We start from the raw sequence: 116,413 nt of genomic DNA, 5'->3' as shown, positions 1-116,413 counted from the left end.
TTGCTTTGCACGTATGAGGCACTGGGTTCGATCCTCAGCACCACATAAAAATAAATAAAGATAATGTGTCCACTTACAACTAAAAAATATTTAAAAAAATAAAATAAAGGGGAGAGGGCACTGCTGGGGGTGACTGGCTTAAGTTTACCACACTCACTCAACAGCTAGGCCCAGAAGATTCAGTCTCTGGATGTGACTTCATTGATGTCCCCAGCCTGTCCCCAGCCTGCACCAGGCCCATCCTGATGCCTCTTGTATCCCAGAGGTGCTTCGCATTACACCCCTAGCCTGGCCCTTCTGCAGAGCTCAAGGTCACAGGTGTCCCAAAGCAGCTGTCATCAACACAGACCAGACACATTTGTGTTTTTCCACAATGTCACTATTCATTGAATGACAGCACATTGACAGACGACACCATTTCCACAAGGGGTAGTTCACTGAATCCTTGTGGGTCACCTGGTTCATAAGCCCGGCAATCACAAGTTCTCTTATTCCCATCTTAATTTCTAATATCTATAACACTCAAGTCACCCACACCTAACACAATGATGTGGGTGGGATACAGAAAGGCTAAGAGAGGGTCAAGGGAGCCCCAGGATTCAGAAGGCAGAGAGCAGATACAAGGCAAAGAGTCCCTAGGTAGTCAGATAAGATTAGGAGCAGCCAAAAGCTGGTTCAGAGCAGTCGAGGCTTAGGAAGTTATTCTAGGCCAAGGTCTGGACAGACCAGGTGGCAGTTTCCAAGTCAGTTTGGAGTGGGCCATGCGTGGTCACAGGCAGAAGGAACCACACTCTGCTAAAGAGACCAAGGGCAGAGATTCAGAGGTTCATCACTGTGATTTTCCTGATGACCAGAAGATGGGGTGTCCAGTCTCGGGGTGCTTCTCCTTTTTTATGGGCCTCAGGTGAAGGGGTTCCTTCCTTTGGTGGTCTGGTGTGTTCAATAAGCTCGGGAGCCTGTTTTTTTCCAATATGAGTTTGACACGCCCATGCATCCCTGTGCTTCCGATAACTCACTAGGTCATTCTATTAGCACAATTAACTTATTTATTGCTTTATGCCTCTGGTTGTGCCAGGCAGATGGTGGTTGTCTACTTATACAAACAAGGTGTGGAGTCCTTCCCCCTTGGCACTTAAGCTCACGACAAACGACTGCTTTACAAAGTGGAGTCGCTGAGTGCTGAGGGCCATTACCAAGTAGGAATGACGCATCGATTTCCTTGCCAGCGTACCCCATGTTAAATTTGCTGTGACCTTGCATGTGTGTTTGAGAAAGATGACCCTACTCAAGGACGAGTGTGGATCCAGGATTAGGGTGTATCCTGCAGTTTGAGGAAGTATCCCGCTCCTTGGGTTAAGGGCGTTCCCAGTTTAAGACCTTGGGTTTTAGGGAAGTTCGATGTTGAGGATTATTGCTGCTGGAAATAGGGCGTTCCTGCTACCTGAGCTCCCGTGGAGTTCTCCTGAGATTCAGAGAGAATTTTGGGAAGAAAGCCTCGTGGAGTAGGTGAATTGGGGGGCAGCAGAACTGGGATTGCCCCAGAACGTGTGTGGAGGCCGGTGTGAGTTCGGGAATAAAGATTGCTGTTTGAATCTACAAAGCTGTGTGGTGGCTCGTGATTCTGTGCCCAGCCAAGACTGCGGCAGCTGAGGTTTAGGCACAGCCTGAAAACTGCTGTTCCATAAGTTGTGGAGTAACTCAGGGCAGGGCATAGCCTGCTGTCCCCAGCAGCCCTCTCCTCTCCTCTCACATCAGAATCCCTAACTCCTGCTGATTGTACTTTGAAGTTTTCTGGGGTCTACTCCCTCATTTCCAATCCTAATATCACAGCTCCAGTCCTGTCCTGAATCTGAACAAATAACTATTGAAATGGAATTCTGGGAGCTGGGGATGTGGCTCAAGCGGTAGCGCGCTTACCTGGCATGCGCGCGGCCCGGGTTCGATCCTCAGCACCACATACCAACAAAGATGTTGTGTCCGCCAAAAACCAAAATAAATAAATAAATATTAAAAAAAAAAGAAAAAAGAAATGGAATTCTGATCAAGTCACCCTGCTCTTCAGTAGCTTCCCTTTGCTCTAAGGAATCATGTCTACTCCTTTCCCCAACCTGCAGAACCTACATACATTCACTTGCTCTTGTCTTGGGTCCTTAATACTGGGCTTCCTCCCACCACAGGACATTTGCACATGTTCTTCTCACTACTTACGTACCTTCCACTCATCTTTCAGCTCTAAGTTCCATATAGCTTCCTCTATCTAAGTCAGATTCCTTTGGCTTATGTCAGAGGTTCAGAATTACCTAGAAGTTTTGTTAAAGTACAGATTGGCAAGTCCTACTCCTGAGTTTCTGATTCAGTAGATTTGTGGTGGGCCCCAAAATTTGCATTTCATGAAGTTCCCAGATGCTGCTGATGCTGCAGGTGTGAGCCATGAAAGCACGTGCTTTCATGACCACCCCACAGTCTGTAATTACACATTCTCCTCTGTGTGGCTCTTTGATTATATCTGTCTCTCCTTTAAACTGTAAGCTCCAGGGAGCAGAGACCTTGCTTCTTTTTGCTCTATCATCAAAACTAGCTGCCATGCAGGGTTATTCAATAAATTGCCATGGGGAGGTAGAGCATGTCTGTAATCCCAGCAACTCTGGAGGCTGAGGCAGGAGGATCCCAAGTTGGAGGCCAGCCTGGCAACTTAGAGAGGCCCAAAGCAAGCAACTGAGCAAGATCTGTCTCTAAATAAAAAAATAAAAAGGGCTAGGGATGTTGCTCAGTGGTTAAGCACCACTGAGTTCAATCCCCAGTACCAAAAATAAATAAATAAATAGATTGATACACAAATAAAATTGTTGAATGAATGAATGACAGAAGCTGGTTTTCCAGACTTCCTTTCTGGCAGGCTAGTGCTCTAGATTTTATGTAGAGCCCTCATACTATTACCAGCAGGCTTGAGCAAAGGTCCTGGAGGTCCCAATAGACCAGGCTCGGCCACCCATCTCACCATGCCAGTTGAAGAGCTGAACAGTGTTAAAGGGCAGGAAAGGTCTTTAGCCAGCATGGCCATGCCAGGAAGACCAGATATAGAGAGGTACAATGACCAGAGACCTCCCAGGGACTGATAAAAACTGAGTATTGGTGGCTCATGCCTTTAACTCCAGCTGTGTGGGAGGCTGAGGCAAGAGGATTGCAAGTTTTTTTTTGTTTTTTTTTTTTTTGGTGCTGGGGATTGAACCCAGGGCCTTGTGCATGCAAGGAAAGCACTCAACCAACTGAGCTATATCTCCAGCCCCCAGAGGATTGCAAGTTTAAGGACAACGTGAGAAACTCAGTGAGACCCTGTCTCAAAATAAATAAATAATATAAAAAAGGCTGGGATGTAGCTCAATGGTAAAGTGCCTCTGGGTTCAATCAATAAACAACTAATAAATCTTTTGCTAAATTAGCAAGAGGTAAGAGAACTTCTCATAGGTCCCTTGAAAACCAAAAATAGTGAGTGGAAGCCAAGGTGTAGGAGCTGGGGCTGCCCACGGGGAAAACACTGCCTCCATGACCTTGGACAGTAAAGAACTACAAGGAACAGAAGGCATCGAGCAGACATTGAATTCATTGTCCAGTGGGCATCGAGTCCAACACTCATAAATTAGGCCAAGATCCTGAAAGGGGCCGCAACTTCAGTGAATGGTAGACAAAAAAACCTACACTTGTCAGCAAAAGGAATCTCTCCCTTGTGGTGGGAAAAAATTTAATAAGATCTGGCGCCCCGGAGAGCTAAGAACTATATCCCTGGCTCCCTTCAGCTCCAGGCAGTCTGTCGCCGAGAAATTAATTTACCATGTTAGTAGCGCCCCCTCGTGTCTAGAAGGAGTAACTGCACATTTTCTGAGGACCCTTCCCTCCCTCCCTCCCTCCCTCCCTCCCTCCCTCCCTCCCTTCCTTCCTTCCTTCCTTCCTTCCTTCCTTTTTTTCTTTCAACATTTCAAATCAGCAGAGTCAGGTGTTCTGGGGATTAAATTCAACCCCTTTAAAAAAAAAAATCACCGCTTGACAGCAAAAGGAAAACAAACCCCAAAAATCCTGGTTAAAATATGAGCAAATGATTGGCTGGGGCTGTAGCTGAGTGGTAGAGTGCTTGTCTAGCATGTGTGAGGCACTGGCTTCAATCCTCAGCACCACATAAAAATGAATAAAAATAAAGGTCCATCAACAACTTTAAAACAAATTTTTTAATATGGGCAAAGGAGCTCGGTGCAGTGGCATGCGCCTGTAATCACAGCCACTCTGGAGGCTGAGACAGGAGAGTCAGCCTTACAATTTAGTGAGACCCTAAGCAACTTAATGAGACCTTGTTTCAAAAAAAAAAAAAAAAAAAAGGTAAAGAACCTGAACCTGACTAGACATTTTGCCAAAGAGGACAAAGGAGTAGCCAACAGGTATACAGAAAGGTGTTCTGCATCATTATCATCAGAAAAATTAAAATGGAAACCTGATGAGGCCTGGGGGTGCAGAGCATGCATAAGAACCTATGCTCAATCCCCAGCACCTCAAAAATAAAAATAAGGGGCTGGGGCTAAGTGGTAAAGCGCTTGACTAGCATGTGTGAGGCACTGGGCTGGATTCTCAACACCGCATATAAATAAGTAAATAAAATAAAGGTCCATCAACAACTAATAAAATATTTTTTAAAATAAAAATAAACAAACCATAATGAGCTATCACCTTGCTATTACCTTAGCATATCTATTATCAAAAAGACAAAAGAAGACTGGACTATGGCTCTGTGGTAGTGCACTTGCCTAGACTGAACAAGGCCCTTGCTTCAAATCCCCAGAACCGCAAAAAAAAAAAAAAAAAAAAAAGAAAAAGTTTTAAAGTTTGGCTAGAGTATGGAGATCAAAAGGGAAAGCTTATATCCTGTTGGTGGGGAAGGGACTTAGTTCAGCCATTATGAAAAATAGTATATAAAGTTCCTTCAAAAACTTTAAATAGAGTTACCACATGACCCAGCAATCCCACTTCTGGGTATATGTCCAAAGGAATGAAAGCAGTATCTTGGGGCTGGGGATGTGGCTCAAGCAGTAGCGCGCTCGCCTGGCATGCGTGTGGCCCAGGTTCAATCCTCAGCACCACATACAAACAAAGATGTTGGGTCCGCCGAAAACAAAAAAATAAATAAATATTTAAAAAAAAAAAGAAAGCAGTATCTTGAGGAGATAATTATAATTATGCATATTAGTGGAATTTGTTGATGTACCCCACATTTACTGCAGTATTATTCACAATAACCAAGATATGGAAATACCTTCAATGCCATCGACCCACGCAGGATCAAAAATTGCAATATTATTCAACTAGCAAAAGATAAATCTGGCCATTTGCAACAATATGGATGAACCCAGAGGACCTTATGCTAAGTGAATGAGGCCAGACACACAGTATGATCTCACTCACATGAGGTCTCTAAAGAGTAGAACTCGGGCTGGGATTGTGGCTCAGAGGTAGAGCACTTACCTAGCATGTGCAAGGCCCTGGGTTCAATCCTCAGCACCATATAAAAATAAATAAATAAAATAAAAACATTGTGTCCAACTACAACTAAAAAAATAAATATTAAAAAAATTAAATAAATAAAGAGTAGAACTCACAGAATTAGAGAGTAGAATGGTGGTTACCAAGGGCTGGGGGTGGGGAAAACGAGGGATGCTGGTCAAAGTGTATAAACTTACAGTTACAAGACGGATAAGTTCTGGGGATCGAATGCTTGGCATGGGTAGGGATGGACGTTAACTAATTTGATTGTGGAGGTGATACAATGTACTCATATATGTGATTATCATAGTGTACACCTTGAATATATTCAATTACTTTTTGTCAGTTAAGTATATTTTTAAATTTCCACAATAATAAACTGAGCTATATCCCCAGTGGGCAGGGGGGAAACAACATGAAAGTATCAGTAGAAACCAAAGAAAAAGATGTAGTTCCTCAAGGATTTTGGATGTTAGATATAACAGATATAGAATGTAAAAAGTAACTACTCATGAAATATTGACATATACAACAGAATTAAAAAAAAAAAAAGAAATAAGCCAGGTAAGCTTAATGTCTATAATCCCAGCAACTCAGGAGGCTGAGGCAGGAGGATGGCAAGTTTGAGGCCTGCCTCAGCAACTTAGTGAGACTGTCTCAAAATAAAAAAATGAAAAGGGCTGAGGATAAAACTCAGTGGGAAAGCACCCCAACTCCCAGTACAGAAAAAGAAAAAAAATGTTTATAACTAAAAAAAAAAAATGGAGGTTGGGAGGAGGATAGCTCAGTGGTAGCATTCAACCAACCAAAGAACACCCCACCCCCATCAATGGGAAGAAACTACTCAGAGTGCAATGAAGAGATTATATGAAGTTGGAAACTAATCTTTCTTATTTTGAGCTCTCTGCATCCAGATCATCATCTTGTCAAGACTAATGATGATGATAATAATTGTGTCTAATGGAATGAATATCTACTACATGTTTAATCATATAATTTACCAAGAATATCTAATACATAATATCTAATTTTATATATATATAATGCCTGGCAAGTAGTAAACCCTTTATAAATATCAATTTGTTGGATGGGCCTTGAGGCAGGGTGCTGGCCGTCTTGCTCTCTGACCTGCATTACAGGTGACTAGCAGTGTTGAGATCATCTTTGGAACAGGGACTGCCTCTTATTTGCCTTTGCTGTCCTGGAGCCTTCTGGTCACAGAGCACATTCATTCTGGGTTTGTAAATGAGCTGAAGTCAAGCACTTCATTTCTTTGTCCCCTCCCCCGACGTTGCACATAGCAACCCCTTCTAAAGTGGGCAGGGCTGCCTGAGCTTGTTAAATATTAGATCTGGGGGCTGGGGATATGGCTCAAGTAGCAGCGCACTCGCCTGGCATGTGTGAGACACTGGGTTCGATCCTCAGCACCACATAAAAATAAAGACTTGTGTCCACTTAAAGCTAAAAAATAAATAAATAAAAAATTAGATCTGAGGTATAGCTCAGTGGTAGGGCCTGTGCTTATCTGCAGTTGGCCCTGGGGTCTGTCCCCAGTACCAGGAGAGAAAAAAGAAAGGTCTAAGATCAGTTGGGAAGAGCGGATATCACCTTTACTTGGGCACTCCTTTAGTAGCTTTCTAACTTAATTGGTCTTCCTGTTTTGACCTCCCCAACTGCTCTTCATAAAGCAACTGGAATTTGATTTTTTTCTTTTTTGCAGGGCTAGGATTGAACCCAGGGCCTTAGGCATACTAGGTGAGTGCTCTACAATTGAGCCACACCCTCAGCCTGAGAATTAGATTTTTTTTTTTTTTTGGTACCAGGGATTGAACCCCAGAGCACTTAACCACTGAGCCACATCCTCAGCCCCTTTTATTTTTTTTGAGACATGGTCTCACTGCGTTGCTTAGGGCCTCCCTAAGTTGCTGAGGCTGGCTTTGAACTTGTGATCCTCCTGCATTGGCCTACTGAGTCACTGGGATTACAAGTGTGGACCACCGTGCCTGGCAAAAATTAGATTTTAAAAAAACATACAACATGTGTTGTCCCTTTGTCTAAACTACCCCCCACCAAAGAAAAAGACTTCCTATCTCACTTAAATTTGAATGCTGCCCAGCCCCAAGCCCCTGCCCACCTTTCCACGCTTTCCCTTCCTTAGCCTCTCTTGCTTTCAGGAACTGATTTCCATGTCTTCAGTCTGCCAAGCTACTCCTAATCTATGATTTTGAGGGGGTGGTACTGGAGATTGAACCCAGGGGGACTCTACTACTGAGCTATATCCTCATTTATTAATTTTTCTTTCTTTCTTTTTTTTTTTAAAGAGAGAGTGAGAGAGGAGAGAGAGTGAGAGAGAGAATTTTTAATATTTATTTTTTAGTTTTCGGCGGGCACAACATCCCTGTTTGTATGTGGTGCTGAGGATCGAACTCGGGCCGCACGCATGCCAGGCGAGCGCGCTACCGCTTGAGCCACATCCCAGTCCCATCATTTATTAATTTTTCAAGACAGGGTCTCAGTAAGTTGCCCAGGCTGCTCTTGATCATATGATTCCCCTGCCTTGGCCTCCAGAGTTGCTGAAATTACAGGTGTGCACTGCTGAACCCAGCCCAAACTCTGATGGATATTTGTTTGGTTGGTACTGGGGATTAAATCCAGGGTCTGGCACAGGCCAGGCAAGTACTTTACCAGAGTCCTTTTTAGTTTTTAAGACAGGATCTAGCTCAGTTGCCCAGACCAGCCTCTAACTTGTGATCCTCCTGCCTTAGCCTCCTGGGTAGCTGGGTTTCCAGGTGTGCTCTACCTTGCCTGGCTAACCTCTGATGTTTGAACTGCTCTTCCCTTTGCAGAGAATATTCTTGCTTTGAAAGGCTGGGTGATGGTACAGTATGATCTCACCTATGATGTGAGACCTAAAAAGGTAAACTCAGAGAAATAAAGAGCAGGAGCAGGGGAGGTCCCAACACATCGGGAACTGCACTCCCCCACTAGCCTCCCTGCCACTCTCTGATATCACTATTTGATTTTTGTCTCGTTACTTAACGCCATCCAAAATGACTGTGTTCATACCTATTCTTTATCTCCTTTTTCAAGAGGTGAGGGCCTGCAGAGGTGGGATCCTCTAGCACTAGCTTTGGAGTCCTAGAGCAGGGCCCAACCCACCAGCCAAGAGTCCTGTAAATTCCGCTTACACTAGCAAACAAAGTCACAGACAGGAAAGTTATGATATATTATAACAAGGCTCAGAGGGAGGACGAGAGGAACTGTGGATTTTTTATTTAAAGGGTTCAGGATGCAGCTCAGTGTCTGTCTAGCATGCATGGGGCCCTGGTTTCAATCTCTAGCACAGCAAAATAAACAGATTAAAACAAATAATAAAAATAAAAATAAGCAAAATCTCTGGGAAGAAGTTAGCGGTACAGCTGGAATATGACACCTGAGAAGAGAGGGCTAATCTGTCCCCTTTGTTGCTTTGGACAGATATTTAGAGGTCTGAGTTTCAACATTTTTTTTTTTTTTTAAAGAGAGAGTGAGAGAGGGAGAGAGAGAATTTTCATATTTATTTTTTAGTTATCGGCGGACACAACATCTTTGTTTTGTATGTGATGCTGAGGATCAAACCCGGGCCACACGCATGCCAGGCGAGCGCGCTACCGCTTGAGCCACATCCCCAGCCCCTGGATTTCAACATTTTAAGAATTATGTCAGAACTGGGATGATTTCAGAAAAGAACAATCTAAATGAACACAGGGTAGGGAAAACAGGATACAAGGAAAGGCTACATGATTTGGGATCTTAGGCCAGAAAATGGAAGGTTCACAGGCAGTTTCAAAATGGTTTAAAAGTGAATCCTTGCCTGTAATCCTAGCATCTCTAGAGGCTGAGGTAGGAGGATCACGAGTTCAAAACCAGCCTCAGCAACTTAGTGAGGCCCTAAACAACTCAGCAAGACCCTATCTCTAAATAAAAATATAAAAAAGGGCTGGGAATGTGGCTCAGGGGTTAAATGCCTTTGGGTTCAAAACTCAGTATCAACAACCAAAAAAGTGAGTCCTATCGTCAGAGCAGACAGGTGCCAGGCCTACTAGGACAAGAAGCTGAGCCGAAAGACAGAACTACAAAGCCTTTCCTTATTTGTTGAAGCCTGCAAGCAAGAGGCAGAAACAGCCTCTGGCTCTCTTGTTCTTTCGTGAAACAGCACTGGACGAGGGACAGATGAGGAGCAAAGGGACTATCTCACCATCAAGGAGCACCAGTTAGTGCTTCTGCCTCTTTAAGAACCTGTGGGCTGGGAGACAGGGAGAAGGGCTGGAGAGAAAGGTATGAGCCAGGTCACCTCAATGTCCTTCAGTAAGGAAGTCCTGGTAGAGGCTGGGAAAGTGCTCTGCTAGGTTCCCACAGGAGGCCTCGGGAGGAGGTCCCTAGGTGGGATGCAGGGCTGACATGGGCTAGGCCTGAGGCCTTGACTGTAACTCCCTTCAGAAAAATGCACCATATGGGCCTTCCTAGTACTTAGCCAGAGTTGGGGGGCAGCTTCCCCTACCAGGCCTGCCTGGCAAATTCTTGCTTAAGGTCCAGGCCAAAAGGTCACTGGGAGGATTGAGCTGGAGCCAGAATCCTCCCCAGCTAGCCTGCCTGCATCCAAAGCCCCTGTCCTTTCCAGGGCCAACCACATCCTCTCATCCTGCTGCTGGGGATCTGCCTTGCCTCCACCATCTCCTACCTGCTTCCATGAGAGTCTCTCTGCCTCTCGATCCCACACCTTTGACCCACACTGCACTGTCTCCATTTTCATCCTAGAGTCCCAAGAATGACTCATTTCTTCCCTAAGACTCTTCGATGGTGCTCCAACAGTAAACTTGGTGGGCTATAAAGGTCCTTCCTACTCTTGGGGTCTCCTCTATACTACTGCCATGTTACAGGAACAGCACAGCTCAGGTCACTGCCTGCCATTAGAAGTACAATTCCACACTGCAATCCCTGTGACCTGAGAAGCTGAGGCCTCAGATCTCTTGAGCCCAGGAGTTTGAGGCCAGCCTAGGCAACACAGGGAGACCATCTCTCTCTCTCTCTCTCTCTTTTTTTTTTTTTGTACCAGGAATTGAGCCCAGGGGCACTTGACCATTGAGCAACATCCCTAGCCCTTTTTATTTTTTATTTTGAAATAGGGTTTCACTGAGTTGCTTAGGGCCTCACTAAACTGTTGAGGCTGGCTATGAACTTGCCATCCTCCTACCTCAGCCTCCTGAGCCACTGAAATTACAGGTGTGCACTAACATGTTCAGAGAGACCCCAACTCTTAACAAAAATAAAAAGTAAAATGACCCACACCTAATTCACTATATATAATGCTAGTTTCTCCCCTCCCCCTGTGAGTCTATCTCTTAATTCCTGCCTCAAGTGATGTAGAGACAGAGAACTGCCCTCCCTACTCACTGTGTCCTCCCTGCCCAGCATCTGAAAATAATAAATTTTTGAACTTATTTACTCTTGTGGTGGTATACTGAATTTGTACCTTTCGTCTCATGAACCAGGGTGGCTCCAGGCAGATTTTTCCCCAGGACACTGTGGAGACCACAAGATCTAGCTTGCAGCACCAGAGCTATAATCAGGCAGGCATGAATGAACACTGGTCAGACAAGAAGCCATAGAGCTTCTGCCAGTATAAACAATTTCCCGTGTAAGTGACACCTGGTCATGGGTTGGAAACTAGGCATTAGGCAGTCTGCCAGGTGAAGTGTCCCATGAAGCCACACAGCAAACACCCACATCCAGCCCCTACATTTCCCTTTAGGACAGAGTTGCTAGCTGCTCTGCTACTAGAACCCCAGTTTACCTGGGGGCTCCCAGAACCCCCTGCCTTCCCATGCATTCCACATTCTGACGAGCTCCCTCACTCACAATCAGCCTCTGTGCCTGCTGTCCCTTGATCTGGCACATCCTTCCCACTCCTCTGTCTGCCCCTCCAGCTGCAGCTCAAAGCTCACCTCCACCCGGAAGGAGTCTCCACAGCACTTTGCACAAGCTTTTGTGACACAACTCCGCCCTCTTGTCACACAGGAGGCCTTGCTGAAGAATGTTGTATAATGAATAAATGGATAAAAAAAATCAATCAATATTTATTATTTTAAGTTCTGTCTCCTTTTTGCACCCCTGGCCTACCTCCCACCTCCACTCCAGACATATGCAATCAGATCAAAATGATCAGAGCTATAGAATGTCTGGGACAATCCTCCAGATCTGTCTGTCCTCAAGCCTCACTTCTTAGCAGGGTGGGCCATAAGGACTGTCCACACTTGGGAGTCCTGGCTGCTGGACCTCCGAAAGGAGGAATCCAACTAGCCCCCCACCCACAGCTTCACTGGGGCAACTGTCAGCAGTTGGTTTTTAAAATTTGAATTGAGGGCTGGTGTTGTGGCTCAGTAGTAGGGTGCTTGCCTAGTGTGCATGAGGCACTGGGTTCAGTCCCTGGCACCACATAAAAATTTAAAAAATAAATAAAATGAAGGTATTGTGTTCATCTACAATTAAAAATATTAAAAAAAATAAAATAAAATTTGAATTGAAAGATTTTACCTTCCTCTGATAAAAATCACACCCTGGCCTTTTTTCTAGTTAAAAACTTTATTCCAGAAGCAGAACTGTTTTTAACATAGTGTTCAAGGAATACAGCCACTGTCTCTAAAGCCCAAGTCCTACCTTGCCAAGCCCCAGCTCCTCCAAATTCCTTCCCCAGGCTCTAGAACCTTCTCACAGAGTTTGGAAACCATATAGCCCAGACTCCCAACCTCCAGGCCCCACCTTTAGAGCCTCTTCTCAGGGCCTGGGCACTTTGGCTCTGAACTTAGACCTGAAGTCGCAAGTCCTCTCTTCCACACACTGTATTTCCACAGGAAAGGGCCGATCTGCCTTCTGGAGAGGCGTTTCCATGGGAAACAGAGCAGGAGGGCTCTGGTGGCAACCGAGCACCCTCACAGGCAGCAGAGCCGTTCCACCTCTGCCTCGCAGTCATAGAATTTTTCAAAAAGCTCTGGGGAGGTGCCATTGCACTCAAACCACCTCCTTAAGGTACCCAGGGCCCGCAGGGCGTCAGCTTTGGTGGGCAAGGGCTCAAAGCTGTCCATCTTGCTCCCCTCCTCATTGTCAGTGCCCATCTCCTCTTTGCAAACTCCAGGCCCTGGCTCCTCACCTTCCAGGTCCACAAAGCGGGAAAACTCCTCCTGGCTCAGCCCACTGGGGACTGGTGGCATCTCAGAATCTTTGTCTGAGGATGGGGGTGTTTTACCTGGGGCCAGCCCTTCCTGAATGAAGCTGCTTAAAATGAGTTGAGGAGGCACCTTGGCCCAGGCAGCAGCCACCATGTGCAGAGCATCCAGCACTGTGATGCCAGCCCCAGCCTCAGCCAGTGAGGTGCCATCCCTTTCGCTCTGGACAGCAGTCAGCTTGCCCAGCAGTCGGTGTCGGTAGTGGGCCTTAAAGGCCCAGACTACAGAGCCAGGCAGGGAAGGTGTGGTGCTGGAGGCAGACAGAGGCAAGAGCCTCACGTGGTGGAACCCAGGCAGGCCCTCCAGCTCCTCCATCACTTGGGCACCCAGCAGCAAGGCTACCTGTCGGCCCTGTTGCCCCATGTCCTGGTCAAACTGTGCTAACCATTCTGACCAGGGGATGCCTGGGTCAGGGTAATAGGAGGCAGGCAGCGCTTCACTGCTGACCCCAAAGAAACATCTTGGAGCTGACCGGAGCCCGCCAACCAATACCCGTCGTTTCTCTGTGCCTCTGCTGTTGGCACATAGCAGTACCTGTACCTGATCACAAGCAACTGCTCTGCCGGGCACTGCCCGATACAGCAAGGGCACTTTGGCACAACCAAAAACATCCTCTGGGGAGAAGTCTTTAAGGGAAAGAGGCGGCTGGGCCTGAGATGTGAGCCCTGGGGGAGGTGGTTCAGGGGGGAATGGAGGGGCAAGGACATGGCGAGCCCCAAAGCCTACATTGTTTCGGCGTTTCCAGCGGACCAGCCAGCCAATGCTGGGCACGAAATCCTGCCCCATGATATCTGCCAGTTCCTTGGCTTTGTGGAGCAGCATGGGTCCTGTCACGTCCCAGGCCTTGGCCTGGGCAATGTGGTACCAGCAGAGCAGGGCCTCGTCAATCCCACTGTACTTGGACTCCCGTTTGCGCTTGCGCTCCCTGTTAGCTGTACCGCTGCACCAGTCTGCCAGCAGCTTCTCTTTATTCTTGCAGATGCGTGAGATCTGTGGCTGGGACACCTGGAAGCGCCGAGCTACCTCAGACTGGGACATCTTAGACTCATCCAGGAGTTCCAGCACCTGGATCTTCTCAGCCAGGGACAGGGCATGGAGTTTCTTCTTGCTACTCAATTCCATGGTTCCTCCAGGGCACCTGTGGAGACAGAAGATAAGGTATGGTGGCTGCGACCGGAAGAATGGGAGAAGAGTGCAGAAAGGAAGAGAGGATACATGAGGATAGGGGAATGGGCTGGAGTATGGGAGACCAGGGGAGACTGGACCAGCTGAAAGAGGAAAGGAAATGAACTGGCTGATTGAGGAGTGGGCTGGACACCACCCCAAGGAATGCGAGAACAGAGCTGGGAGGGGACATCTCTGGTCAGAGGGAGAGGAGAGTCTGGGCTGGAGTTTGGCATCATTGGGGGAGAAGGATGAATAGAGTCCAGGGACAGCTGCTGAGACAACAAAGGAGTGAGGATTGGAGAGGGCCTGAGGCTGGGGCAGGTGTAGGGGACAATCAGGGCTGTGTGTGTGTGTGTGTGTGTGTGTGTGTGTGTGTGTGTACCATGGGAGGGAGATGAGGACAATGGCCTGGGCTGGACTCAGATGATGTTAGGGGACAGGGTGGTGGGGTGAATGGGCAGAGCTGAGACAGACAGGTGTACAGACGACAAAGGGGGAAAAAGATGGATCTAGGGAACAAATTGGGGCAAGTCTAATTTGGGGCTGTGTGGGAGGGCAAGGAGAGGGGTAAGGCTGGGAGAGGGTCCAGCCTAGAAGGGAAGTGGGAGGGCAAGGGAGCGCGCAGGTGCACAGGCGACAAAGGGCGATAGGGGTGAGGAGGTTGAAGGCAGCGAGAGGGGCGGGGGTCCACCGCGGGGAGGGTGGTGGTCTGGGAGGGATACCAGGGAGCGAGAACCTGCTCCCGAGATTCAGGCAGGCCGGAAGCCGGCTCTGCGCCCTGGCCGGCCTCTCCCCACCTCGACCCACAGTCCGTCGGCCAGATCGACCCAGGCGCAGATCCAGGCGCGACCCTCCCGCCCGCCCACCGGGCCTCCCACTCCGCACCCACCTCAGGCGCTAGTCCCGTGGCTCGCGCCTCTGCCCCTACCCGGCTCCCCAGCCCCTGTCCGGGGAGCTAGTGCACAGCAGGTAAGGACTGGCACCACGACCCCGAGGGCGGAGCGGGCTGAGGGGCTGCGCGGGCGGCGGGCGCGCGCACACCAAGGTTCCGCGCGCGCCGCCCGCGCCGGGCTCTCTCCCGGCTGGGAAGACCGCGGTGCGGCTCCTCGGCTCCCACCCGCCGTAGCCCCGCCCCTGACCGATCAGATTGGCCCCCAGCGGGGCCCCTTCCCGCCCCTAACCACGTCTCATTGGAGGCCGCAGAAGTGGCGGTTCATCGGGCCCTCTGAAGGCGGGGCTCCCAGAGTGAAGGCGCGGGGGGGCGGAGCCAGCACCTGGCGGGATTTCCCTGGAGCCACCAGGGGCGGGACCAGCCCTGAAACCAGGTGAGCCCTCCGGCAGTCGCGCGTCCCTAGACCTTCCCGGCCGTGACCTGAAACAGCCTGGGCTCCTTCCTCTACTAGACGGAGCGAATGGCCCTCACGGAGTTGTTTTGAGAGAATGATGAAAGGAGAAAATGGATGCTGGCTTTAAGCCACACAAAAGCTAGTTACCATGGACAGCGCGGGACTCACGTCTAACAATCCGGCTACCGAACATTATTTGCCTGGAACCAGTTCTGATTCAAGGCGTAACTCGTTTTTACTCAAGATCTAATATTCCTTTCCTTGCTAACTTTCAGAACCGAACAAAATTGGGTATTTTAACTTGCAGCCCCAGCTTCCCCACTTCCCAGCCTGCCTAGCTTATAGGCTGCATTCTACCACTGCATTCTACCAGCTGCTATCCACCACTCCATGTCCTGCAAACCCTTCTCACATTCCCTCATGCCAGCTTCAGTGTTCTCATTATCACCTTTCTTTTCCAGCCCTGGCTTCTCAACCGCCAAGGACAGTGGCCCCACTCCCTCCCTCTACTCCTGGCCTCGTTTAGTCTAAGTACTCAAGGATGTACGTGCTCAGCTCCTCACATCCCAGTTCAGAACACCCTATTTACTGTAACAGAACAGTCCAGAGTTCAGTCTTCCAAAAGGCGACTTTCAGGATGACCCAGAAGCAAAACCAAACCAAAGAAGACTTCAGAGGACCTATAAATAAATGAATCTTTCTCTAAAGTAAGTATTTAAGGGTTAAGGTGTAGCTCGGTGGTTAGAGTGTTTGCCTACCTACCATTTGCATGGGTCTGCATTTGATCCCCAGCACCACAAAAACAAAATTTAAAACTTCAACACACACTCAAGTGAGACATAACAAGATCCTCTACACAGCATCAAAATGTTTACTTTGTTGCAAGGGATTAATTTTGTGCATATAAATGTATCCTGGGAAAGACTGCAGAGCTGCATTGTGGACAGTTCTTGCCCCAGGAATACTGTAGGGAAGCAACATTATGACAGGGCTGAGACCAAGACTAAGGCCCCTCTGAAGGAGGTTGCCCTCATTATTTATGCAAATGCTTTCATGTGCCCCATGGTGATGTTACTCGTGTCCTATGTTACTGTCACTTAAATTTATATAATAATCAAACTTCTGGATCCATTTCAAGTATCTTTGAGATTTCAAGGTAAACTATTATAAACTTGTCACCACTTCTATCCAAGTCTAGCAGAATATTCTCAACCAACCAAAGCACAGAAATAAACAGGATGCTAGTTATTTCAACCCAAATTTTGTATTGACGAAAACAGCTTCATTGTTTTTTATAAGAAGTTGTTATACACTTGAATTTACATAACAAAACAACAAATTTTTTATCGGCTTACATGTTCAAAAATTTGGATTTTGGGCAAAAAAAGCTATAAAACGATAAAAAATTAAAAAAAAAAAAACACTGTCTGAAGGAATAAAGTTTTAGATTACATGGCCTTCTTAACCAGGAGAGTTAGGAGATAAACCATCCAGCAGAGGGCTCTGTGTAAAAATGTTTATTTTTACTAATGTTTAGAATACAGGAACTAAAGAAAGGGGGAGGGGAGAAGAGACACAACTCCAAAGCGACAGTGAGTTAGGGCCTGCCCACAAGCAAAGGAAGGTCATTCCAGGGTGTCCTGGCATGGACCATCCCCCTTCTACTTAATGTCAGCGTCAGCGCCACTAAGCAGAAAACCAAGGAATCAGGGCATGAAGACCTTACCAGCTGCTAGCGAGCGTGCAAGGGAAGAAGGGGACATCTATGCATTCCTGTGACCTAGGAGTCAGGATACACAGGCAGGAGGCAGAAGCTCCCAATTCAGTAAAGGGCAGGAAGCTGAATGCCCAGGTCCAGGAAGAACAAAAAGGGGATTTTGGAGGTAGGCTTTTTTGTCGAGTTAAAAAACAGGCACATTATCCAACGTCTCCTTGTGGCCCCCAAACTGCTGGCCTGGCCCCCTGATGTGTCCCTTCTCCCCACAAAAGCAAAGGGAACAAGGAGGAAGGCAGAAGACAGGAGGTTCTGAGGGTGGGGAATGCTTGGGTCTCCAGAGACCACTGGTAAGTGAGCCAGGCAAGCACAGGAAGGACAGGTGAAGCTGCTACTCCCCTGGATGGGGTGGGGCAGGATAGGGCAAAGCCAGGAAGGTGACCAGGAGCATCCTGGCTCAGGCAAAAGACCCCCTGTAGCAGGGCCACCCTGGAGAGAGGAGGCAAAGCTAAGCAGCACAAAGGGCATGGAAGATTCCTGGTGCGTAGCTTCAGCTTGCTGACTCCCAGCTGCTCCCATCAAGCAGGCCCGGCCTGGCTCATCTCTGGGGAGGAAACTCTGGAGACCAGAGCAGAAGCTGGGCCAAGAGAAGTGAGCTGCTCTCCCACTCTTTCTCGGAGGATACGGTTTGAACCCTGTGATCACCAAGGCCTGGGCCCAAGGCAAGCAGAGTGAATGCACTTCATGGAGAGCAGAGAGAAGCTGGGCCCACGGGTACACCTTGGGGCAGCGTGCTGCTCCTTTCTCCCTGAGGGCCTGGGGCCAGAGGTGGTCAGAGCTGCCACCTCTGCTTGTTGTTGCCAAAGACAGGTTGGCATGACCACCCCAAGGTTCTGGACTTGTGAAAAAGAGGAGGAAAGGAAAGGTATGAAAAAACAAGGTGGAGGAGAGAAACAGCCTTAGATATGTGGGGGAGCTGGGGGTGGCACATCAGGAGGAATTCTGGTTCTGGTAGATGGAAGCTTTCTCCTTCAATAGGTCCAGACACAGATGGCAGCTCCAACTTCCTGCAGAGAAGCATAATGAAGTCAAGGTGGGCCCCATAAAACCCGTATCTACTGTCCTTCCACTTTTTTTTTTAATTCTGTTTTTTTAGTTGTAGATGGGACACAATATCTTTATTTATTTTTATGTGGTGCTGAGGATCAAACCCAGTGTCTTACACAAGCTATGCAAGCGCTCTACCACTGAGCCAAAATCCCAGCCCTGTCCTTCCACTCTTTACACCTCATCTCTAGGTGGGATAAGAGTAATTCTGCAGCAGCAGTTTCATGATGACCCTCTTGGTCTTCAATACCATGAAAAACATTCTTCAGGAAGATGAAAGTAACAATCAGCTATAGGATCAAATACAGATGCCCAGGTCCTCTTGGCCCCGATAAATCAGATGCCCTGGGAATAGCAGGAGAGCCTTGGCAAAGACAAGTTTTCAAAGTGCCCCAGCTTGCCAAGCAAGGTGGCGCAGTCCTGTAATCCAAGCAGCTAGGGAGATGGAGGCAGGAAGATCGCAACTTCAAAGCAAAAAAAAAAAAGCAAGGCACTAAGCAACTCAGTGAGACCCTGTCTCTAAATAAAATACAATGGGGCTGGGGATGTGGCTCAGTGGTCAAGTGCCCCTGAGTTCAATCCCTGGCACCAAAATAAATAAATAAATAGATAGATAGACAAACAGACGAGTGCCCCAGCTTTAGCTGTATTATTATCAGAATAATCAGACATGGTTTTTATGGCCCCAAAAGTAGAACAAAAGTCATGAAAAGAGGCTTCAGAGTTGGGCAGAACTGTACATGTCTGTAATCCCAGCAACTCAGGAGGCTGAGGCCCTCAGCAACTTAGCAAGACCCTGTCTCAAAAATAAATAAATAAATAAATAAATAAATAGGGCTAGGGATGTAGCTCAGTTGGTAGAATGCTTCCCTTGCATGCAAAAGGCCCTGGTTTCAATTCCCAGTACCAAAAAATAAGTAAGTAAATAAATAAATAAAAAGGCTTCAGAGAAACCAGTTCTATTTCCACATTAGGATAGCTTTCAGGGCTAGGGTTATAGCTCAGCGGTAGAGCGCTTGCCTCGCACCTGCGAGACCCTGGGTTCGGTCCTCAGCACTACTTAAAAATATATGAATAAAATAAAGGTATTGTGTCCAACTACAACTAAAAGATAAATATTAAAAAAAAAAAAAAAAGGATAGTTTTCTGCCAGGTGTGGTGACACACACCTGTAATCCCAGCTACTTGGGAGGCTGAAGCAGGAGAATCACAATTTCAAAGAGCCCGCACAACTTAGCAAGACCCTGTCTCAAAATAAAAAAGAGCTAGGATGTAGCTCAATGGTAGAGCATTTGCCTAGCGCATGCCAGGCCCTGGGTTCAGTCCCCAATACTACACACACACACACGTAAATAAACCCCAAACAAAAAAAAAAAGCCCCAGCTTTCTGTGAAAAGGGGGTAAACTCTGATGATTCAAACATTAAGACCCAAGACTAAGTTCATATAAAAACAGGAGATTATTGTCTCTTGCAAGAAAAAAAAAAAAAAGAAAAAAACTGTCTCAGATATTGTTATTAATGTTTGCTATGGGGCTGGGGCCGTAGCTCAGTGGTAGAGCACTTGCCTTGCACGTGTGAGGCATGAGTTCAATCCTCAGCACCACATAAAAATAAATGATAAAGATATTGTAAATATCTACAACTAAAAAAATTAAAAAATATATATTTGCTATGGCTGGATTATTCTTTTTTTAAAGAGGGGGACAAAAAATTAGCCCTTAATGTTTTAAAATTATAAGCGTAACTGTACATGTGTGAATTTGGACATTATTCTGGGGGAGAGGATTCACAGATTTTATTAACTCTTCAAAGATATGTGACTTAAAAGTTAAAGAGGGGAATGTGGCTTAAGCGGTAGTGCTCGCCTAGCCTGCGCGGGGTGCTGGGTTTGATCCTCAGCACCACATAAAGATGTTGTGTCCACCGAAAACTAAAAAAAATAAATATTAAAAAAAAATTTTCTCTTTAAAAAAAAAGTTAAAAGAGGAAGGTCCTTTCTAACCCCAAGGTCAATGAGCAGAGGTTGGCAAACTTCTCTATAAAGAGCAAAAATGTTAGTAATTTTAAGCTGTTTGAGCCACACAGTTTCACTCCCATCTTCCATTTCTTTTTGAAATTCCCTTTAAAAATGTAAAAACTAGGGGCTGGAGCTGTGTAGAAAAGTGTTTGCCTCACATGTGTGAGGCACTGGATTCGTCAGCACCACATAAAAATAAATAAAGATATTGTGTGTCCATCTACAACTAAAAAAATATTTTTTAAAAAGTGTAGAAACTGGGCTGGGGCTATAGATCAGTGGTGAAGCGCTCGCCTAGCATGTGTGAGGCACTGGTTCGATACTCAGCACCACATAAAAATAAATAAAGATACTGTGTCCAACTTAAAAAAAAAAAATGTAAAAACTAGGGGCTGGGGGTATGTGTCCTTCAGAGTTGTCACTCAGTGGCCTGGACACTCCAGAGGACACTCAGCTGCAGCTCTCCACTACCTGGTGTCAATGGGAAAGTCCTTTTGGGGTTAATGCAAATTTCATCTGAAATATGTTATTTGATGGGTTAAAAAAACAAAACAGGGGCTGGGATTGTGGCTCAGCAGTACAGCGCTTGCCTAGCACAGGTGGGACCTGGGTTTGATCCTCAGAACCATATAAAAATAAAGGCATTGTGTTGTGTCCATCTATTCCTAAAAACAAAAACAAAAACAAAACAAAACAAAAAACACTACTTCCTCCCAAGTCAATTTATAAACTAGGCATGGCTGTAGCTGAATGCTCCCCTGCACTACTAAAGGACTCTTAGTAGCCTCATTTTCTATAAAGTGACAGCAGTTTGACCTATAAGTTTGCTTTCAGCACACAGTGAACCACTTCTACTGCCTATATGCTGGCTCCCATCCTCTGTGCACAGTGCAGCTACTGGGCAGTGTTTTTCTCAGTAAGCTCCTGAATTTCTACATAGGTGGTGGTTTAGGCACAGAAATCCTGCTGGAGGGGGACTAGTGGAAAAGTAGCTGCTTTTTAGGGCCACTAGTTTCAGTGAGGAGCTTACATAAACTCTCAACATTATTTCTTTTTTTTTTTTTAAAGAGAGAGTGAGAGAGGGGGAGAGAGAGAGAGAATTTTTAATATTTATTTATTTATTTTTTTTAGTTCTCGGCGGACACAACATCTTTGTTGGTATGTGGTGCTGAGGATCGAACCCGGGCCGCACGCATGCCAGGCGAGCGCGCTACCGCTTGAGCCACATCCCCAGCCCCTCTCAACATTATTAAACATTAAACTTGGAGCATTATTAAAATAAACTACTGGGGGGGGGAGCAAACACTCAAATCTGTCAAGTTCAGAGAGATGAAAGAAAAGCTTCACATTAGACAAGCTACCAACTCAGTTTCTGGACTAGCTGGAAGACCAAGCTCCCCTTCTGGGTGACTATTTTCTGCTCAGCTGTTTTCTCATGGGTTGCTGTTTGTAAATGTAACTGATGATAATGTTCAAACATTAAACCATTCAGGCTGAAATGTTAGGAAAACATCCTGAACTCAGTTACGGCAAAGTACCTTACTTCTTAACTTGGAAGAATAAATAACTAATAACATAAAGAAACAGAACTCAGTATTTACTGTACAGGTGATTTTTTTAAGTTACTAATAAAATTATTTTTCTGAATAAAAGATCTTACTGCCTACCTTCAGGAGGCTCAGACATAGATGGGGTGAGACAGTACATGTGGTAGCCACGGTCACAGTCATCACAGAAGAGCAGCTGGTCCTACAGAAGACAAGAAGGAAGAGGAAGGGGATTCAATGATTTATGTGCCTTAGTAAGGTGGGGAGGGGTGAGTCGAGGGAGAACAGAGGCAGGGATAGGAAGAGGACTTCTGAGAACACTGCTGCTACTTCTGACAGGGAGAAGTGGCAGATAAGAAAGAAAGAATAGATGTGGGAATCTCTGGGTAGAAAACAACATTGTCTATCACCACCCAGGTCAACTCAGTCATCCCTCACCTGGATCCTATCAGAGTTTCTAACTGATCAAATGGCCTCCACCCTTCCCATAAAATCTATTCTCCACAAAGTACCTGATGTTATCTTTTTAAAACATAAAACAGAACACATCATTTCCAATTAAAAGCCTTTAACATCATTATACTGTATTTGGATTAGAACATGAGGACCAGGACCCTGGGTACTCAGTAGTGGAGCACATGCTCAGCATGTATGAGGGGCTCTGGGTTCAACCTCCAGGACATCCCCACCACCCTCAAAAGAGCCCAGGGTCTGGTAGTGCCTACTTCTCTGATCTATCTTCTCCCACGCTCTCCCTTGCACAGGAAGGTTCCAGTCAGCCACATCAGGATTCTGAATATACCCAATCTGTCAGACTGAAGGCCTCATATTGGCTGCTGCTTCCTTGAAAATGCTCTAACTCCTGCCGGGTACACTGATACACACGGGTAATCCTAGCAATTCAGGATGATCACAAGTTCGAGACCAGCCTCAGCAACTTAGTAAGACCTTGTCTCAAAGTCAAAAAGGGCTGGGGATGTAGCACAATGGTAAGGTGCCCCTGGGTTCAACCCTTAGTACCAAAAACACACACACACACACACACACAAAAAAAAAAAAAAAAAAAAAAAAAGAAAGAAAAAGAAAGAAAATGATCTACCTCCAAACCTTCTTGGACTGGCTCCTTGGTATCATCCAAATTTCAACACCAACCTCACCCCCTCAGAAAAGTCATCTCTGACTATAAATCTAAATCAGTATCCAGTTACTCGCCACCACATCACTGGTTTCGTTTTCTTCAAGGCACATCATAAAAAGCTCTCATTTCCTTGCTTATTGCTGTTCCCACAAGAACACAAATTCCATGAAAGCAGGGATCTTGTCTGTCTTGTTTAGTATCCTTGGAGCCTAGAACAGTGTCTGACCTAAAGCTGGAGCTCAAGAAACTTGAATTTGCTGACAAATCCAAGTTCCATGGGGTTGCTGGGGAGGGGCTGTGGGAGGGATCTTGCTCCTTTGAAACGAAAGCTCGCTTTGTAGGGAACTGTGGGGAGAGCAGCAGAGGCCTGGGAAGAGCCACCCTGGGGCAGGTGGGACACGCACGTCATTCTCGGAGGTGCCGCAGAGGTTGCAGCACTTGCACTCGATGCACTGCCAGCGGTAGGTCTTCACAGCAGCCATCATCACAGGAGTGAACTGGAGGCAAGATGGATGCCCTGTAGGGGGAGGTGAGTGAAACAGGTGGCCGGAAATGTGGGGAGAAGCAAGATGAGCTGCTTGACTAAGATAGTGCTGGAAGTCAGCAGGCCAAGAGCCCCACAGGGAATGGGTGCTGTGGCAGCCCTCTCCTTGGTGGTAGAGGTACCTGAGCGGCCACAGTCAGAACAGGACACCAGCTCCTCAGGTTGTCCTGTCTTCTTATTGATCTTTGAGTCCCCTAGGCAGAAGTCACAGTAGTTGTTGGGCAAGGCCAATCCATCGGGACCTTTCTTGGCTAGACAGAGAGAAAGAAAGAGATAGACAGAATTATTTTTTTTCTGGGTATTGGGGATTGAACTCAGGGGCACTCGACAACCGAGCCACATCCCCAGCCCTATTTTGTATTTTATTTAGAGGCAGGGTCTCACTGGGTCGCTTAGTGCCTTGCTTTTGCTGAGCCTGGCTTTGAACTCACAATCCTCCCACCTCAGCCTCCTGAGCTGCTGGGATTACAGGCGTGCACCACCACGTGGGGCTGAGAGAATTCTGATAATGCTTATGAGGGTTCCTGAGCTGCTCAGCATCCCCGCAAGGAAGAGCAATCATAAGCAGTCTTCCCCTTCCCGCTTGCCCACCTCCTCTGACACCTCAGCTTACATTTCTGCTCCTCAGATCGCTGGGAAACAGGGGTGGGTGGTTGGGAGTCTTCCTTGTCTTCACCCTCCTCCTCAGCCAGGTGAGAGTGGGCATAGTGGTAACTGAGGCCAGGTCGATTCTTGTAACGTTTTCCACAAACTAAGTGAGAAGATTGTAGGGAAAGGTATTAGGATACAAGAGTGCCACATCCCTACCCCTGAAACATACGGCAACCACCCCTGAGCCAGCAGCTCTGTTCTGGGACAAACCTTGACAGTAACCCCCACCCCCACCTTTAGTCAGGAACAGCAGTCCCTGAAGCTCTGCAACTTCTGGCACTCTTCTCCCTCACTAAAAACCAACCGCATGGTCACTATTACTCTTCCATGTTGGCTTTTTTTGCAGGGGCTCAGCCCTTGTTGCATCACTACTTGTCCTGGGAATAGTAACAGTCTGGGAAGCTTCAAGTTAGGAAAGGGAAGAAAAGTATCTATGGTCTTGCTTTATGACAAGAAGGGGGAAAGGCAAGGAAGAGACTTCAAACTCTCACTCCTCAGTAAATGTGGGAGGTTCACGCTACCCCACATGTACCATCGAGTCCACACCTGTTGAATGGACAAAGGACTGGGAGTGGGTATTTTGGGGACAACCTACCAACTAAACCAGCTGAGGTAGCTGGTCCCCAAACACACTGAAACAAACTCCCAATCAGTGCCCTGTCTGTCCATCCCTTCCAACAAGGAAAGCAGATCCCCACAAGGCAACTTATAATCTTGAGTAGTGACACCAGAAGGTTAAGGGGCCAGCCGGAAGGAATGAAGAGGATGGGAGTAGGAGGTGCAGAGATGGTGGGAACATTAGCTGACCACCGAGCACCTGTTGGGAAAGGGGGAACAGGCGGATCTCTCTGTAATGGGTTCTTTAAATGCTTTTGAAGCTACTCCATGCATTAGGCCCATGGGCCCCAGGAATAAGTTTGTGGGTCACAAGCAGTGGTAAAGGCAGTTTCCAGGATTCTGAGAAGTGGAGCACAACTGCAGTTCCACGGTTTCTGCCCCCATGCCACTCCACACATTTCAAAACTAGCATCACAGGAGATGAGAAAGGCAGGAGAAACAAGGGAGGAGGGAAAAAGGGATAGGAAAACCAAAAGTCTGAAAAGTTGAGAGAGCTACCTCTCTGGGGCGCTTTCGAGGTATGCTTTTGTTTGAAACTATCTGAAAGACAGAAAGAAAAGTCATGAGGAGGAGGCCTTGACACACTTGAGACGGGGCGGCAGCAGCAGCAGGAAAGCGGAGCAAGCGAGAGAGAACCCCAGCAGTGATGGTGCTCCAGGGTGGAGGCATGAAGTGGGGCGAGCCAAAGCAAAAGGAAAGAGAACAGACACTGAAGACCTCAGGGCCAGTCCCCTGCACCCTGGCCTGATGGGCCAGCAGATCTGGATGCCTCCCACTGAGAGTCCAATCCTGTCTGCTGGAGTCCTCCCCACTCCCCCATCCCAGGGGACAGCAGAAATCTCTCCCAGAGCATGCAGGTCCCACCCATCATCAGAGGCCCAGGCCTCCCTGGGGTTTTGGGGGGAACCAGTCAGCAGGCAGGATGAAAGCCCAGGCTTGTTTTACCACTCAAGGCAAGAACATAACCCTCCCCCTCTGACATCCAGAGCAGGAGCTGGGTCCAGGGACTACCCACCCACTCATGAGGCACTCACTGTCACAGGCATAGGGCTTGTCCCGGTCCTCCAGGATGGAAGCATCTAGCTTCTTCCGGGCACTGCCCACACCCTTACCCTGCCAAGAAAAGAAAAATGATGGCCTTACTAAATAAAACCTGGACCTCCTGGGGCCACACTGTCCCAAGCTGCAGGCCCTACACTGGCCTTTCACCTTGGACTTCCCCTTGCCCCGACGCTTGGGAGTATCTTCTTCATAGTCCTCATCATCAAGGTCATCCAGGAAGTCATCTGGTTCTAGGATCCGCTGAGAGCACAGGAAGATTAGAATGAGCAGAAACAGCACACATTTTAAAGCTCCCTCACCAAAGGACTGGCCACTCATGGCCTTGCCCAAGACCTCCCCTGTTACCTGGCCCCACTCATACCAGCCTTGTTCCTTTCCCTACAATTACACTCCTGGTCCCTTCAATGCTTTCCTTCCTCTGTGCCACTTCATGTTGTTCTCTTACCCAGAATGCCTTTCCCCACCATCTCTGGCCAAATTAAATGTCATGCTCCACAAAGCTTCCCTGCCATGCCTGTCTCTGATTGGCTACCATGGGAGAACACTGTTGGTAGTTCCTTTCTGGCACTCACAACCTAGTTTAAATGAGAACTTTGTTGCTTACTTGTGTGACTTTGTGGGAAAATTTAAAACACGTTTGCCTCAGCATCCCTATCCACGAAATGGGGATTACAAGACCTACCTCATAAAGCTGTACAGGGTTAAACGGAAAGGACGTGGAGAAGCACTCAGCATGGTACCTGGCATTGTCTTTAGGTCTTCTTATATCTAAACTTAGGGTTAACTTCCCAGTTGGCAGAGACCAGGTCTGCTTCACCTATCTAACCCCAGATGCCAAAAAACTTTGTGACAGAAACTTTTGTGCAAAAGAGGATGAATGAGTACAAATCCATACTTAAACGGAAAGGAATAGGAATGACAAGATGGCAACAGAGAATCTATTCGGTATAAGAATAGAACTGAAGGGGCTGCCTCAGCTTCTGCTTTGTTTTTATAGTGCTGGGGATTGAATCCAGGGCCTCATGTTTGCTGGACAAGCACTCTACCACTGATCTACTTTAGTTCTGCTAACTAGATGCCTCCTTCCTCCCATGAAGAGGAGGCTGGACTTCATAAAAGCTCTCCTAGAAATAGGGTTAATCTCATACCTTCCGTGCTCGACTGTTGGTCACAGGGAACTCGCCCAGGCTGTCATCATCAACTCGGGGATCTGGAGCGCCTCGCTTCTCCAGAGGGTCAGTGCGCAATAGTGCCTCTAAACTGCTGCCATCCTGAGAGATGAGTCCCTCCTTCTTCAAGGTCTGGTCTGTGTCTGAAACATGGTCAGGATGACATAAAGTTCAGAAGGGTACATAGTGCCAGGATCAACAAAAGGACACCTATGGTCTTCTATTCTCTGGCTGCCCAGGAATCAAGACACCCTAGTTCATTTGGCTTGCAACTTAGATGTTTACCTGTCTCTATTACTAAACTGAATTCTCTGAAGGAAGAAATCATACTCAAGTTCATTTTAACCTCTGCAAATCCTAGCACAGAGCCTGGTAGTGACAGCTGATTAGCAGGCCTCTTGCCATACAGCAAGCCATGCCCCTGTTCAGGCAAGGTGTCCCTTACCTGGTTTAATAGATGGGAAGGAAAGCCGGGGATCCTCAGGTGGGTGGGCTCGCCGCTTTTTCCGCCAGCGCCGGGCAGGGTAGGAGTACAGCTGTCCAGAGGCCAATCCTATAGAAGGAAGACAAAAATTATGCCCTAACCCAGTCCTAGAAAACACTAAATACTTTCCAGCTGAGTAGGCTCCCTTGACTTTTACAGCAAGGAAGAAATACTGATAGCAGGAGTGCAAGGTTGGCAGAATATTAAGGGGGAAAAATAGATGTAAGCCAGGTGTGGTGGTCCATGCCTGTAATCCTAGCAGCCTGAAGCAGAAAGATCATAAGTTAGAGGCCAGCCTCAGCTTAGCAAGGCCCTAAGCAATTCAGCAAGACACTCTCTCAAAAAAAAAAAAAAAAAAAAAGGGCTGGGGATGTGGCTCAGGGGTTAAGTACCCTTGGGTTCAATCCCCAGTATTAAAAAAAAAAAAAAATGAGTTTAGGGGCCTTGGCTAATATATCATTCTCCAAAACCCAAATAATGACCTTGGCAGGGCAGAAAACAAAGGTGCTGGTATAAACCCATCTGCTTCATCCTGCCTGGTTTCTAATGATGGGAAGACCATGTTCACACACAGGTAGGGAGCAGTGTGGGAACTCTCAACTACCCCATCACCTAAGAGAAGGGAAATTCTTCCTCCTTGCATTCCTGAGTTCCCTTCCCGAGTCTGTACTCTCACCTGGACCCCGGTGTCGCTTTTCCATCCAGATGTAACAGTTGCTCTGGGCTACTCCAGTCTGTGAGTCCAAGAATGGTAGGCGCACGCTGCGCTCAGCACAGAGGCGGGCATTGTAATTGTGGCACTGCTCCATGGCATCTTTGTAGTACTGCTCTCCAAGGCTGCAGGAAAGACAAAAAGCAAGGGCATGGAGTGCTGAGCCATCCTCTCCCCTGCAAATGCCTTTCTAAAAGGCTCAGGAGAATGGGAGACTACCTCTTCAGTTCTATTTGTCTCCATCTCTGCTTCTTGGGAACCAAGCCCCTTCACTAAGTCATCATGAGGAAAGGTACTTTACAAATTAATCAGATTTAAATCTTAACCAACAAGAAGTGGAAATGGGGTTAGTGGATGCTGCTCGGTGGTGGAATACTAGCCCAGCATGTGCAAAGCCTTGGGTTCAAGCCCCAGCACTGAAGAAAAAAGAAAGGAGGAGAAATAAAATGTTCTTATGTATCTCAATACATCCAGCCCTGTGCTAGCTAAGATGCTAGTTCTCTTAACCCTCATGACTTTAGCAATAGATGCTAGCCCATCTTACAAATGGGGAAGTGAATTTACCAAGGCCCAGTGGACTTATCAAAATGCTCCCCATGAAATACTATTTAGCCATAAAAAAGAAGCTCTTCATGTACTGATATTAAACAATTTTGAAGATAACTAGGAAGAAAAAGCAAGTTACAGTGTTGAGGTGTCACAAGATGCTACCTTTAGTATAACCAAGAAGTAGATAAGAACTTGCAGGCCTCCAGGCCCTCAACACCTGAAGTTCCTGGAAGCTTTTACTGAGCACACTACTGACAAGTACACTAAGACATAACATGAGAGCTGAAGCAAGGGGAAATCCATAAGTGCCTTAAAAAGCTGGAAAATTGTACACTGCCAGGAATTATGTGGTTCTAAGAAGTACGTACAATGAATCAATCTTGTTCTTGTCCTTCAGGGCTTAACAACTACTTTGGTATTGAGAGAGTAAACTAACTGCAACAATTCATTTTTATATTTAATCAGTCTTCTAGGGCCTCCCACACAGTAGGCACATGCTCTACCACTGAGCTACACCCCCCAGTCCAATATTCAATCAATCTTTGTTGAGGGCAGAGGTGATTTCTTTCCCATTGTGTCTTCATTACCCATGAAGATGTCTGGGACACATCAGGCTGAACTTGGGAGTAAAAAGACCTGGCTTGGCTACAAGTCATGAATGTGCACACTTCATCAACTTATGTGGATCTCTGTTGCTCTTCTGTGGATTGGGGAGATTGGACTAGATGAGCTCTAACATTATAAGGATTCTGAGGGAGAGAACCAGGCTTAAGAAGCTGGAAAGAGTAAGGCTCCGTGGCTTTTGTCTGTAACTTAAGCTTAACAAATCCTGCTCTGATATCTGAGGGGGTTGTCATCGTGTGGCTGCAATAGAGCATTGCACAGTTTAGCCCGTTCCCAGCAAGTGAAAAAAACACCCCACACAGTCAGTAACACCAAGCACAGCCTGGCTTGATTCGAAGTGCTGTAATGACTGTAATTTGAAGTAGACATGAATCTTGTGTTGGAGAGCAAAGTGGAGAAGGAAACAGGCTCACATTTGCTCGCCTTTAGGAGGCAGCCACGTCCTCATCACACAGGGAAATTGGATAAACAAGGCTGAGTGCAGCAGCTCCTTTGTTTCTGCTGATGGGAATTGATACTGACACTGGAAGTCAAATGGAAGGAAAGGCCAGGCGGGATGAAGACTGCAAAATCAGAGCAAGAAGGCTGGAAGCGGTTTGAGGGAATGGATGAGAGCTCTTCTGTCAGAGCTCTTATTAAGTAAGGGGGGATAAGCAATCATTTAGGTTAGAGGGCTGGGAATGAAATACTTAAATGTGTTGGGGGAGGGTCTGATAAGAGAATGAGAGAGCTCTTATGAACTCAGAGCTGCTATAAGAAGAAATTTCAGGCTAACACTATTTTCTAGATCTTCTTACCTAACTTGAAAAGTTCCCAAACTAGTCAGCCATCGGTTATTTTACATTAGTATCTTACTCTAGTAAGACTCCTTAAAGACTTTCAATTCTGACATCTCATTTGGGAAGGACAGAAAATTCACAAATACAAAAATTTGTCTCTCAGGACAAGATGAAAGTCAGAAAAGATGAGCTAGCAAGCCCTGACCTCAACACATAACCCTCAACTTTCAGAAAACTAGTCACATTATAATCAAGAGAAGTTTCAGAAAAGCATCTCTCTCCATGGCAAGAATGGTACAAGAGAAATAAAAGCCCCCTTCTTAACGCAAAAGTTCTGTGGGAGAAGGTATTAGTTGTGGCCCACAGTCCTCTGCAGCTACAACTGAAGAGAAAGCTGCTTTCTCATTATTCATACTCAGGAGTCAGTGGCTGGTGACCCCCACAATCTCTACAGCTCTTTAAGAGAAATGAAAAGCCACACTCTATTTAAATGGGCAACCAGTAACTTATAACACTCCATGAAAAGGTTGGCAACCCATTTTATTGAAGAAAGTCTTTCAACATGAGGAGCTTCATTACATGTAACTCTCAAAACCTAGAAGCTTTGATCCTTTTCTGGCAATCATGAAATCTGTGTGAAATCTTCCCCTTACAATGGGATGGGGAAAGTCAACAAAGAGAAAGGCAGGGAAACAAAGAACATCTGAATAAGGATGGATAACTATAAAAATGGTAGATCCTCAGCATCATTTCTAAATTGAGGAAAACGTCAGCCTGAAGAGAGCTGGGGAAACTGAAGTGAGCAGATCAAAAAGATAATAGTGCTGGGAGGAGGGGTGGTTGAAAGAGCAGGAGAGAGCAAAAAGCAAGTTAAAAAAAAAAAAAAAGCCCACAAGAGGAAAAGGCACTTAGCTTAATGGAAGTGGGAAAGCATTCTAGAAGAAAAAGGCTCCAGGCAGTGGGGAAGAAGCAACTTAACCTTAAAAAAAAAAGGCTCTTGGGAGAGTGGGGTTTAGTTTACGACAAAGACAGATAAGAAGCTGTGAGTCCCTGAGTATGGATTCCAAACCTCGCCTTATCATCCATTCAAACCAAAAGCCCTGACTGGACATCTAGACAACTCTAGGATTTTCCTACCCTTGCATCATTTGCCCAGCGGGCATTAATGAACCAATCCATCTGAAAATGCATCTGAGTTCTTCTCCAGGAAGAGAGCAGCGGGGAATACCTCGAAGTCCCCAAACACCTTTAATTTACAGGAAGCAGCTAAAAAACCAGTCTCCGTGTTCCCAACAACCAGTAACTAACTCTGCTCGAAACTGACCAGCACGACGCTGTCTAGGGTGCGGGGAATGCCCACCCCAGGCCCCGTGGGCTATTATTAAGTCGCCCCGGACGGCTTCAGTCCCGTTGCCGGCTCTGGACGGCGCAAAGGCCCACTCCCCCCAGTCCCTTTCCTTCGGTACGTGCTCCTCGGCCAATTCCTCCCAAGAATGATTTCTAATCCTGGGTGCCCGCTCCCCGACCCCCAAACGTCACGCAAGCAGCGGTCTCTAACCCCGCAGGGGAGGCCGGGCGGACGGCTCCGGGCGCCGCAGGCCGCGGTGGGGAGGGGGCCGCCGGGCTCCTCCGACCCGGGCTTAGGGGAGACCGGCCGGGGCCGGGGCCGGGACCGGGAGTCACCAGCAGCCAGGCGCCACCTCGGAAGCCGCGACTCCTGGGCAGCGCCCGCCACCCAGCCCCGCGTGCCCCCCTCAGGGCCTCCACAAGTTTCCAAAGAAGCGCAACGTCTTCTCCGGAGTCTCCTGTGGCAAGCCCCACTGGGAGTCGCAGCGTGGCGTTCCCGGGCATGTCCCCCTCTCCATCTTGTCTCCCGTACCGCCCTTCCGGGGACCCTTACAAAACCTCCCGGCCCAGAAGAGAAAGAAACGGCCACTCACAGCTTGACTACATTCTCCACCACAGCCGCCATCTTCCCTGTTCCTCTCCCTCAGGCCGGGAGGCCCCGGAGCCCGCTGCGCGCAAGCGCCAGGACCGCAGGAGGCACGGTTTCCCCGTCCTTCTGCGCAGGCGCAAGCCGTGGGTGAGCGCGCACGAGAGCGAGCACTGGAGGTTCAGCTTCGTTTCTATCCGCCGGCGCTGGGAGGGAAAAGTCGGGTAGAAAATGGGGTGCGCGGTGCGCAGGCGCAACTGGAGGCCGCCGCGCACCAGACAACTACAGCTGGTGCCTCGCCTCTCCCAATTAGGGAAGCCGGAGAAAGGAGGGAGGGTCTGACCTAGGGCAAAAACGAGAAAGCAAGGGTTAGTGAAAGTTGGGAGGCCCGGACATGGGCTGTTTGGAATGCAAGCGCCTTCCTCGCTGACCTTTAGCCAGGTTGTTGATCTCACTCCCAGGGGAGGGACTGGTGAGTAGCTAAAGTCCACCTGTGCTCCCAAGCGTGTACCTATTTTATTTATTTATTTATTTATTTATTTATTTATTTATTTATTTATTTATTTATTTATACTGGAGATTGAAGCCAGGACCTCGCACATGCCAGGCAAGTGCTCTACCGCTGAGCCACAGTCCCAGTCCTTTTTACTTGGTGACAGGGTCTCACTAAGTTGCCCAGGCTGTCCTTGAATTTAGGATTCTCCTGCCTCAGCCTCCTGAGAAGCTGGATTTTGGGTGTGTGCCACCGCCTGGCAAAGATAAACTTCTTGGGTTGGGGATCAACCCCCGGGGCCCCGCACCTGTTAGGCAAGCACGTGTGACCATTTTAGACAGAGGAACGTGAACACCCAGATCTAGGCATTTTTGGTCTGACCTTTGCGAGCTGACAAAAGATGCCTTGCTTTCCCGCCACTAAGCTCCTTCACCCAACTTCACTGATACCTACCTCCTCTCCCTTGCCTCCTACTCCTATCTAAGCTTATTCCGTTCCCTGAGGTTTTGAAGAATTTGCCTGATGCAACTAACTATGTCTCTCTCTTCTGTACCTTTCATTTCTCCTTCACTATTGATTCATGAAAATCTGAGTGCAAACATGGCTAATATCCCCTTTTAGAAAATCAAAAACCATTTTTTTATGTCCAATTCAGCTTTTGATTGTCACCTCATTTCTCTTCACCCTTTCAAAGCAGATTTTCTGCTTATATTCCCCTCTCTGTTGCCTTGTTTTCAATCTCTCTTTCACCCAATTTAATAGGGATTTTGTTCTCACCTGTCTATCTAAAACAGCGCTTACAAAGTTATCACAATCTCCGTTTCAACAGGTTTGGAGATCAATTCACTGTCCTCATGGGTCTGTCAATCCACATGACATGGCTGAGCATTATTACCTGTTCTACTGCGCTGGCAGTTCCTTCAGCCTCTCTCCCCTGTTCAACCTGCCAGGATCCCCAGGACTTGGTCCTTGGTCCTTTTCATTTCCCAAATGTTCCATATTCTACCAATCCCAAGATGCACACATACCCCATCCACATTGTTGTATTTCCGAATCAGGATGCATCTTACTATCATTGTACTTTAAAATCATTTTTGGAAGGTCAGAGTTCTGAGGTTTTTGTTTTTTCCGGGGGTCGGTACCGGGATTGAACTCAAGGGACATTTGGCCACTGAGCCACCCCTATTTTGTATTTTGTTTAGAGAGAGGGTCTCACTGAGTTGCTTAGCACCTCATTTTTGCTCATTTTGCTGATCCTCCTGCCTCAGCCTCCTGAACTGCTGGGATTACACGCATGTGCCACCGTGCTCAGTGAATTCTGAGGTATTTGTCAGTGCTGACTCTGTACCAGCACCAAAACTTTCAGAATGGGTGTCAGGAGTTGGGAAGAATAATCCAGAGATGACATTGGTGCACTTTTTTACCCCAGGGAACCAAATGATTATGCAGATGAGGGATATCAGAGGTGACTCCAAAGCAGGAATCAAAAGTATACTAGCCCATGGGCTTGGGTTGTAGCTCAGTGGTAGAGTGCTTGCCTAGCCTATGTGAAGCACAGGGTTTATTTCTCAGAACCACATATAAATAAATAAAGATCAAAGTGGTACAACCTTTTAAAAAAAAGTATATTAGCCCTAAAGCTCAACATAAACATACTTGGCAAGTCTGTTCTTGATGCATACACCAGAAAACTACGTGAGAGAATGTTCACAGCGACATTATTTGTAATAACTCCAAACTGGAAACTCTGCTGCCGATCAATGGTAGAATAGATTAAATAGCATTTGGCTCAGTGGTAGAGTGTGTGCTTAGCATGGACAAGGTCTTGGGTTCCATCCAAAACACCAAAGACAAAAACAGCAATGTATGTATAGTGTATATTACTTTATAACTACATGAATAAATCTCAAGAACAATATTGAACAAAAGAAGCAAAGTATCCTTCAAAGAGGACATAATGTATGATTATGTAAAGTTACACAAACAGACACACTAATCTATGGGGGTAGAAGTCAGGAGAGGGGGCATCAGTTGGCTACTGAGTTATGTTCTTTTTCTTCATCTGTTTCAGGGTTACACATTTGTTCTTTTTTTTTCACTAGAATCTTTTTTTTTTATTGGTTGTTCACAACATTACAAAGCTCTTGACATATCATATTTCATACACGTTTGTTCTTTTTTAAAAATTAATTGAGCTACACAAGGTTTGTGTACTTCTCTGTGTGCATATTTCAATAAAAAGTTATGAACCCATCATCAATAGCTTTCAGTTCTTTTAGGGTTATGTTGTAGGTGTATGTGAGTGTGTGATACTGGGGATTTAATATGGGGTGCTTATTCACATCCATAGTCCTATCTATCTATCTATCTATCTATCTATCTATCTATCTATCTATAGAGCCTTACTAAGTTGTTTAGATCTTGCTAAGTGCATGAGTCTTGCTTTGAACTTGGGATCCTCTTGACTCAGGCTCCAGAGTCTCTAGGATTATAGGTGTGCACCACTATGCCCTGCTAACAAAAAAAACTTTTTGTTTGTTATTTTTGTTTGTTTCTCACTAATTTTCCCAGGCTGGCCTTCAATTAGGATACTCTTGCCTTAGTCTCCGGAGTAGCTGGATTTACAGTGTGCACCACCATACCCAGCTTCTTTTAAGAAATGCTACATCACCCAGTAATAGTTACTCTTCATGCTCTGAACAAGAATCCACAGTATTTCTCTTACAGCAAGAAGTGAACATAGGAGTGCTGTCTCTTGTAATCTCAACTATGACTCTTTTACAAAATGTTTATTTCCTGTTCCTGCAACTGTGGACTCTGGTTGACTTAGTTTTTAGGATTTGAGGGAGGAATGTTTCCACCAGGGAGCACAATAATGATTTCTCTAAATCATGAGCTGAGTTTGTCAATGGCCCATTTTGCGTTCCACATGCCACTGGGGAAGAACATAAAAGAGAGTCCAGGGCTGGCTGGGGTGATTGATTCTGATTGTCAAGGGGAAAGAGGATTGCTGTGATCCAGGAGGCAGGAGAAATAAAAATGAAACAAAGTGAATCCCCTGAGATACAGTGAAGCATTCCTGGGCCAACATTGAGGAGGCTAAAACCTAGGGAGTAAGCCCAGTATTCAAAACAATTTTAGTCCCAGGGCATTTACTAATCTGAAAGATAGAACTTTGAAATTTAGCTTTCTTTTGTCTGTCTTTAGGGGGAGGAACAAAAATCAAAACCCAGAACTTGCCCAAGATGAGAAGTCAGATGCTCTTCCACTGCACTTTAAGAGGGAACCCCAACTTCTATGGACTTCCATTATCTGGGTGGTTCAGGAAAGGTCAAGCCTTGAACTCGGATTAATGTGAACTTTTTCTTATAATGCTCCCACTTACCTGGCAAAAGCAAGCAGGAAGACATTACTTCCTTCCTGAAGGAATGTGTTAACATCCTAAATAAATATTATCCTTTCTAAAAATATATTTTGAGATACAATGGCCAACCCATATTAAAAAGTAAGTAATGATCAAGCTGGGGCTGTAGCTCAGTTGTAGAGCACTTGCCTAGCATGCATGAGGCACTGGGTTCAATCCTTAGCACCACATAAAATAAAGACATTGTGTCCACTTATAACTAAAAAAAAAAAAAAAAAAAAAAAAAAAAGCAAGTAATGATCAATCACACAAACAAGAAACCTTGTACAAGGACCAATACAAACAATAGAAAATATAAATTAATCCACAAAAAATTAACATATAGGAATTATCTGGCACCAACCATAAAATAACACTGCCTACTTAAAGAAATTAAAATCAGGGCTGGGGATGTGGCTCAAGTGGTAGCACGCTTGCCTGGCATGCGTGCGGCCCGGGTTCGATCCTCAGCACCACATACAAAGATGTTGTGTCCACCAAAAACTAAAAAATAAATATTAAAAAAAAGAAAATCAAACACAGAAATATATGTAGGGAACGAGTATGTATTAAAAAGTGCCATGACATTTTTTGAAAGAACCACATAGAACTTTTAGAACCAGAAAATACAGTAACCAAAATAAAGAGCACAATGAATGAATGGGTTAAAGGCAGATTAGACACAACTGAAGAGAGAATGAATGAAATAGAAGAGAGAAAGAAATTACATTCAATATAGCATGAAAAGACAAAATAACAGAAAATACAGAATTAGAGACAAAGAGGAAACAATGAGAGCTCTAATAAATGTTAACTGGAGTCCTAGAAGGTAAAATAGAGAAAGGACAGAGGCAATATTTAAAGAAAATGACTACTAATTTTCCAAAATGATGAAAGACACCAGTCCACAAATAGAAAAAGTCCAATAAAGCACAAGCAAACTAAATAAAGAGTTAATGGAAGGTCAGTCAATGGGTATTAATTATGGTTTGATAGGAGAAATGTGTTCTGGTATTCTATTGCACTACAGATAATAATGTACTGTAGGGTTCAAATAAAGCTAGAAGAAAGGATTTTTAATGTTTTACCATAAATAAATAATAAATGTTTGAGGAAATATATATGTTTACCTTAATTTGAAACTACACAATGTATACATGTATTGAAACCTCAGTGGTACCCCTTAAATATGTGCAATTTTATGTGTCCATTAAAAATAAATAAAACAGGACTTAATGGAAATAAGTGCTAGTACATTTAATATAAAATAACACAACATCTACAACATACTTTCAAAAGGCCAGGAAAAAGTTTTTATGTGGTGATAGAGAAAGCAAAGAGGCAAAATGATAATAATTGGCAAATCTAGATGAAAGTCACATAAAAGGTGCTATTCTTTCCATTTCTGTAAGTTCAAAATCTTTTGAAAAAAGTTTTGGAATAAAGTTAACTCTAAACAGGGAGAGTCATCAAGGGCTCAGATTTTTTTTTTAATATTTATTTTTTAGTTCTTGGCGGACACAACATCTTTGTTGGTATGTGGTGCTGAGGATCGAACCCGGGCCACACGCATGCCAGGTGAGCGCACTACCGCTTGAGCCACATCCCCAGCCCCTCAGATTTTTTTTAATATATATATATATATATATATATATATATATATATATATATATATATTTAGTTATAGGTGGATACAATATCTATTTTATTTTTATGTGGTGCTGAGGGCTGAACTCAGTGCCTCACGAGGGCTAGGCGAGCGCTCTACCTCTTAGCCACAACCCCAGCCCCCATTTTTTTTTTAAATGAAGTTCGGAGTCATGCCAACTGCTAACAGCCAAAGCACAGGCTGAAAGCAAAGGGAACAAAATCTGGATTATGAAGGAGCAGTATTCAAACCAGTTATAGTTTTGTTGTAGTAAAAGTTTGTAGCTACTGTCAGGTCTGATGGTGCACGCCTGTAATCCCTGTGAATTGGGAGGCTGAGGCAGGAGGATCTCAAGTTCAAAGCCAGCCTCAGCAACTTAAGGAGATCCTGAGCAACTTAGTAAGACCCTGTCTCAAAACAAAACATAAAAAGAGCTGGGGATGTGGCTCAGTAGTGAAGCACCTCTGGGCTCAATCCCTGGCACACACACACACACACAAAAAGTATGAAGAGGGGTATGTGTGTGTGTGTGTGTAGATTATATACAAATACTATGCCATTTTACCTAAGAGACTTGAGCATCAAAGGATTTTGCTCTTCAGGGGTCCTGGAAATAACTGGACAATGAGGTCCAGTTAATATGTTTTTCATTGTTGCTGTTGTTTTAAAAATAAATACTAGAATAAGAACATGCATCAAGGCTGAGCATCTAAAACAGTAGGATGTAGGGACATTTGTCTCTCTTTTTTTTTTTGTCTGCCCAACAACTTCTTCCCTTCTTGGGGAAGTCCTCTTGAGCATGGTATTTGTGGGACATGGTGCCCAGACAAGCTGAAGAGGGCAAGTCTTTCTTCTCTCTATCCTCAGCTACCTGTAAGGAGGTATCAGGTAAATCTGATAATTCAGGTCATTACTCCAACGTGGCAGCCCTGAGTGGTTTTCCTGTGCTGGTGCCTGATGCAAGATGAGTCAAGAGCACTTCTGGGGACACAGGAAAACAATGTCCTCTCCTTCCGTGGATCCTCTGGTCTCAGTTCAGGTCCAGGGTGAGGCTGGCTGGGTGAGGCACTCAAGAAGATGTCCCCAGGCAGAAGAGGACAGGCCCCTCAAGCACCAAGAGGGCTGCAGGTGAGAAGGTGCTGGTCCTGTGGCTCCCCCCACCCTTGGCCTTCACAGACTTTGCCAGGGCCTGCAGCTATAGCCCTGTGGGGCAGAGGTTTGCAGTCAAGAACAGGCTATGAGTCCCACTGACCAGGGGTGAATCCCTAACCTCTGAATGAGGGCAAAACTTTCAAATGAAAAATAAAATGCTTGGGGGGGGGGATGTATAATGGTGCAGGTGCCATGGCAAACAGCAGGGGGTTCCCCCAGAAAATTGAAAATAGAATTACGCTGTGATTTAACGATTCCACTTCTGGCAGTATTCCTGAAAGAGCTAAAAGCAGGATCTTGAACAGATATCTGAATTCCCACATTCATGGCCACATTATTCACAGTAACTAAAAAGTGGAAGTAATCCAGAGCCCCCAAAGCAAACAATAACAATCCCAACCTTTCTATATAAAATGTATTAAAGAAAACATCAAATAAATTTTTGGGATTTTTTTTTTTTTAAAAAAGTGGAAGTCGGGCTGGGGATGTGGCTCAGGCGGTAGCGCGCTCGCCTGGCATGCGTGCGGCCCGGGTTCGATCCTCAGCACCACATACCAACAAAGATGTTGTGTCTGCCGAGAACTAAAAAATAAATATTAAAAATTCTCTATCTCTCTCACTCTCTCCTCTCTCACTCTCTTTTAAAAAAAATTAGAAGCTGAATAATTAAAAAATAAATAAATAAATAAATATTAAAAAAAATTAAAAAGTGGAAGTAATCCAAGTGTCCATCTATGGACAAATTAACAAACTGTGGCATGTGTGTACAACAGAATATTAATCAGCCTTAAGAAGGAGAGAAGTTCGGAAATAAGCTACTACATGGATGAATCTCGAGGATTTATGATAAATGAAATAAGCTAGTCACAAAAAGACAGTGTATGATTCTCTTATATGAGGTATCTACAATAGTCAGATTCACAGAGAACAAGAGTAGAATGGGGTGTCTATGGGATCAGGGAAGGGAACCTGGGGAGTTAGTGTTTGGGGGGATGGAGTTCCAGTCTGGGAAAACAGAAACAGTTCTGGAGATGATTGGTGGTGATGGTTGCAGAGTAATGTAAATGTACTCAGTGCCACTGAAATGACCACTTGAAATGGTAGATTTTGGGGGGCTGGGGATGTAGCTCAGTGATAGAGCACTTGCCTATAGTATGCACAAGGCCCTAGGGTCCATCTTTAGCACCTCAAAAAAAAAACAATTTTACATTACACATATTTTACCACAATTTTTAAAAAATGCAGCCAGCAAATAGACATTATTATTGCTGTGGGTATAACTGTGACTGCATGACCAATGTAATTCTGCAACCTGTACTCTCAGAAAAACGAGAAATTATATCCCATCTGATTCAAATGTATGATTTGTCAAGATCATTGTACTGTCATGTGTAACTAATTAAAACAAATAAAAAAGAATGCAGCCAGCCATGGTGGCACTCTCCGGTAATCCCAGCAATTTGGGATGTTGAGGCAGGAGGATCACAAATTTGAGGCCAGCCTAAGCAACTTATCAAGACCCTATTTCAAAATTTAAAAAAATAAAATAAAAAGGATGGGGATGTGACTCAGCGGTAGAGTTCCCTTGGGTTCAATTTTCATTGCCGAAAGAAACCAGGAAAAGTGAGAGGGGGTGGGGAGAGAGAGAGAGAGTTGTGCAAACAATTTCTGGTCTCCTGGTCAAATTCTGTTGCTTCCTGGAGGCAAGAAAGGGTGGGAGCTAAGTCAGGGTCTGGGCTCAAGGGCCGAAAGAATAAACAAGAATGGAGAAGGAAAGAATGGGGCCACTGTGGCCTGCCCTTGCCTCCAGCTGCCCGCATGTCTGTACCAGGTACCCAGTGTACCTTAGCACATCTCCCTCTGCTTGGTCCCCACACCCCCATCCCCTCCCCGTGGCTGCCCGCATCCTCTATTCAGCCAGTCGGAGTGATGACCTTTCTAAAATCTAGATCTGACCACATGTCTCTCCTGCTTCAAATCTTTCAGCAGCTCTGATGCCTCAGCTTCAGACTGGCAAGCAGCAAAAATGTTCCCAGCAGATGCCAGCCCGTTACCCAGCTTCACAGTAGCTCCTCTATCATTCATTTTGGTACCTTAATGACTTCTGCTTATGCCTGAGCACAAACGCCTTAGCTAAGGTTTAGCTCGCAGTCACACCAGATTGTCCTGCTGGGCCCTGACACCACCTGCCCCAGCTGGGGAGCACTCCTGCCCCTTTGGCGCGCCTGATAGTGTTGTTTGCTTTCCAGCATTTACCAAGCTAGAGATTGTCTCTTATTGGTTTACACGTTTATATCCTCCCCCCACTAGCATGCAAGCTCCAGGAGAGTAGGGATCACATCTGCCTTGGATCCCCAGCACCTGCCGCCCTGCCAGCCAGACTATGGATGTTTAATAAACAGCTGCCGATGGAGTCCTCTGGTCAGCATGGTCGGATCTCTCCCAAGCCCGTCCCTCTTTCCCACGTTTTTCCTCATTCATCTGAAGCAGGAGAAACTGTTGGTCCCTTGCACACACTTGTGACTATTCCTTTCCTCTTGGGTCTCCCCTGGCTGACCCCAGCTGCCCAGGCAGGGATTGGACCCAAGCACCTGAATCGAGGTCTGAATATCCACAATAGACACTTGACTTGCTCCTGCTTTGTTCTCACTCTGGCTGGGCTCTGAGTCAGGTGTGATCCTCCTGAGAGTAAGGCCTGCCATCTGGCATGGGGCCTTCCCCACGTGAGCACACCTTCTTCAGGAAACCCGGGGCAAGGGTACAGGATGCTCAGCCACAGGAAGCAGCACTTTTTATTGCAACCAGAATCCCCGGGGTCATGTGAGGAAGGGATGGGTCAGGACACGAGGCTGGACACATCTGGTCACTGATACCAGGCTACCAGTCCAGGACACAAAGCCAAAGGTGTGGAATAGCCCACCAAGTGCCCAAGTCCTCCAGCTGCCTCTTCCCTGCCCTAAGGCAGGGCATCCAGTGGGGCAGGGGTGGAAAGAAAGTGGAAAGGGGGCTCTTTCAGCAGAGCTTTCACCCAAGAGAGAGCAGTGGTGCCCAAGAAGCTCAGGGCATTCTGGGCTGACTTCTGCTTGTGTCCTGGGTGGGTTGTTCCGGGAAACCAACAAGGCATACCGTGCCTGTGGGGAGAGGACAGGAGGAAGGGGAAAAAAGGCTCACAAGGAGAATCACCCCCCAGCGACCACAGGTAGGCCAGGGATCCTTGACTTTGGGCCAGGGCCATGTCCACACCTGGCCTCCTGGCCTCACCCCAGCCTGGATGCCTGGTCAGCCAAGGTCCTATGTGGGGATCTGCATGCCGTCCAGGTCCTGATCCATGATCTGGAGAACATCATCCAGGATGGAGGGCCCTAGGTCCACATGCAGGGACAGCAGGGAGCTGCCGTGGGACAGGAAGGGCTCCTCGGCCCCTGACTCTGGGGTCAGCCCGTTGTGGGGCGAGCCAGCCTCTGGAGTCCTCCAGATGTCCACATTTCCTGCCTCCTGTGGGGAAGGCTGCACCTCCAGGTGCAGGCGAGGGGGCTTGGGTGGGGCCTGGGCTGTGGGCAGGGTGAGGGCCTGGGGCCCGCCGATGACAGGTAGGGAGATGGCATTCTTGAGCAGAGGCGATGGCTCGATGGGAAGCAATGGGCCCATGGGGAGCTCCCGGCCACACATGGTGGCAGTGCGCGTGAACTGGAAGGGAAGGGCGAAGCTGCCGTCCTCCTCCGACTCCTCAACTGCAGTTCCTGGCAGAAGGTGGAACTTGCCCTGCAGGAAGGAGATGTCCCCAAACATGTCCCCGCCACCTCCACTGCCGATATGAATGGTATGACGGAAGTCCCCTAGTGGTGGGCTGATCATGTCCGAGGACAGCAGGTCCCGCAGCTTCTCCTTCTTGCCCTTGCGACTGCCACGCTTCAGATAGATAGGGACCTTTGTGGACATAGTGACCTCACCCAGGCCTGGTTGCCCAGCCCGCAGCTTATGCTGCCTCCTCTCAACACCCTCAACCCCAAACTCAGAGCGCAACGTTCAGGTGCTGGAAACGTGCCAAAGGGCTGAAGACTAGGGTGTGGGATGTAACCAAAACGGACCGAAGGAAATTGCAAAAATGAAGATTAAAGACCAGGGAAGGCAGAGGTCGAGATAAAAGTCACTTTCTCCCAAAGGGTTGGAAATTCTTTTTTGAGAACTGGAGGCAGAAAGATGGAGAATCTGTTGCTAGCAGTGTGCTTTGGTCTTGTTCCTGAGATTCTCCACTGGGTCCAGGGCTGAGGAGCTGAAACACAAAGGGGGCATATAAGTCAGGGACAAGAGGACAAAAGTAACCATTTCATTTCTGGTCCCCCTGCCTCAGTCCAACTTGGCTCCTCTCCTTGGGGGAGCCCTCTGGAAGAAGCAGGTCTTCATAAATCCACTGCATCTTAAAGAGTAGACCCTGGGAGTCTAAAGCAGGAGGATTGCAATTTTGAGGCTAACCTCAGCAACTTAGTAAGAACTTGCCTCAAAATCTAAAATTCAAAATAAAAAGAACTAGGGATATAACTTAGTGGTAAAGTGCCCCTGGATTTGATCCCCAGTAAACCTCCCCCCCCAAAAAAATGGGACAGAACACCAGCACCAAGCCCCTCCCTTTATATGCCTAAAACTGAGGCTTGGAACTTGAGTGATAGGCACAAGTCTTGTACAAAGTCCTACTCTGATCCCAGGCTCTGCCTATCACCCCCACCTGAATACTCTCTCCCTTTCCTGATCCACTGCACCTCATGACACATTATCCCTCATGACATGTAGGTACCAAGTTGCATGGTGGTCTCACACATGGTCTCAATACCCAACTCAACTGAGGAAAGAGAGCTTGAAAACTGTCTGTTCTGCTTAGGCATGACCTGGGGCAGGATGTACAGTCGGTGTCCTGCAACAGTGCAGGACAGAGGACACCTCCTGCAGGTCCAGTCACATCCCACCTGGAGGGGAGTTAGGAGTTCTCATGCGTAGGGGCCCCTGAATCTAATACAGTGTATGGCCCTCCCTCCCTGCCCACTCCTGAAGGGCAGATAGGGTGGACAGTTTAGATATTTCTAGTGGGAACTCTTACCTGACATTCTTTTGGGCTTTCTGCAAACACATCTCAATCAACAACACCACCCTACTATCACCCCCCACCTTTGAAAATTAGGGTATTGGGGTGAGGATATAGCTCAGTGGTGGAGTCCTTCGCTGGTATGTGTGAAGCCCTGGATTCAATCCCTAGCACCGTAAAAAAACAAAAACAAACGAACAAACAAAAACCTATTTGGGGAGGATTCGTTCAAGGCATTGAAGAGAGAGAAGAAAATGCAAAAACATGGTATAGGTGGTGCCATTTATTAAAAGCACGACTCCTTCTCCATATAGGCATGTATAAGAACATACATATATGGGTCTGTATAGGATTCTGTCCTCTATAAAGACAGAGAAGAATCTGGAAGAATTTAGATTGTCCCATGGACTACACTGACAGGTAGGGGCAGAGAGGATGTGTGGAGTCATGGATGAGGAAGGAAATATGTCCTCAGTAAAAGTGATCTATAACACTTGGTCCGGTTATTACAACGTGGTGTACGTGTATGGTACACGTTAATGCCAAAGAGTGTTTGGCCAAATGTTGATGGTGGTTGCCTCAAGGTGTACAATCTCAGGTTAACTTCTCTGTCTTATTCAGACTTTTCTAAACTCAACTTGTTTGTGTGTGTGTGTGTGTGTGTGTTGCTGGGGATTAAATCGAGGGCCTTGCTGAACATACTAAGTAAGTGTGCTACCACTGAGCTACACCTCAGCCATCAACTTTTTAAATTTTTTTTTTGGGGGGGGGGACTGGAGATTGAACCCAAGAGCACTTAGCCACTTAGCCCTTTTAATGTTTATTTTTTAAATTTTGAGACAGGGTCTGTTTAAATTTCCCAGGCTGGCTTTGAACTTGCAATCCTCCTGCCCCAGACTTCCAAGTCGTGGGGATGATAAGCCTGGGCCTGGCCATCAGGCCTGGTCATCAAGTTCTTACTAATAAGCATATTGGGGCTGGGGCTGGGGCTCAGTGGAAGCGCACTTGCCCAGCATGTATGAGGTACTGTGTTCGATTCTCAGCACCGCATAAGAATAAATAAAATAAAAGTCTGTCAACAACTAAAAAAATTTTTTTAAAATAATGAGCATATATTATTTATGTAGTCAGGAAAAAAAGATATATATATATCTTGTAGTTGGACACAGTACCTTTATTTTTGTTTACTTATTTTTATATGCTGCTGAGAATCGAACCCATGGCCTCGTACATGCTAGGCGAGCACTCCACCACTGAGCCACAACCCCAGCCCCTAAAGCTATTTTTAATGTGGGAAAAAATACACTATGAAAGGGTGTCACACTGGTTTAACAAAAAAAGGAAATGGAGCAAGTATGTCCTCTGCTTCCTGGGGGTGATGCATGGAGGGCCTGGTTGGCACAGTACAGACATACAAGAGCCCAGATGTGCAATCAGCATAAAGAGGCAAAGAAAAAAATGTGTTCAAGGTCATCCAGCAGATAAGGTCAGGGCCAGGATTCAAGCCAGATGAGCCTGCCCTCTCCCACTGCTCCCCACCCCATAGGTCAGCCAGGGGTAAGCAAAGGAGGCATCTGCCAGTTCCCCTGCCTCATCCTTCATCCTGGGCAGGAGGAAGTAGGAAGGAGAAAGGAGGATGCAAGAACGGGACCCAGTCCTTTCCCCCAATGTGGGCCTTGGATCAGGAAACCCCACCCCAAGACCGGACACCCCAGGTCAGTCAGGCTGAACCATGGACTCTGGACATCTTGCTCCTCCCAGAGCACCTGCAGCTGCACAGGAAACAAAGGAAGGACTCTCCAGTGGTAGCATTCCAGCTAAGCTTGGAAGGAGCTGCCGGGAGGGGAGGCGGTGGGCCTCCCAGGGTCTTGGAAACCCATTTATCCTCTGTCTACCACACCAGGCCCAGGGACATGCTGACAAATATCCAGTCCACCCCCTTGTCAGGAGAGAGTCCTGGGAGAGCTTTTCCTTCGTTTCCACTGTTGGAGAGTGGGGCTCACCTATGGGATTTGCCCAGAGCCTGGGCCAGGTCCTCCCTCCATCCCTAAATCACACTAGAGCACCAAGCCAGCTTGAATGTTTCCACAGCAAAGTGGGCGTCCCTGACAGCTGTCTCACTCAGAGCCAGATGTACCCACCCAATTCCAGATGTGGAGAGACCAGAGGCTAAGGGGAAGGGTGGGTCCCGCATCAACCACCCAGGGGAGAGCTGGAAATTACAACCAGCAAGCCTCAAGTATTTAGATTTGGCAACCATGAAGCTTCCCATACTAATGTTCCCAGTCACATCACAGTGAGTGTCCTTATTGCCCTGTACAGAAGTGGCAGCTGAATCTCAGCAATGTTAAGAAACTTTCCAAGGCCAACCAAATAGCAAGAGCTGGCACTGATCCATGTGGCTCAAATGGGGTGGGCTGCTACAAGTGGGATGTATCTGGGGAGTGGGAGGGAAATCACCAGGTCCCTTCCATCTAGTCATGCCCTTTGGCTCCCCACTCCCCCCAACTTGCAAGTGTGCAGAGATGAGAATGAGATTTCCTTAGGACAAGGCTGTCCCTGGGAGGCTGGTGGAATGGCGCCAGGCCGCAGTAGGAGGAGCAGATGAGAGCCATCCCAGCTCTCTGGACTTGCCTTGGACCTCCCTCAGAGAAAATGACTTCCTGGAGATCGGGTCTCTCCTGTCCCGAGGAATATCGGACCACTCCCCACTAGGGATATTCAAGAAGGAGGCCCCTGACCTTCAAACTAGAAGACTGGCTTTAAATCCAGTTCCATCCGGGAGTGGGTGATCTTGGGCAAGATACCCCTCCTCTCTGGGTCTCACCCTCCTCATTCAGAAAATGGGCTGACGGCTGCTGAAAGGCCTCACTGCTGTCCCGCAAGTGAGGGCGCAGGGGTCACTGTCAGTCCTGTCAAATGGATATTCAGAAACTATCTGCAATGCCTTCCTCAAGCACTGTGGGTCTCGGGGACACTGCCTTGAACAAGATCAAGAACAAACTGGAGTTGGCCAGCGGCAAGCGCTGGTTAGCCGTCTCCCGGTGTCTGGGTGAGGAACGCGCCCGGCTCTGCAGCCACTAGGTGGCGCGCGCGCTCCCGCTATCGTCCAGCGTCCTGGAGGAGTCCCAGGGCGCAACCGGGTCTCCAGCGCGCCTCCGGCTCCAGGCAGGAGTCCCCGAGGAGCTGCGCGTTCGAGTATCAGATGAGGATTGTCTGTGGGATCGTTTTCTCTTGGGAGTCACTGGTCGCACATACAGACAATGAATGGGGGAAAGGGGCGATGGGGGACCCTGTCCCTGTCTCCAAGCTCTGGGAGGGGCCTCCCTGGTGCTTCCCGGCCTGGGCGATGTCCGAGTGTCCGCTCGGCGTCGGGCCAGAGCTCCGGCGAACAAGCCCCCGCCCCTCCCGCGGGTCGGGTTCCTCTGCCCGGGCTCGAATTCCGGCGCCGACCCCTCCCCGTCCCCAGTCCGAGCGCAGCTCAGCCCAGCCGGGATCCGTTTCAGGACACTGCAGCCGCGGCTAAAGATAGGAGAACATCTCACCATCGGCTAAAAATACGGCCCGAGCCCCGGCGGGGACACTGGGTGGCAGGAGGACGCTTCTGGGTGCCCGAGGCTAGGACCGAGGTTCCGGCAGATTGGAAGGAGGACTGGAGATTTTCAGGTGGAAGTGCTGCGCCCCACGGGCCGTGCGGGTCACGGGTGGGGCTGCGGGGATCGAGGCGCAGGAGGAAAAGCCCACCGAGCCCGAGAACCTGAGCGGTGGTGAAGCCGGGACCGGGGCGCGAGCGGGGACCCGGAGCCTCTGGGATGGGCCTCTCAGGGGACCCCGCGGAGCCGCGGGGGAGCTGCAGAAACCCTGGCCCGAACTCACCATCAGGAGCGCTGTCAGCGGACCCGCGGGAGGCGAAAGCTCGGAGCTGGACCGCCAGGCTGTGGGACCCGACCGGGCGGTGAACTTACTGTGCGGACAGTGGCCCTAAAGCGCCGCCCCCGTCCTGCAGATCCAATGACGGTGCCGCCCCAGTAGGACCACGCCCACAGCCCCGCCCCGCCCGGGCACCGCCCAGGGCTCCCCTAGTGCAGAGGCGCTGGGTTGGGGTACAGAGGCCTCGCGCTCCCAAGGGCGCGGTCCTGCTTCCGTTGTTGCTGGCCGGCGCTGTCCGATACCGGGGGTGGACTCCCTGGACTCAAGACTGTGCTCTCTGGAGCCAAACCCTTGGTTCTAGAAGGCTCGGGGAAGTGGCTGCTAGAAGATCCAATTCTTCATATTCACTGGGCATCACTGGACCTACTAAGAGCTGTGTCTGGGGAGGCCCTACTACGTGAATGAATGGGGCATTGGAAGTGTCCACGTTAAAATCTTACAAACTCATGAGCGTTTTGAAGAGCTTATAAGCTCTCCTAGAAGAGCCAGAGGAGAGACAGAAAGAGACTGAGAGAGAGACAGAGACCGCAGTGTGTGGTCTGGGCACACCTGTATTTGCTGACCAGCTAGGTGACTTCCAGAGAGGAGGTGGGGCTCTGACTCACTTCATGGACTCATACAGTTATTGACGGGCAGGACTTCACAGGGTCTGGAGATAACTGAGGGAAACTCTGTCCTTGTTCCATTCAGTGATTCAACAGATATATGTTGAGCATCTGCTATGGATTAAGCTCTGGGAATTCAGCACCCCCTGAGTTGGAGCCTACAGCACAGTAAAGGGAAAGTCAAGAAATCCAAGGTCCCAAGCACAAAGTGATATCCTTCCAGGTGGGTCAGTGCTAAGATTCAGGCAAATGAAGAGGGGGATAGTGATCTGGTGAGGAGATCTTCATTGTCCCCGGAGTGTCAGCCCAGAAGGTACAGTGGGTCCAGGAGGGTTGGCTCCATGCTGTGAATGTGGGAAGGGCCCTTAGTGAGGCGGGGTGAGGAGGAAGGATGTTAGTGGTAGGGGGTCTTGGTAGGCAGAAGAATGCTCCCTTCTGAGGTGTCCATTTTCTATATCTTTGGAATTTGTGAATGTTTTATTACATCGAAAGAGGAAATTACAGTTGCTAAATCAGTTGGCTTAAGGCTATTAATATTTGAGATAGGGTCTCACTGTGTTATCCAGGTTGGTCTTGAACTTCTGGGCTCAAGTGATCTCCCTACTTCAGCCTCCAGGGTAGCTGGGACGACAGGCATGTGTCACCATGGCCAGCTCAGTTGACTTTAAGATAGGTCATCCTGAATTATTTGGGTGGGCCCAGTGTAATAACGGGGACCCTTAAAAATAGAAGAGGAGACAGAAGGGGAGAGTCAAAGAAAGAGACATTGTTCTAGAAAAAGGGCCAGAGGATGCCTTGCAGCTGTCTTTGAAGATGGAGGAAGAGGCCAGAAGCCAAGGAATTTGTGTAAGGAAATAGATTCCCTCCGAGAACCCCCAGAAGGAACATGGCCCTGCTGACACTGATCTTAACCCAGTGCAACCTGCGTTGAACTTCTGACCCACAGAATGTAAGATAATTAATTCATGCTGTTTTAAGCTTCCACGTTTGTGTTAATTTGTTCCAGCAGAAGTGGAAAACGAATACAGGAAGTTTCAGGTTTTAATCTCGAGCCTGCTCAGCTCCTCCCTCAGCTCCCCAGGGAGGATGGGTGAGGGGCGTTCTGCCAGGACTAGCCTGGTGGCTTGGAGGAAACAGGCTGAAAAGTTCAGGAAGAGGGAAGGATGACTCAAGGTCCAGTTGTGGCATAGGTGGGTGCTGTGGTTTGAACGTGTCCCCCCCCACAAAAGAGTGTTTTGGAAACTTAAAGCATTGTTGGGAGGTGTTTGTGTCATGTGGATTTCACCCCTTTGAGTGGATCAGTGCTCATTATAAAAGGGCTTGGGGCTGCAAGTTCAATCTGTCTCCCTCTCCCTTTCTTGTATTTCTTCTTTCCATCATGGGAAGACATAGTTTGAAGACCCTCACTGTGCTTTTGGACATTCCAGACTCCGGAACCATGAGCCAAATAAATCTCTATTTATTTATAAGCTACCTGACCTGTGGCATTGTGTTATAGTAGCAGAGTATGGACTAAGAGGCTGTGTGTGTTAAAGGCTGTGCCTTTCCCCCTTTTTGCCACCTGGGTGTTGCCAGGCACTTCTCCCCTCAGGCCCACCAATGCCCTTACCGATTGCCTTTTGTCCCTGAATCCTGCCTGGTGAGTGATCAGAGCTTGAATGATCATCCCCTTGTAAAAGAGAAACTGAGGTTTGGCAGGAGACTGAGACAGGAGAATCACAAGTTCAAGCCCACCTCAGCAACTTAGCGAGGCCCCAAGCAACTCAGTGAGATCCTATTTCTACATAAAATGTAAAAGGGGCTGGAGATGTGGCTTAGTGATTAAGCGCCTCTGAGTTCAATCTCCACCACTAAAAATATTTCAAAAAGAGAAACTCTTTTGGGATTACTACAATGATTTGCATGGCCTGAAAGGGGCAGAACATGAGGGTCCTGAACCCCTTCCCTCAGGCTTCTCAGAATCGTTTTCTCTGCCCTCCCAGTGGATCCTGGGAGGGGAGGGGTGGCTCAGTACACTGAGCTCTGGCCTTTGAGCCACCAACCAGGTTCTGAGCTAGCTCTGCTGATGACTTGCTCTGAGGTCTCCAGTAAAGAACTTTCACTTTCTGAGTGTCCTTGCTTGTGAAACAGGGGAAGAGCATCAGGCCACATGTGTCCCACACAGGGGATCACATGTGATTTATTAATGGGAATACACAGGCCCGCAGGCAGCGAAGTTTTGTGAAACGTTACAATAGCTTTTGCGGGCAGCTGTCCTTGCCGACTGACCAGGCAACTCTAATGATAAAGCCACCTGAACCTGTAGGGGCCCAGCTGAGCCAAAGCCCCCACCCCTGCACGGTGCCCCCAGAAGTCCTCCATCGGGGCTGGGGGGTGGGGATGGTCAGGAGCTGCATTCAGAGCAGGTGTTGACACAGACAATTCCAGGGATGGAGGATGGAGAAGGCTCCAGCTCTTGGTCAGAGCCGCCAATAATCAGGAACCAACCTAGAGCTCTTTGCAAGGGTTTTGAAGAGGGTGGGTTTGGGGGTCCTGGTGCAGAAGTCCATAGCCACAGAGCCCCTGAGCCTGGCTCAAGCCCCTGCTCTCCTCCTCCAGCCTGGCTACCAGGCCAGGGCTCCAAGCCAGGACTGGAGCTGCCGTCTGCACACCCCTGTGGGACAAGCTTCTTCTCCGGCGCTGGTACCCCTTGCTGCTTGGACTACTCCTGCCAACACCCGACCCTGGATTCTGCCCTGTGCAAGAAGAGAGCAGGACACTTCCTTTTCCTATTCACAGATGAGGCTGTCCCTTGGCTGGGGACCCCAGAGTCCCTGAGGAGGTTCTGCTGAATGGATGAGATCTTTGTGTATACACCCAGCATTGCTGCAGGGACCTGCAATTAAGCATTTCTAAAATGGGACTCCAGTTACTAAAACCGGCTTTTCCACACAGCTTCTCAGGTATGTGTAGGGATGTGTGTGTGTGTGTGTGTGTCTGTCTGTCTGTCTGTCTGTCCTGCATTTCTGACCCAGAAGACACAGAGGCAAGTGCCAACCCAAGCCTGGACCCTGTGCCTGGGTCTGAGGACTCAGTTGGGGCCTGGATTGTCCTGCCGGAGGAGCTTCTGGACTCTCTGGTGGCCAAGAGGGCACTTGGGAGGGGCAAGGCAGCCCATGGTAGAGAGACACTGGAATGGCGAATGCAACTTCCTTTTCCTTTGCCTGGAGCCTCCCATACCCTGGAACAGTCCCAGCAGCCCCATAGCCCCTCCCCCACTATCACCCCCCCTCCCCACACACAGAGGGGGCTGATTCAACCCTTCCTTCCTGGCTCCTTCTTCCTGGAACTCGCTAAGGGCCCTTGGTCCAGAATCAGACGTCCCCTCCCCCAAGGGTGGCCAGCATGAAGAGACCAGAGCGGAAGTCCTCTCTCCTCGGGCTCCATCACCTGGGGACCAGCACCCTGAGGGAGACCTGGCAGCAGAGAGTCTCAAGGGAAGGGTGGAGTCCTCTTGGACGTGTATCTAGGGGAGGTGCTGAGGAGAAACGAAGCCTCAGGAGATGCCTAGCCCCTTGAGCAGGCCCACAGGTCAGCCAAGAGCTGGAAGGGAGCTCCACCTACCTATGGGTGTCGCCAACATCCCAGCTGAGTGCAGCCTGCGGGGCCCGTGTCCTGAGCCCCCAGTTCTGCGCTGGGGTTTGCCTTGATTGTTTCTCATTTCCTCCCCCCACAGGATGCCTGCCCGTCGCAGCTCTTCCCTCCTGCTCTTCACCCCCTTCAGAGAAACTGGACCCAGCAGAGGCTGGGACTGGAGATGACCGGGCACTCCGCCTTAGCCCAGCCCGCTCCCTGGGCCTTGGGCCCCTCTTTGGGAGTTGCGTGGTGGCAGGGCCTTGTCGGAGGAACTTTTCTTTATGCCTGAAGTTTGGCTTCTGGCCCAGTGACATGGGGGTTTCCAGAATGGTGACAGCTCTGTCCTAGCAGGGACAGGCCCAGGCACTTCCTCCCAGAGCCTCTGGGAACGTCAGCCCCACGGCTGTCATTGGGCGTAGGGAACAGTTGTGGAGTCAGCAGAGGCCGTCTTCAATGCTTCCCACGCCTTCAGGGACACCATGTCATTAATCTCAAAACCCATCTTCTCCTTGCCTAGGGCTGAGCTGGAGAAGAAGACACAGGTGGCCAAGCTGGGCCCAGCCCTCAGAGAACAGCTAACCCCTCAGGAAACAAATAACCAACTCCAAGACAGCAGGAGGTGTGCCGTGGCCAGGGCCTGTGGTAGAGGCAGCTCTGAATCACCCTGGCTCAGGTGGAGAACCCAAGAGAACAGCCATGAGAAGGATTTGTCCTGCCAAGGGACGGAAGCAGCAGGGACAGTCAGAAGGGCCTCGAGGAGAAGGTGACAAGTGAGCAGGGTGTTGACAGGTGAAAGGGAGTTTGCTGGGCCGAGAAAGGGAAGGACACTGGAGCTGCCATCTGTGTCCACTGCAGGTGGAGCAGGAGGAGTCCTGGTGAAGGCAAAGGCACTGGGTGATCAGGAGGCAAGAGAGGTCCAGCGGGCCTGTCCTGGGGGTCAGTCCAGGGGGTGGAGGGTGCGCACTGTCTTCCCTGCCCGGCATCTGTCCCTTTATTCTGGCGTCGTCCAAAATACAGTCTTACAGAGTCTCCAGCAATACAGTGCCTACCCTGAGCTCTAAAAGTGGGTTTGAAGCTTGTTCTTAGCCACACTGGGCCGTTCCTAGGCTCAGGGATGGGCGTGTAACACCAATGGGCATCAGCCTGGGGACTTGCTGGGAGTCAGGGTTACGGATGCCAAGATACCAGCCCCCAAAGGCTGCTGGTCATTTTTACCACCCTGAGGGAAGAGCCTGCTGGAGAACAAACAGAGCCAAGCAGAGCCAGAGACTGAATCTCAGTGATGTTGCTTGTAAGCTCCTGGATCCGGTCATGCCTGAAACAGTTTCCATTGCATAAACCAACAAATTCCAGTTCTGCTTAACTTAGTTGGGGTTGGTTTCTGTTACTGGCCACTGAGAGGTAAAATCCTACTACAGAATAACTGAAGGGAGGTGATAGCTCCTGAGAGTTTCTGACTGCCTCGGGAAGCATATCGAGGGCCTGTGGTCTGATATGACTAGCAGTTTTTCCATTTGAATTACTTTTTGGATAAGGACATGATTTCGTGTGGTTCAAAATTCAGAAAATTCAAGAGGCAAAATCTTATCTCTGTCACCCACTTCCCCTCCCGGAGGCAATTGATGTGACCAGTTTCTTGTACCCCTGCTAGAGTTGTTCTTTAAGTTCAACCAAAGCCTCGCCCATCTTTTTGTCACAAATAGCCAATATGTAGACAAGTACAGCCCCAAAGTCCTGTAGGCCCTCATGGGAGCCAGGGGAGGGCTGAACCCCTTGTTGGGGGCCTCCACTATCCATACTGGTCTTCACTTTGCTTTTTTTTTTTCCTCAGTTAATATTATATTTTGGTTTGAATATGCTTTGTTTCCTCAGCAAACTCAGTTGAAGTTTAATCCCCATTGTGAGCCAGTGTGGTGGTGCACGATAATCCCATCAGCTCAGGAGGCCCAAGCAGGAGGATCGAGAGTTCAAAACCAGCCTCAGCAACTTAGCGAGGCCCTAAGCAACTCAGCAAGATCCTATTTCTAAATAGAATGCAAAAAAGGGCTGGGGTCGGTGGTTAAGCAGGTTCAATCCCTAGTACCCAAAATAAATAAGTAAGTAAATAAATAAATAAACAAATAGATCCCCATTGTGAGGCACTGAGAGAGTAGAAATTTAATCTGACCATAAATGGAGATAAGTCTTTGTGGGGTGATTAGGATTAAAGTCATGGGGTGGGCCCTTCCCCATGATTGGATTCTAGTGGCTGGTGATCCAGGCTCAGGGGTGCTACTCCCAGCTACTTGGGAGGCTGAGGCATGAGGATTCCCAAGTTCGAGGCTAGCCTGGGCAACTTTGCAAGACTGTTTCTCAACATAAAAATATAAAGAGGAGTTGGGGATGTGGCTCAGGGTAGAGATCCCCTGGTTCAATCCCCACTGCCACCTCCCCCACTGCACACACTCTCTGTCTCTTGTCATTTCATACCCCATGCAGCATGGAGACTCTGCCAGCAAAAGGCCATCACCAAGATGTGGCCCTTCCACCTTGGACATCCGGTCCTGTGAGCCAAATTAAACCTCTTTTCTGAGGACATGGAGGTGGACACCTGTAATCCCAGCCGGATGTGGCTCACTGGTAAAGCACCTCCAAGATCAATTCCTGGTACAAAAACAAAACCTCTGTTCTTTATTGCCTCCCAGTCTACGGTATTGTATGAAGAGCAACAGAAACGGAACTGGTGCCTCTGCACCAGGATGAGGAGTGTGTTCTCCAGGTCACATTTTTACAGCTATATGGTTTTCCAGCTCAGGAGTAGACTGTGAGCCACGGAGGCACGTCTGGGGGGCGGGGGGGGGGTAGCAAGTCATGCTGTCAGTGCTGTTCCTCACGTGCCTGAGAGACTTCTAGCAAGATGTAAGGGAGGCCCTGTACCGCTGTGCAGGCCTGTAATCCCAGCAGCTCAGGAGGCTGAGGCTGGAGGATCACAAGTTCAAAGCCAGCCTTAGCAATTGAGCAAAGCCCTAAGCAACTTAGTGAGACCCTGTTTCAAGACAAAATATAAAAAGGGCTGGGAATGTGGCTTGGTGGTTAAGTGCCCCTGGGCTCAATCCCTGATATCAAAAAAAAAAAAAAAAAGGGTGAACATGACAAATCCTCCCCACCCCTAAGCCTGAGCCTCTGCACCCCTTCCCAAAGGCCTCTTCTGCTGCCAGAAGTGTCCTAGGGAGCTGACCACTCAAAGGGGCCTTGGAGTCCTTGAGTGGACAGGGCCTTGTGAAGAGCCTTCCAGGAATCGGGAGCAACCCTCGGTCTTCCTACGTTCCCTGCTCTGTGCTGGGAGAGCAGGTGAGCAGGGCTCAGCGCTAACGGAGGGGCAGGACGAAGACCCTCACCCAGTGTCTCCCACACTCCTGCTGGGGGAAGCTGCTTCCTCTGAAGGGCTGGGGGCTGCCCCTGCCCGCTGGCCTCTCCCTCCCTACTCCTCCCAGTGAGGCTGCTGACTCAGCCTCCGAGGCTTGGTTCTCTTTCTCAGCATGAAATGCTTTCGACCCCAGGAGGATGTGGCAATGATAAGAGCAGGCAGAGGAGAACCCGGGTTGCCAGGGAGCAGGGTCAGCAGGGTCAGAGGGCAGCAGCTGTCCCTGAGACCTTTAAGAGGCCCCAGGTCTAGGCAGCTGCAGGCCCTCAGCTGTCAGGAGGGCTCTGGGTGGGTGGGGAGTAGCCTGCAGCCCAGGAGGAGGAGGAGGAAGAAGAGGAGGAGGAGGAGGAGGAGGAGGAGGAGGAGGAAGAGAAGGAGGAGGAGGAGGAGGAGGAGGAGGAGGAAGAGAAGGAGGAGGAGGAGGAGGAGGAGGAGGAGGAAGAGAAGGAGGAGGAGGAGGAAGAGAAGGAGGAGGAGGAGGAAGAGAAGGAGGAGGAGGAGGAGGAGGAAGAGAAGGAGGAGGAGGAGGAAGAGAAGGAGGAGGAGGAGGAGGAGGAGGAAGAGAAGGAGGAGGAGGAGGAGGAGGAAGAGAAGGAGGAGGAGGAGGAAGAGAAGGAGGAGGAGGAGGAGGAGGAAGAGAAGGAGGAGGAGGAGGAAGAGAAGGAGGAGGAGGAGGAAGAGAAGGAGGAGGAGGAGGAAGAGAAGGAGGAGGAGGAGGAGGAAGAGAAGGAGGAGGAGGAGGAGGAGGAAGAGAAGGAGGAGGAGGAGGAAGAGAAGGAGGAGGAGGAGGAGGAGGAGGAAGAGAAGGAGGAGGAGGAGGAGGAGGAGGAGGGGAAGGGGTCTGGGAGAGGGGATCTAGAGCTGGTTGTTGGTCCACCCTGGACTGAGGGTGGCCCAGCCTAGGCCCCTGGGCATTTCCAGGGCACACCTAGAGGGAGCAGCCATAGCCCTGGCTACTCAGGAACAGAGAACACAGAGTGACGGGGGTGGGGGTGGGTGACAGAGAGGCCCAAATTCCTGAAACGCAGTCTGCTGAGCCCACCATGGATGGATGTCCAGGAGCATCCTCTTGTCTGCCCACTAGAATCTTGTCACCCTTCTCCTCTCCCAAGCCAGTCCCGCCCTTTGCCCTGTTGTTAAGGAAAAGTGTCATCCAAGGTTCCCTCCACAGCAGTGTCTGGCCCATGGCCCCTGCACCAGCTCCCAACTCCTCCTTCAGCAGCTCTGCATCTCTGGGAGCCCCGCGGTCCCCCTCTCCGTGCCTGCGTCTCTCCAGGGCGGCTCCCGGCTCCAGCGGCCCTCTTGGGTGCTGCCCTTCATCCATCCTCCCAACACACCGGGCGCCTCCCGCAGCCCGTCCGCCTCACCTCCCTCCTGCATGTGCTCCTGGCGCTGGGGCCGGTACCTGGGACCCCTCTAAGTCCGTCCTTGTTGGGTGGCCATGTTCACAGCATGGCAGGGTGAGAAGACAGAGGGTTTGGAGTTTGAATCCAGCCCGTGGCTTCCGGAGGCAGTGACTCCCAGCCTCTGGCAGGTTGGGTGGGAGGGCTATGGGGATGTCACATGTCAGGACGTGGTTGCTGCCCTCCTTCTGATCTGAGCTGCTTTTTATCTGTCTGTTCCTTGACAGTCCTCGCAGTCCTCCTCCCCTAGTTCAGGCCCTCATCCTATTGGTTGCAAGTGACAGAAAATTCAAACTAGGTTAAGTGGGAAAAAAAAAGAGAAAGAAGAAGAAAAAAGAAAGGGTGAGGGGCATTTGTGGTTCACGGTTGGGATGGAGACGAGCTTCCGTGCAGTTCAGACACCAGAAGCCGGTGCTGCCCTCGCTGTTCACTCCTGGCACCTGGATGTCCTGTGTTTCTCCTTGTGGTGGTGAAGGGGCTGTAGCAACTCCGCCCTTGCAGCCGTGTCTTCCCCATCAGCCCTAGAAGAAGGCTTACCTTTGGAACACCTTAGTTCCCACCCATCCCTGACCGGTCACTGAAGCCAGGAGATGCAATGCAGTGTTAGGTTTAGGCAAAGGAAGAGCGTGGAGGAAAGGTGGTCACCCTGCAGGGAATCTGGGGTGCTGTTTCCGTAGGAATGGAGAGTGGCTGCTAGGTGACTGTCTTCTGATAGTTCATAAAATGGTCTCTAGGCTCCCCCTGCTCCATCGCGGGGGAGCACTGCCAGTCTTCTGGTGCAGGTTATATATTATCCACCTCAGTCCTCAGAAGCCTCAGGAGACCCCTGGGATGGCAGAATCCAGTCCAAACTCCTTTGCCATGCATTCTAGACACTATTGTTCAGCTAAAAAAAAAAAATGTTTCAGGCCCTTTGCTTCTCTTCTGTCTCTTCTTTTTCCCCCTCCTTCATTCACTCCTGTCCCTTTTCCTGTCCTCTATAAATCTACAGCACTCCCACACTGCATTTCCTTAGAACATACCCAAGAGAACTGAAAACAGGTGTTCACCCAAAAACATATACAGAGGTGTCTGATAGTCACAACAGCCAGCAAGTGGAACAACCTCAGGGTCTGTCCATGGATGAATGAAAGAGTGAATGAAATACAGTTTGGCCAACAGTAAAATATCATACAGCCCTGAAAAATGAAAAAAAGTACTGTCACATGTTACTTCAAGAATGGACCTTGAATATATGCTAAATGAAAGAAATCAGACAGAAAGGACCCTGTTTGAGTGATTCCATTTAGATTAAATGCCTGGTGTAGGTGAATGGATAAAGAAAGTAGATCAGTAGTTGCCAGGGCCTGGGGTAAGGGGAGTGAGGAGTGACTGCTATTGGGTATGGGTTTCTTCTTGGAGTGGCAAAAACTTTCCTGAAGAATGTAGTAGAGATATTTGCACAACATTGTGGATAAAACGGAAGTGTACGGTTCTTGTTGTACCTCAATAAAATACCTTTAACTCTCAAACCTCCCTCCCCCCAGTCAGTCAAGTTTTGTGCCAAGTTTGAGGCTCCCGGTTGGGAAGGAGGCCACATGTGCCCAGGCAGGACTGGCTGTCAGGTGGCTCCGTTGTGAACCAGGCCAAGGGTCAGGCAGAAGAAACAAAGAAGTAAGGAATCAGCCCAAATAGCCACCCCAGCGCCAGAGGCAGCTGAGCAGGGCTGGTGACCCTTAGGTCAAGGGAAAGAAGACAGCAGGCTGAGTGGCGCACAAGGCTGGGCAGGATGAAGAGGTCCGAGGACTGTGTCCCAGCCTGGCTGGCCCACCCACCCAGAGCGCCCTTCGGGTGAATTCTCCAGCCTTGTTCCTGGCACCCAGTTCCCACACACAGGAGCTGGGGGGGGGGGGGCTTTAGTTCCTTGCCAGAGCCGGGGCCTGACTCCTGAGGGCTGCCCAGGCTCCCTGTGGGAGCGAGGAGGAGACCCCGGGTGGAATGCCAGACATTGCTCTTCAGAGCTCTCTACCTTGTCCTGGGCTCGTGTGCCAAGGGCCTGGGGCATGAGCAGACACGGAGAGATGCCACCAAGGAGGGGTGGAGGCACAGGGGACCCAGTCAGCCTCCACCCCGCACCACCGATGCCTCCCTCCCAGAGCCTCTGTTCCAAGATTGTGTGCCCACCGCAGGATGGCATGAGCCCTGGGGATGACAGATGCTGCAAGAAACTGGGCACAGCTGGGGTCTAGGGACAGTCAGCTGGCAGACACCTGGCACTGACTTCCTGATGAAAGCAAAAAGGATTGTCTGGTGGCGGAGAGGCCGGAGAGACACATCTGCCGGGCCTGCCTGCTTCTGGGCCATGTCCTGCCTTCTTTCTGTTGAATCTTACTTGCCTGCTCGGCCCTCCAGGATGGTTTCCAACAGTCACACGACCTGTCTCCAGGCAACGGCTCCCAGCTCTCATTCATGCCTGCGACAGGGAGTTCCAGCTTTCTCTCTCCGTGGCCTCTGGCCCCTCCCTGCCCTGGCCTCCCTCTTTGCCAGCGCCTCAATCCTACCCAGCCTCTGACTCCCCCTGAGTCTGGAAGGAGTTGGGGTGCGAGATGTTATCATTCCCCAGAGGCTTCTTCAGAATCAACAGGACAATTGCCAAGTGCTGTGGCCTCTGGTGATAAGGCCTTCTTTATCGTGGCCGGAGGCCCCTGGTTAATCTTCCCAGGCCTGGTTTCCCAAGGAGGGGAGGGGTGGTTTCGCGCTGGTATTTAGCTTGGTAGAAACACAAAGGCCCTTGAACTGGGGTAACTGAGTCAGGCTGGGGGGGGGGGCGCCTTGCCTCCTCCTAGGCCTCAGGGTGCTTCCTGTGCGGGGAGCTGGGGGGAGACTCAGCTCCCCAATTTGGGGCCTATCTCTAAAACCAAGGTGGCAAAAACACTAGTGAAACGAAGCAGCAGCTCTTCGTGCTGAAAGGGAGCCGTACTGCGCAGGCCCAGCCCATTTGCCGCCAGATTCCCGTCACCTTCAGAGGAGGCGGGAGGCAAGGCTGGCCACTGTTAAGTCACCGATTACCTCTGAGTCAGGGGACTGGCAGCTGCTGCTCCCTCACACACCCCAGGCCCGCCCACCAGGGGTTTTCCGGACTTGGCTCTGGCAGACAGCTTCCTGCTCAGGTGGACTTAACCCCGTGGCAGGTGGCCTTTCCCCAGAGTAAGGACATGTGGGCAGGGGACCTGTGGGGACCAGGAAGGCCTGCCCTGGCCCGAGGGCTCTGGGTTACAGGCAAGCCCCATGCCCCTTTGGGACTGGGTAGAGTGGCTACCACAAGGGACTTGGGCTTTTGGCTCAGGGAAGCCGCCTTGGGCAGCTGGAGAGGTCAGGCTGGGACCCCAGCACGTACCAGAGGCCATGTGGGGAGGGCTGGGCCCGCCGCCAGTGCTGGCTCCACAGCCCAGCTCCAGGGCCAAGCCCAGCACCCCTCCTCAGCTCGGCAGCCAAGGGGGCCTGGGGAGGATGAGGGTGGGGCCAGAGTCCCAAGGAGCTGGCAGAAACCCAGTGTGACCGGCACTCTGCCTTCCCCGACACGGGTCAAATAGGCAACATTCTTTGGCTACTACCAGGAAAAAGAAAGTGGAAGAAAGATTAAACGCAGAAGTTACATTCAGAATTTATTTTTATTTCTCTAAAAGTTGTTTGTGGGTTTGATTCACGTAGAAAAATCCCAAAGCCTTCCCGCCCTTCCAGAGCACTGTTTCCAGCTGGCTCCCCTCGGACACTGGTTGGTGTCCATCCAGGGTGAGAGCCTCCTTCCAGGGAAGCCTGACCCAGAGCCAGGGCCCCACCACACCCGGGTCCTCAGAGCCCACTGCTCCCCTGGGTGCTGCACAGGGAGGGTGGCGAGGCCCGAAGACTCAGATCCTGACCACCTGGGCAGCAATACAAGGGCTCTGCCTCGTCTCTCCGGCCACCAGCAGCCTCCTGAGGTACAGGCGGCCAAAGGTGCCGCCCACCTGCCCTTTGGTGAGGCGCCCGGGATTCACGCAGACGCAGCCGAGGATGTCCTGGGGAAGGAAGGGAGAAGACCGGCTTTAGAGGCCCTCAACTGGGGACTGATGTGGCAGAGTAGCTGGACGCTCAGACCCCAAAGAAGGTTTTGTAAAATGGAAACGAAGGCCATCACATGGTCACTCTGAACTGCTCCTGTGTCTCTGAGACTGAACAAAGAAGAGGTGCCCTAGAGGAGGACAGTCCGGCTCATACTCGGAGACAAACCCATCCAGCTGTTTCTTGTTTTCCGGATGAGAAACAACTTGCCTCCCGAGGCTGGACTAGCTCTGGTCTGGAAAACGGGGACTGGCCTGGGGGTTCCCTGTGACGGACTCAGCCCAGCAGGCAGGGCTGGCAGTACAGGGACCACACTGGCTCCTGAGCTGCTTCCAAGTGTCCTCAGTGGATCCCGCAGGAGGTCACCAGAGTACGGAAGGGCAAGGCAGGGCCCGTGTGCCGCGCTCCAGGCCACCCTGACACGCCTGGTGGGAGCCACTGTGCCAGGCCTTCCCACTCACCGGTGGCTCCTGCTCCATTCCAGCTACACTTCACCCACGGATTTGTCATCTTGTCCCACCTTCTCCCCCCAAAGCCACGAGGCCCAGGGCTAGGTCACAGAGGCCACTTGCCCTTCAGCAGACCTACAAAGGGTGAGTGCTGGGTGGCCTGGGACGGAAGGGCAGGGACCAGCTCTGGAGGTCCGGGAAAGCCAGTGCAGACCTACCTTCACGAAGTACCTCAGCTCCGAGGGGACTATGAGGACGTCTGGGGTGACCGGCAGCTGTGCGTAGGCATAGAAGTTCTCATAGTCGATAGCCATGTCCTCCTGGGGAGGGTACAGTGGGTAGTAGCTGCAGAGATGAGAGAGAGGGTCAGCAGCAGCGGGGACCAGGGACTTTGCCCCAGGCCCCTGCGCCGACTTCCACACACTTGTCTTCACCGACCGGCTCTTTCTTTTGTTTGGGGAGACAGAATGCAGGCTTTTGGTGACAGGGTGACGTCCCCTGGTAGTGAGTGGCCTGGTGGAGGCTCTGACAGTCAGAGCTGTCACTGCTCCATGACCCCAAAGTACTCTCTTTGCAGCCAGCTGGCGGCAGCGAGTGCTCACCTCCTCTGGGTCAGGATGTGCTTGAGAATGCGGCTGAGTCGGTCTGAGGTTCCAGAGGAGCTGGGAGCAAGCACAGAAGAGGGGCGACCCAGCTAAGTGGCCAAGACGCAGCAGCAGGACACCTCTGGGGAAGCCTAGCCTTGCCAGGAGCAGAGCACACTGTCCCACAGGAGGGAGGCAGCACCAGGGGGGAGGGAGAGCAGGGACCCTGGTGATCAAGGCCAACACATGGCCTGGCCAAGAGGACCCAAGGTCTGCACCCACTGGCAGCCACCAGGAGCACCCACCCACCTTTCCAAACCACCTCGCTCCACTGTCTCCTCCCTGTCGAGGAGGGTGGGAGAGCCAACCGCCAAACCAAAAGGTCAGACTTGGCTGCATCTACCCCTCACCTTGTTCCACCGGGAGAAGACCCTGGAGGGCAAACCCACGGCCCGCCCTCCACAAAGAGGACACCCTCGCCTACCCAGGTCACAAGCCAGGAGGTGGAGGGAGCCAGGAGCGGGGAAGACCCAGCTAAATGCTGGAGTAGACGGGACTCTCACAGGCTGTTTAGATGAGTGAGGGCAACAAATGTGTCCACTGCTCTCGGCTACAGGGACATGGCACATGGCCAAAGGGCTTGGCATGAAGTGCGGTCCTCAGGATGCGCTGGTCAGGACTGCCCAGCACCACAGGGCTGGCAGGCTGCAGGGAGCCGGCTGCCACACCTGCCGGCCTGGAGTGTACTTCTTACCTGCTGATCTCCTCGGCCCCCATGTGGAACAGCAGATCCGTGGACGTCAGGCCAAAGATCACCCCGTTTACAGAGAGGCTGCAGGGCTCCGACACAAACTGCACTCGCTGAATCAGAAGGTGGGACACACACGTGGCACAGGGCAGCAGGAAACACCTGCCCACGACGGAGACACTGGAGGGGGCCCACCCACGTGCAGCAGACTCACAACCGTCTTTGCTTGTCACAGAATGTCTAAGAGCCAGGCTGCATGGGGACCCCAAACAGGCTTCTCCTCCCCCAAGAGCTGCCCCTGCGCCTCGCTGTCATGGGGGGGGGCTGGCACCTTTTTGTCCTCCCGAGACAGATCGGAGTAGCTAAAAGGCGGCTGTGGGTACACAGGCTCATGGTGCACGTCTCTCAAAGACGGGACGAAGACCAGGTGGGAGCCGGAGCTGCTTTGTCAAAACACAAGGGAGACAGTGAGAGCCGCTGGGTCCAGGCAGTGGGCCATGTGGCCCAGGAGTGAGGGCTGGACACCGCAGACCCTCGGCAGGGTGGACGTGGAAGGCGCTCTGCCCCAGAGAGGCTGCCGCCCTGGACACGCGAGGGAAGTGCCACTTGCCCTCATGTACACACATCCATTTTGACCAGCTTCTGTGACCCAGGACACACCGTCCCTTCCTCTGTGTGGCATCCCACTGGGGGGCAGAGGAAAACTATTATTTGGTAGAAAAAGGAAAAGAAATTGAGATCTAGAAAATCTAGACCGACGAGGATTTGGCCAAAGAATCCCGGGCTCAGAGCAGGCACTGGGCCTGTAGTTCAACCCCTGATCCCTGGACACACACAACAGAGGCTCTGAACTGTCCCCCAGACGCCTGGCCAGGTTCTGCCGCAGAAGCTGGGGACTCCTGACAAGGGAGAAACCAGGCACGCTGGGCAGATCGGAGGCTGCCTTAGTACTTTCAAGATCAAACTGAAACCCCTTGAGTAGCCACAGGCTGGGCCCTGACAGGACGGTGAAGACGTGCAGGACATGTGCTGGCTTCTCTGTGCCAGCGCCCGGGTTTCGACCTCGGAGCCGACAGGCTCGCAGGAGTGGAAGACATACTTAACAGCAACAGCAGAAGCAGAGATGGCAGCAGATGTCTGCTCTAACAGAGGCAGAAGGAGAATCTCTAGGGCCACAACATGAGGGAAAGCTGCTAACTCTCTGGGCCAACTGTTTATTTTCCCCGGCTGCACAAAAGAGGAAAGGGGGAAAAGCCGGTTTCCTTGGCTCCTCAGCTTGGTTGGCAGAGGGGCCTTTTGTAAACCAAACAGGCGTAAAGCATTACTTTGGGGCATGTTTAAAACCTGCCAACAGCTCTTGCTTCCAGCTCCTTTTCTTGCTGACAATGCTGTGGCCCTGCAGGCATAGGCACAGGGATTTTCATGTGTGATCTTGGTGTTGACTGCTGTCACCCTATCACTTGTCCATCATGCCTACTCCCAAGAGTGAACCCAGACTGCGTGCGGCAAAGGAAACCAGGATGTTGAGACCAAGGGCACTCTGCATATTAATTACAATCCCTTTGGCACTGAAGGCTCATTATGTTATTCAAGTCCACCTCTGGGTGCTGGAATCTGGCGAACAGGCCAGTGGGGAGGGGACTGGGGACATCTTGGCTCTAGGTTCCAAGGACTCATAATCTGTGATGCATGCAAAGAATGAGGCACAGCTGGCTGCTGTCAGAGGCTGGAGTTGCTGTCTCAGGGTCGAATTTGGAAGTGAGCTTGTTGAGGAGGAAACAGCTTCCTGGCTTTGGGGGAGGGATCAGGAAGAAAATTCCAACTGTCTCAGTATCGCACAACCTCACACATCACATGGAGGGGGGTCTCACAGCCGCTGGTCCTTCCTCGCTGGCTCTGTCCTCTACTGACAAATGAGCGCAGTGCTTGGCATTCCTGACCTCTAGGAATAGAAAGAAGTCCTCGGCCAAGGACCACTTATATACTGTTTCTGGAAGGGTGGGGCAGCTCCTGCCCCGTGGCACACACTGGCTGTAGATGAAAGTGCCTGGTAGTGCTGGGCGCCCGCCTCAGGGTGACAATGCCTGGTCTGTTCCTTGTTTGTATCATTGCTGTCAATACCACATGGGGTGAGGAACCCAAATCAGAACCCAGCCTCAAACTGCAAGTACCAGCCACGCTGGGCCCTGCTGCAGCCCCTATGGATTCCCATGGCTGACAACAGGGACATGTGGCCCCCATCCTGCTGCTACTTTTTATTTTTGGTATGAGGGTGGGGGAGGGTGTCTCCTAAGCTCTAAGCACTCTCCAGATCTGATGAACCTGGCTGGCATCATGACAGATCTGAGGAAGTGGGAAGGCACCTGTGTCACTGTCACTGAGGGAGGGAGTGGGGAGGACTTTCAGATGACAGGCCCAGCCTGTCTTCTAGCTCCAGGGTGAATTACTGGGGTGCTCACTCTCAGGTCTGCTGCCCCCTGCACTGGCCCACACCGCTGGTAGGAGAAGGTAGCGTTACGACTAATCACTTTGGGGATCTGTTTTCATGCCCAAAGGTGAAAGATTATGCACCTTGTTTTGAAAACCGCCTTTGTTATAGGCTTGTTTTTAAAAGCTCAGCACAGCAATATTTGTTTTTTTATGAGCTCAGTTACGGGCAGGCAGATCCCACAAGAAGCTCTGTTACTACACCAACTTCTTCAGCCCCTGGCACCTGGGAAAAGGGACAGGAGTGGAGAATCAGTTTCCTGCATCACTTCCTGCTTCTAGCATTAGACTCTTCCTGGGACCGACTCTCCTTTCAAATTAGAACCGCACAGCTCTTCCATCACTGCTGTCAAGATCCCCATCCTCGGCAGGTCACACTGAACATGGGAAGCACCAACTCAGGGAAGGAACTGGCTCACCCCAAAACGGTTGCCCAAGGAGAAGCCTGGGCCTCATGGGCTCTGCTGCCAGTCATAAGGACCTCTCAAAGCCATCCCAGAACATCCCCATGGACACCAGGTTTGCATACAGAACGAGAAATAGATAGAGAGGAGAAAGAGCAAGGGAAGAGCGAGGGCTGGCGCAGCTTTTCCTTTCAAGTTGGTTTATCTCGGCGCTTCACAAAGCCGCCGCATCACTTGGCGCCTGTACACTTGAAGTTCAAGGGTTCTATCTGATCTTATAGTTCAAAAGGAAGAAGACGATGGGAACTACCATTAAGGTTTAAATAGTTCCGGTTTCTTAGTGGGAAGCCCTAGAAGAGGAAGCTTTGGGTTCTGTCCAGCATCTGGAGTGCTGACCTTCTCGTCCCTTCGATGATGGTTCGCAGACACTGCCTAAAGACATCTTCAAATGGGCTTGTCAGCAGACAGCTCTGCAAGGGAAAGGATGGGGATTTAGAGGTGGTCTCTGGTGTCATTTACGTGTCATACTTGCTAGGTGACCCTTGGGTGATGGCTGTCAGGCTTGGAGCTGAAGGATAAAAAGGATGCTCTCTCTGTCTCACCAGGAGCTGGATCCAGGTGGGTGGGGAATACATAAGGAAGAATCAATCTGCTGAACATAAGCTGAGAGAGACTAGCAGGAAGAAGAGGGCTTTGAAATCTTGTCCATGGAAGGTGAAGTAGCCTGAGTCAAAGGCAGGAGGCCCTGGCCTTGGCCACAAAGATGTCCTAGGAAGGGCCATTTGTGTTTTATGGATCTAAGGATAGCCAGATGGTCACCAGCTCAGGGCAGTGGCCATGTCAGGTATGGTCAGAGCACAGCTCCCACCTCAGGGGTGCCTGTGCTTCAGCCGCTGCTCTTGTGCCTTGGCACCAAGTGCCACAAAGAAACCAGTGCACTTCACCCCCCACCCCACCAGTTTCCAGATGGCCTTATATCCTAGTGAAATGAGTACCTCAAATTCAAGATATTTATTAATGCCTGGCTACAATATTTTTTGATTAGCCACAGGTTTAATTTAGGTTTGTTATAGATGTGGAAAGTGGAAATAAAAGCAAGGCCTGGATTGAAGGGAAGTGCCTGGTCCCCCTCCTCACCATCCCGAGGCACTTACCTCCACCTGTTCGTGCTTAGCATCCAGGAAAGGACCAAACTGCCCCGAAAGGGAGAAACAAAGACACCAAAAGAACAAGTCAGGACCGCACAAGTCTGCAAACACCTACAGGTGACTTCTTGCCATTCTTTGCCCAGGGTCCCCTGTCCTGCCAAGGCTGCCTGGAGAACCTGGGGACATTCGGCAGGGGGCGCCCTGCCAACTCCACAGGCAGAGACACCTGAGGCCTGTGGAGAGAGGCTCCCAGGGCCCACAACCTGTACTGCTGCCCCTCCCCAGGGCACTGGGCTATTTTCTTTCTATATCTAGCAAGGACAACTGACCACCATGCTAACAGCAGGACTTTAGACATAAAAAGATTTGGTTCAAAAGCTGGAAAAAGGAAACAGAGGCAAGAATATTGTAAAATCAATGAAGGGAGAAAAAAAAAAAAGCTGGGCATTTAGATTTAGCGAAGGCCCCTAGATCACATTCACCTCTCTACAGAGATGCAGATGGAGAACTAAAAAGGGTTTAAAAACAACAAGAACTACATGTTTCTGAAAGACTTGGAACAGCAGCAAGACCCCTTTCTGAGACCGACTCTGCTGTTCTCCCCCAGCCACCTCCCTGCACAGAGCCATCCTGGGGGCTCCTACCAGGACGCAGACATCTGGCCGGTCGCGGTTGATGACGGTGATCAGGTCGAGCAGTGGCTCGTAGGTGATGCTGTCAGACGTGGTGTAGGGCCCACAGGCAACCATGACCATGGTCTGCTCACAATCTAAGACAGAAAGGACCGTCAGGTCTTGAGTAGAGGACGGGCACTGGGGTGGTGGGAGCAGGAAGGGCCTCTGGAGGAAAATGCCCTGGGAGTCCCCACACTGCGTTTCCACATGTGTGTGGCCTGGGGACCCAAGAGGAGGAAGACCTTGTCCTTCCTCCAAGGGCACCCCACCAGGTGGAGGACACAGGCAGGTCTGCAAACAACCACAGCCACAGCAGTGCTTCCCAGCAGTGCACCCGAGGGACATGAAGACACGGCCATCAGGAAAGCCCTCACCCTCACTGAGACTCAATCGTGCTCAGCATTGGGACCATGCGGGTCCAGTGGGGCTGGAGAGTCCAGAGGCAGGTGGGCTGAAGGCCTGGAAGGGGAGCTGGAGGTGCTGTTTCCTGTCAGACTTTCTAATAGCAGATGCTTTGCTTTTGGAGAGTTGGCCCTCTCCCCACAGGGCAGGCAAGTGGGGCTGGAAGTCAGGTGCTCTGTCCTCGGCTAGCCTAGGGGCAGGCACATGACCCAGCTCAGGCCATTCACACCTTCCTGCTGGGGTCTGGAGTCTGGAGAGGGCCTGTCCCAGGACAGGAGGAAGGCGGGAGCCCTACTCCAGTCCAGGTGTTTGGATGACAGAGTCGGGGGGTTCCTGTTACCTGGACACAAGAGCTGCTGGGCCTGTGTCCTGGTCCCAAGCCTGGGTCTCCAGCCCCTGTCCAGTCTGTAAGCTGCCTGGATTTCCCTGAACAAATTCTGATATTGATCTGGGTCAGTTTTTGTAACTTACAATGACAACAAAATCCTAAGAACTTTGACTTTTAAAAAAAATTTTTGGTAGTCCTAGGGATTGAACCTGGGACCTAGCACAGTCTCGGCAAGTGCTCCACCACTGACCACCCAGAGCCCAGACTCTGGCTTCCTAACATGCAGTTGTATAGCTTCCGAGCATTGCTGCAACACTTTACCTCAAACTTAGTGGCTTAAAACAAATCTTTCATCTTACATTTCTGGAGATTTAAAAGTTCTAAAATCAAGGTGCTGGCAGGGCAGGTGGGCTAGGGGAGAACCCATTTTCCTTGTCTTTTCTAGCTTTCAGAGGCCACCTGGGTTCCCTGGTGAATGGCTCTGCCTTCCATCTTGGAAGCTGGCAGCCTCACACTTCTGACTCTGATCATCCTGCCATCCTCCTTCATAAGGACCAATGTGATGACAGGCAGCCCCCTGGGTATCCAGTACAATCTCCCCATCTCAGGGTCTTTAACTTAATAACAGTTCCTTTTGCCATAAAAGGCAACATCTTCACAGGTTCCAGGGACAGGAGGGGCATCATTCAGTCCACCACCGCCACAGCGGCCCCACAAACAAAGACAAAGCATTCTATTCAATGGGAAAGCAGTTTGTGTGGTGGTGGGCAGGGGACAAAGTCGGGTGGGTTCTGTGTGCCTACCAGAGACGTAAAGGTACCGGAGGACACAGTGAGTGCTAAGAGGGCGAGGTCCACGTCTCATTCGTATCTCAACAACTGTCTGATTAATTCCTCATCCAAAAGCTCCTGGCCCATGGCTCGGGCTCCTGGTACCTAAGCCATGTTGATTCATCCCTTGAAGTTGATCTGATACCACCATGCCACCCTTTACACACATATTTTCCTCAGAAACACATACTTTCTGATAAACCGTACAATGTCATAAATTACTAAATTTTGTTCCTGATTCTAGGTCATCTCCAAGAATGACCTCACACGCTGCTGACTGGCACAGGGTAGTGACAATATGCTAGTCTGCCATCCACTGCTAATCTTTTTTGGGGGGTAGTTGTGTACTGGGGACTGAATCCAGGAGTGCTCTACCATTGAGCCCTTTTGCCACATTCCCAGTTTTCAAATTTTTTAAAATCTAAGTCAGGGTCTTGCTGAGTTGCCCAGGCTGGCCTTGAACTTGTGTTCCTCCTGAATAGCTGGGCCTGAGTCTACTCCTTTTTTTTTTTTTAATCTAGTGGAATATTTTGTATTATTTTCATACTAAGTTGTTTTTTTTAGTTCATCTCAATTCTGATATTACACATTTATTGGAAATACCTGAAAGTTATTTAGATTTTATGAGATTTACAGTTGAAAAAAATAAATTGAGCTGGGCATGGTGGCGCACGCCTGTAATTCCAGCGGCTGGGGAGGCTGAGACAGGAGGATCATAAGTTAAAAGCCAGCCTCAGCAACAGTGAGTGCTAAGCAACTGAGGGAGACCCTATCTCTAATAAAAATACAAAATTGGGCTGGGAATGTGGCTCAGTGTTTGAGAGCCCCCTGAGTTCAATAAACAAACAAACAAATAAATAAATTCGCATGTCCAAGTTATCCCCAAGCTAATTAAACATTTTCCAATATCTGAACTGAGTATCTTTTAAAATTAAGAATCCAGTTCCTCAGTAGTAGCTTTAGCTATATCTCAGGTGCTCAGCTGACACCTGTGGACAGCACAGGGCCAACACATCTTGGCTCCCACCGTCACAAGAATAACTTCTTATTCCAGCTCCTGGTGGGACATAAGTCAGGCAGTAAGATGAAGTCATCCCATGGGAGAGCCTGGCGCTGCTTTTCATCTCTAATGGTGCTCCACTTTGCTTAGAAAAATGCCTAGAGATGTTTTGTCTGTTTTTTACTGGCAAATTATATTTGTGTGCAATGGTGGGATTTGTTGGTATCTATTTGTACATGCACACAATATAAGTATAATCTGGTCAATATCACTCCCCGAGTTCCCCTTTCCGTCCCCTCCTCCCTCCCCGTTCCCTTTCCTCTACTCCACTGATCTCTCTCTGATTTTCATGAGATCCTCCCTTTCTCTTCCTCTTTCCTCTTAGTTTCCACATGAGCAACACATAACCCTTGACTTCCTGGATTTGGCTTATTTTGCTTAATATAATGTTCTCAAGTTTGCCTACAAATATTTTGAGGCAAAGTTTGCCTAAGTTTCTTTTTGCATTTCCTTATCTAGATTAGTTCCAAATTAACAACAGGCTTTCTTAGATTTTTTAAAAAAATATTTGTTAGTTTTCGGCAGACACAACATCTTTGTTTGTATGTGGTGCTGAGGATCGAACCCCGGCCGTATGCATGCCAGGCAAGCGCGCTACCGCTTGAGCCATATCCCCAGCCCCTAGATTTTTTTTTTAACATAATCTTTTAATTTTGGAATACCTTTAGAAGATAGAGATGGCGCAGGACTCCTGCCTGCCTCTCACCCAGCGCACCCTAACATTTCCGCCTTAGGTAACTATGGCATAAGGAACCTTGGTATGTTAATTACAGTTAACTCTTGGCTTTATCCTGAGCTCCCTAGTTTTCTCACCAGTGCTCTTTTCTCTTCTAGGATCCGATCCAGAATGCCAATAAGTTATTTTTAAAAAATGCACATCTTTTTCCTTTTCAAAGTAACTTCCAAATGCCTGTCAGTGTGGTCTTTAAAGGATGTGCTTCCTGTAGTCAGAAGTGATAACACTACCAGGTCATGAGGCTTGGACCTGGGGCTCTTGGACAAAGGGCCCAGCGTCCACAGATGGGCTATGTCCTCACTGCGCAGCTACATCACCCCTAAAAGCCCTCGGAGCTTCCTGGGCCTGTGCAACGCCGTCCCAAAGCCTGTCTGCCACCCTCACTGTTGGAAAACTGGCTTTTGAACCCAAACTTACCTCCGTCCTCTTCAGTGGGCTGATAAAATGGAAGCGGCACACCCTTAAAACAGGAGAAAAGCTCAGCTGAGGTCTCGCTCCACCCTCACTTTGGTAAGGAAGATGAGTGGGCTGTCTGTGAGTGTGTCGTGGGAGAATAGAGGGCGGTGTGAGGGGAGGGCGAACCTCTCTCTGTTGCTCCTTGGAGCTAACAGCCCAGGGGCAAGAGGATCTGTCATTTTTCTAAATGGCTCTGAGTGCAAAGCAGCCCAGGCAATGGGAGGTCACTGATAAAACTCTCACAAAATGCCTGGCAGCCAGTGGCAGCAAAGCAGGTGCCTGGAACATCAGTCTACTTCCGGGCAAGGATGGGAGAGAGGGGTCCTGTGCTTTCCCTGCATCCTATGAGAGTCTCTGGAGGGCTGTCACCTGGAGCAGTGACAGGTGAACTGCAGCCTGGAGCCAAATCTGGGGGCTTCCCATTTTTATAAATAAAGTTTTATTAGAACTCAGCCACATTCATTTGTGGGTTGTCTGGGGTTGTTTCTGTCCTTAATGGCAGAGCTGAGTGACAAACAGGAGCCTATGGCCCGCCCAGCCTGAAATATTTGCTATCTGGTCCTTTACAGAATGGCTTGCTGACCTGTGGCCTAGAGGTGGGTCCACTCTATAGAAAGAACTGACTGTTTAGCAGGCTGTTAAGAAGGACCCTTTCCTAGGACTCAGGACTGCATGTCCTGTGCCTGGAGCCGACAGAGAGGGAGGAGGGGCGCACCCCGTACCTCGTAGAGTTTGGTGGCAATAAGTTTTCTGCCAGTGGTGTTAATTCCTTCCATAATCACAACCTGAAAGAGAAACAACACAGGACTGCTAAACAGGGAGACAAGTAGGAGGTTTGAATAGATTACTTTAAAAAGTATTTTGCAACTGTAAACTTAGCAGATTCTTTTTCTTTTTTTGGTATTGAGGATTGAACCAAGGAGTGCTCTACATTGAGCCACAACCCCGGCCTTTTTAATTTTTATTTTGAGGCAGGGTCTTGCTGAGTTGCTAAGGCTAGTCTTGAACTTGTAATCCTCCGGCCCCAGCCTCCCAAATTGCTGGGATTACAGATGAAGACACCGTGGGCTCAGAAAGGTAAGTGCCCTACCCACAGTCACACACCTTGGGTTCTCCCATCAGGGAGAACCGAATCCTTACAATGGTGCCTCAGGCCCAGCAGCCACATCTCACAGCATCGGAGATGGAAATCCAGAAGCAGCTGCCCAAGATGCAGCACTCATATGTGCAAGTGGCCTCTTGCACCCCAGGCAGGCCCTCCTATCTCACCTGTCCAGGAAACAGAGAGTACTCTTTGAGCTCAGTCAAGTCCACTGGAATCTGAGCACCTGAGGAGTGCTCCCGGTCTCCCTCCAGAATCACTGACTTGCTGTTCAGTTTCCCGTTGCTGTCACAGCCTATCTGGCCCAGCAGGGTGACAGGCTCCTAGGGAAAAAATGGAATAATGTAAGTATGACAGCGCCACATCCAAAGGCAACAGGGCAAAGGCAAAACAAACCCCACCAACACTCGCTTTTCTGGCTGAGTATCCCCTTGACTCTGAATTGACCACATCACCACCAGAGGTGGGGCACCTAGTCCACCCACCCACCATGTGAGCCCCTCCAAGAGGCTGCCTGAATCTCCAGTGAAGGGGCGCTTGTCCGCACCCATCATAACCTTGGCATCCATGAGTAGTGGGCTTCGTAATAGCTCCCACCTATGGAGCCTGGTTCCCAGGCTGTGTTCTCAGGGCTGACGTGTATTAACTCATTTAATTCCCACAACATGGGCTAGATATGACCTGTCCATTTTAAGATGAGGAAAACAAGAGCAGAGAGTTAGATAACTCAGTCAAGGTCAAACCCAGGTGAAGCCTAGGTTTTAAGCGCAGGACTCTGGCTCCAAAGCCACATCCCTAGTCACACACCATGCTGCTTCTGAACAGGAAGTTCTTCGTTAGATTGAACAAAATCTTTCCCCCAATGGCTTCCTCTGTCATGTTCCCACTCTTAAGAACAAACAGAGGAAGTCTAATCTTTCCTCCATGATTGTGCATCCCTGCCCCTACCCATACTTCCTCCTGATTCCTCCAAAACTCCTGAGTAGGGCAGTTTTGCATATCTTTTTCCTAAAGGATCATTCTTCCCTGGATGCAAACACATGACAAAGACACTGTAGACTCTTGCATGCTAGGTATGGTAGCACAGGTACTTCTTGGGAGACTGAGGCAGGAGGATTACAAGTTTGAGCCCAGCCTTACTTAGCAACTTAGTGAGATTATACCTCAAAAAAGGGTTGTGGGGGGCTGAGGGTGTGGCTCAGTGATAGAGCGCTCGCCTAGCACATGCAAGGTGCTGGGTTCGGTCCTCAGCCCCACATAAAAATAAAAATAAATAAAAAATAAAGGTATTGTGTCCAGCTACAACTAAAACAGTTTTTTTTTTTAAAAAGGCTGTGGGTGCCAGGCGTGTGGGTGTGGTGGTGCGCGCCTGAAATCCCAGCAGCATAGGGGGATGAGGCAGGAGGATCATGAGTTCAATCAAAGCCAGCTTCAGCAAAGGTGAGGCACTAAGCAACCCAGTGAGATCCTGTCTCTCAATAAAATACAAAATAGGCCTGAGGATGGGGCTCAGTGGTTGAGTGCCCCTGAGTTCAATCCACGGTACCCAAAATTAAAAAAAAAAAAGGGCTGGGGGTGTAGCTCAGTTGTACAATGCCCGAATGAAATCCCCAGCATCGCACTCACACAAAAAGAATCTTGCAGGAGGTCTCTCCTTAGATGAAGACAGAAAGCACCAGCACATATGCCAGATTTTAACCCTGATGCAAAGATACTACCGGCTGCCACTGGACCAGAACAGGGGAGTCACTGCAATGACAGAGGCAGAACCATTCTGCCCAATTTAACCAAGACAGAAGTCTCTCTGCCACCATGAGACTAATCAGAGAGAACTCTCAGAACAACTTACTTGGGCTGGGACCAGCAGAGGAGTAAAGGCCTCGATCCTGTAGTGTTCCTTGAGTTCACTGCCAAGCTCTTCTATCTTACAGGTCAGAACTGTAACCCCAGAGGTCAAAACGCGTTATGCTTAAGACATTTCACTTGCCAAGAAAAGAAAACACGGCACATTGTGAAATATTAGTCGGTCATTTTACAGAGGCAGGGAGGTGCCTGGACATCCAAAGCCCCAGCCCATTGGTTGCTGAATATAGGGGTCACATGGCACAGTCCCAGGGAGTTAGTGTGAATCGCCACCCTGACTCGAACCTCTCCTTTCCTCAGGTTCTACTGAAGTTTTGGGCAAGTCGAGGCAATCTGGAGAGGGCTCCCAAGGAAGAAGCCATAAATGTCCTTAACTTTAAACGGAATTTCTTTCTTGGCTCCTGTTTTCAATACTGGATGTGGGTATGTTTCTTCCTTGGCAAAGTGATGGACTTGGGAGAGTTACTGACAGTCCCGCCAGCGCCCCTCCTCTAACAGGCACCCCGAGGACTCTGCCAGCTTGGGTATTCAAAGGCTGCCTTGGAGCTTATTTTGCAGCCCAGCCCAGCCTTTGTTACTTCTCTAAACCCCTCCTGGGGGTTAGGGAAACACCGATCACCTTCTCGAATGTCTGGGAGCTTCTGGAACATGGATTTGTAGCTCCCAGTCAGTGGCTCTGGATACCCCAGGACCTTCAGGCTGATGCTTCCAGCTCCTCCTCTCCCAGACCATGACACGCCCTGTGCAGAGCCAAAGGTGGTGACCACTTCTCCTCGGTTATTTCTTGAGTTGTATTTCTGGGAGGGAGTAGCACTAAGGAGAACAAAACAGACAGGGTTCACAGCTAACAGGAGGGAGGAATAAACAGGGTTACACTTGGGAAATGGGCACTAGAGAAAAACCAAGATGGCCTTTAATCAGCGTAATGGGATTGGACATACTGGGACCTTTCAGGAATCTCAGGAATGAGAGGCTGAGGAATACCAGATCGAGGAGGAATACCAAACGTGTTTAGAGAAGGTTAAAGACAGAAACATCATTTTAAAAGGTTGTCATTCTGGTATTAACTAAACAAAGACACAACTCAAACTCTGAATCGAATGAAAAGCAAGTTTCAGGTATCATTTTCCTTTCTTCTTATGAATTGTCAGCATTTATCAGGACATTCTGAGCCTGGAACTGTGCATAAGCTAAAAGTTGTCGAGAATATATAAAAATTCACAATACAGTCCAAGGTAGGGGGGAAAAAAAACAATAAAATGAAGTTAGCAAAATTACCAATTTCCCTGGTGTCTAAGGAGGTGCAGACATCATGAATTAACAGTCACCGGTGAGCAAACATTCCCATGCTCCAAGGCCAACTGCTAAGCTCTCATATTTCTACTCCCTGGCTGGGGAATCACACCAGAACACACAGACACTGCTGATCTGCTCTAATCCTTCAGTTGTGAACATCACGTACCTCCAGACGGGTCTACTTAAAACAGACTTCATTTACTGCACCAAAACTGCAGGAACTAGTCTTACGTGGGGCACTACTGCCTCTGGGGCCACCTTTCCTTCTCTCCAGATGGACGCTATAGAAAATGAGCTCAACTAATTATCTCCATCTCCAGTGCTGCCTCTACCTGAATAATTTACAAGTTACTTTCATAATTACAAAGCCAGCTTCTGATGTCAGCTTTATTAGCGTGTATTAAAAATTGACGAGGCAGCACATCCCTGACTTCTCCGAGTTCCTCCCTATGAGACTCCACAGCCCTTTCATGCAACCAGGTGCGTGGGTTTCAAAGGACTGCAGTTGGGAGAACTAAGTAAGGGGCTGGGGCATCCACGAGAACCATTGCCACACACTGGGTTTCAAAGATGTTCTTAGTTAAGCTTGTTTTTGAAAGTAGTCTGAGGCAGGCGTGGTAGTGTATGCCTGTAATCCCAGCAGCTTGGAAGTTCAAAGTCAGCCTCAGCAATTTAGAAAGGCACTTAGCAAATCAGTGAGAGCTTGTCTCTAAATAAGATATTTAAAAAGGCCAAGGATGTGGCTCACTGGTTAAGCACCCCTAGGTTCAATCCTCAGTAAAAAGAATAAAAAATAAAAAGCAGTCTAAGATCTCTCCCAAGCTCTACTGGACCACGGTGAAATCAAATTCTCCTTCAAAGTTCGTGACCATTCATCCTGAAAGACTGCAGAGCTTCTGTCTCTGCCTTTCCAAGGTATTCTGGATGGTCTAAAAGTATCCATCTGGGGTAGTGACTCCTGGTGGTTGGGATTTCCCTAAATGGTTAACGTCACCGCTCGAAAGTGTCCTCTAAAGTACCTGTAAACACTTCTACTCAGCAAAGCACGTACCTATAGGATTCCCTAACATAAGACATATCATTTACGGATTTCAAAAGTCACATATGATCTCTGTGGGTTTAGGTGCAGTGGTGGCAGCTGGGAAAAAATATCAATTAAGTCCGTGTAGAGTCTCGGTGACAAGGAAACTCTCAGAAACTAGTTGTAACCTGAGTGAGGAACAACAAACAGGTTATGCAACATTATGAACAAAGATGTGTGTTATGCTTTTTAGAAAATAAACACTTTAGATTACAAAAAGAAGAAACAAACTGACAGAAGCAGGCAAAAGCCTGTTTGTTTCTACTGGCAAGACTCTGGGCTTCTGAGCAGACAGATCGCCTCCAATCAGGCCTCAGTTCCTGACCTAGGAAACCAGCCCTGGAGAAGTGGGTGGAAAGTGGGTCTCCTCGGCTACTATAAGACACAGGAATTTTCCACTAGGGAAGAGAGCCGGGCGGCCGAGCCAGAGTTGCACACCCACCCACCACGGCGAATAAGCTACTCTGCAGTCAGCCAGAGAAAGGGGAGGAGGGCTTCCTTCTGGGCACCTGAATTAGTAGGATCCATACCTTGGAGAGAAACTCGATGGAGAGAGGAGCTGATGTGGGCTGCGAGTAGACACGCTCCTTTTTGTTATGGGGGTTTCTGGCATGGTGATAGCTCGCTTCTGAGGACCCTGGAAACAAACAAGACCCTAGTCACCCGGACCTAAGTTGCTGATTCTGTGTAGAGCTCCTGAGGAAGAAAAGGGCCAACAGTGCCCTAAGGAAGGACCCAGGACAGGACACAAACGGTTGGTCCCTCAAGGTCCCATCTTCCAAGTATAATTCCAGAAAGAAATCTTCAACACTGGCCCCATTTTGAAGGAAATTACAGAAAACACAAGCAATGTTTTCTTTTTAAATAACTAAAACAAAACAAAACAAAACAAAAAAACAAACACCTTTTCTTTTCTTTTTTGGTACTGGCAATCTAATCCGAGGGTGCTCTACCACTGAGTTATATCCCCAACCCCTTTCAAAATTTTATTGAGACAGGGTCTAATTTGCCCAGTCTGGCCTCTAAGTAGTGATTCTCCTGCCTCAGCCTCCTGAGTTGCTGGGATTCCAGGCATGCACCATCCCACCCACCATAAATATTTTCCAGAAAGGATCACCAGAAGGGCAATCTGTCCTGTCAAATCTTTGGTGTGTTCGATTTCTGTCCCTGCTTCTTTGCTTTAGAACAGATCTGAGTTTGGCAATGCAATTTTTTAAAAAAATTGAGATTCATTTTATTTCATTTGTAGATGGACACAATACCTTTATTTTATGGTGCTGAAGATTGAACCCAGTGCCTCACATGTGCCAGGCAAACTACCACCGAGCCACAACCCCAGCCTGGCAATGCAGTTTTGATGTGCCTACACACATTTTCCTGAGAAGGGGTGGAACCGTGTTACACTCACTCTGGCCAAATCTACCACACATTTTCCAAATTAAAGATGGGACTGACTCCAGCAGATAACGTGGTTGAGCTCATACTTGGAGAATAGTTAACAAATACCTCATCCATGGTCACTTCTGGGTTTGGTGCTTTTTTTTTTTTCTTTTGGATCATCAACAAGAATCCAAAGATAAGCTCAGAATGGAGGATAAAATCCAGCCAGAGACCCAGAGCTCCCGAAAGACTAGAATAGCTTGAGTTCAACAGGAAAGACAAATCTTTGCCCAGCCCACAACCAGGAGGCTGCCTCATATGCAGCTTTTCCTGCCCAAGAGCTCCTCCTGCTGGTGTATTTAAGTCATGCCACCCAGCTGTGGTTCCATGGTGGCTGCAGGAGACAGAAGCCAAGAACAGATTCCAAATCATTAAGTAGCTGCATGGTAACCAGATCAACAAACCCCCCATGCTACTTTCCTCATACAAGAACAATGTCTGAATATGCCTTGATACTTAATACTTTTCCAGTTTTAGATATATGAAAATTAGGACTGGAGATGTAACTCAGAGGTAGAGTACTTGCCTAGAATGTGCAAGGCCCTGGATTCACTCCCCAGTACTGGGGGGAATATAAACACACACACACACACACACACACACACACACACACACACAGACAGACACAGAGTTATAATCTTAGTCTAAATGTAAACTTTAGGTACCTACACTGATTTTTAAAAAACAATTTATTTGTTTATTTTTGGTGGTGCTGGGGATTGAACCCAGGGCCTCGTGCATGCAAGGCAAGCATTCTTCCAACTGAGCTATGTCCCCAGCTCCTACAATTTTTTTTTTTTTTTTTTTAAAGAGAGAGTGAGAGTGAGAGAGAAAGAATTTTTAATATTTGTTTTTTAGTTCTCGGCGGACACAACATCTTTGTTGGTATGTGGTGCTGAGGATCCAACCCGGGCCGCACGCATGCCAGGCGAGCGCGCTATCGCTTGAGCCACATCCCCAGCCCCTACTGCAATGTTTTTTTAATTAATTTTTTTTTTTTTTTAGTTGTAGACACAATACCTTTATTTTATTTATTTATCTTTTTTAAAAAAATGTGGTGCTGAGGATCAGACCCAGGGCCTCACATGTGCTAGGCAGGCGCTCTACCACTGAGCCACAACCCCAGCCCCTCATTACAATCTTTATCCTTTTGAGTAGCTGTGCTATTTGAATTGCTGTATGAAAATTTACACAACTAACCATCTTTTGCTGAATGATGGGTTGTTTCTAATTTCTGGTGATTATAAATAATGCTGAGAGGCATATCTTCATGCATACAGATTTTTCCATATTTGGATTATTTCCTCAGGAGATATACCTTTGGTGCTGGGGATGGAACCCAGGGCCTTGCACATGCCAGGCAAGTGCTAACCACCGAGCCTTACGCACCCCCGCAGCCAACCTCGGAAGATTTTTTTTGCAAGAAAGAAATACTGAGACGGGGTAAAAAAGATTTTATGGAGGCTGGGACTGTAGCTCATTGGTAGAGCGTGTGTGAGGCACTGGGTTCCATCCTGAACACCACATAAAAATAAAGATACTGTGTCCATCTACAACTAAAACTAATAATAATAAAAGATTTTATGGTTTTGACACATTTTCTCAAACTACTTCCCCTAAAGATTCTTCTACAATTCAACAACCATCATGGGCCAGGCATTAGGGAAAAGCAGATGAACCAGTGTCCATCCCTCAGAACTTTCCACTCTGACGGAGGCACATCACTTTGGGGGTACCAAGTCCCGTGGAGATACACAAAGCAAGAAAATAAGCCATGGCGGGGATGAGGTGGGGTCTGCCATTTGAGGCAGGTTTAAGCTGGACACGTTTTTTATTCTTGTCATGTCTGAAGACCAGAAAGGAGAGCGGTGTGGAGGGAGCAGAGTGAGGGCCTGAAGAGAGGGCAGGGCAGGGCAGGGTGGGGCAGCTTGTCACTGGGTCACAGCCTGGGTCAGGCTGTAAATGTCAGCATGGAGGACAGGAAGCACAGGGAGTGGTGAGCATGAGAAGCCTGGCCAGGCTTTCTTCTGAAAGGAACACTGGCCGCTGCAGGGAGAATCGGTTAGAGGAGGCCAAGGAAGAAAGAGCCAGGGGACTGGAGAGGAGGCTGTCCAGTTGCTTAGGGGACAGAGAGGCTGTGGGCCCTTTGTCTCCTGACAGAGGTGGTGGGAGGTGGCCAGATCCTGGAAGGAAGGCAGATGGGACTGGAAGCTAGTTGGATGGGGTGTGAGAAAAAGAGGATTTGAGGTCTGCAGGATTCTTGGCCTGAGCAAAGGAAGAATGGAGGTGTCCTTCACTGGGATATGGACTCTGAAAATCATCTCTGGGGGGAGTTGGGAGTTGAGTTATACGCAGTCTCTCCAATCTTAACAAACTCAAAGGGAAATATTTCCTGTAGGTTGGGGAGTGGGCTTGGGACTCAAATCCATAGCCTTGTACATGCTAGGCAAGCACTCTACCACGAGCCACACCCAGCTCCACAGTTTCCCATAATATTTTATGCATCTGGTTTGTGTACGAAAATTTACAGGGCATGTTTTTGGTTTCTCTGTTCTTCAATCAGGTTACCAAAACAACTTAGCTTCTTAGGACGTGATTTGCTTTGAAAAATTTAGGCTTATTCCATGTTCATGGATTCCCACAAATTCAGTTAGTATAAAGGGTAATTACAGCTGGGTGTGGTGGTGCACACCTGTAATCCCAGTGGTCCCTAGACTGAGGTGGCAGGATCCTAAGTAGAAAGCCAGCCTTGGCAACTTAGCAAGACCCTGTCTCAAAATAAAAACTAAATAAAGGGCTGGGGATGTAGTTCAGTGGCAGAGTGTGCTGGGTTCAATCCCTGGTAATGACTATTGCTGAATACACTGCCAAGGGGGGCCTTGTTCTTTATTTACTCATTTTATCTTCAAGCCATCCAAGGTGGATGGGTAGCACCCATCAGAGCCTTTTTCTTTTTTGAAACAGGGTCTCTCTATGTTGTCCAGGCTGGTCTGAACTCCTGAGCTCAAGTGATCCTCCCGCCTCAGCCTCCCAAGGGCTGAGACAACAGGCACACTCCATTGCGCCTGCCTCGAGCCAGTTTCATTGATTGCCCATTACCTAGTGTCTAGGACAGTGCTTGGCATACAGTAGCTGCTCAATAACTGAACAAGTAAATCCTGATTTTATAGGTAAGGAAACTGTAGCTCAGTGACAAAACAACACACTAAGTTGTTCACTAACTGACTCAGACTCTGAAGGCAATACTTTATCATTACTCTACTGAGCCTCTAACACTGGGGTCCAACACCACAGAATGGATTATTCAATTACAGTATCTCCGCTTGGTGTAAGATTCTGCAATCATTAAATAAGGGGCAATTGGGGCTGGGATTGTGGCTCAGCAGTAGAGTGCTTCTCTAGCATGTGTGAGGCCCTGGGCTTGATCCTCAGCATCATATAAAAAATAAAATAAAGATATTGGGCCCAACTACAACTAAAAGATAAATATTAAAAAAGGGGGGGGGCAATTATGAAGAAATTGTATTTACAGAAATACTTATAATATGCTTGCTGAAAAAAGCTGGATAACTGTATGTTCACAATTATTATTATGTAAAAATATTTATGTATCTAGTTGGAAAGGAAGATGCAAAGTAGAAATACAGTAGGAACTATAGGGGAGTGATTGCTTTTCCCCCTCAGATCTATATAGGTTGTGATAACATTAAGAACTGGTACTTATAGAATGCAATTTGTACACAACATATATTCACCTTAGAGGGTGTGGTGTAAGAATTCAAAAGGGTCTCCTCTTCTTCTTCCACTTCGATTCTAAAAACATTGGTTAAGGAAAACAATAATGAACTTCCACTTAAGGCAAGGGCTGATTAAGTAGAAATCTAAATATTAGGTAACTTTTATTATTTGTTTCTAAGTTCCACCTACTACCACAGGCAAATTGTAAAGTACAATATGTGACTCGATGGAAAACTTTTGGCAGGAAAGGATACAGCTCTTGTATAGAAATGATGTCTCTAGCGCCTGCATGCCCACTGTCCTTGGAGCTACTGTGCCAGGTCTTAGATAATCTTTTGCTCAGAATCTGAGGAAAGAAGACAGTGCACTATTAACCTGTAGTCTCACAATGGGGGAAGCATTTCCCACAGCCTTGAGATGATAATAGGCATTCAAATATAATCAAAGATAACAATTCTAATAACACCATCTTCTGAGTAATTTTAGGGGTTCTACATCCATTCTCATTTAATTCTGACAGTAACCACAAAAATAAAGATTATTAGAATCCTTGATGGAAGAGAAATCTAAGGCTCAGAGATACTAGGTAGCCTGCCCAAGCTCACAGTAGGCCTGGAATCCAGGCCTGATTCCAAAGCCCTCACTCTCCTGCCTACATTGCACACACCCCTACGGAGCAGGTGCAGGAGGACATCGTCAGTTTGCCCACATTTTGTTCTTACCTCATGTTCAAAAGTGCTCAGGACCTCAGGGGTGAGGTGAGCTTTCTTGGTGCTGGTGCAGAAGGCTATGAGCTCGCCCACCATCCCCTCCTCGTTCTGTCCATACAGAACACACAGCTCTGCCACTATGAGAAAAGGGGACAGGTAAGAATTTGGTTCATTCTTCATTTTCATCTTGCAAAGTGAAAATAATCCTCTATTTTATTTGGTTGATATTTATTCAGCATCAACTAGTGCAGCCCCATGCTAGGCACTGGGAACACAGCAGCGAACAGGACAGAGAAGAACCTTGTTCTCATAAAGTTTATCAAACAAATAAATAAAATAGGCCATATGTTAGACAGTTAAATGTGCTATGTAGAAAAATAAAGCTGGGAAGGGATCAGGAAGTTGGGGAAGGGGTTGGCAAATTCAAATACGGTGATTAGGGAAGGTCTCTGTGAGAAGGTGACATTTGAGTAAAGACTTGGAGGAAGTGGAAGAGCATGTCAGGCAGTGTTTAGGGGAAGAGATTTCAGTAGAGGAAGCCACAAGTGCAAAGATCCTGAGGTAGAAGCAGGATCAGTAAGGTCACATGGCTAGGGAGCAAGGAGAGGGAAGAGGAGTTGAAAGGGCACAGGGATCCAAATTGCTGGTCCTGTAATTACCCTGTAATCAGAGTGCTCTGAGCAAGTAGGAAATCACTGGAGTGTTTTGAACAGAACAGTGACATGATCTGACTTCCATTTAACAGTATTTCTGGATGCTGTGTGAAGCATGGACTGAAGGGAAAAAGGACAGGATCTGGGGGGACAATTAAAAAATCCGGGAGGCTGGGGTTATGGCTCAGTGGTAGAGCGCTTGCTTAGCATGTATGAGGCACCGGGTTTGATCCCCGGCACCACATAAAAATAAACAAATAAAAGAAAAGTATTATGTCCATCTACAACTAAAAATATATATATGAAAAAAAAAAAAAATCCTGGGGGGCTGGGGATGTGGCTCAAGCAGTAGCGTGCTCGCCTGGCATGGGTGCGGCCTGGGTTCGATCCTCAGCACCACATACAAATAAAGATGTTGTGTCTGCCGAAAACTAAAAAGTAAATAAATATTTAAAAAAATTCTCTCTCTTAAAAAAAAAAAAAAGAAAGAAAGAAAAGAAAAAAGAAATCCTGGGGGCTGGGGATGCAGCTCAGTAGAACACTTGCCTAGCATGAGCTAGGTTTGACCTCCAGATCTTAAAAAAAAAAAAAAAAAAAAAAGAAAAGAAAAGGGGTTGTGGGGAGAGAAAGAAAGAGAATCATAGCAAAATCCAAGTGAGAGGAAAGAGATGATGGTGGCTTGGATCAAAGTAGAGGCAGTGGAGGTGGTGACAAGTGGTGACTCTTGGTAAAGTACAGCCTGAAAAAAACAGGAGAATAAGTCAGGCATCACTCTCCTGTGTTCATACGTATACACAACCGGTGAAACCCCACATCACGCGCAACACAAGAATGGGATCCTAACTGGAATGTTATACTCCATGTACATACAAGTCAAAATGCACTCTACTGTCTAAGAAGGATAAAAGAAAAAAGCTGAGGAAAAAGTACACCCTGAAGATAAAGCCAGTAGGATCTGCTGACCAGATGTGAGGTGTAAGAAACAAAGAAAGAAGCCAAGGAGGACGTTCATTTTGTAGCCTGGGCAAGTAGAAAGAGGGAGTGATTATGACCTGCGATGGGGGAGAGAGTAGGAGAACTGTTCCTGGGAGAGGGAGGAGATACCAGGAGCTTAGTTTTAGCCATGGAGTTGGAGATGCCAATTAGACATCCAACAGGACACATCAAGTATGCAGGACAGACCACCTGCAGTCAGGTGAGAGGTGCAGCTGAGACATGAATTTGAGAATCAGCAGCAATTAAATAAGATATAAATCCATGGGACCAGGTGAGACCACGATCTAGAAAGCAGCGGTTCCAGATCTGAGCCCTGGATGCTCCAACGCTAAAATGAGGATGAATCTGCAAAGCCTGGAAGTGGTGACCAGCAAGGCTGAAGAAAAACCAGGAGCAAGGACAGAGAAGCTGAGAGAAAAATGCATACTAAGGAAGAGGAAATGAGCCAGGTGCCACGGGGCACATCTGTAATCCCAGGTATCTAGGAGGCTGAGGCAGGAGGGGATCTAGAGTTTGAGGCCAGCCTGGGCAACATGGTGTGACTCCACTGCTAAATAAATAAATTATTAAATAGGAGATGATGAACAGTGTCAAATCTGCTGGTAACTTAGATGAGGACTGAGAATTCATCCCTGGCTTTGGTAGGCTGAAGGTCAATAGGAACTTTGGTAACAGCAGTTTCAGTGAAATGGTGAGATGGAGGGAGCGCTTACTGACAGGAAGAAAAATGTGAAGAGCAAGTACACACAGCCCTTTTGAGGTTTGCTGTAGAAGAAAACTCCAGTTGAAAGAGGAGTCAACAGGATACTTTACAGACAGAGGTAAGAACAACATTTCTATGCTATTTAGGAAAAAAAAATCTTGGAGAGAGAAAAACAGAAATATGTGCCGGGCACAGCAGTACACACCTGTTATCTCAGTGACTTGAGAGGCTTAGGCAGGAGGCTAGCCTCAGCAACTTAGCAAGAACCTGTCTCAAATTAAAAAACAAAACAAAACAAAAAGAAAAAGGACTGGGATGTAGCTCAGTGGTAAAGCATCCTGAGTTCAATCCACAGTACTCTCCTCCAATAAATCCCCCCAAAATATGTAAGAGTGGAGAATTACTGGAGTGATGTCCTTAAGGAAATAAGAAGAAATGGGATTTAGGACTCAAGTGGGTGATTTGGCTTTTGCAAGGAACATGTTTATTCACTGTAACAGAAGTCTAGGTATATGCCACACACACAGGTAGGGGAAAAGTAATGGTAGCAGCTGATGGAAGTTTTCTAATGCATCTATTTTCTCAGCAACACAGGAAGCAAGTTCATCAGCTGTGAGTAAGGATGGGACAGAAGACATTAAAGGAGAAGGGAAAAAAATTAGTCATTAGTAGACTTGGAATAGACCAGGGAAATACGATATGACTCTCAAGCAATTATGGTCTTGTTGAGGCTAACCATTATGAATGCAAAGTCTAAAATTCCAGCACCTGTGCCCAGATGGGCCTATGTGAGTTGGAGCAGCAGGTATTTTGGTCTGCTGGTACAAATTTGGTTCCCTATTGTTTTGATTTCATGTTTGCCAAACAAGTTTCTGACCAGTTTTTTATTCAAGTCTCCTTTTAAGAAAAGAGAGTCTCCTTTTTAAAAAATATATATATTTTTAGATGTTGATGAACCTTTATTTTATTCATTTATTTATATGTGGTGCTGAGGATTGAACCCAGTGCCTCAGACGTGCTAGGCAAGTGCTCTACCACTGAGCCACAACCCCAGCCTGAGAGTCTCCTTTTAAGTCTCCTTAGGGACTTGAAATATTCTGGTGTCTATCAAAGGAATTTCTCGTCAGAAAATAATATGCTTGCATTCTGGTTTTATCTCTAAAATAAGTTTAAAGTGTGGATGAAGGGCTGGGGGTGTAGCTCAGGAGCACAACACCTGCCTAGCACCCACCGGATGCTGGGGATCCCATCCCCAGGACTGCAAAACAGCAACAAGCAAGTTGATGAGTGGTAGGGCAGGTGCACATCCCTCCCAGTTTTAAAACAGAACTTCACATCTCCTGAGATTTTGCTTCAAATAATTCCTTACCATCGGTCCACCTGCTGGAGCCCTGGACTGGGGTTCACACATAACTTTAGCATTAAATTCTCCTTTTCTGTGTTCCTCCATCTAGACACAGAGGGAGCTGACAGGCTCCCCGAAGTTCCTTCCAAAGCTAAATTTCAAATGTAGGAACCCACCACAAGGGGTTCATATTTGTCCAGACCACCAATAGGTTGACGAGAGAAGGGCTGGGTCAGTATTAGAGTTTCCGTGGACTGGACATGGAGGAGCCAAGAACAGAAAGCTACATTCTAAAACCTCCGAGTCTCTTCCTTCAGCCACCTCTAGCCTCGGGGATGTCCTCGGGTCCAGTCTGACCTTAGCATGTCCCAATTCCACCTTCTGGACACTCCGTGTAGATTTAAAATCGTGCTCTCTATTCTTTTTTTTTTTTCCGGACCCCAGGAGTATCCCGGGCGCATTCCGAAGCCCCCACATCCCAATCTCAAAATTTTCTCCCCTAATTCCTCCCGCCGCGCGGCCGACTCCGCAGGACTCACGTTTCTCAATCTGGGCGTCCTCGCAGTCCAGGCCGAAGATCTGCAGCTCCTCCGCCAGCTGCTGGGTGGACACGGGCATGGCGACTCAGCAGGGGCCGGGGGCCCGGCCAGCCCAGCTCCGACCCGAGCCCTAGACGCCCGCGGGCGAGCGGGGCGACGAGCAGGGCAAGGTTCTCTAACCCTTTCAGTCTCTGGGCCCGAGACCGGACGTCACCAAGCGACCCACGACCTCGCGCCCAGGCGTCAATCACACCGAAATACTTTTTATTTTTACTGTGGGGGTAGTCCCCCAGAGCTCCAAAGGGAAGGCGCGGAAACCTCGAGACGGAGGAGGTCCTGCTCGGGGAAAAGGTACCTGCGAGCTACTCAGCTGGGGAAGCAGAACCCAGCAGCAGGGAAAACCCGCCAAATGGTTTGCGCTGCGCGCGCATGCGCGAAGCCCGGGCCCGCCCCACTGCGGCTGCGCAGTTTTCTCCCGCCGTGCGTCTGACGTCCAGCAACCGAGCTCCGAGCGCACCTGTTTTCCCAGCGTCGCCGGTTCTGCGGGCCTTCGCGATGCTGTTTGTCCCCTTTTTGTCGTGTACCTGGGCTCACAGGCGTGAGGTGTAAACGTCCCCGAATATCCGGAACTTGCTGTGCCCGCGCCGGGGAGGAAGGACGCGTGGACCCTGCAGAACCCCTCGCTGCCCTCCATCCCGCCCTGATGTGCCCCTGGTCATTCTAAACAGCGGCATCCGTAGCGAATCTGGCTGTCGTGGCTGTTGTCGTGCTTGTCACCCAGCCGCGGGGATGGGTCTCCCTTTTGAACCTGGGACACTTTGGTGGATACGGGGCGGGAAATGACTCGTCATGTAGTCGGGGGCTTTCAGATTTCCAGGCAGAGGTTCCCAGTGCGGGGTTGGGCGGTTGCGAGGGAGGGTGGTCACTGCGGGAGAGAGTTCAGGTAAGACGGTAAGGTGGTAAGACGGTTCTGGAATATTTCCGAACTGTTTGAGCCAGAGTTTTCATTGACTCAGTCCGGATCAGGTGACCTTAAGACATCATACTCTGGATAGAATGGAAGACTGATGGGGCCTTTCAAGACAGCAGTTTGGCTCTATAAAGAGCCTTTTAAAAGGTGTCTCTCCCTTTGTCTTTGTGGTACCAATTATTGGAATCCAGGGACACTCTAACGCTGAACTACATACCCAGCCCCATACTGGGGTCCCCCACCCCTGCCTTTTTTCTTTTTTCTTTTTCCTCTCCTCTCTTTGAAGCAGTGTTGGGCTGAATTGCTAAAGCTGGACTCCAACTTGCCATTCTCCTGCCTCATCCTTCCAAGTGCCTGATATTACAGGCGTGAGCCCCTGGACCTGGCTAAAAAATGTCCTTCCCTCCTGACAGCAGATCCTACCTTAGGAAACAGCCCCCAATACAGGCTAAGTTCTTTGTACTTAGCATGTTCTCTGCAGCCTCATTTACCATATTAAAAGCTGGAAGATGTGTGAGCATCTAGTTAGGTGGTTGCTGATTAAGGGATGGCTGCGTTTACCAGAGCAGGGATTCTTAAATCTATGCATCAAAGTGACCAATGACCTCTACTAAGTCCTAGGAATGAGATGAGGGAAGGGGCCAACTCCCTGGCCCACTGGAGCACATTTTGTCCTCAATCAGGATGGAGTAGGATGTGGTCAGGTCAGAGGAGAGAGAACTTCATTACTCTCCCTGAGGCTTCTTACTAATAAGTACCCACCCGGGAGGGCAGGAGCTGCACCGTGTACAGGAAATAAGGGGTATATTGGTATTCTGTCACTACCCAGTTATCACAAACTTAGTGAATTAAAACAACATGCATTTATTAACTCCCAGATCTATCTGTGGGTGAGAAGTCTGGGCACAGCATAGCTGGGTTTGCTGCTTGGTGTCTTAGAAGACTTGAAATGAATGTGTTGGGGTCAAGCTGCTTTTTTTTTTTTTTTTTAAGTTCTTGCACCAGCCAGAGAAACTGCTTTTAGAGGGCCCATGTTATTAGGTCAGGCTCAACCAGATAATGGCTCTTGCCTTATTATAAAGGTCAACTGATTTGGGACTGTAATTACATCTGAAAATCCCCTTTACAGCAGTCCCTAGATTAGTGTAAGGTGGACACTGTCCCAGCACAACAAAGAAAAATAAAAAAGCAAAGGAGGAGGTTATGGAGACAAAGGTTTAATCTGCTTTAAAATATGTAATGCCTTCAATGCCAGGCTTGGTTTTATTTCACAGTGATTACTAAAAATAATGTTGCAGAGGGGAGGAAGATGATCTGCTCTGGGTGCTGAGTAGCTAGGTATGACATGGCCCTCACTCCCTCTTTTCAATCACATTCTGAGTTACTAGTTTCATCAGGCACTTGATGGTCAACGGACTGGTTCTGGTCTCTCAGGGAAAGCTTCCAGAGACTGTTTGTCATTATTGTACACCCTCAACAGGAAACACTCCACATACACATACAAATGCTTATTGGCCACTTGATTTCTTCTTCTGCAACTCCCCTGTTTATATCAGGTGTCTTTTGCCTTTTCTTGCCAAGTTGCAGGAGCTCTTTGTATATCAAAGGCCACTGGTTGCAAACTACAGCTCTCAGGACAAATTCACCCAGTCACTTGTTGAGGCAAGTCCTACAAGTTGAAAATCTTTTTTTTTTTTTTTTAGAGTTTTAAATGGTTGGAAAACAAGGAAGAAGAATACTATTTTGTGATGTGTGAAAATAATATAAAATCCAAACTTTAGTATTCATAAATTTTTACTGGAACATAACCCCACTTATTATGTATAGTCTACAGTTTATTTATTTTTATTTTTTAGCTGTAGATGGACACAATACCTTTATTTTGTTTATTTAGTGTTTTTTCTTTCCCATGTGGTGCTGGGGAAAGTGTTATACCATGAACCCAGCCCCAGCCCTACTCTTGCTTTTTGTAACACTGACAGGCTTGAGTAGTCTCAACAAAGACCTTACAGCGCTGAGGTCCCAAATGTTTAGTAACTGGCCCGTTACAGAGAATATTTGTAGACCCCAGCCACAGCTGACCACTGTCTATCAAGAATATAGCACACTTATTTCCACCAACCTGTCTTTTAATCTTGCTTGTGGTTTCTTCTACAACAGATTTTTTTGACTTTTCGTTCATGGCTTTAGTTTTCCTGCTTTGCTTAAAATGGTTCCTAACCTCAGTTTATGCAAGTATTCTTCCAATTTTTCTTTTATTAATTTTAATTAATTACTTTACATTTTCTGATCCACCTGGAACTAATTTATGATATGTGGAAGGATTTATTTTTGTTTTCTTTCCAACAACCAGTATGTCAGTTACACTTGGTAGATAAATGAAACATTCTTCTCCAACTGACTTGAACTGTGATATTTTCATTTATCAAGTCCTCATAAGTCCTTGGATCTATTTCTGGATTTTCTTGTTTTTTATTTGTTGTTTTTTTCTGAGTCAACATAACATTTTGATGATAGTAGTATATCAAATAGATTTGGGATTAGTAACACATAATAGCCAAATCCTAAAATCACAGTGGCTTGGACAAAACATAAGTTTATTTCTCTGTCAGATAAAAAAATTCTAAATAGGTAACCAGGGATAACATGGTGGTTTTACAATCATTGGAGTCTTTCCATCTTTCTGTGCCATATTCCATGAATTCATCTCCGTCATTGAAAAAGTTCACCTCACGATCCAACAAGGCTTCTGGAGTTCCAGCCATTTGTATTGACATTCCATTGCAGGTAGCAGAAAGAAGGAAGAAAAGTGGGGGAAGAATTTTCCAAACTTCTATTTATCACTTTTTTGGGGGGGTGGGGATAATGGGAATTGAAACTCAGGGAACCCCCTAGCCCTGTTTTGCACTTTATTTAGAGATAGAGTCTCAAAGAGTTGCTTGAATTTTTTCATATATATATATATATATACATATATATATATATATATATATATATATATTTGTTGATAACTCTTTATTTTATTTATATGTGGTACCAAGAATCGAACCCAGTGCCTCACACATGTGGGGCAAGTGCATTACTGCTGAGCCACAGCCTCAGCCCTGAACTTTTTTTTTTTTTTTTTTTGGTGGATGGGACACAATACGTTTGTTTATTTGTTTTACATGGTGCTGAGGCTCGAACCCAGTGCCTCACACGTGTGTGCAAGGTAAGCACTTTACCATTGAGCTACAGCCCCAGCCCTGGCTTTGAACTATCAGCCTCCCCAGCTGCTGGGATCATGGGCGTGCGCCACTCCACCTGGCTATTTATCGCTTCTTGAAGATGTCTTTCTAGAAGTCCTTTCCAACAACAGTTGCTCAGATTTTAGCCACAAAGTCCTATCTTTAAGGGAGGCTGGAATAAGTCCATAAGTTATAAAGTAATGTTGGGGAGACATTGCTACCCCTATTAATATACAGATGTTAGTGAGGAAGAAATATAAGCATTTAGCAGTATTTGCCCCGAGTAGCTTCATAGGAACTTTTAAAAGACACTGCAGTCAAGCCCAGTGGCACACACCTGTAATCCCAGCTACTCAGGAGGCTGAGGTAGGAGGATGGCAAGTTCAAGGCCAGCCTTGGCAACTTAAGGATATCCTGTCTCAAAAAAAAAAAAAAAAAAAAGAAGAAGAAGGGGGTGCTGGAGATAGATAGAGCTTGATCCCCAGTAAGGCAAAAAAGAAACAATCATTTTACATAGTCCATCCCACCTCTATTCTGAGAGGAAGTACTTAATATCTTAATGCACTTGGGAAGAGTGGATACTTTTAAGCTATAAGCATTACAAACAGGACCCTGGTGCATCTTCTGTTTTCCAGACCTGTGCTTTTGTCTGACAGTACAACTTTATAGACTTTTCCATATAGATCCTGTTTTAATTTGTTGATTTAACATTTGGGTTACTTTTATGAATGGAACATATCCCCACACCCCATACTATCCCCTGTTGGGTAACTGCCAGTTTAAAGAAAAGCCATTCATTTCAGTCATGTTTCTTACAACCAGACATTTCTACCAAATCCTCTTATTTATGGCTTTGGAGCCTCTCAGATTCTCCAGATCATAATAATGTTTACAAATAAAGATATTCCCCCTTCTATTTAAATATTGGTGCTAGTCGATTTATTTCCTGCCTCAGTGCATTGAACCAAATTGTGACATCATCGGTGGGAATGATGAATCAGGATAAATGTCCATGCCACCTTCCTCCTTGAGGGCAGTGGCTTCAGCCTGGCCTCTTTTGGTGTGACGCTGGCTGCTGGTTGTGTTTAGAGTGCATGATGAGGAGCGGCTCTAGCTCAGCGGTTCCTTCCACAGGGCATCTACAACAAGAATGCATGATGTGCCCACCTGTAATCCCAGTGGCTCCAGAGGCTGAGGCAGGAGGATTGGGAGTTCAAAGCCAGCCTCAGCAACTTATTGAGGCCCTAAGCAACTTAGCAACTTAGTGATACCCTGTCTCTAAATTAAATATAAAAAAGTCTGGGGATTTTGCTCAGTGGTTAGCACCCCTGAATTCAATCCTAGTACCCCCCCCCAAAAAAAAAGCATGATGAAGTTTTGCTTGTTTTCTTCTAGTGGTTTTACTCAGGAAGCTTCTTAGAAATGGCTGCTGAGTTGTGCCCAACATCACAAGGGAACAGTTTTCTGCCGTAATTCATGACTGTAATAAAAATGTGTCACTTTTACAATGAAAACTATTTTATTTTAAAACATCATATATTAAAAACTGTTTTGCAACAGAGGACACAAAGTGAAAATATAATCCACAGAATGGGAGGAATATTTACAAAGCATGTGTCTCAGAAGAGTCCAGTAGCCAGAATAAATAAAGAGCTCCTTTCACTCAACAACAAAAAGACATTCTAATTAAAAAAAAAAGAAAAGAAAAAAGTCAGAGAATCAAAATAGACACTTGTCCAAAGAAGGTGTGTGACAGAGAAAGTCTCCAGTTCATTTTCAAAATCTAGTCTTCAGCTTTAATTGAATTCAACTGTAGTCCTTCCCTTTTGCCCGCCCTAATTTTAAAATTAGCTAATCAGTAGATTGTACCCTGGAGCTCTTCCAAAAAGAGCGAGGGGCGTACCTCGTTAGGGGCAAATGTTAGTAGACTGCCCGCCCAGCTCAATGCCCTTTGGGAGTGCACCCTTCTGCAGAAGTACATCTGCCTTGCCCACCCCCTCCTGAGTGTTTTAGTGCTTGGGACACCTCGTTATTTCTTTCTTTTTTTTATTATGAGTAGTGATTTTTTAAAAGTTTATTTTATTTTATTATTCTGATTTGTTATGTATGAACACCTCGTTATTTCTAACAGAGGTATGCATGTGGCCAATGAGCACATGAAACGATGCTCAATGTCATCTGTTTTAGGGAAATGCAATCATATCACTTGACATGTCCTGGGGGGCTGTCATAGAAACATGCGCCATTGTAAGTGCTATAACAGGTGGAGAAATCGGGACCCTGGAACCTGCTGATGGGGATGCAGAACAGGGTAGCCGTGGGGAAAACAGTCAGGTGGTTCCTCAAGAGAACACAGAGTCTGCCCAGTGATTCCACTAAGTGTAAACCCAAGAGAACTGAAAGCACAAAGCGCTCTCCAAGAAGGCTCATGGCAGTGCTATTCATAATAGCCAAAGGGAGGAAATAACCCAAATATCCATCAAGTGATGAAGGGATAAATAAGTGCGGCGTAGCCACACAATGGGATCTAATTCCATCGGGGACACATGCTACCGTGTAGAGGAACTTTGAAAACAGTATGCAAGTGAAAGAAGCCACACACAAAGGCCACCTCTTGAAGAATTCCATTTACGTGAAATGCAAATCCAGAAGGACAGAAATTGGATTGAGGTTGCAGGGGTTGGGGAGAGGAATGGGGAGTGCCTGCTGATGTGGGTTGGGGTTCCGTTCTCCAGTGATGGAAAAGGCCTGGAATCTGACAGCAGGGATGTTGCGCAACACTGTGAATTCCCTAAACGTGGCTGAGTGGCCACTTTGAAAGGGTCCACTATGTCCATGGAGTTGTTATTGTAAAAAGGATTGTGTAGCTAGCTGTGTCTTGTAAGCAGTATGGTTCTAAGTAAATGCTCATTATTTTTCTTTAATGTGAGATCCTATATTGTTAACATAATTCCTGCTAAGCTGTGAATAAACCTCGTTCCCCTGAAGGGGTCAGGAGAGGTTGCGTCATTTGCTAGCAAGGCTCGTCAGCCTGCAGGAGTAATTTGTCAGGGAATCATTCAGAGGCTGCTGCTCTTCCACTTGAACCAAAGTGCCTGGGTGGAAACCCAGCCTGCCACTCTGGGGGACGGACAGCACCAGGTCAAGGTGCTGGCTGGAGAACGGCCACCCCAACTCCCAGGTAGGCTTCTGAATTAGTCTGCATTGGGAGGGAGCTCTCGGCTCTGAAGCCATGCACTGTGCCCCTGCCTGGGACAGCCTTTGACCTTACTATGTCATGTAACCATTGCAGCAATCCGTGGGTTACTGATACTGTTTCCTGTTCCCACGTGTGAACATGGAAGCCCAGAGCAGGATGTAACGTAGCCACGAGTTCTCCACTAAACAGCACGGCACAGTCTAGTCCAGGTCCCCATCCACAAACACATGTTTTTTTGATTTTTGGTTTTTGGTACTGAGGATTGAACCCAGGGGCGCTTTACCCCTGAGCCACATCCCCAGTAATTTTTTAAATTTTTATTTTGAGACAGGGCCTTGCTAAATTGCTGAGGCTGGCTTTGAACTTGTGATTCTCATTTCTCAGCTTCCTGAGCCACTGGGATTACAGGAAAGCTCTACCACCCCCACCCCCACCCATGCTTTTTTTTTTTTTTTTAATATTTTTTAGTTATAGTTGGGCACAATACCTTTTTTTATTTGTTTATTTTTATGTGGTGCTGAGGGTTGAACCCAGCTCCCTGCACGTGCTAGGTGAGCACTCTACCGCTGAGCCACAGCCACAGCCCCCCCACCCATGTTTTAATTGCAATCCCCACTCCCCAATTCAATAGACTATGAGATTTGCATAGTGGTTTACAATTTATAATGCTTTTACTACATATTGTCATCTGCTATTTTCCATATTCCTATGAAAAAAGACATCATTCATCCCACTTTACAGATGGGGATTCCATAACCTCAGAGAGGTTCAGTCATTTCCTGGAAATCACACAGCTGGCAAGTAAAGTAAACCACGGACCAGTTATTTGGTAGTGGAGCTGAGTGGGCTTACAGAAACTACTGTGGGGAACACCCCAAGAGCAAATCTCAATAAGATTTACAAGCAGGTCCTGTTTCCGATTTCCTGGACTTTGATTGCACATGGGGACCTCATGGACCTTGCCTTTGTAGTGTGCATAACAGAAGGGGTCAATGCCAGGGTCCTATCGTACTGCCACTGCTGTAGGCACACGGGGTGGGAAGGTCACGTGTGTCCTGGCCCAGCAGGAGCAGCAGGCATTTGTAGTGGACATTAGAACAGGGGTAAGAGTTTATATGCTTGGAAACTGCAAAGAAGTATGTAAAGTAGTAACATAGGACACTTTATATAATAGAAGACATAACTAACATTACACACAGTGTCTAATAGCATATAATTACACACACCAAAAATTCCAAAGGGAAATTTTAAAATGCTTGGAGGGAAGTTCAGAGATAGGACAGGGACACTTTGAACATTGAGCTTCAAGGTGAATTTTGAGGGTGCTGCCACAAAATCCCAAGGTAAGCAACAGTATATCTGAAGTCAGGCAAGGGGGGATTTATTTTAGACTCATTTCACACTTTTGTTTTACCTTTTTTTGTTTATTTGTTTTGATATTGGGAATTGAACTCAGGGGCACTCAACGGCTGAGCGGCATCCCCAGCCCTATTTTGTATTTTGTATTTTATTTAGAGACAGGGTCTCACTGAGTTGCTTAGTGCCTTGCCTTTGCTGAGGTTGGCTTTGAACTCCTGATCCTCCTGCCTCAGCCTCCCAAGCCACTGGGATTACAGGCGTGCGCCACCGCGCCCTGTTTACCTATTTCCATTGGAGTACAGAAGGTAAAATAAATCAGGCGTGGTGGTGCACACCTTTAATCCCAGCAGCTCAGGAGGCTGAGGCAGGAGGATCGTGAAATCAAAGCCAGCATCATAAACTTAGTAAGGCTCTAAGCAATTCAGTAAGACCCTGTCTCTAGACAAAGTATTGAAAAAAAAAAAAATGGAGATGTCACTCAGTGATTAAGCACCCCTGAGTTCAATCCCTGATACAAAAAAGAAAGTAATAAAAGAGTCATCATCCTCAGTTTGGAGCAGGTGCAGAGGCAGGACAATCACAACTTGGAGGTCACCCTGGGCAATTTAGCTAGACCCTGCCTCAAAATAAAAAGGCCTGGGATGTAGCTCAGGATTCAATCCGCAGTACCCCCTCCAAATTTTAATCATTTTTAAGTACACCCAGCTCCTTGGGAGTCTAAAGCAGGGAATTCAGAGTTTGAGGCCAGACATAGCCAAACCCTGTTTTAAAAACAAACAAAAATCTATATTTTTGACGCTGTTAGGGGGGGGGGGAGGGGGGCACCGCTCTGCGCTGCAGGCGTCTTGCCACCAGGTGGCGGCAGTGTAGCACGGCTCAGGGCGAGTCTGCCGGCTCCAGGGTGGTTCTCAGCCGCTGTCCTTCCCTCCCCTAGTCCCCACCGTCTTGATATCTGAAATTAAGGCTCTGGAGAGTGGGAGTGAGGTTTTTAAAAACAGCAGATATGAGATCATTCTGACCTTCATGGCATTTCTTTCTTTTCTTCCTCTTTTTTGCAGCGTTGGGCGGAGCAGGGGGCTTCCCGCATGCCAAGCCCGCGGACCACCCCTGAGCTCACAGGCGAGAGACCCAACTGCCCGGCGAGATGTCCTTCCTGAACATCTTGTCATGAAGGGCAAGGGGTCGGCATGGAGAGATTCTGGGCAGACCTTTAGGAAACATCTTTCAGCCTCTCCATGTAGCCTTTGACTGGAGTTTTTGGGCCTCCGTTTCCTTATGAAGGCTGCTAGGCCATAGAAATCCTCTCCAAGAGATCTGTGAGCTCTGCTTCTGTTAGCCTGACTGTGTCACTTAATTCTCATGCTCAGCAGGGACCTCAAGAGAATGGAGGCGATTTTGCCACCCTTAAAGTACATTACAAGTTATGTGATTTTTAGTTATGGAAGACTGATCTGGTGGCCTTCCCTAGTGGCTGGGGGTGTGGTAGTGGTGGGGCGCTGGCCCAGCATGCAGGAGGCCGGGGGTCCATCCCCAGCTCCGCACACACACAACAACACAGAATGAAATGCCAGGCTTAATAGCAGGTGTTGTGACCAAGTCAGGGAACTTGGTGGAAAACGTCCACTTCCCCAGAATGCAGAAGGCCACCAAGAAACCTAGAGGTGGAAGCTGTGTCATGTCAAAGAGTTTGAATATGTAATTTGAGTGTAGTAGGTTAAAATATGTCCCCAGAGTCTTTGATGGTCTTTCCTTCAAAAGAAGAGCCTAAAGGGCTGGGGATGTGGCTCAAGCGGCAGTGAGCTCGCCTGCCATGCGTATGGCCCAGGTTCGATCCTCAGCACCACATACAAACAAAGATGTTGTGTCCGCTGAAAACTGAAAAATAAATATTAAAAAAAATCTCTCTCTCTCTCTCTCTCTCTCTCTCTCTCTCTCTCTCTGAGAAGAAGAGCCTAAGACCTGGAGATAGAGCACCTGCCTAGCACACCTGAGGCCCAGGTTTCAATCTCCAGTACAGCAAAAAGAGAAAAAAAGAATCTTAGCCAGGTGTGATGGCACATGCCTATAATCCCAGTCACTCAGGAGACTGAAGCAGGAGGATTGCATGTTCAAGGACAGCCTGGGCAATTTAGCAAGACCCAGTATCAAAATAAAATAAAAGGAGCAGAGCGTGGTGGTGCACGCCTGTAATCCCAGTGGCTCAGGAGGCTGAGACAGGAGGATTGTGTGTTCAAAGTCAGCCTCAGCAACTTAGCAAGGCCCTAAGTAACTTAGTTGACTAAGTAACCCCGTCTCAAAAGAAAAAATAAAAAGGGCTGAGGATGTGGCTCAGTGGCTAATTGATTCAATCCAACAAATATAATAAAAGGGCTGTGGATGTTGCTGGGTGGTAGAGCGCTTGCTCTGCATGAGCAAGGCCTTGGGTTCAAACCCCAGTACTGCAAGAAAATAAAATTAAAAAAAAATAAAAATAAAACAGGGCTGGGGTTGTGGCTCAGTGGCAGATCACTTTCCTTGCATGTGTGAGGCACTGGGTTCGATTCTCAGCACCGAATATGAATGAATATATTTTATTTTATATATTTTTTTAATATTTATTTTTTAGTTCTCGGCGGACACAACATCTTTGTTGGTATGTGGTGCTGAGGATCGAACCCGGGCCGCACACATGCCAGGCGAGCGCGCTACCACTTGAGCCACATCCCCAGCCCAAATGAATATATTTTAAAAAAAAGGTCCATTGACAACTTAAAAAAAAAAAAAAAAAGCAGAGCCTAACTGCTTTCCCTTACACATGAGCTGGTCTTAGTGACTCATTTTTAGTGACTAGAATTTGGTGCAAGTGACCATGGGTGACATCTGAAATTGGCACATACAAGCCTTTGTTGCTTCAGACTTTCTCCGGGATCCCTCGCTCTGCGGCACCCCGTCATGAGGATGCTCCAGAGTTCCAGGAGCAGATAGGTCCACATGGAGAGGAACGTGTCTCCTGTCAACAGCCGTTGAGTGAGCCACCCTGGACCCGGATCCTCCTGCCCAGATGATGCCCCGGCTGGCTGCCACCACATGAGAGACCTTGAACCAGAGCACCCAGCTGAGCCGCTCCTGGACCCTGGTCCACAGGAGCTGTGAGACGATACATGCTTGCTGTCTTGCCCTGCTGGGGACAGTGCACACCAAGTGAGTGCCCTGCCACGGAGCTACACCCCAGCCCCATGTCTGTTGTTTTCGGCTGCTAAACTTTGGAGTCACTTGTTATATGCAGCGGTGGATGCCTGATACAGTCAGATCTCGGGGTTTCCTGGGCAGGAGCTCCTCCTGAGCTATGTTCTTCATGGCTGGGTGACTTCTTGCCGTCCTTTCAGAGATAAAATGATCTTTAGAAATAGAGTCAAGTTGAAAGTACTTACCTGATGACTTGAATACAGAATGAGACTATACATCAGGTGCACAATTATACAATTGTGTTGGGAGTCACAGACAACCCGTGATGAGTCGAGGCAGCCTTAGCCACATCGCTGCTATAAGGGTTCCCCCTACATGGGTGGCTCGTGGGCTTTGTCTCTAGCCCACACCTTCCCTCTGAGGCTGGAGGTGGGGTCCACCTGCTCTCTTGGTACCTCTTCAGAAGGGGAAGCATCTCAGCATCTTTCCTGACCTAAATTGGGGTCTTTCCTTACAACCTGGTTCTCTTCCAACTTGGCCCTTTGCTCTGGTTTGGATAAATGTCTCCCAAAAGCCCGTGTGTTGGAGGCTTGGTCCCCAGGGCAGCACCTGGGTGGTGGTGGAACATTTAAGCAATGGGGTCTGGTGGGAGGTCCATAGGTCACTGGGAGCAGATCCTCAAAGGAGGTTTTGAGACACTCACTCCTTCTTCCTCTCTCCCTATGTTGCTTCCTGCCATGAGGTGAGAGGTTTTACTCTGCCACACGCTCCCACCATGATGTGCTGCCTCTCCACAGGCCCAAAGCAACAGGGTAAATCAATCCTGTGCTGGAAGCTCCAAAAACTGTGAGCCAAATTTTTTTCTTTATAAGTTGATTACCTCAGGTACTGTGTTATGGCAATGCAAAGCTAACACTTCTATTCCAGTGAATGGTGCCAATGTCCTCTAGAAACACCCACCAGAAGTCTAGGAGTCACCTGGATAAGCTCTCCTCTCCTCCTGCCCATTCCCTATCCTGTTCATTTCCCTGAGTGTCCCCATCACTTCTCTCTCCATTACCATTGTCCTGGTCCAGGCTCCCATCCTGTCTCACCTGGATGGCTGGAATGACCCGATTACTTCCTTCCGGCTCTTCCCCCTGACTTCTCTGCTCCAGTCCTAGTGGCCTCACTTCAGTCCTATGAAGATCCAAGCTTCCTTCTGCCCCAGGACCCTCAGACTCACTCTTCTGTCTTCTTGGGTCTCTCCTTTCCCTTCCCATTGCCCGATAGCACCTAGTCTCCCACCAATGAGAACGGTCCCCACCGGGCCAGGTCAGTGGCCCTCCCAGCCTCTCCTAACTTCATCCCAATGGATATTTTGATTCATTTCCACCTCTCCGTATATTCACAGCTATGTCTCAGTGCCTGGCATGGAGGAGGGGCTCAGTCCTGGGGAGTGAACAAGTAAGTAAATGTCACCCCCTTGGATCTTCAGAACAGCCCTGTGAGGTTCCCGTTGGGGAAAACCTGAATAAACCCTCCAGCTTCACTTACGCTATTCTATTGTCACTTCAGTAACTTGCTTTGACCCCGACTTTAGAGGTCCCGCGGCTGGTGCACTCCCACAGCACCCCTGACGGAAGGCCCCGTGGAAACGCTGAGTGGTTTTTCAGGAACCTGGAGGGAGCTCAAACTGGTTGAACCACCAGCCCCCACTTGGGCCCATGCAAGTGTCCTTGGGTGCCCTCCGGAGCCCCACACCATTTGCCGAACACATATCCTGTGCGAGGGCTTCCTTCACTGTCCCTGCCTGCAGCAACCTTGCCCACTTGGCTTCCGTATCCCAGGAATACCCCTAAACCCCTCCTGGGGGGCAGGTTGGAGACTCAGGTCTCAGGTCTCCTCCCCCTCCACTTCGGTGAATCCACTCTTCCTCTTTTGCAGAACTTGTTTCAGTGACCGGCAGGCTGGTCACTTACCAAGGTCACCTAGGCAGAATCTGAACACGCCTCCTGTTGACTCCAGAGGCGACCCCACCTATCCCTTTGTAGTGTTGCCCAAGAACCTTTCTCTTATCTAAACTGATTTTTAAAAAATTTATTAGTTGTAGTTGGACACAATATTTTTATTTTATTTATAGTTATGTGGTGCTGAGGATCAAACCCAGGGACTCACACAATCTAGGCGAGTGCTCTACCGCTGAGCCACAACCCCAGCCCCAAAATTGCTTTTTTTTTAACTTCCTTTTTTAAAAATATTTATTTTTCTTTTTAGTTGTAGTTGGACACAATACCTTTTTTTTAAAATTTATTTATTTTTATGTGGTGCTGAGTTTTGAACCCAAGGGGCTCGCACACGCTAGCAAGCGCTCTACCACTGAGCCACAACCCTAGCCCCTTAACTTCCTTTTATATAATCTGAAACCTTCCTGAGATTCTCAAATTAAGAGAAGAGGATGTGTGTGTGTGTGTGTGTGTGTGTGTGTATGTGTGTTTTGCTGGGGATCAAACCTGTGTGCTGTCTAAATGTCCTACCACTGAGCGACCTCTTTAGCCCTTATATTTTATTTTGAGACAGGTTCTCTCTAAATTGCCCAGGCTGACCTCGAATTTTTGATCTTCTTGCCTTGGACTCTCAAGAAGCTAGAATTACAGGGGTGCTTCCGTGTCTAGTTGGTTGACCACTGGATATTTTAAGAATTATCAGTAAATTGCATGTGATCTGATTAGGCCAAGGGGAAATTGTTTTTGTCATATTGTCGAGGGGCTTAATGTTCAGTGAGTACACAGAACATTTGCACAGGCTGTTCACTGAGCAAGGACTCCTGGCCAAGTGGGTGGGGGTTGGGAGTGGAAATGAAGCCCATGTTCTGCGGGTCAAACTGCACCCTGCTGTGAAGCCATTTTTCTCCAGAGGTGGGACTCTTTCCAACCTGTACCAAGGCACCATTCACTCATCCAGCTGGGTGCCCAGAGGAGGTGGGCTGCATCTGCCCTGAGAAGCTGTACTTTTCAAGTTCATACAGGGTGGTGTATGGGCCATGAGGTCCTGGATTATGGCCAGCCTACCTGTGCTGGGCTCAGGGGTCACTCCAGGTAAATTGGGCTAACTGGGCTGTGCAAAATAACCACACAAGAGACACAAATACCTTTTTTTATAAAAAAATTAGTTATAGATGGACACAATATGTTTATTTACTTATTTTTATGTGATGCTGAGGATCAAACCCAGCACCTCATGCTTATGAGGCAAGTTCTCTACCACGGAGCCACAACCCCAGCCCCACAAATACCTTTTTCTTTGGGGTTGCTGTGACGGCCCCTCTGACCTTAAGGGTCCGCAGGAAGAGAGAGGGCGATAGCAAGCACTGACCCCTTTTATTGAGGAGAAGCTGTTCAAATGAGGCAAGGGGTCAGGTTTCAGGGGGCTGAGTCTATCTTCATGATGTCCACTGTCAGCAGGTTGACTGACACCTGGGTAGGCGACACCCAAGGGCACAGTAAGAGAAGGGGACACACACAAGGCACTTCCATGGAAGATTCTATCCTAAACAGGGAAAGGGGTTATGTTACAAAGGAACAAGTGAGTATAGCTTCACCCACGGGGCTGTAGCAAGACACACCCATGCACAAGACACCAACCCTCGGACCCAAGAAGGGTGGGGAAAGCTCTGCCACATTTCTGTGACTGAGCGCCTCAGCACCCAGCCGGGGAGTGTGACTCAGTCACATGCAAGGTTGGTCTCCCACATATTCCCCATTTCTTAATATATAAAAAAATGCAACTGGGAAATTCTATCTTTCAGTCACTTGACTCTTGGTCCAAGGTCCTCACGATCTGCTATTGAAACACAAAAGGAGTTAGTAGAAACATATCATCTTCACAAAACAATCGACTTGGAAGATCCAGGTTATTATTACTTCACCAAACACTCATCAGAAGATTCTTAATCTTTTCCCAATTTTATTGGGAGGCATTGCGTTTGGCCGTAGTAACAGACATTTTCATTGCATGGCATTTAGGCCTCTCCATAAACCACAGAGCAGAGGGCTCACTCACATTATTCATTACATTGTCTTCTAGAGCATCATGACTTAGTTCTCATCCTTCCATCAGCACTTATCTGACCATGAAGGATTTTTGGAAGTAATTTAAGTCAAACATTAAGAAAATCCATACATTGTAAGTTTTAAGACATAGCCACAAAGGATATAATTGAAAAATCAAGGAATAAAGTAGTCACTTTAGGGATTATGAGACCAGCAGTTTGCCTAGGTCTGCTTAATTGACATACACCTGTTTTAAAGCCTGAATATTAACTTTAGCATATTATAGCTCTGAAATATTAGCTGGTAATAACCAATGATACAATAAGTTATATTCTTACAGGGTATTTATCATCCTTTCTCTTAACTCTCACATTTAAGGAGTTTATTAGGTCTGTCAGTAATATAAATACTCTTGGAAAAATCTATTTTAATAATCTTTCCAACAATTGTCCATACAGGTAAATGTAGTCTTAGTTATTAAAGTCCAGCATAATTGGTGGCTTAGGTTCCTCATCTGCGGTCTTGCATACGTTCCTGTCACTGGTGTGGTCCATAAGTTGTTCGGCTACCTCAGTCGTGGGGGGTAGAGACATGGAATCAACACACAGACTCTGGGAGCTGGTGAGAACTGGCTGGTGACAAACCTCAAGTGGACATCCAGTAGCTCAGTTCGTTTTTGGAATGCACACAACCATTATAGGGTTTGAGTGGGGCGTGCCCGTCAATCATACATAAGTAAGACAATATCCATCAGCCAACCATCTTCTGCCTAATGTAACCACACTGTGAGGAAACTCTAAATATTGCTGTCATGGTGGAAAACAATCTGGAAGGGTCTTTGTCCCTAAGGGAAGGTGCTTACTGAGTCTGGGATTTCATGCCCTGAAGCCTCTAAAGCTGAGAGACACACAGATAGATGAAGAGGAGAGCATGCTAAGACTCAGGGCAGATCCCTCACAGAGAACGCCCTTAGTTGGTGCTACTCACACCTGGTCCATAGCCGCCATCCATACAGATGCAGAAGAGTCCATTATTTCAACACTGTCTTTTTCTCAAAAGATACTTCCAGACAGCCTGTTTACCATAGAGTCAATATAAGGTACAACTGACCATTACAGCCAGGACAATTAATCTAGTTTCATGGGTGGACTTTCCAGTCCACACTGCAAGACACATTAAAGGTGGATCTGGGAAATGGGTCCAAACAAGTCTTTTCATAATCTGTACTTACCTGACAAGCTCGTGAAGCTGCATGGCTGTAAACTCTGTAGCTGGAAATTTACCTTCCTGTGTCAGGTTTCTCAGTCATTATCATGATGACTGGTTTAAACTCTCCTTTGATATCTGATTTAATTCACTGAGTCGTGTTCAGTAACATTAAGACTGTCAATATTACAATTTAAGAAAAACATTTAAAATATTTTGTAAAATCCAGTGTGTATCTCTGAGGTCCTGTATTCCCCTTTTTGTTTATTTAATAAAATTGAGTAAAGGCTTGGCACAAGTCATAGCATCATTAGTTTAAGTTATAGATAATAGTACAAGTATTTAAATGATAAGAATATATTTATCTTTTATTGATTATTATAATTTTTTTAATACAGACTAGTTGATCCATCCAAACAATGTAGAAAGAACTCTTAATCTCTTTTTGAGAGGAGGTCTCAAAATATCTTTATATTTTAGAATATTATCTTTTAAATAGGTATCTCTTAATTGTCTTTAAAAATATGATTAAGGGGCTGGGGATGTGGCTCAAGTGGTAACGCACTTGCCTGGCATGCGCAGGGCGTTGGGTTTGATCCTCAGCACCACATAAAAATAAAATAAAGACGTTGTGTCTGCCGAAAACTGAAAAATAAATATTAAAAAAGTCTCTCTCTCTCTTAAAAAAATATGATTAAGGTTATTTCCCAGCATAGGGAGCACTATATAAATCTTACTTATATTTTATGGTAATAGGTACAACCAGAGAACTTATATAATATGAATGAATTTTTAAAGTTTGTAAACTTTATTGCTCAAAAGTAACATACAACTTTAATTTGAAGAACCTCAGTTCTAATAATTTTTTTTTCAAATCTCATATTATCTAACAAACAAAATGTAAGAATCAACAGTGTCTCAGTGTCTTAGAATCAATCAAATTTAGTCTTAAAGGACAATTGTCAAATTGGGATCTAAGTTAGCAGTTTAATATACTTAGTGTTTAATCAACGATGTGAATTTATTTACCAAAATTAATCTTTGTCTTAAACATCAAGAATGATTAGGCAATAAAAACTTTTCTTTAAGGAAACAAACTTAACATTTTAATAGGTTTTTATCATGTCAAAATATGGACAAAATCTTAGCTCATCAGTATAGTAAAATCAGAAAAATAGCCTGAAATATCCTTGAATTAATCAGTTAAAATTTTTATAGTCAGTCCAGTATATATAAATCTCTTTTTAATTTGTTCTGACTTTTTATATCATCTGTTTAGACAATAATTTAAAAATCTTTGTATTTAGGAAAATACTTTTATCATTGAAATCTAGAATATAAAGACCTTGTTTTACCCAAAGATGATTTCTTTTTTCTTTTTCTTTTTTTTAGGATCCAATGTGTGCTTTTTCTCTGTTGAAGTATCTTTTGCTTCTAGAATTTTTTAAAGTTATACTTTGGAACAATTTCTGAAAACCTTAGACTCTATAAACAAATTATTGTACTTTGATAAGAAATATCAATGAAAATATAGTTAAAATTTTTAGATATTTCTGCAGACAAAATTATTTTTGTTTATCATCTTATAAGTTTGTACAATAACTTGAGAATTAGAAACTACTTGAAGATTGTATTTTTTTCTTAAAAGCAAATTTATAGTAAACACATTTATCTCAAATATCTGTAACTAAAAGGCAGAGTATTAGATAAATGTATGTTTAAAACGTATAAATTATGGGTTTTCTGTTGAAGAAAAACAATTAGAGGGCTGGGGATGTGGCTCAAGCAGTAACGTGCTCACCTGGCATGCGTGCGGCCCGGGTTCGATCCTCAGCACCACATACAAACAAAGATGTTGTGTCCACCGAAAAATAAATATTAAAATTCTCTCTCTCTCTCTCTCTCTCTTTAAAAAAAAAAAAGAAAAACAATTAGACAAATATATATTAACTAAACAGTTAGACATAGGTGCTAATTATTTTAGATTAACAACTACAGGTTATCTAAATATCTAGAAAAATATATATTGAGAATAAGGACATAACTTATAATTGTATTAACTTTATGTAACCACATGGTTCTTAAAATACTTGGATCAATTTCAATTTATTTTTACTTAGGAGTGCACTCTTATATGTGATGTCACTTGATGTAACTGAAATAAGATCCTTGTGCATACATATTTATTTTTTATAGTCAGGGATGAGAATAAGGATTTTTGGGTCATCACAGGAACATTGCCAGCTTTTGTTCCTGTGGCGAGCAAATGCATCCCCATAACCTCCAAAATTAAAAGTAAAATACAAAGAAGCGTGTTTAGTATCTTTCATCAATAGAACATTATTTAGTAACACCACTATAAAGAAAAGTCAGGTTATTTAACTCAAAACTAACTTAAATTTAGAGCTTGAGGCAAGAGGATCGAAGGTTCAAGGCCAGGTTGGGCAACTTAACAAGGTCTTGTATCAAAATAAAAAATAAAAAGGACTGGGGTTATAGCTCATTGGTAAAGCACCTCTGGGTTCAATCCCTGGTACCCAGAAAACAAATTTGAATTATAAGTTTCTTAAAATATCATCTCTCTGAATTGTAAGTTTCTTAAAATATCATCTCTCTCTTTGCTTACTCTATTTCATGAGCTAATTCACAGTGTACACCGTAATTTTCATAAATGAATGGATTTGCAGTAACTCTAAGACTTACAGATTTCCCAGGAATTTGGGAGTGACGGGCTTGCAAAGGCAGGAGGAACTTTAGATTAAAATTGTATTTCCTTGTCTTTTCTTTCCTCTTCCTCTTAGTCATCTTTTCATTTCTCCTTCCTCACTCATCTTTTCATTTCTCCTTCCTCGCTAGAAGCAGCCCTGGCGGGCTTCCCTCTCCAGGGCTGGGTCTGGGTGAGGATTCTGTGACAGATGAGCTTGGCTTGCTCTTGAGTAAGTGCTTACTGGAGAGCTGGGGCCCTGGGAGCTCTGAAGGGCTGCCTTGTGGAGACGACAACAGAATCATTGTTCCAACTTGCCCTCGCACAAACCGCTCTTGAAACTTCCATTAGAAGCCGTGGGAAGTCACCCAGAACATCGTATTCTTCTTGCGTTGCACTTTTGGTTAAAAGCAAATAGGATGCCTGGGGCCGTGGTGCCTGTCTGTAACCCCAGTGGCTAGAGAGGCTTAGGAGGAGGATTACAGCAACTTAGTGACACCCTGTCTCTAAATTAAAAATAGAAAGGTCTGAGGATGTGGCTCAATGGTTAAGTGCCCTGAGTTCAATCCCTGGTACAAAAAGAAAAAAAAAAAAGAAGAATTGGGACTCATGAGGAGAGGACCCCACTTGTAAAGGAAGGAGACATCAGGCCCAGAGGCCCTTCAACACCCAGATTGTAACATCCAAGTGTGATGACCTGACTGTGTTCTCGGGATGGCTGGAGAGGAAGTATCCAGAGTGAGGCCATGGAAAATTCTAGATCTGTGCAGGCTCCCAAGTCCACTGAGCACTTGTGATAAGAAACAGGAACAGCAGAAATAAAAACTGGGCCAAGGGATACTGAGCACACAGGTGACACTTAATGGGGGGGTTTAACCTCCAGGGAGGGGAGATGGCGGAGAGAGAGCAGGCCAGCTCTGTTGGTTCCCTGGTGGGTGAGCCGGCAGCACGGGCGAGAGTTTAGGGGTTTTCATTGGATTCAGGTACATCCAGAAGGTGTTGTCCTTTTCCTGGGTGAGAGGTTCATCCTTGAGAGAGGAGCCCAAAGTCACCTCTCCCCTTGGATGACCTCTGAGCAGGAGTCGCTGCAGCTGCTGAGAATGACAGGTGTGTGTGTGTGTGTGTGGGGGGTGTCTTTAGCCCCTTGCAATGACCCTGCAAGAGTGTCACTCTCTTCCTAGTCCGTCCTTTGTGATACTAAAGGCATCCCCGCTTTGGCAATGCGCCTGGGTTTTGAGGTCAATAAGACTGTTTGAGAGAATGAGTGGCGAGGGGCGGGAAGAACACTGGCCACACTTTTAATGGTCCCAGGCTAGAGTTTAGCGTTGGACTGCAGGGGAAGCACACGCCACGCTTTTAATGGCTGACAGGCTGAGGCAAGTTCGGGGAAAGGGGAGCTGTCTCACTGCCACCAAGCTATACCCTGGCCTCTGTTTTACAGTATATGGCCCCCCAAAAATTTGTAAAAATGTGATTTGAGCCGGGAATCCTGGTGGCTTGGGAGGCTGAGGCAGGAGGATTGTGGTTCAAAGCCAGCCTCAGCAATGGCAAGGTGCTAAGCAACTCAGTGAGACCCTGTCTCTAAATAAAATACAAAATAGGGCTGGGGATGTGGCTCAGTGGCCGAGTGCCCCTAAATTCAATCCCCAGTATCAAAACAAAACATGACTTGGCAACATGTCAGAAAATGGTGCAGCTCAGGAAGGGCCCTGGTGCTGGCACAGTGCAGTGTGGAGAAGACCCTGGGAGGCTGTAGAGTGCCCTACCCATTCCTGTTTCCCTAGTTTGCCTTGGTGAGGAGTCGTGATGGATTTGTCTGCTCTTGGTACTTACCATATGAGTGGACTCAAACAGCATTTGCTTTTTTGTGACGGGTGATTTCACTTAGCATGACGCTTCAGGTTGATTTACGTTGCAGCGTGTGTCAGAACTTTCCTTTTTTGGGCTGGGGATGTGGCTCAAGTGGTAGCGCGCTCGCCCGGCATGCGTGCGGCCCGGGTTCGATCCTCAGCACCACATACCAACAAAGATGTTGTGTCCGCCGAGAACTAAAAAAAATAAATATTAAAAAAATTCTCTCTCTCTCTCTCTCTCCTCTCTCACTCTCTCTTAAAAAAAAAAAAGAACTTTCCTTTTTTAAAGCTGTATAATATTCTGTTGTATGGATAAGTCACAGTTTTGTTTATTGAGTCATCTGTGGGTGAATACTTGGGTTGCTGCCACCTTTTGACTATTGTGAAGAATATGCTATAAACATAGAGTACAAAAATCTGTTCAAGTCCTCACTTTCAGTTCTTTTGAGTATATACCCAAAATGGAATGGCTGGGATCACATTGAGATTCTTTCTATAACTTTTTGAGGAGCCTCTTTACTGTCTTCCACAGTGGCTACACATCTCACATCTTCACCTGCGGTGCATTTCGGCATCAATTTCTCCACATCCTTTCCAACATTTGTTATTTTTTGCTCCATCTTTGTGTGTATGAGCACATATGTGTGCTAGGGACTTAGCCCAGGGCCTCTCACATGCTAGGCAACTGCTCTATCACTGATCCACATCCCCAGTCCCTTAATTTCTTTTTTGAAACTATGTAAGCAACCAGGTATGGTAGCTCATGCCTGTAATCCCAGAAGCTTGGAGGCTGAGGCAGGAGGATCCCAAGTTTGAGGCCAGCCTTAGCAACTTAGCAAGACCCTGTCTCAAAATAAAAAGTACTAAGGATGAATCTCCAGGGTAGCTTGCCCTTAGGTTCCAGCCCGAGTACTGCAAAAGAGGAAAAGAAGAAAAACTTAAGTAAGGGGCTGGGGTCGTGGCTCAGTGGTAGAGTGCTTATCTAGCATGTGCGTGGCACTGGGTTTGATTCTCAGCACCACATATAAATAAGTAAATAAAAATAAAGGTCCATGAACAACTAATAAAAATATTTTTAAAAAACTTAAGTAGGGAAAACTATACATTTGTACATCTAAGAACCTTCATGATGACAAATTGTGACAGAGAGATGTCAAGGAAACTCAGGAGGTTGTTCTCCATGCAGCCTTGAAGAAGACTCTCTGGTCACAGTGCCAGCCATGTGTATCAAAATGATAACTTCAGCTTTATCCTTAACTACTAAGGGGAGCTGTATCAATAGCATCCAAATAGACATGTCGGGCACATCTGTGGCCTGTCCACCTCTCTCCCCGACTGTTGGCAACTGCTTGGTTCTTGGCCCTTTTCAGCCTCAGCTTTGCCCAGTGATCTGGCTGTGTGCTCAGCCTTGGCCGGATGGTCCACAGGCAGCTGGGCTGGGGCTTCGTGGGATGTGGTCATCCTGTGACCTCTAAAGGCTGAAGTAGAGGCCACATGTTCTGATGAGGACCACTGCAGAGTGGCCCGGGGAGGCAGTCTGGGTCACTTTGGGAAGGCAAGGCATCATTCTAGAATAATCTTGGCAAAAAGCCACTTCTATCAAGAAAATTTCCACCAGATTCAAAAGTAGAAAGTACACGGATGCCCTGATTCAACCCTTTGCACGGTTTCAGGTTGCAAATGCCAACATTTCATGTTATTCCTATATATTTCCATTTACATCTCTTTTTAAAAGGACATTTAAGGGCTGGGTGTGGTGGTGCAGGCCTGTAATCCCAGCTACTAGGGAGGCCGAGGCAGAAGGATGGCAAGTTGGAGCCCCATCGGGGCAACAAAGTAGCGAGACCCCATCTCAATGGATTGTGTAATATGTACTTAAAACATCCTTCATCTTGGAATGCCTTCTATCATACTGTAAATTTCTTTCACAGTTGGTTTCTAGGCCAAATTATTTGTTTGCCTTTGTGTGTGTGTGCTGGGGATCAGGTCAGGGCCTCACAATTCTCAAGAATACAAGTAACAATAAATGTCAGCAAGCTCATACATGGCTTGTGGGACTGCAAATTGCTGCAACTGCTCGGGAGACCAGTGTGGAGATGTCTCAGAAAACTTGGAACGGGCCGGGTGTGGTGGCACACACCTGTAATCCCAGTGACTCAGGAGGCTGAGGCAGGAGGATCGCAAGTTCAAAGCCAGCCTCGGCAATGGCACGGCTCTAAGCAACTCAGTGAGACCCTGTCCCTAATAAAATACAAAAAAGGGCTGGGGATGTGGCCCCGTGATTGAGTGCACCTGAGTTCAATCCCCAGTACCAAAATAAATAAATAAATAGATAAATAAATAAATAAATAAATAAATAACTTGGAATGGAACCACCATCTGACCCCGCCATCCCACTCCTCAGCATATACCCAAAGGACTTAAAATCAGCACACATTCTACTGTCGTGTGTAAATAAGATCTAATGAAAAAAGATGAGCCCAGGGACTCAGACACACTAGGCAAGTGCTCCACCAACCAGCTGCACCTCCAGCCCCTCATCTTCCTTTCAAGGGTTCCATAAAACAGTCCCACGGTTGCCTTTTCCATCGGAAGAGCCGGCCAGGCTTACTCGGGGCCTGCAGGTGCCACAGCAGCTCCTTGGTGAGACTCTTCACGATTCAGAATGTGAGAGTCACAGAAGAGCCTGTTCAGAATACAGATGTGGGTCCAGTGATATCACAGGGTGTGGCCCACTTTTGTCATGGACTTGTGGTCTACTGGAAGTAGAGCTCAATGGCAGAGTGTTTGCCTAGCATGGCCTAGGCCCTGGGTTTGATACCCAGGACCACCAAAAAAAAAATATTTATATATATATATATATATATATATATATATATATATATATATGTATATATATGTGTGTGTGAATATATATATATTATATCTATTCTCTTGCTTCATTCTTCTACTGAGTTCTTGGGAAAGAGCCCATGGGCATCTTACTTGCTTTCCATCAGGAAGTAAGCTGACCTCTATCTATGAATATTTTGGGGGGGACTAAACTTTTCACATGAACTATTTCAGTGGAAGCTTTCAAGGTATATTCCTTGAGTCTTAATTTCGTAAGTCAGTAACTGTGGGAAGCCATTCTGACACGTGATTGGGTGGCTCCCCTTAAGGACCTGAGGCGCTCTGGCTGTGTCGGAACTTTCCCGGCCCTTTCCTGATGAGAGAACCCGTCCGTGTGGGGGTATGCCTGACCACTGACCCCGGGGACCCAATCACTGACCCTGACCTTGGAGTGCGGTCCCCCCTCAACCTTCATTGGATGGAATTCTCCCCTGAATCTCTTGTTCCCCAAAAAAAGCTACTCCCAGGCTGTTCACTCTCTCTCTTTCTGCAGACCCTTAAGGTCAGAGGAGCCGTCACAGCGACCCCAAAGAAAAAGGTGTTTGTGTCTCTTGTGTGGTTATTTCATGCAGCCCAGTTAGCCCAGTTTAACTAGAGTGACCCCTGAGCCTTTTAGTCGCGAGAACAGAATCCCGGCAAGTAACCAATTAAATATCGAGGTTCCATGAATCTGCCATCATTCCCAGGTTACGGGCACCCTTCAAGTTGTATAAGAAACCCAAAATTAGAAAATTCCAGCTTCTCTGGCTCATTCTTGGTTCGAAGGGGAGGTGAAATTGTAGGTCTCTGTCAAGTTCACATACAAGACAAGGGCAGGTCAAGGTCAAAGCTTGACTGATTTGACTTGTGGAGACACAATGAGCCACTTTTAGGTTTAGGGTTTATAATCTACATAGGGGAACAAAACAAAAAAAAAAGGAGAAGAAGCCAAAGACTCAGCCTTCTGAGGTCCTTGCTCCACAGACCAAAAAGGGAGGGGCCTGATGATCGCAGAACAGCCCACTCTAGATGCAGCTGAGCACCTTCATAGTCGATCCTGAGGAGGGGGCAGAAAGCCTCAGGCTCACCCAGAGCCAGTGAGCAACCTGCTCTGGACAGCCTCTGGGGAGAAAGCGGGGTGAGCGGGAGCCGGCCCACAGTCGCCATGGGCCTTCCTTCCTGTGGTAGTTGTCCCAGGGGCATCGCAGGGTCCTACCAAGGCTCAGATGAGTTGTGGCTCAAGACTTCACCTACGTGGCCCATGTGGCCCGTGTGGATACATGCCAGGTCACCAGGTGCCATGGGGACACATCCCCTAAAGCCCCACCCCAACAGTTTTCCTGTTTCCAGCTGAGGGGTCTCAGCTACCCCCTCAGTGCCCTGGTCACTCATACTGATAGGAACTTGCACCAAATCTAGATAACGTCAGGTGATAATGGCCATAACTGACTTCTAGGAGGCTGATCAAGCCCATGCAGACGGGCTCCCTCTCCAGAGCCAAGCCAGTGAGGCTACTATCAAATCATGCGGCAAGAGGTGTCAGCAGCGGTGCACACTGTTCTGGAAAAATCCAGTGTAAAAGAACCAACTTCAAGATGCCAAGAGACTGAAGAAAGAGACAGATCCAGGATGACACAGAATGCCGTTTACTAGGGACTTGCTGACAGAAGAGTGGCCATGGGTGGCGGCAAGACGGGTGGATTCCTGTGATTTGGGTCAGAGGGACGGGGCTTATACAGTAAACAGGACAAAAGTGACTTCATCCAAGCTGGAATGTACCTGGTTTACCTCAAGCCAACACCCAAGACATCAGGCACATTCCTGTGTTGACCAGAAAACAGGCCAGGGCCACTTACTCAGGGTCCGTCATGGTGGCTGCGATTCCAGATGGCTGCGTCAGGTCAAGCTGAATCCATACATGTCCCCCACCCTGACTGACCTGACGGGAGTCCAGGCATCGTGACTGTCCGTCACGACCTCTGCCGGAGTGTTGAGAACAATCAGCCTGTAGAAAAAGACACCAAAGGGACAGAACCTACGTCCTGAACGTGAACCTTGTGCCGTCATCTCACCGGGAGGCCACCCTGCCATTGAGCTCACTTCCAGTAGACCACAAGTCTATGACAAAAGTGGGCCACACCAGAAACTGGCCACTGGGCAGTTTCTGATGAAAAGTCTTCACTGGTTCACGGTCAGGATGAGGGTGCCCGTGGTCTGTCACACTCACCAGGTGCCCTGTGGACAAGACCTGAGAGAGGAGGGGGGTCCCTTCTCCAGGATGCCAATGGCCAGTTCCTGACACCACGGCTGTGCCTTTTCCCAGTCTTCCCCGTGTCTTGTCCACCCTGTCTGCCAGTCTTGTCCCCAGGAGGCTCAGCAGTCTGAAGCATCTTCCCTGCCTGAAGTGTGGACCGCGCCAGGTTCACCTCAGGGGCAGTCAAATGTCGTGATCATCATCCTCAATACCCGTAACTCCCAGGTCCAGCAGCAGGGCCACAGCCACAGAAGCACCCGGTTCAGGTCCCTCCACTGCCTCCCCCGCCGTCTGCTACTTGCAAAGTCCAGTAGCCGAGGATTCCAGGGTGGGCATGGGCAGAAAAAAAGAGAGAGTGAGAAGGGTTGACGATGTGGTTGGACTCTGACAGCCCGTCTGGGCCTCCTTGCGCGGCCCCAACCTCATTACTAACAACCCACTTAAGTGGAGTCATTTGCTGCATTTAAAGCTCAAAACAGAAGCGGGGTGCAGAGCCCTAGCGTTCAGGTTTCAGTTTCTCCTTTAAGGTCCATCTCTTGATGGCGCCTCACACCAGGCAGCACAGGTCTGGTGTGTTCTGGGCAATGTCTTCCAGGGCTAAGCTCCACAGCCCGCGTGAAAGGGAGTACACTTTCCCATGCATGGCTGTCGGCCACTTCTTTGGGGCCTCAAGCAGCAATGACCCAGGATGCCATCAGCTTTTAATTTTAGCTGATCTGCTCATGAACCAGACCCAGGCAATCATTGATATATTGGAACACACCAGTCACTGTGGTGAGCAGGCTCCCTACAGCCACCAGGCCCGATCGTTCTCAGAAACTTAGAGATGCCTAGAAGATTATGGTCACAAGGGCTTTTAAAGACAACTCACAGTAGCCTCTCAGGGCCTTCTTATGTAAAAGTAAAGAATTCTGGAAGCCATCTGCCAGTTACTGTCAGGTTACTGTAAGGACCAACAGCTGAGCAGAGTCCTGTTCTCACAGTCCAGTTCTCACACGGGGCTGTGAGAAAGTCATCACTGGTACCTTCTGGCCTGTGTTTTTTGCTAAGGACAAGAGTAGTCAAAGGCTTTATGGTTTTATCCCATGGCCTGCAACCTGTAACCCTGAGACCATTTATGCTTGTCGAAGGAAACTTTGTGGGCAGAATATTTGTTAGAGGAGACTGGATTCGTTCCCTTAGAGCTGCGTATCACCCCTAACCTGGAAAACTGCTCTGGTTTGAAAATGAGGTATGCCCCCCAACGTTCCCGTGTTAATACAGAAATGTCTGCAGGTGAAATGATGAGATTGTAAGAATCGTGACCTGATCCGTCCGTCCTAGTCTGACTGTGGTGACTGTAGGCAGATGGGGCATGGGAGAGCAGCCCTCTGCCTCTTTTAATTTACTGGGTTCACCCCTCCTGCAGCCCCTTCCCCTCCCTCTCTGCTTCCTGGCTGCCATGAACTGAGCAGCGCTCCTCGCCATGCCTGTCTGCTAGGATGTTCTGTCTCACCTTGGGCTCAGAGCAATGGAGCCTGCCCACCAGGGACTAAACCTCTGATACCATGAGCCAAAATAAACTGTTTTCCTCCTAGTTGTCCTTATTAGGTATTTTGGTCCCAGTAACAAAAGACAGGCTAACACAGAAATTAAATTTGCTTTCTAACCTCACAGTAACTAACCCATTAACTAGGAGTTTCAGTCATGTTATAGTTATCCTTATCTGCTGGGTTGTTGCCTCCTCTCGCTGGTTAGGAAAGCTGTTTCTAGACCAGGGCTTCTCATCCTGAGTCCAAGCCCCAGCAAAGAATATCAGAATCCCAAGGAGTGGGATTGCTTTAAAAGCTCACAGGAGATTCCAGGATTGAGAACTACTCTTCCAGATGTCTTTTTTTTTTAATACCTTTATTTTATTTATTTATTTATTTTTATGTGGTGCTGAGGATTGAACCCAGGGCCTCGCAAGTGCTGGGCGAGTGCTCTACTGCTAAGCCACAACCCCAGCCCTCTTCCAGATGTCTTTACAAATAAAAATAAAGTGGTGTTTATGACATATTTCCTCCCTTCCTTCCTTCCTTCCTTCCTTCCTTCCTTCCTTCCTTCCTTCCTTCCTTCCTTCCTTCCTTCCTTCCATTCTTTCTTTCTTTGCGATTGGGATTGAACCCAGGGACACTCTACCACTGAGCTACACCCTCAGCACTTTTTATATTTTGGGGGATAGGGTCTTGGTAAGTTGCCCAGGCTAGCCTCCAACTCTTGATCCCCCTGCCTCAGCTCCCAGGTAGCTAGGATGACAGGTGTGCACCACTGTACCTGGCAACAGACTTGTTTTAAACACGTGCAGATCCTGCTACCCGGGCCTCTGTCTAGTTTTTCTGCCTCCTCCCTCAGTATTTGGCAGTTACAAGTCTCCCCCAACTCATGACTGTTACATCTGCTACTGCAATGTGAACTGAGCACCTACTGTGTGCAGGTCAAGCAAAGATTATTTCCTGCCTTGAGGAGCCACATGTAAGTGGGTCCATTACAACAAAGTAGGAATAGAGCATCCAGGAGACTGTACAGAGGGCATAATGGGAACCCAGAAGCAGGCAGGGGAGGGACAGCTGCCCGGAAGGGGTGATCCCTGAGGTGAGTCCCACACTATGGCCAGGAAGAGCAGCCCTCTGCCTCTTTTAATTTACTGATTTGCTCAGGGTTAAGAACAACTCAAATAGGAAAACTGAGACACTGATTATTGACATGTTCCCTGAAATTTCCAGAGGAGGTTAGATCCATGGGAGGAACTGAGGATTTGGTACATCAGTGCCAGGGGCTTGGGACAATTTGGTGGGGAGTCTTATTCAAATTCTCTTGCAAGATCTAACCTGCTGGGCTGGGGATGTAGCTCAGTTGGTAGAGTGCTTGCCTTGCATGCACAAGGCCCTGGGTTCAATCCCCAGCACCACACACACACACACACACACACACACACACACACACAAAAGATCTAACTTGCTGAGGGACTGATCCTGGTGAAGTAGCGGGTTGTAATGGCTCTTGCCCAAACTGTGGCCTTCCTGCT

The 116,413-nt window shown here is 47.7% G+C and overlaps 4 protein-coding genes and 1 long non-coding RNA gene across 13 annotated transcripts; 1 reads left to right on the top strand and 4 right to left on the bottom strand.

The window, feature by feature from the left end:
• Positions 1-11,667: 11,667 nt before the first annotated feature.
• Positions 11,668-15,082, bottom strand: TIGD3 (tigger transposable element derived 3). Its single transcript, XM_081281866.1, has 2 exons — positions 14,842-15,082; positions 11,668-13,923 (listed from the first exon to the last, which is right to left on the bottom strand). Exon 2 carries the CDS (start codon positions 13,905-13,907, stop codon positions 12,492-12,494), a length of 1,416 nt encoding a protein of 471 aa, XP_081137992.1. The 5' UTR covers positions 13,908-13,923; positions 14,842-15,082; the 3' UTR covers positions 11,668-12,491.
• Positions 15,083-16,800: 1,718 nt separating this feature from the next.
• Positions 16,801-32,089, bottom strand: DPF2 (double PHD fingers 2). Of its 2 annotated transcripts, XM_081281882.1 has the most exons (12): positions 31,955-32,089; positions 28,027-28,187; positions 27,312-27,419; positions 26,846-27,009; positions 25,845-25,937; positions 25,670-25,748; positions 25,134-25,175; positions 23,980-24,117; positions 23,489-23,617; positions 23,227-23,339; positions 21,805-21,886; positions 16,801-18,079 (listed from the first exon to the last, which is right to left on the bottom strand). In XM_081281882.1, the coding sequence occupies exons 1-12, from the start codon at positions 31,984-31,986 to the stop codon at positions 18,003-18,005; spliced, it is 1,218 nt and encodes a 405-aa protein (XP_081138008.1). In that variant the 5' UTR covers positions 31,987-32,089; the 3' UTR covers positions 16,801-18,002. The 2 variants fall into 2 exon arrangements, with proteins under 2 accessions (XP_081138008.1, XP_081138009.1); XM_081281883.1 differs by lacking the exon at positions 25,134-25,175.
• Positions 32,090-39,345: 7,256 nt separating this feature from the next.
• Positions 39,346-47,728, bottom strand: CDC42EP2 (CDC42 effector protein 2). Of its 2 annotated transcripts, none has more exons than XM_081281903.1 (2): positions 47,597-47,728; positions 39,346-42,916 (listed from the first exon to the last, which is right to left on the bottom strand). In XM_081281903.1, the coding sequence occupies exon 2, from the start codon at positions 42,580-42,582 to the stop codon at positions 41,935-41,937; it is 648 nt and encodes a 215-aa protein (XP_081138029.1). In that variant the 5' UTR covers positions 42,583-42,916; positions 47,597-47,728; the 3' UTR covers positions 39,346-41,934. The 2 variants fall into 2 exon arrangements, with proteins under 2 accessions (XP_081138029.1, XP_081138030.1); XM_081281904.1 differs by lacking the exon at positions 47,597-47,728 and adding an exon at positions 47,266-47,403.
• A 342-nt stretch (positions 47,729-48,070) lies between these two features.
• LOC308642716 lies at positions 48,071-55,524 on the top strand. Of its 6 annotated transcripts, none has more exons than XR_014020615.1 (4): positions 48,071-48,478; positions 51,034-51,197; positions 52,388-52,640; positions 54,349-55,524. It is a non-coding gene; the product is annotated as an uncharacterized lncRNA (long non-coding RNA). The 6 variants fall into 6 exon arrangements; XR_014020616.1 differs by having other exon boundaries at positions 48,071-48,568; positions 52,388-52,633; XR_014020617.1 differs by having other exon boundaries at positions 48,071-48,568.
• Positions 55,525-60,470: 4,946 nt separating this feature from the next.
• On the bottom strand, positions 60,471-86,953 carry POLA2 (DNA polymerase alpha 2, accessory subunit). Of its 2 annotated transcripts, none has more exons than XM_081278571.1 (18): positions 86,529-86,953; positions 82,305-82,429; positions 81,837-81,928; positions 81,600-81,657; positions 76,935-77,041; positions 74,647-74,840; positions 74,014-74,102; positions 72,332-72,487; positions 71,785-71,847; positions 71,024-71,066; positions 67,221-67,345; positions 66,583-66,621; positions 65,825-65,898; positions 62,869-62,980; positions 62,544-62,650; positions 61,808-61,867; positions 61,424-61,550; positions 60,471-60,713 (listed from the first exon to the last, which is right to left on the bottom strand). In XM_081278571.1, the coding sequence occupies exons 1-18, from the start codon at positions 86,605-86,607 to the stop codon at positions 60,564-60,566; spliced, it is 1,800 nt and encodes a 599-aa protein (XP_081134697.1). In that variant the 5' UTR covers positions 86,608-86,953; the 3' UTR covers positions 60,471-60,563. The 2 variants fall into 2 exon arrangements, with proteins under 2 accessions (XP_081134697.1, XP_081134698.1); XM_081278572.1 differs by having other exon boundaries at positions 62,869-62,977.
• Positions 86,954-116,413: the final 29,460 nt, after the last annotated feature.

This window comes from Spermophilus citellus, assembly GCF_964194105.1.
Source record: "Spermophilus citellus genome assembly, chromosome: 2".
NCBI classification, from domain to species: Eukaryota; Metazoa; Chordata; class Mammalia; order Rodentia; family Sciuridae; genus Spermophilus; species Spermophilus citellus.
Note: the sequence above shows the minus strand (reverse complement) of the source record. Positions and strands in the feature narration are given on the sequence as shown.

Excerpts from the sequence above, each read along its gene's own strand:
- CDC42EP2 (XM_081281903.1), bottom strand. The coding sequence starts at position 42,582 with ATGTCCACAAAGGTCCCTATCTATCTGAAGCGTGGCAGTCGCAAGGGC.
- DPF2 (XM_081281882.1), bottom strand. The coding sequence starts at position 31,986 with ATGGCGGCTGTGGTGGAGAATGTAGTCAAGCT. Across the intron at positions 24,118-25,133 it reads CTCGAAAGCGCCCCAGAGAG|TTTGTGGAAAACGTTACAAG; the intron begins GTAGCTCTCTCA and ends CTTCTCACTTAG. Across the intron at positions 18,080-21,804 it reads TATGTCTGAGCCTCCTGAAG|GAAGTTGGAGCTGCCATCTG; the intron begins GTAGGCAGTAAG and ends GCTTCTCTGCAG.
- POLA2 (XM_081278571.1), bottom strand. The coding sequence starts at position 86,607 with ATGCCCGTGTCCACCCAGCAGCTGGCGGAGGAGCTGCAGATCTTCGGC. Across the intron at positions 81,929-82,304 it reads TGAGCACTTTTGAACATGAG|ATTCTGAGCAAAAGATTATC; the intron begins GTAAGAACAAAA and ends TTCTTTCCTCAG. Across the intron at positions 65,899-66,582 it reads CTAAGCACGAACAGGTGGAG|AGCTGTCTGCTGACAAGCCC; the intron begins GTAAGTGCCTCG and ends TTTCCCTTGCAG.
- TIGD3 (XM_081281866.1), bottom strand. The coding sequence starts at position 13,907 with ATGGAATTGAGTAGCAAGAAGAAACTCCATGCCCTGTCCCTGGCTGAG.